Here is a 121,896-nt window from a genome sequence, read left to right on the forward strand (position 1 = left end):
TGTGTGTGTGTACTTGTTATAAATATTTTTAGTTTGATGCTTAATTAATTAAAGTTTATATACATCATTATAACAAACAAGTTTAACCTCTAATAAAGTTATTTATAGACAGTCATTAAATTATGATAAAATTCATAATTACAATTAGTATATTTATTATATTTGAATAGAGGAATATAAGATCCATTAAAAGTTCTGAGAAAAATAATATAGAGGAGGTTGCCTAAGTTAAACATAAACCACACCGCAAGAGAAGAATCATAAAGATGACAAAATAGTTAACTATACTAACTCTATCGCAGGGTAACAGATGGTTTATAACTTCATATATAGTCACAGGCACGTAAACTTTTGTTTATCATTATCATGAGGCAGCTGAGGCTTCATATAGATGTTAAAAAAAAACGTCACGGTACTTACAGCCATACGAGGCATAAACCTGCCATAACAGCTCACATTCCGCCTGATTCTTGCTCGAAGTTTACGCTCCAATACCGGATCAAAACCATCATACAAGCGCCATTGCTCTTCAATCTCCTGCCTAGTACTAGTTATAACTATTTCAGAGGCATCAAGGGCTAACTCCTCTGCCTCAATCCTCCGCATGATTTTATATGTTGAATTAATCTCATCTCTTGATAATCGGCCTTGTCTGAGAAGCTGTTCCATTTTATCTCGACCGAGGGAATGGCCAGTAAAAAGCATGGGAACATTTAAAGCGCCAGATAGTAGAGCGGCAGAGTCACCTGCATCTGCATAGTGCCCATGGATGGCAACTGGCCAGACTGGATTACCACCTCCAATTTGTTCGCCAAGAACTCTAGACATCTGTAATATGTGGTTAAGCGCACCATCAACAAATTCATGCACATGGGGCCACAGAAGTTCTTTTGCAATGTATTTATCTTTTGGACCAAATGGAATTCGGACAATGTAAGCACCACTACTCTCTCCCATTTCGCCCATAAAATCTTCAGAGTCTCTCGGAGGAAGCATCTCTGTGGGTTCGGCATAACTATAATCTAAATCTGGTGATGATACTTGCCTAGTCAACAGATCGACCCGATAAACACCCGGCATTGAGCCTAAAGCTCTGGCAAGTTCAACAACATACTTAACCTAGGAGACGAGATACAGATCAGCCATTATCCTCCACAAGAATATAAATATAGTCAAATAAATATTTACTGATTCTCGTGTCTTAAAACTTGAATCATTGTAAATTATTGCTATGTATTCATCAATCTTTTAAGCTCTTGATACAAAAAATTACCTGTCCACCAGTATCAGAATCACGGCCAAGTTCCATATTTTCACCTCGTATTAGCCCGTGCAAGCTACAAAAATAGAATAAATTATTAGTTGGAGCGTAAAAGCGCATGTCAAGTACTATGTGGCGTTCAGGTTAGTATCCAAACTATATTAAATAATGGACATTTCACATTCTAAAAATGATATTCGACGGGCAAAAAATATACAGAACACTGGGAGTACCACCGTTATTTGTACTGCTGGTAACTGATGGATACGGCTTATATTTTATTAGTTTGAGGAATAGAAAAACCTCTTAGTCTTAGTAGTACGTCAAAAAGTTCACCCTGTACCTTATTAACACGATGTACATCTTCTTCCCTCTTTGCTGATTAGCAAATGCTTCCATTGTATCAACAGAACTGATTCTAGGCAATCGACCTCTATTGCTCTCACCATGTGCAGAAATATCACCCACGGCATCACCTTTCTCCCCTTCTGACAAGTCTTCAGACATATCAGCAACTGCTTCTCTGCGACCTTTTTCACGTTCCATATGACGTTTAGAAAGCCTCTGAGCTTCCTTCTCCTCAAGCTACACATAAACAAAGCTAAATTATTGATTAATTTAAACTTCCAGAACGTGGTTGCTAATTAGAAACAAATCAGCAAGTACTAATAAAAAACAGATATACAAGGACGAATGACATATTTAATAGGTCAAATCTTTTTCCATTAGCACCACAATTAGTGTATTGCACTTTTTGGTATTTATAATCATCAAAACGCAAAACACATAAAAGTACAACCACAACCAGTTATTAAACATCAAACGTAAACTTCTGACATTGAATCACGATACACAGCCACCGTATATTATTGCGCGCTAAAATAATTGGACTCATTGTTTATTTTTCAGTCAATGTTCAATCTAAATGCAGATAGGTAAACAAAAAGCGGACATGTTTAAGCAGAATTACCAAACCACTTCATCTAATTCAGTATCAACTTGTTATATATTTATTTGTCTATAAACCGTAATCTACAGTAAGGAAACATAGTTGTGAGCCTTGTGACTGTAAAATTTACAATATCAGGGTAATCAGCCATAAAACCCCGACATGTATAATAATAATTACAGCAACAGTACTGTTTCATATATAGATATAGGAAAATCACGAAAAATCACCAATCTCTTCTGGCGAGCCAAATTCCAAATCCTCCAGCACATATTTTCCAATCTAGTGTTCCTCTCCTGAGGACTCCTTGTTGCTTGTGCCTATACATCAACACAGATATTCATCACCAATTCCAATAATCTAACATCCCTAATAAACTGTCTCAAAACCATGTATATTAATCTGTAGAGGATGGAAATATACTGTTAAGACGATTAAAAATAATTTATCAAAATTCTTATGTACACTTCTTCCTTAAATGAAAACCGATAAAACCGCCGATTTGATATATTACTATCCGAATACAAATCAGCACTTAAATCACAAAAATAACTAGTGATTTACATCCAATTCATCAGTTCTCGTTTTAAGTTTGATAGGGGAGAGGGAGAGGGAGAGGGAGAGAGGGAGAGAGAGGGGGAGAGAGAGAGAGAGAGAGAGAGTACACGAATCCAGGAGCGATGAAGATCAGTTTCATCAAAACCAATGACATTATCAACGAAGTAACGAGTAGGACTAAACCTTCCTCTCTCCCTCAACAACAGAGATGATTTCGCATCCTCCAATCCTGGTCCTGAATCTAATATCGCTTCCAAGTAACTGTTTATCCAATCATTTCCCGCCATCTCCACCACCACCACCGACGACGACAATAACTGATTATATTATATATCTGTATCTATCGAGAGAGAAAGAGAGAGTGTGTGTGTGTTGTCTGGAGAGATGATTGTGGAGAGAACACTGCGCACCAGAAAATTTAGGGGAGCAAATAATAAGCGAGAGAGAGAGAGAGTGCAGCACAGATATAGGACTATTTTTTCTTTGATATTAATTTTAAAATTAATTTTTCTTTTGCTGCTTGCATTATAGAGGCAGTAATATTTGGTTATTTATTTATTACATATTACATATAATCATATAATTTTGCTGAATTTTCGAATAGTGAAAATGTGTGGTGGGCGATTTTCTTAGAGACTCCACGCGCCCAACAGTTTTGTTGGTTCGCACTCTCTCTTTAACGGCAATACGTGTCCTCTGACGAGATGATACGCCACTTTTAGGTGAATTGAAAAGGAGGACGAAAATTTCTCTAAAGCTGCGAGTGGGGATCAACACCACATGATTTAAGGTTTTTTATTTTATTTTCAAAGGCACTATGTAAGCTGTGATGATTAATACAGTGAAAGAATATAAGAGAGATTATTCGGGAATTATGCCACTATGTCTATTTCACAGGATTGCCCCTGTTGAGGTTTTCTGGGTGAGGTCAGAACGGTCAAATCACCATGTACTTCCCAGGTCCCTTAATAAAAGCAGGGTTTGTCATGTGTGTGCCATCAGCACTAAATTTTATATGTTTGAAAAATTTTGATTGGTATGTTTTTTGCATTTGCAGGGGTCCATCATTATTAAGATACAAAAGCCAATCAAAATCTTTTAAACTTATAAAATTCCGTGTTTAGCATGTGCACATGGGCACACACTATAAGAACCGATAAAAGTATGATGATTTTTCACATGTAATTTGAGACGTAAAACAAATGTTTCTCTATATATTATTTTCTCAAAACCGTTCTTTCTGAATAAAAGTTTAACATTTATATTTTTTTCAGAAAAAAAAAATTTGAAAATTAATACGTAGAGGTATACTTTTTTTACACCTCAAATAACGTGTAAAAAGTCAAAGCGACTCTTATGATGGGATAGAGGGAATATTCTTTTTGGTACTAAAAGATACTCCCTCCGTCCCTCCCATTTCTTATCAAATGGGTTGAGCACGGAGGTTAAGAAATATGTATAAAGTAGTGGAAAAGAGAAAGAAAAGTGGGTAAAGTGGTGGGACCTATTGATTTTTAATGTATAAAAAGAAGGTAGTGGAGTAAAAGTAGTGTGAAAAGGAAAAAAAAAGTGGAGAAGTGGTGGGACCCATTAACTATTTTGGGTAAGTTTTGAAATGTAAAAAATTGGATGGGACGCCCCAAAAAGGAAAGTGCAAAGAAATAGGAGGGACGGAGAGAGTAATTAAGATTTACAACAGAGAAAAAGCTTTTTAGATTTTGACATTATAATACTCGGTGAATTTCTCATCTTTTTACAATTTTTACATTGCTCGAATCGCATTTTAAGACACATATTGACTACAATTTCATGACTTATTTTAAATTTTTTATAAATTTAAATATTAAACTTTTGTTTAGATAATAAATTTCTTAAAATTGCTTTATTATATTATATTTTATGAAAATATTAAGATGCGCGTGGAGCTCCATCCCCCAATATAAATGACTGAGAGGGGGAAGGGAATAACATTTTCAATTACATGTAGCTAAGAAATTGTTTGATATAATAACTATTTATTCCATGAATAATCTGTAAGATACTGTATATAAGATCTTAATAGTCGATTTTGTTGAGCACAACACGTTTTAAATCTATAAATTCTAAACGATCATCAACTAATGAAATTCAATGACTATGTAATTGAAAATAATGGCATGACGGAAGAATTTGTCTTTTATTTTTCTTTCATATTTCTATTTTAGTAAGAATTGTTTTCCTATCAATTATCATTTCATATCAGGTGAATCATAAAAGTTAACGAAATAATTAACGAGATGCTTGTATCATAAGACTAGAATGAATGAATGATGTTAGTGATAACAGAAACAAAATCTATATACGACGGGCGTTAGAGCAAGTCCAACAGTGTCCTAGTTGGAGCTCTAAATATAATATAAAAATTATGTCCTAGTAATTTAGGACATATTCTACTAACTTCAACTCCAACAATGTGCCTTATTTTCACTATATGTCTAATATTTTATTATTAAAAGTTAACTTTCATCATTAAAACATAATATAAAATAGAGAGAGAAAGAGAGTGTTGGTAAGAATTTATTATAAAATATGGGATAGGGCAAGGAGAGAGCGCCTCAAAAATAGGGCTTGAATGAGTTGTCCTAGTGATATAAGGCATCATTATGACATTGTTGGATCAAGTTTTTCCATCAAATGCCCTATATTATGATTTAGGACACTAAATAGGGCAGCTGTTGAACTTGCTCTTAAGTCATCACTGACCTTAACCTGAAAGATATGTGTTTGTGTAGTAAGTCAGGAACCGGATTAAAATCAGAAATAAACCAAAAACTAATTTAAAATTAGAAGTTAGTTTGATTTACTTTTTTCAGTGACTAAGTGGGTGTTTGGCCCCCTTTTTAAGTTGGACTTCTCGACTTATAAGTTAGAAGCACTTATTTCGTACCGTTTGTGTAAGAAGTCAAGAAGCACTTAAAAAAAGTTAGGAATGCTAGCTTTTGTTTCAGGGCTTCTACTTATTTGCCAAACACTTTAATCACTTATAAGTCTTATCTTGCTTCTAACTTCTACTCCACTTATTTATTTTAAGCAATAAGCACTTATTTTAAGCTCACCCAAACGGCCCCTAAATCTTTTTGAACTTTTTTTGAAAAAAATACTTCTAAATCATAAATTACTCATAAATCATTTTTATTTTTATTATTATATTTTTAATAACTAATAAGTCATTAATAAGCCTGTTATAGAATAGAAAACAAAGGGGGTGAGCGATTCGTGCTTTGGACTGGTCTCGATGCGAGATGCCTACGTATCTTCTGTGTGAAGAAGAATCAAGTCCAAAACGTAGTTCTAGTTATGAGGGGTAGAGCCCTTTATATAGGCGCTTCGAAGTCAGAAGTGGGACGGAAGTATGATTCCGTGTATCAGACTTCTTATCGAAGTATGCCTCGAGGCAAGAGATAAGATAGAGCTCCTATCCTTCCGTTGCTGATATTCAATCGAACTCCGGGATGTTTATCTGTTAGAATCAGATGCATTATAGAACTTGTACTCGTAACTGGACCTACAAGTGGGCCTCTATTAATTTAAAAGCATCCGGCCTTGTTTAACTGGGCTTCAGTATTCTCGGGCTTTTAATATCCAATGATAATTAAATATTATTTCTGACCCATATCATTTGCCCCCCAACTTTCGATAAGTTTTGTAGAAACTTTTCAAAAGTTGCTGAGTCCTTATCGGCTTTCTGAGCTCCTGATTCATATATCATGCGAGAAAGCTAACTTCTGCAAATTCCCATTGTCCAAGATCTGAAGTTCCGTAAATAGCGCAAGGATCTCACCGATCTTGAAATGATTCGAGAGATGACTTGAATTGACTGTAGAGTAAAGATAGCTCTGTTTCGTATCCTTCGGGATCGTACTTCATTTTCGATTGGAATACCGGAAGACACGAGTCTCTCTTTTGACCTTCTGAGTCGTTTCCATGATACTACGAGTCATAAGTATTTTTCAAAGTTACGTTTGTAATGGTACTTTCGAGTACTTGCGTATTTTTCCAGGGCTAAATTTAATTGAAATTTTTAGGATTAAATTTCAATCTTTAAAGAATTTTTAAAATAATTTTTGAGAAATAAATCTCAACTTTTTTCCATTTTCCAGATTTTTGGATTTTCCGGAATCTAATTAAAGAATTAAATAATTCTTTAATTGATCAAACCAGCTGTGAACCAGATATGTCTCCTGGGCGTGCCTTGCCACGCCAAGGAGACATGTTTATCACCACGCCTAGGAGACATGTCTCCTGGGCGTGGTTGCAGTAAGCCATCCAAGGCTGAAGAGTGAGATGCTTCCTTGGCGTGCCTAGGCACGCCAAGAAGGCATATTATCTGCCACGCCAAGGGGACATGTCTCCTAGGCGTGGATAAGATAGGCCTGCCACGGCTGACATGTATGATGCTTCCTTGGCGTGCCTAGCCACGCCAAGGAGGCATGTTATATACCACGCCTAGGAGATGTGTCTCCTGGGCGTGTGTGGTCGGTGCCCGTCTTGGTTCTTCAAGTTGATGCTCTCTTGGCGTGCGTGAGCACGCCAAGAAGACATGTTTACTCAGAGTGTCTCCTGGGCGTGGTTGGTCAAGGCCTTTCATGGCTGACCGAGGTGATGCTTCCTGGGCGTGCTTTGGTACGCCAAGGAGACGTATTTGCTAGACAACCAGGGGACCTGTCTCCTGGGCGTGTGTTAGCCTAGCCTATCACAGGTTGAAGAGGTGTTGTTCCGTGGGCGTGCTTTGCAGCGCCTAGGAAGTATAGTTTTCATACGCGCCAAGAATACTTAGTCACTTTATGACCTTAGTGAAATTATCATTTATTATTATTATTATTATTTTTTTTTTAAATAAACGATGTTTTTGCTCAACAAGTGAATGTGCCCTAGGCGTTGCATGCCCCGCCTAGGAGACAGGGTAGGTGCCAAGCCTACATACTTGGGAGGTCTGTCGCGTTATAGGCTGTGGGCCTTAGTCTATAAACTTGTCAGGCCTATATTGTGTATTATTCCTTTATTTTTGGTGGTCATCTCCCAGAATTCTCGAGATCCTTCTGGAATAGGTTCGAATTATTCAAAATCATGGGCTTCCCGCCTGTGATATAGGTTCGTGACCGGCCCAAAGCCCATGTTACCGGTTGTAACCTGTTTATTTTAGGGTTTACCGGCAAGTGAACGGGTTGAGAGTTTCCTATATAATGAGTGACTTGAGATTTCATTTCTCACTTCACACAACAGCTTCCAAATTTTAAGAGCCACAAAACCTCTCTAAACACTCTCAAAACCCTCTAGTTTTTCGGCGAATATTTAGGCGTATCTCCGGCAATCTTCAAGCCTTTTCCAGATTCCGGCCGACATTCAAGGCATTCTCCAGTTTTCCGGGCGATCTTCAAAGATTTCCCAGGTTCCGGTTAATCTTTATCTCCTCTTCATCAGTTTCTGGGTTTCATACCTTCATCCGAAGAAGATCCATGGCTGACTCTGCATCATCACAGCAATCCCAGCAATCTCAGATCTCTCAGCCTCCAGCCACTAATGCTCGTGTTCGAGGTAAAAAATCACTCGTCCATGCTAGTGTTGTTTCATTACGCGATTTACTTAGCGAGTTTGGTCAAGCTTTTCCCAACCTTCATCATCTTGAAGCATATAATCATCCATCCAATTATAAACAAAAGGACGTAGATATCATGGCTAAGTTGTTCGGAATAGAGCATCCGTATAGGGCCGTGGCTCCAGGCCCAAATGATAGGGCTTGCTACCCTAGGCCTGGGGCCATTAGGGTTTATAAAGAAACGTTTTATGCGGGCTTTAGGCTTCCCCCTCCCATGTTTGTTTATAGGTTGTTGGCCGAAGCCCGGGTGTGTCCAACCCAACTCCAGCCCAATGGCTGGAGGTTTATCTACTGCTTTTTAGTTCAGTGTAAAAAACATAACTTGGAGCCCAGTGTGGCCGTCTTTAGATATCTGTTTAAGTTTGTGAACGCCCCAAACGATGAGGGCTGGGTCAAGATCCAGTACAGGACTAAGGGCCGTAGTATTTTTATATCGGACTCGGCCCCTGACTCTTTCCCTCGTTGGAAGGGTCAATGGTTTTACTTATATATGGAGGGGGCCGATTGGGCCGATTATTTTTATTCTCACTTTAGCCGGGCCGAGGATGGGGCCATGAGGTCCCTTAAACTAGGGGTCGAAGAAAGAGCAGCTATAAAGATTTTGACCGAGGATTGCCTCCATCACACCTCACTGCTTATTTCTGAGGCCTCACTCCAAAGTCACGGGCTTAGTGACTTGGGCCCTGAGGGTAAGCCCACCTTGATTTTTAATTTTGACTCGTCCTTTCATGTATTTGGCGAAAACTTACGTCATTTTTCTTACTTGACTTGCAGCCCAAGCCGCTCTTGGAAGCATTTTCAAGAAGCGGGAAACCGCTGCCTCCAAAACTGTGGCGGCTGAAGTGCCTCGCGAAAAGAGGGCGCGCAAGGAGGGGAAATCCCCTGTCATCGAGAAGGTTCCAACCTTCCTTACTCCACGGGCCGTGCCCGTCGAGGAGGACCCAAGTCCATATGTTGTGGAGTGGGGACTTCTCAAAAAGGATACTGTGGTTGGAGATTCCCGGGCGGCTGCTGAATGGTCCCGGAATGTGATCACACCCCGGGATCGAGCCCATGTGGTGGAGTCGAGCGAGGACCTCCAGATTGAGCTTTTGGGGGCCCAAGCCGTGGCAACGGTAAGCCCATTTTACGTATTACATTATTTTCAAGTCTTTTCCTTACTTAGACAAATTTTCTAACTGCAAAATTTTTTGTAGGTCAACACCTACCTCCAGGCTGCGGTTCACAACCTGAAGGCGGTTAGGGCCGAGAAATCGATCGCGGAACGTGACCGCGACCGTTACTTCGAAGCCTCAACCGCCAACTTCGAGCAGTTTCGGAGGGTAGAGGCCGAGTTAGTGGCCGAACAGGAGAAGGTCCGCACCTTGGAGGCGGAATTGGCGCGAGTCCGCAGAGAGGCGGTGGAGGACTTTAAAAAGTCCAAGGAATTTGAAGACATCCTGGCGGAGGACTTTAACTCATCCTTTCCCGAGACTTTCAAGTCCTGTTGGGAAAGGATCATAGACGAGCTCGGCTCCCAAATTGAGGGAGTCACCTTGGAACGTTTCCCCGTCCCGAAGCTTCCCGGGGAGGAGACCCCTTCCCCGATGGCGGTCGAGGATCTCGGGGATTCGCACCCTGTGGACTCCCAAACTTTGGAGATTCCCACCGAGACTCTTATGATCCAAGACTCCAACTTGGATGAGATGGATCTCGGGAAGGGTGGGGAAGCCCAAGATGAAGCCCGGGACGAGGCCCAGGAGAAGGAGGCCCGGGAACCCGAAGTCCAGGAGACTGAGCAGGCCCAGGAAGATATTTTTGATGATGGGCTTCCCTAGGCTAGGTTTCCCTATTCGGCCCTGCGTGGCTTATCTTTGTAATTAATTATTCGAATGTGTATACCCTTCGGGGTTTAACTTATTTATTTATTTATTTAAGTTGCTCTTGTTTCGTATTTTGCAATTTGTGCCTTTAACATTCCTTACTTAGAATATTTTAGGCCAACTTTTATAAGATTTGCTAGTTCAAACCTCGAAATAGTCCACTTGGGATTTTAACTTACATGAATCTAAGTAGTTCATACTTAGAATTTCAAAACTCCAAATTGTCTTAAGATGACCCTTCAGGGTTATTCGACTTTTGATCGTCATATTTTAACTTGGGATTTACCTAGAGCCTTTTCTTTGCCCTGAGTTTTTCATGCTCAGGATGTTGTATAAATTAATCGAAGACATTTGGCAGAATCAAGGCTAAGAATCCTCAGGACTTTATTATTATAGTAAAAGAAATAACTATCTCTGGAAATCAACTACATGGCAGTGGTCAACATGACCTTATTTTTATGATAACTACTAACTTCTGTTATCACAGAGTAGACATTTAAATATAATATATCTTTAAGTTGGTCGCATGCCAACTTCTAGGGACTTCAACTCCTTCCAGGGTTTGAAGTTTGTATGAGCCATGGCCTGTGACAGTCTTAACTTGGTAGGGGCCTTCCCAATTTGGAGCCATCTTGCCTTTGGGACCTACCCCTGAAGCCTCAATTTTTCTAAGTACCAGATCTCCTTCCCTGAAATATCGTTCCTTAACCCGTAGGTTATAGTAATAGGAAGCTCGTTTCTGGTTTTCCACAATCTTAGCATGAGCTTCGTCACGAATCTCATCAATCATGTCAAGTGCGAGTCTCATACCTTCTTCATTGGCTTCTGGCTCATACTGCTGGACCCTGGAGGATGTATGAGTGATTTCAAGTGGCACTACTGCCTCGGCTCCATAAGCCAGCTGAAAGGGGGTTGCCCCAGTTGAAACCTTGCAAGTGGTTCGATACGCCCATAGTATAGGAAGTATGTCATCGGCCCATGATCCCTGGGCTTTCTCAACTCTTTTCTTCAGTCCATCAAGGATTATTCTATTGGCAACCTCAGCTTGTCCATTAGCTTGAGGATGGGCAACTGAAGTGAAGCGTAACTCAATCGAGTAATCCTCGCAATATCCTCTAAACTCAGCATTATTGAACTGAGTCCCATTGTCTGTTACCATGACTCGAGGTATTCCGTACCTGCAGATAATGTTCTCCCACACGAATTGAGCAACTTGCTTGGTGGTTATCTTGGCCAACGGCTTGGCTTCAATCCACTTGGTGAAATAATCAATCGCAACCAATAGAAACTTTCTCTGCGCACTAGCAAGTGGAAACGGTCCAAGAATATCCATCCCCCACATTGCAAAGGGGATAGGAGTATTGATAGACGTCAGCATCTCAGGGGGCTGTCGTACAACAGGTGCAAACCTTTGACAACGATCACACCTTTTCACATAGTCTTGAGCGTGCTTTAGCATATCTGGCCAATAGAATCCAAGGCGAGTTACCTTATGAGCTAATGCTCTTCCACCGAGGTGTTGGCCACATACCCCTTCATGAACTTCTCTAAGGGCTTCTCGAGCCTCATCCGGCCTCAAACATCTCAAATAAGGGATCACAAACGATTTTCTATATAAGACCCCCTCAATGAGTACATACTTAAGGGCCCTTACCTGTATCTTTCGTGCTTCATCAGCATTAGGCGGCAGATGACCGCTTTGTAAATACAACTTAATCTCGTCCATCCAAGTGGCCCCTGTGTCAATGGGGGCAATTAACTTTGCTTCGATACTAGGGGTTCTTAAAACCTGATAGTAAACGCTTCCTGAGCATACCTCATCATCGGAGGATGCAAATTGCGATAAGGCATCAGCCTTGGTGTTCTCCTCCCTTGGCACATACTCTACCAAGCATTCTTCGAATAGTGCCATCTGGGTCTTTACAATCCTTAGATATTTTAGCATAGTTTCCTCACGGGCTTCAAACTCACCATTCACTTGGAAGACTACAAGCTTTGAGTCACCACAGACTTTCAAATTCTTTACCCTCAGGGTTCTGGCTAGGCCAAGTCCAGCTATCAATGCTTCATACTCTGCTTCATTATTGGTGGTTGGAAAGTCTAGCTTAATAGCATATTCCACAGTAAAGCCATCAGGGCTTTGGAGCACAAGTCCAGCACCACTACCTTTTGTTTTTGAAGCCCCGTCAAAAAATAGTAGCCAATATTCTTTAGGTTTTTCTTCCTTAGAAGGTTCTTCTACCTTGTCTCCTTGCCCCCCGACTTCCTGGTTGCTAATGGTGCATTCAACTAGGAAGTCAGCTAAGGCCTGAGCTTTAATCGCCGTTCGAGGTTTGTATCGAATATCAAATTCTCCAAGCTCAATGGCCCACTTGATCAATCTTCCACTAGCCTTAGGGCTATGAATAACATTCCGGAGAGGTTGGTCTGTCAGGACTTCTATCTTATGAGACTGAAAGTAAGGTCTCAACTTCCTCGAGGCCGTAATCATGGCCAAAGCAAACTTTTCGATCACTGAGTAATTGAGCTCCGCTCCATGCAGAACCTTGCTCACATAATATACTGGTTTCTGGACTTTGGATTCCTCCCGAACCAGGACAGCACTTAGCGCTTGTTCCGAGACAGCTAAGTATACATACAGGGTTTCGCCTTCTACGGGTTTTGATAAGAGAGGTGGCTCTGCCATATATTTCTTTAGATGTTCGAAGGCCACTTGGCTCTCATCCGTCCATTCAAAGTTCTTAACCTTCTTTAATGCTTTGAAGAAAGGCAAGCATTTGTCTCCTGACTTGGATACAAACCTTCCCAAAGCTGCAATTCTTCCTGTCAGTTTCTGAACATCCCTTACACTTTTTGGGGGTTCCATATCTAGGATGGCTTTTATCTTGTCGGGGTTGGCCTCAATACCACGCTTTGAGACCATTAAACCCAGGAACTTCCCAGAACCGACCCCAAAGGCACACTTAGCTGGGTTTAACATCATCTTATGTGTCCTCAGGACTTCAAAGGCCTCTCTAAGGTGTTCGAGGTGATCCGCTTTGTTCAAGCTTTTCACCAACATATCGTCTACGTATACCTCCATAGTCTTTCCAATCAGATGTTTAAACATCTTGTTTGCAAGTGTTAGGTCCAATCAGACGTAGAAGGGGGGGGTTGAATACGTCGTACCAATTTCTTCGATTTAATTTAATTGCGGATAATCTTGTTTCAGTCCATGTTAAATCAATCGTAAATAAATAACTCCAGCAAGTCGGGGAATATTCTTTGTATTAGAAATAATCCTCGGGTGCTACAAATTCCAACACAAGTGTCGGCTGCAGAGACTACAAACACTCTATTACAAACTCTCGATAAATACGATCTTCTAATTTAACTCTCGAGAATGTGTATAGTGTGTGCACTTACAAAGTGTGTAGTTATTTTCAAATGAAAACACTAAGCTCTATTTATAGGCTTTCCAACAACTAACCATGGTTAACGAGTTCGTCCTGGACGACTTGAGTTCGTCCTGGACGGATTCGATTTCTGAAAATAAATCTAACTCCATTGGGGAATCAAAGTTGCGCCTGTGGAGTGTATAAGTCAAACTTGGCGCCATCAGTGGTCAAAGTTTGCGCCTATAGAAGGTAACACTGTGTACTGCCTTAGACAAAATACAGAACTTGCGCTAGTGATATGTTGGAGTCGCAACCTTTGACTTGGTCAAAGGTTGCGCTCCAAGATGTGTTTGTACTGACTCCACTGAAGCACTTAGACAGAAAAACCAAAGTTGCGCCTTGGAACAAGCTTTGGGGTCGCAACCTTTGACTTGGTCAAAGGTTGCGCTCCACCAGTGGTAACATAAGCATAGACTTAGATTTCTACTTAGAGAAATCTTCGAGTCATTCCATTTTGCACAAATTAAATATATACATATATATATAATTAATTGTGTTAAATTAATTACTTGAATTATTTAAATCCAAATAATTCACAATTAATACATATATATATATATATATATCTAATTAAAAAGTTCCTTTGGCAATAAATCCTGGAGCAGCTCGATTGACTTGATCAATTAATTCGTTGATCGAATCCACTGAATACTTTCGTACGTCCTGACGTCCTGTGCACTGGTCTGGTTCACGAACGACTCGAACTGAAATGATTCTTTGAATCCTTTGCTTGATAACATACTTGATCAGTCATTCCGGGTTAGATGTTGCTTCGATAAATTTGATTATAAATAATCAAATTAAATATACTGGAATCTTCTGGTCTTTGATACTTGATCTTCAGGCAATCTTAATAGCAGAAAATGATTTGAACTTTATTCTTCACTGAGGCTTGAACATGTTAATGAACTTCTTTCAGTGGACGGATGCTCGTCTCAGATATCTTGATTGTTTTTGTCTGTTCGTATCGAATCTCCAACCTGTAGATTCCTGTATAATACTTACGTATTGTTTCCTGTCTTTTGTTGTGTTGAGTTATCGTAATTACAGTTACGTTACATTATGCTTTACAATCTCCCCCTATTTGATTGTTAGAGTTCGACAAGCAAATCCTTTAAGAGGATAACTCAACTGACACAATGAAAAAGCATACTAATTTAAACAGGAAATAATACTAAGTACAGTCTGGATTATATTTTACATTTTCCAGAATTCAAAAGTAAACACAAGCAGCCATTGTTCCTCTAGCCTGAACTAATCTTTCCTTGGTTTCTTGGCTCTTGCATTAATCAGCTTCTGCTCAGCTTTCCTCTTTGCAGCTTCCTCTACTCTCTTCTGAGTAAGCTTGTTTTCAATCTCTTCAATCCTAGCAGTGATGGTACTCAGTGCCACTTGCTCCAGTGTATTCTCAGGTGGAGGTTGCTCTAGATTTTTCTTCATCTTCTCTAAAGTCTGCAGGTGAACCATCTTCTTCAACTTCTTAAAAGTGACATTCATCTCCATTCCTTCAATTTTCATAATGATCCTTGATGGATGAGCACGAACTCTAGAAGTGTTGTGGACAGTCTCTACAGCTTTTCTTATCTCCAGAAGATCAACCAAATCTTTGAGCACACTCTTGTCTTCTTTTACCACTGACCACTTAACAGCTGCAACTGCACGAGTGATTCTTTTGGAATTGAGTTTTCCAATCTCTGTGAGTGGTATAGCAGTAACTTCAGAGTCTTTCTTCTTCTTGAATAGTACAGATGTAGGATTGTAAGTAACAACAGGTGCATTTGGATTTTCAGGAATTTCAGGGTTGAGTGGAGGTAGTGGATATGGTGGTTGACGATTGATGGTTGATAAGTCTAAGTCTCTCAGAGCAGCAAAGTTCAGACGATAGGCATATAGCAGTTCAGCAGTTAGTCTTCCCTTGCTAGTCCTTGAGCACTTCTCCCTGACTTGAGCTTCCAGATATTTCAGTATACGAGGATTGTATGTTGATAATGCTTCATCAGTGAGTCCAATACTCTGAATCATACCATCCTTGAAATACTTGATAACTGAAGGCTTGTCATGAATTTCAACTCCAATATCAGATATCCAACCTTCCACCATATCTCTGAATATTTCATTATGCTTTCTGCCGGTTGAGATGATCTTGTTTCTTACCACAAACAGCTCAGTTAAAGAGAGATCTCTGAGAAACTGACTTGACACATGCTTGAGTCCATGGCCTTCTCTTTGTAGCTCAAATGATATGTTAACCATCCATCCTCTTCTGGGAAGAACAGCAACAGACACAGTAGAAATGATATCATTCAACACCTCGTGATAATCATGTAAATCTTTGTAGTTGTTCCTGAAGGAGTCAAAGATATCTTTTACTTCGTCATCATCATTATCTTGAGTGACCTCTGGAAAGTCAAACACAGATCTAGCAGCATCCCATTCAGCTCCATCTTTATGTAAGTTGGCAAGTCTCCTTTCCCTTCGAATCCGTCTTTGGTTTTCTAACTTCTCCCTTGCTCTCCTTTGCTCAGCATAATCCCTAGCAACATCAGCAATGTCTTGTGGATTTGCAATTTCAAACTCTTCAGCAGGAAAGATGTCATTGTGATATGCAAGTTCATCAGCAAAGACTTCAGCATCTGGGATTTCTCCTTCTTCAAGATCTTCATTCTCAGCACCAACCATCCTAATCACCCTGTCATCAACAAACTCAGGGATGTATTCATCATGACTGTAACTGAATTGATGTTTAAGAGCAGAATCAATCAGTTCTTCAGACACCCCTGTGATTACCCTTTTCCCTTTTGCTTTTTCTGCTGCTCTCTCCCCCTCAGTTGAGTAATCCTCTCTGGAAGTTTGAGATGCCAGCAATTTAGCTTCAAGTGCAGCCAACCTTTGTTCCATAGTAGACTTAATCTCCACCAACTCCTCCCGTAGAACAAGATTTTCAGCTTCAAGATGTTGAACTTTGAATTTCAGAGCTTCAAATTCTGTCACAGATACAGTTGGAAGTGGTGTAGGTTGGGCAGTTGGGTTCTCACTAGTGCGTTCTGTAGGTGTTTCTCTCGTTTCACTCAAAGCTAGAGCACTCAGTGGGTCAGAGGGTTTCTGTATATCAAGTTCTGTTGGTGTTTCCCTCTCACTCAAAGACATTCCAGCATCCTTAGATGTACCTGCAGAAGAAATCTTCTTAGCCTCTTCTAGAGAGGTCACAGAAGGTGCAATGAAGGTTCGTGAGCCTTCGTCCTCAGTTTCCTCGTCAGATGAATCTGAGTCATAAGAAACAAGTTGCCAACTACTCGAAGGTAGTGAGTCCTTAGTTGGATCCTGAGTTGGAATCTCAGGGTGGGTAGACACAGGGCTCGAAGGATTTGATCCTTGAATTGGCGAAGCACCCTGGTTTCCCACAACTGCCTTTGACGGCGAATGACTTTGTGACAAGTCCTCAGTAACTGGCACACGTCCTGATATGAAGGGCTCAGAAACAGATTGCCGTTCACCTTCGAGAGGTGAAGAGTCCTTTGAAGGATCTGGGAATGTTCCTCCCAGGGGGGTAGACAAGGATGTAGAAAGTGGCATTTCATCCAAGTTTCCCCCAGAAGCCTGTGAAGGCACTTGACCCTGAACAGGATCAGAAACAACAGTGTCTATCCCTGACATGGACGACAAAGTGTTCGCAACCGTCAATTCTTCAACTGTGTGTGCAACCTCACTGTGCATTGGAATAGTATGTGGCTGAGGTGGTGAAGAAATAGACATATCTGCAGTTGTCTCAGGTTCTATTCTCCTTTCCTGACTAGGAGACAGAGCTGCAGTTTCAGAAACAGACTCCTTGTGTGGTGCACTTAAGGCACTTTCTCCCTCTCTCTCAGAAATAAGACTTGGTTGGCTGAGGGGTAGAGTAGTTTCTGCTTCAATTGGTTGTGAAGTGGTGCCTTGGTTATGAACTTTGGGGATTTCAAATTCATTGGCACTTGTGAGAGGTGGTGAAAGCTGATTGGAATCCAAAAGATTCTGAACCCAATCAGGTGCATCAAAGGACAAGTTGTCAGAGTCAGAAGGAATACCTGACTGTAGCAGTGGATTGTAAGTGTTAGAGAAAAGTTCATCAACATCCACCATTACATCAGCTGCATTGGTTTGAATAGGAGTATTCACTTCATCTTCAGAATCAGTGGAGTTGTCTTGCAGTGAATCCTCTCCTTCAGATTGATCATTGTCATCTGAGGATGTCTGTGCATCTTCCACTATCACCTCTTCTATTTGAGAAGTTTGAGTCTCAGGGATATCAGCTTGATGAGATGACTCAGTGACTTCTTCAGCTTGTGTTTCAGGGGCCTCCTCTTCCTGAACCACAGGATCAGCAACATTTTGAATGTGTGGTGGAGGCAAGTTCTGGTTGTTTAAGAAATCTTGCATTGCCTCCGGAAGAACCACATCCTCATTGTTAGTGTAGTTCTGGTGACTCTCCAGCATAGATATCACCCTTGTGGTCATGAAGGAGCATATGACATTGTCTATATTTGGATAGACAGCTCTCTCAGCAGGAGTCAGCATTTGATTCAGAACAATCTGAAAGAACCGAGGATAGAGAAGTACATTCCTGTTCTTTCTTAGAGAATCCTGAAAAGCTCCCATGATTAAGTGTCCCAGATTTATCCTTGTGTTCTGTGCTATTGCAATTCCTATTTCCTGGTTGAAGATAGTAATTCCATGGAATCCTCCAGTCTTTGGTGCAAATACATGAGAAATGGAATTAAAGAAGAAATTCCATTCTCTGGGTAAATGCTTGACGTACATCTTTCCTGGAAGATCACCATTCTCCCTCTGGCAGTGAATAGCAAAGAAAAAGTTTGTTCTTTCAGCCCTATCTGGAACAGCTTCAAAGTCCTCTGTTGGAAGTTGCAGAGCAGTGTTCAGGGTATTTTCAGTAATTGATAGTGTTCGTCCCTGAATTTGACAAGTAATACCAAGTACCTGTCCTGCATTCACAACAGAAATAGAAGACAAGAAATCTCGTAGAAGAGATTTGTTAAGATATACTGACTCTGTCATAGCAAATCTAGCAAATGAATATTCTGACATATATCTAATCCAACGTCGATAATTTGCTTGCGTAATTAAATTATTATTCTCAACAATTGTGAAATTTGTTTTCGGAATCTCAAAATTTGCAGCCATTTTTAATTTAGAATTAAAAATGATTATAAATTTCGTTTCACGAATAAACACGAACAAATATTCACTTAATGTCACGAAAATAATTAATTAATAACGCTCCGAAAAACCCTAATTCCAAGAATTTCAGATTTTGATGAAATTAAAGTATGTTATACTCCTTGATATTCTAAGAATAATGGTATCGGTTTCGTAAATTATCGATGCCAAAAATCACGTAGAAATCTGTCCTAGAATGTCAAAAGTTTCAAGAAACCCTTGTAGAAAAACATCAATGGATCGTTATAAAACTGGTATGGGTAGAAAGCTTTCGTCTCAGGGGTTCTAAAACTGGTCTCAGATTATAAAATGGACAAGTTTTGATTGTGTTTTGGTTCGAACAAAGAAGACGAGTCCGTTGGTTTTTGAAAGTGGCAGTGGAGAGTTCCTCGTCTGTGTGTGTATAGTCGTGTGTATAGTGTTGATGAAGAGTGGAAACACGCCAAGTGCAGCATATATATGGACACTGTATACTGAGGCGCAAGTTGGTTAAAGACCAACTTGCCCTCCATTGTATACCCAAGACAGAGGAGAAAGCGCCACTTCTGAAAAGACAATCCTGCCCTCCATAGTAAACACTGTGGAGGCGCAAGTTTGTTTTGACAGGAGATAATTCTAAGTTACACACAGCTGTAAAAGAGAAACACGAGCCGTGGCGCAACCTTTGACTGAAGAAAAGTCAAACGTTGCGCTGGGCGTGTACATAGTGTGACTTTACTACTTAGAAAACTAAGTCGAAAAACCAGTGTATGTATATCAACAGGGGCGCAACATTTGACTGAAGTCAAATGTTGCGCTTAGTTGTTACTTTACAGTGACTGTATAGTACTTAGAAATATTTGGGAATTATCAATTTGGTCGAACATATTTTGATTAAATCCAAAATACTCCAACGAATTGATATCACAATTAAATTAAATAAGTTTTAACTAAATTAAAAATTTAGTCAACAAAATTTAATAAATTGTGCTGCATTTATTTTAATTACGATTTAATTAATGGAAAACTTAAAATTATTTGAATTGCTTCAAATCCATTAATCAAATATAATTAAAATATGAATTAAATAAATACTAATATTCATTAATTGAATATAAGCACTTAAATAATTCAAGAAAATTAATTCTAAACATCTACCACTTAGCAATTAATCACACAATCACATAAAGTCATGTAAATCATATAAATCATGGCAAATAATTAAAACTAATTATCAGAGAAATATGTAAAGTACTGGATGCACTTTGTAAATTCACAAGTCCTGAAAATATGTACATTTTAAAACTTGTGAACTTACGAACAAATTGTAGTTATTTCTTGTCTAATTAATTAGACATATTTAACATCCCAAGTTCACCAACCAGTCTAGAGAAAGTGGATTCGTCTAGTGGTTTAGTGAAGATGTCTGCAATTTGTTGATCAGTAGGTACGAAGTGTAACTCTACTGTTCCATTCATGACATGCTCGTGAAGGAAATGATACCTGATATCAATATGCTTTGTCCGGGAGTGTTGAACAGGATTGTTGGCAATGGCAATGGCACTCGTGTTATCACACAGAATCGGAATTTTATTCAACATGAGTCCATAATCTTGTAGTTGATTCCTCATCCACAAGATTTGAGCACAGCAACTTCCAGCAGCTATGTATTCAGCTTCCGCTGTAGACGTAGACACGGAGTGTTGCTTCTTGCTATACCATGACACCAACCTTCGTCCAAGAAACTGACAGCTTCCTGAAGTACTTTTCCTATCAATCTTACATCCTGCAAAGTCAGAATCTGTATAGCCAACTAGATTAAAACCTGTATCTTTAGGGTACCAAATCCCTAGATTGGGGGTTCCCTTAAGATACCTAAAAATACGCTTAACAGCTATAAGATGTGACTCTTTAGGATCAGCCTGGAATCTAGCACATAAACAAGTTGCGAACATGATATCTGGTCTACTAGCAGTTAAGTATAAGAGAGAGCCAATCATACCTCGATACTTCATGATGTCAACTGACTTACCAGATTTGTCCTGATCAAGTTTGACAGCAGTTGGCATAGGGGTTTTGGCAGGAGATGCTTCTTCCATTCCATATTTCTTTAGAAGATCCTTGATGTATTTAGATTGGCAGATAAAAATACCGTCAGGCTTCTGAATGACTTGAAGTCCTAGGAAGAAGGACAATTCTCCCATCATGCTCATCTCATACTTGCTCTGCATTAACTTAGCAAATCTTTCGCACAAAAGATCATTAGTAGAACCAAATATAATGTCATCGACATATACTTGTACAAGAATTATATCATCCTTATGCTTTTTATGGAAAAGAGTTTTATCGATGATACCTCTGGTGAAACCATTTTCAAGTAAGAACTTGGAAAGAGTGTCATACCAGGTTCGAGGGGCTTGCTTCAGGCCATAGAGTGCTTTGAAGAGAAAGTATACGAAGTCTTCAAATTCTTTGTCTTCAAACCCAGGGGGTTGTTCAACATAGACTTCCTCTTCCAGATCACCATTCAGGAATGCACTTTTCACATCCATCTGATATACTTTGAAGTTGGAGTGTGCAGCAAATGCTAAGAACATCCTGATAGCTTCAAGCCTAGCAACTGGAGCATAGGTTTCATCATAATCAATTCCTTCTTCTTGTGAATAACCCTTTGCAACCAGTCTTGCCTTATTCCTCGTAACAATACCATCTTCATCCAGTTTGTTTCTAAAAACCCATCTAGTGCCAACTATAGATTTTCCTTTAGGTCTTGGCACCAGCTTCCAAACTTTCTGCCTTTCGAATTGATTGAGTTCTTCCTGCATTGCAGATACCCAATCTGGATCACTTAGAGCCTCTTCAACTTTCTTTGGTTCTGTCTAAGACAAGAATCCAGCAAAGTTGCATTCATTCTGAGTTGCTCTTCTAGTCTGCACTCCTGTGTCTGGATCACCAATGATCTGTTCAACAGGATGGTCTCTACTCCATACCCTTTGTCTTGGCAGATTCAATCTTGATGATTCACCAAAATCATAGTTGTGTTGAGTGTGATGACTAGTGGATCCACTTTGACTTACTCCCCCTGAGCTGATGTAGATTCTATTTGTTGATCCTCCACTTTGACCACTGTGATCATGATGATCATTTGTATTGTTGCCAATACTTCCTCCAGATGGTTCAGGATCAGCATTTCCTTCATTTGTATTAGGTTCCCTTATATCAGCTTCAGGTTGATCTTCTCCTAAATAAATGTCTTCTAAATTCTCAAACTCCAGAGAATCAGATTCATTTTCTTTTTGGAGACTTGGGAGTTTGGTATCATCAAATCTTACATTGATGCTTTCAATCAGTTTGTCGTCATTGATCAGATAAACCCTGTAGGCCTTAGACTCCAAAGAATAACCCAGAAATATGCCTTCTTCAGCTTTGGCATCAAACTTTCCCAAATGCTCTTCTTTTAACACAAAGCATTTTGCACCAAACACATGAAAGTAACTCAGTGATGGTTTTCTGTTGGCCATTACTTCATAAGGAGTCTTATCCAAATCTTTGTTAATCAGGGTACGATTTTGAGTGTAGCAAGCAGTGCTTACAGCTTCAGCCCAGAAATAGATTGGAAGTCTTGATTGACTAATCATAGTCCTTGCTGCTTCAATCAAGGTTCTGTTCTTCCTTTCTACGACACCATTTTGTTGTGGAGTCCTTGGAGCTGAATACTGACGAGAGATGCCCTTATCAGTACAGAAGTCATTAAGAACAGCATTACGAAATTCTGTTCCATTATCTGATCTGATTGCCCTTACTGGCAGATCTGCTTCCTTTTCAATCTTCTTGATATGATCAATGATGACGAGTGCTGCTTCATCCTTTGAATGTAAGAATAATACCCATGTGTATTTTGAGTAGTCATCGACGATCACAAGAGCATATCTTTTTCTTGATATAGAAGGAATGTTGACTGGTCCAAACAGATCCATATGAATCAGTTGAAGGGGTGAACCAATGTCAGTCATGCCTTTGCTCCTGTGTGATGCTTTCTTTGACTTCCCTTTTTCACATGCATCACAGAGTCCTTCTTGACAGAATTCTTTCTGTGGCAATCCTCTCACAAGTTCTCTTTTGACTAAAGAGTTCATAGTCTTAAAGTTCAAATGTGAGAGCTTCCGATGCCATAACCAACTATCATCAGCAGAGGCCTTGGTGTAGAAACACTTGACCTCCCCCTTACTTGCTGAGTCTATGTCGGCTATAAACAAACTTGATTTTCTTACACCACGAAGTGTAAGATCCTTGTTCTTCCGGTTCTGGATTAAGCAAACTTCCTTCTGAAAGATTACGTCGTATCCTTTGTCACAGAACTGACTGATACTCAGTAAATTGTGCTTGAGTCCTTCCACCAGAGAGATGTCTTCAATTATGACATTTCCAACTTTCAGCTTACCATATCCCGTTGTAAAACCTTTGCTGTCATCTCCAAAGATTACAATTGGGCCGGTTCTCATCACCACATCTGTGAGCAGGGACTTTTCTCCAGTCATGTGTCTTGAACAACCACTATCAAGAACCCACACAACTTTTCTCTTCTTTCCTGTGCCCTGCATTCACAAATGGATTAAACTTTCTTTGGTACCCAGACATTCTTGGGTCCAGGTGATTTAGTAGAAACAGGATTATCAACAGAAACTGATTTAACATGTGCTTGTTCAGGGGTGACTGGACTCTTCTCCTTTTTAGTCTTAGCAGAAGTGCTTTTAGACTTGGAGTTGGGAGTTTCCTTCTTCTTAGAAGGACTAGCAGTCTTTGCCACAGGGACAACAGAAGGTGCAGGCATATTCATATTCATGGTAGATGGTGCAGAAAAAGATGCATTTAACATGGTAAAACATGCAGACATCATATTCATAGCACAGAGCATGCAACCTACTTTACCACATGGCAAATGAACAGCATTCATGTTAACAGTATTAGGCATGCTAGAAACAGAATTATCTACTTTAATCACTTTACATGCATGAGTAAGATGATTAGTAGAATTGCAATTATTACACACCTTTCTAGCATTAGAATTCCTAGAATTGGAGTTCTTAGGATCTAACTTGCCATTCCTGTTGTTCTTCTTTTTGTTGGAACTAGTACTTCCTAATCCAGTTTTATCTGAGTCATCTCTGACTTGGGAATTAGAAGGTACATCTTGTGATTCCTGTTTTACTTGAGGCTTAACAACTTCCTCATTTTTCAACTCTTCCTTGATGACAAGGTCTTCTTCTATCAGAGGTTCTGTTTGTGCCATTCTAAAGATAGGGGTCTTGGTGTTCTTTAGAATTTTAGGTATATTTGTTCCTTCAGGAGCATTCTCAGTTCCTGCTGAAACAAATATGCCTTCATTCTCTTTTCTCTTCTTTCTTTTGGCTCTTTCCAAAGAACTATAGTCAAGGCCAATAGCAACCTTCTTATCAACCCTTTGACTATCCAAGATCTCTTTCTGTAGAAAGGCAGAATTCTGATAGGCCCTAAGCTTAGTTTCTAGGTCAGCAATCTGAAACCTAAGGGACTCCTCAATTTCTGCACTACACTTCTCCTTATTCTCTAGATATTCAATTCTATCTTTAAGGTTAGTGTTTATGAGTTTCTCTAAAGCTAATTCATCTACTCTTTCTTCAAGTTTAGCTATCTTTAGAGAAAGACTACTGTTATCTGATTCTGAAGCTAATAAACTAGTGTGCAAGTTATACATCTCTTGACCTAGTTCATTTATAGTCTTTTTATAATCAGCAGTAGTCATGTCATCAACAGAAATTTCAGGAGATACCTGAGATGGAGATTCCTCGACAGTGTCAGCCATTAATGCAAAAGCATAATTGCTCTGGACAGGTTCATCATCAGAATCTGTGTCATCCCAGCTTTTTCCCTCAGCAATGTAAGCCCTTCCTTTGTGCTTGGCCACCATTGCTTCCAACTTAGCTTTTAGCTTCTTATTCTCTTTCTTCAGATCCTCATAAGAATTCTTCTTATCATATGAGTTGCTTCTGACAGGAGCTGCTTTGGGTTTCCTGCACTCTGTAGCAAAGTGCCCTAAGTCATTGCAGTTGTAGCATCTGACCTTGCTCTTGTCATACATGTTTGGTTTGAAACTGCCAGTACTCTTTGACCCTGAGCCTGAGTATCCTCCTTTACCCTGAAACTTGTTCCCTGAAGCTTTCTTGTACCGGGGGTTCTTTCTGAACTTGATATGCTTAAACCTTGCAGCCATATAAGCCATTGACTTATCTTCCAGCTGCTCCAGCTCTTCTTGAGTGTAGAACTCATCCTCCGGTTCTTCAGAAACTTCATCAACTTCAGCTTCTACAATCTCAGTAATGGTAGAAGGATAGTCAGCTTTGATGGATGAACAATCACTCTGAGCAACAGTGTGATCATTGATACCATATTCAACTAATTGTTGATAACCAAAGTATGGTTGATCAGCAATCAGTGCAGTGGTCTTCTGTAAGGCCATACTCTTGGATTCTGTTGATCCACCACCATATATAATCTTTCTCTGTTCAAGTTCCATCTCAAACGTCTTCAGTTTTCCAAACAGCTTTTCCAAAGTCATAGTCCTGAAGTCGCTTCTTTCCCGGATGGTCTCTGTCTTTACAACTAGATGGGGTGGCATCACAAATGAGAACTTTCTGTTTATCTCTTTCTGTGGATAAGTCTTTCCATGCAGGGTGAGTTCATTCAACAACAACATGAATCTCTCATAGATTTGAGAAATGTTCTCTCCAGGTATTGCCTGAAATGCTTCATATCTGGCAATTAGCATATCGTATCTGTTTTCCCTGACTTCTTCAGATCCCTCCATCAATGCCTCAATAGTGTCCCACATCTGCTTTGAAGTTTTCAGACTTAGTATCAGATGTGTCATTGTCTTGGTCATTGATTCAACAATTATGAGTTGCAGATTATGATCCTGTGCAACATATTCCTTATCAGTGTCAGTGTATTCACTTTTCTCTTTGGGAACAGACTTCTGTGGAATACGAACACCATTTTCAACAGATTCAGGAATAATCTTCATAGGCACAAATGGACCATTTTCCAGAATCCCAATGAACATGGGATTAGCAACTCTGATGTACAGCAACATCTTCATCTTCCAGTTGTTGTAGTCATCCTTGTCAAATGGAGGTACTTTGATTCCTAACTTGTGTGTCGACATTGTTATCAGATAAAATTACGATTGTACGGACAGCTAGCTTTTCAGATTGGTTACGGATCTCAGATCTGTATATCGATCAGCCAAGCTCTGATACCAATTGTTAGGTCCAATCAGACGTAGAAGGGGGGGGTTGAATACGTCGTACCAATTTCTTCGATTTAATTTAATTGCGGATAATCTTGTTTCAGTCCATGTTAAATCAATCGTAAATAAATAACTCCAGCAAGTCGGGGAATATTCTTTGTATTAGAAATAATCCTCGGGTGCTACAAATTCCAACACAAGTGTCGGCTGCAGAGACTACAAACACTCTATTACAAACTCTCGATAAATACGATCTTCTAATTTAACTCTCGAGAATGTGTATAGTGTGTGCACTTACAAAGTGTGTAGTTATTTTCAAATGAAAACACTAAGCTCTATTTATAGGCTTTCCAACAACTAACCATGGTTAACGAGTTCGTCCTGGACGACTTGAGTTCGTCCTGGACGGATTCGATTTCTGAAAATAAATCTAACTCCATTGGGGAATCAAAGTTGCGCCTGTGGAGTGTATAAGTCAAACTTGGCGCCATCAGTGGTCAAAGTTTGCGCCTATAGAAGGTAACACTGTGTACTGCCTTAGACAAAATACAGAACTTGCGCTAGTGATATGTTGGAGTCGCAACCTTTGACTTGGTCAAAGGTTGCGCTCCAAGATGTGTTTGTACTGACTCCACTGAAGCACTTAGACAGAAAAACCAAAGTTGCGCCTTGGAACAAGCTTTGGGGTCGCAACCTTTGACTTGGTCAAAGGTTGCGCTCCACCAGTGGTAACATAAGCATAGACTTAGATTTCTACTTAGAGAAATCTTCGAGTCATTCCATTTTGCACAAATTAAATATATACATATATATATAATTAATTGTGTTAAATTAATTACTTGAATTATTTAAATCCAAATAATTCACAATTAATACATATATATATATATATCTAATTAAAAAGTTCCTTTGGCAATAAATCCTGGAGCAGCTCGATTGACTTGATCAATTAATTCGTTGATCGAATCCACTGAATACTTTCGTACGTCCTGACGTCCTGTGCACTGGTCTGGTTCACGAACGACTCGAACTGAAATGATTCTTTGAATCCTTTGCTTGATAACATACTTGATCAGTCATTCCGGGTTAGATGTTGCTTCGATAAATTTGATTATAAATAATCAAATTAAATATACTGGAATCTTCTGGTCTTTGATACTTGATCTTCAGGCAATCTTAATAGCAGAAAATGATTTGAACTTTATTCTTCACTGAGGCTTGAACATGTTAATGAACTTCTTTCAGTGGACGGATGCTCGTCTCAGATATCTTGATTGTTTTTGTCTGTTCGTATCGAATCTCCAACCTGTAGATTCCTGTATAATACTTACGTATTGTTTCCTGTCTTTTGTTGTGTTGAGTTATCGTAATTACAGTTACGTTACATTATGCTTTACAGCAAGGCGTTGATACGTTGCTCCTGCATTCTTAAGTCCAAAAGCCATAACCAAATAACAAAATACACCAAAGTCAGTGATAAACGATACCTTGGGTACATCGTCCTTGTCCATCCGGATCTGATTATATCCGCTAAAGCCATTCATGAAGCTCAACATCTCATGGCCAGCGGTGGCATCTATTAACGTGTCTATCCTTGGAAGAGGGAAGCAATCCTTAGGACAAACATCATTCAGATCAGTGAAGTCTACACACATCCTCCACTTTCCATTGGCCTTCTTGACCATAACCGGGTTAGCTAGCCATTCTGGAAATTGTATTTCTTCGATAAAACCTGCTTCCAGCAACTTATCGACCTCCTGTTTAATGGCTTCTTGCCTTTCAGGGGCGAAGTTCCTTTTCTTCTGTTTGATAGGTTTCCTCACGGGGTTTACATTCAACTTATGTGTTATGAACGAGGGGTCGATACCTGGCATATCAGCCGCTGTCCAAGCGAAAACATCACGGTTGTTCCTCAAGAACCTCACAAACTCTTGTTTCAAATCTTCCTGGAGTAATGCTCCAACATAAGTGACCTTTTCAGGTTCTTCTGTATACAATTGGATTGGAACCAAATCTTCGGCAGGCTTGCCTCTCCTTTCCTCTTCTTCTCGGACATCAAGGTCCTCTATAGGTAATACTTGCCCCCCGGCTCCTCCAGATCTTAATGCCCCGATATAACAGCTTCGGGCCATTTTCTGATCTCCTAATTCTTCCCCAATTCCGTTCCTAGTCGGGAATTTGATCTTCATGTGGTAAGTAGATGGGATTGCTTTAAAAGCATGTATTCCAGTCCTCCCAAGGATGGCATTATAGGTTGATGAGGCTTTAACGACCAAGAAATTTACCATGCACGTGGCTTGTCTAGGTTCGGTACCCATAGTTACCGGAAGTTGGATCATGCCTTCAATTTTGGTTTCCACATTGTTGAAGCCATATATAGGCATGTCTGAGGGTGTTAACTGAGTATCAGAATACCCCATCTTTTCATAAGCATCATAGAACAAGATATCTACCGAGGCTCCATTATCAACAAGCACTCTCTTTACGGACGAGTTTCCAATCACTGGGGTAATTACTAAAGGGTCATCATGAGGAAATTTCACCTTTTCAAGGTCGATATTGTCGAATGCTAGAGCATAATCTATTTTTGCCCGCTTCGGAGGTTCTCCAACTATATTCATCACTTCCCTCGCATAAGCCTTTCTTGAATTGCTTGAAGTGCCTGCAGCCGTAGGTCCTCCGGAGATTATATTAATAACAGGCCCTCGAGGCTGAGTTCTTTTGTCATCATTGTCTCTTCCACGATTATCACCGTCTCGATGATTCTTGTCTCCATCCTTGGTAAATTTGGATAATTTGCCTCTTCGGATCAAGAACTCAATCTCATCCTTCAACTGCCGGCAATCATCGGTCTTATGTCCTGTGTCTTTGTGGAATCGACAATATAAATCCTTGTTACGTTTCTTCGGATCGGTCCTTATAGGCTTCGGCCATCTAACACTTTCGTCCTTCTCAATTTCCAACAGGATTTGACTCCTCGGAGCGTTAAGCCTGGCATACTCTGTAAACCTCGGCCCCATCTTCTTTTTAGCAGGCGATTTTTCCTCATCGTCCTTCCGGGAGTACTTATTCTCAGCATTATACTCCGTGTCATTCCCACGTTTCTTGAAGTTGGTGTTCGGTCCCTGATTGTTCTGGGATTTTCTCAAACTTTCCTCCGCCTTTATATACTTTCCGGCTCTCTCTTGTAGATCGTTCATATTGTCCGGAGCCCTCTTGGCTAGAGATCGGCGAAAATTTTCATCAGTGGTGCCTTGTTGGAGTGCAATCATGGCTACCTTCTGATCTAGATCTGGGACCTTCAAGGCTTCTTTGGTAAAACGATTCATATACTCTCGGAGCGATTCGTTCTTACCTTGATGCAAATTCATTAGAGAGGCAGAGCTCTTAGCATGTGTTTTGCTTCCAACAAATTGTCCTATGAAAGCCCTGCTCAAGTCGGTGAAACAAGAGATAGAATTGGGGGGTAGGCGACTATACCAGTGTTGAGCCATCCCACTCAAGGTTTGAGGAAAAGCGCGGCACTTGATTGCTTCGGTGACGGGTTGGAGTAAAAGAGCGTTCATGAAGGTCCGAACATGATTAGCGGGATCACCCGTGCCATCGTAAGCTTTAATGGTTGGGAGCTTGAATTTTCGGGAAATCCTTGCACCCATGATTTCTTGCGTAAATGGGGGTACCGGGTTATCAGGATCGCCTGCTGGTAGCAAGTGAATTTGATTCATCACGGTTTGTCGAGGGTTTTCATCCCTAGATTCTGGGGGTTGCATCCTTGCCTGGTCTCTTTTTAACCGTGTGATTTCCTCTTCATGGGCCCGGATCCTTTCCTCATAAGTTATTGGCCCCCGGGGCTCATTAGTTTCTTGCCTATGGCGGCGTCGACGATGTCGATCAGCATCTCTCCTCCTTCGAGGGGGTGTATCATGCTCCTGCTCCGATTCGGAAGAGTCGTAGTCAGTGACATGCACATAGTCATCTCTTGTGCCTCCACGGGTGGTTGTAGTGACCGTTGAGTAATGTGTGCCGGTGTCGGTGACGGTTGCAATTACTCGAGTCAGAGGGGGCAGCGAGCCAAAAGTCAGGGGAGTGGTAGTTTGAGCAATGGTCGTACCTAGCGGGAGGGAGGTAGTTACAGGGGTTGATTCAGTCGAGACCCCGGTGGTGGTTCGACTGCGTGGAACATGGATTTCAGAACGTGGTCCGGTTGGGTTCGTCATGGTTGTTGTTGTCTTCCCACAGACGGCGCCAAATGTTATAGAATAGAAAACAAAGGGGGTGAGCGATTCGTGCTTTGGACTGGTCTCGATGCGAGATGCCTACGTATCTTCTGTGTGAAGAAGAATCAAGTCCAAAACGTAGTTCTAGTTATGAGGGGTAGAGCCCTTTATATAGGCGCTTCGAAGTCAGAAGTGGGACGGAAGTATGATTCCGTGTATCAGACTTCTTATCGAAGTATGCCTCGAGGCAAGAGATAAGATAGAGCTCCTATCCTTCCGTTGCTGATATTCAATCGAACTCCGGGATGTTTATCTGTTAGAATCAGATGCATTATAGAACTTGTACTCGTAACTGGACCTACAAGTGGGCCTCTATTAATTTAAAAGCATCCGGCCTTGTTTAACTGGGCTTCAGTATTCTCGGGCTTTTAATATCCAATGATAATTAAATATTATTTCTGACCCATATCAAAGCCAAATTTATCCGAACAAACATTTTAAACTCTCAGCTTAGAATCATGTTAAGTCATAAGCCATAAACTTAGCCAAATGGGCTCTATGTTTGACTGAGGTTTTGAGTAAATTTCAATAGTTTGGCTACATTTTACACCGATTTGCAATATTGTGGCTGAATTTTAAATTTCGCAAAAATGTGGCCGGAGTTCAACTCCGTCTTCTAAAACTTTGGCTCCCGTTAAGTCTGTTAGTTTGTTGCCGTTAAATCACTTAACAATAATAATTGAGGGGGGTAGATACGTAATTCACTCTATTTTACTCAACTCTTGTGGTGTTAAATCCCTAATTACTAAATCCCAGATCGTTTGTTGCTGCACATCTGCACTTAATTTGGGTTTGCAATGGATTGGTATATAAGCTAACGATAATTAGGGTTTATAACTGCGGAGAGATGAATGACAGGGGGTCTAAATCGGAGGTAAAAAAAACTTGATTTTGATGATTAATTTTAGTCTCGTTGCTTGTATGATTGTGTGTGTATGCGTTTGTTTTGAACGCTGGTGATGGTGTGAGGACGGAGTATGGTCGGTGATGAAGGATCAGAGGGATGGTGACGGTGGTTGGGGTTCCGCGACGGCGGCTATACTTTCTCGAGGGTGGTTTCAGGCGGCTGTTACTGAGGAGAGTGTGTAGAAGGGGTGATTACGGGATTGAACAGGAAGAGGTGCGGGATTAAGGAAGAGGGGCAGGACATGGGTTACGTCAGTGGAGAAAAGAAAGTGAGAGTCTGGGTGGGGGAGCCGTGAGGGATGGGCGCTGTTGTTTGAGAGAGAAGGTAATACAGGGGATATACAGAAATCCAGAAATGCCCTTTACTCCGTTAGATCCGTTAGGATGGATTTAACGGGAGCCAAAGTTTTGAAAGACGGAGACGAACTCCAGCCACATTTCTGCAAAATTTAAAATTCAGCCACAATATCGCAAATCGGTGTAAAATGTAGCCACACCCTTGAAATTTACTCTAAGGTTTTTAAACACTGAAATAGCTGAGTAAAAAAAAATCATTCTCTCTTTGTCAATCAATTTTCGATTTTATGAACTAAAACTCTTTTCCAGAGCGTTTGAAGCCAACGCAAGAAATGGACTGATTTCCGATTAATTAGGAAACTATGATTCTGAATTTATTATTTGTTTCAATTTTAAACTTATCAAAATATTTAATTATTTTTAGCATGTATACTCTAAATATGCATATGTCGGAATTTAACCTAAAATGAGACAAAGATGACATGTGCATACTTCTTACCAGTGTTATAAAAAGCGCATTAAGCGGCCGATTAAGCGGCCGCCTAAGCGGAATCGGCCCTAAAGCGCTTTGATTTTGTACTAAGCGGGAGATTAAGCGTTTTTGAAAATTAAGCGGAAATTAAGCGGATTAAGCGGTCGTTAAGCGGATTAAGCGGTAATTAAGCGGTCAAAATGATGTTGACTTGCTAATTTTTTTTAAAAATTTAATTTTCAAATATTAATTTTTTAATAATATAACTATAATTATATTATAAATTAAAAAAATATATTTTATCAAATATATTAAAAATGCATATTCTTAACACAACATAATATTATTTTTAAATATATTAATATTATAACTAAATATTAAATTAATCCGCTTATTGACCCGCTTAAAATTCCGCTTAAGCGTCCGCTTTACCGCTTAAGCGCTAGAAGGTCCTCCTACCGCTTAGAACCGATTTGTGTTTTTCACAACACTGCTTCTTACTTATAACTGTATAATTACTTTTATTGTTATATTATGTCACTTTCAATTTTCAGTTGTATTTATATAACACATTATAAATTAATATATTAATTTAAAAATATTTGTGAATATATATATAAATGAAATTAATATTTAAATCTAAGAATAATATATTAAATTTTGATTACTCATAAAAAAATTATTATAAAATTAGCTACACAATAAATTTACCGAAACAAGTATCTCTTCTCCGAAGTAATTAAAATAAAATTTCATGTGGCCCATAAAATGGAGTTCTCCTTCTCCACACTTCTGCACTTTTTAGAATATTAATCATAAAAGTCATACCAGGTGCACCAGATGATTAACTTGTGAGTTCGCATCACAAGGCATTAGTATTCGATACAGGACACATGTAGTGTTCTAGAGAGGCCTCTTGGTTCTTTTACATATTTAAATCAGGTGTCAATTATTCTGCATAGTTTTTGTCAATTTTGATTTAAATATTCTAAGTTTAGCTGGTGTTGTCGGTTTCAACTCAAGTCCAATCGAACTTCGGTATATGTCTTGTGAAAATAAGTAAATTGCCGTTTATTATATGAAAATTGAAAGTAGTATGTTCAGGTTCCACGTACCCACCTTTTCTATTGTAGTTTATGAGTATCTTAATTCTGACCCGCCTTTAATAATACATCTTCCTAAGAGAACGGGACAAAAACATCCACCAAAATACATGTTACAATCAAGGACATCCGAGGAATGCGACTTGTTTTTCATAAATACAATAGACCTTGTACTTGCCTAATCATCCAGGAAAAATATATATGTGTACGTAAATGCGGTATTATGGATATCAAAATAATTTCTAAAAAATATAAAATATTCTAATTAGTGAAATTAATATGTATATATTAAGATTTATCATATTTTTTAGAGAATAATTAATAAAAACTCAATATTTGCTGGAAAAAAAATTGAGACTTCAAACATTTCTCTGTGTGTGTGTATTCTTTTAGAATGCACTTGCTATAATGGTTTAAATTTGGAACTAGGGCTGAAGGGCATTTTTACACAAATCTGGAATAGAAACAACCCTTTGCCCTTGCATTTAGGATAAGCCTAGTGAATTTAGGAACACATATAATATACACATGTAGTGGTCCATGCATCATGCATATATGCATCAGAGATCTGTTAATTACCTTAAGATCCCTCTCTTGTAAATTTTTAAATCTCAAGTCTCGATTTGATAGCCTTACCCTTATGTGTTATCTTCTTCAGAATTATACATGGTTTGGTGAATGTGAAGCCTGTAGCAGAATCTGATCCTCCTTCACAGAACAGAGAGAAGCAGAGTCCTCTTCTGTGAGAGAATATATTACTTTTGTTTGTGCTACTTTTTCTAGATTCATCCTAGATTAAATTTTTGGCCGGAGCAGTTTGCCTTTGTTATTTTAGAAAAAAGACTTATTATCATAAATTAGAAGTAAGAAGTTATTACTAGTGGAAGGAGCAATTTTACTCTATTATCATTTTGGATGATAATTCATTGAAGTGTGTAGATTATATTTTTATGACGTAATATTTTAAAAATTAATACGAATTTGTGAAAAATTGTTAAAAGTTTCAATGTATTATCCCATTTAGAAGTCATAATAAGTGTGAGCATCTCTAATAATGTTGGTTGGTTGACTAAAAGAGATATATAAATTATTGATTATGTAAAACTTGCTCAGCTGGTTATTGTAATAAGATCATTAATTTTAGTTTAAATATCGGTTTATAACTCGTACAATGTACGAGTCCTTTTAATCATTTTATAATTTTTTGTTTTTGATATATTTAATATGATGAAAAAAATGTATTAATTATATATTAAATAATTAATTAAAAATATAAAATAACATTTTTGTTATTCTTGTATTGTACTAAACTCTTGTCTGGTCATTTAGTCGAATCTTATTTTTTATCTTTGACATAATGCTTGTTTAGTAGTGTTGTTATATTATTCACGACATCGTTTATTATGGTAAATTTTGTATTGATCATCTTAAGTATCTTTCACATATTTTCATGAAATATCTTTGACATATTCAAGATCTTGCCCAATTTTATGTTTGGCAAATATTGGTGTTGTAAAAGTATCTCCAACCATTGAAAGCCCTTGGCTAAAAGGTGAGTTGGCATACTTAAAATAAAAAAATTTAGCCAACAGTTCGAAAACACAACTCCAACCATGCTCAGCTGTTGTCTATAAATTTAGCCAACCTCTTATGGATGACTAAATTTGTCGAACCTCTACAGGTCTGTAAGAAATCTGTAGGAAGTTTGCACATCATTTATTACCATATTGAACTGATATATTCTATTTTAACAATCTAAAATATTAATAACATATCATTTTTAAATTACAGCCAACCAATATAGTCAATACCATTGAAGTAAAATGTCTTACAGGTCAGTAAATCAATATACTTATATAAAGGAGAAGCGAGGGGCGTGTAAGTGGCGCCTCCCACATCGCTCCGTTTTATTTTTCTAATTTTTTAGAATTTTTAGATGAAAAATATTAAAAATTAGAACTACTTTTTTTAGTTTCAGGTATATTAGAAACAAGTTACAGAATCTGATTTTATTTCAAATTATTTATGGAATATAGTAACTTGAAATTTTAATCTGATTATATTTCAAATTATTTAATTATGGGAAAGACAAATTATTTATGGAATATAGCAACTTGAAAGTTTTAATCTGATTTTGTTTCAGATTATTTAATTATGGGAAATAGTAGCACACAAGTTTCTCTGCACCTATAAATACCCCTATAAATCGTAGAGTTTTGGATCATCTAAACACAACCTCCTCTCTCTCAATACCACAACCCTACCTCTCTATGGTGATAGTTATCTTGCTCGATTTCTAACTCGGAGGTGCCGTTCTTCTGCAACGATAAGTGAAGGCTGTTTATACAGTATTAAAAAAATAAAGGTTGTTGCAAGCAAAGGTAGTTATAGACCGCTATATTGAAATCGACAAATCTAAACACGGGAAAAGAATATAGTCTTGACATGATATTGATGGTTGATATCAATAAATTAACTATTATTGATGTATGTTTGTTGGTTGTTCTTTTATAATATTTGTTTTGTTCATCAGACATGTTTGTTATTGTTAATTTTTATATGATTTACTTTGTATACATGAGAAAATTATTCATGCATTATCGGTTTGCTCCGTTCAAGCAACTTTTAAGTAATGGTTGTTTATAAGATATTAAAAAAATAAAGGTTGTTACAAGCAATGGTAGTTATAGACCGTTGCCGCACAGATTTAAGTTAGATGTTTTTGTGCACAATCAATCCAAAAAAATTGGAGGAAGGTGACAATGTAAGAATATGATTACTTTAAAAAAACAAATAAAATTAAGATTCGTCATGCTTTGAATTATTAATTACGTGTATAAATTTATTTTCATTTTTTCACCATGAATTGTATTCCAATTTTGCAATTTTATATATTAATATTGGTATTACATCAAGACTTTTATAATGTAATTTTTTTTATCTTACAAATACTAATTTTAATCATTGATATAATTTTTATAGGCCGCCGCAACGCGCGGCTTCTCAACTAGTTTTACATAATGTCTTACAAGTCTCATTTAGCCAATAATTATAACCAACGCTGTTGGAGATATTCTAACTCATATTAATTTATATTTATATTTTGGGGTTAATATATAATATTCATTCGTATTTCGGTATTTTCATATCTTTTGGTTAATATTCTTTGTTGATACCATTCGTATGACATGATTCTATATATATGACACCAACTTTTATAATATTATATCTATAAATATTATTTATAATAATATAAAAACTCTATTCTCTCTTTTCTCTCTATTCTTGAAGTAGCCGTCTCTATAATCCGAGGGGCTTCCATCGGTTTTTACCGGTGGAAAGCCCCAATCTTTTCTTCTTTTTAACAGTCTTTGTTCATCTTTTGCTGTTGTTCAATAAGTTCCCAATTTATTTGGGTTTTGTTTGGTCTCTCCTTGTGTGAGAGTTTGATTTTGATTTTATTTACTGTTCGTCATGTCCGGGTATCCAGATCTGCAGGATTTTGATGGTGTTGATTTTCATGGTGTTGATTCGGTGATGAAGGTTATTATGGTGATACATCTGTGGTCGATTGCTCAAAACAACAGTTGGAGGATTACAATATGTATATATCTCTTCAAAAAATCGTTTGGTTGTCTATCCAAGATGGAAGGATTCAACAACGATATTATTATGCGTTTGTTCAATTTCGATCATGTATGTAGATGCCGTATGGCTTTTTAGTTTTTATTATTGAATTATCTTTCCTTGTTCAAAAAAAAATAATATAAAATAATAATCATATCTTATTACCTAATATAACGAGTCTCATACAAGTTGGCCACTTTTCGGATTCATCAAATTTTGCATGACCTAATTTTTATATCTTTTTAATCAACAATGTAGATGTTTCTGTCCGGAAATTTGCCACGTACCGTTGAAGGATAGAAGGAAAGGAAAAACTTAATAAATTACCGTTGGGGTGCAAAATCAGATATCTAACAATAATTGATTCGCAGTTAGGTACAAATAATTTTGTGTGATAATAAACTTTCTAATAAAGAAAAGAAATGATCAATTATATACGAAACTAATGACTTAAGAAGAGGAGAGAGAATAAAAATAATTCACCTAATAATTTTGTAGTTGGCTAAAGTGTTGATCGAATATAATAGTTTCTTATTTGTCGCTTTTCCTTTTCCTATTTTCGGTGCTCGGACAAACAGCCGCAAAATTCACTGCCGTTGGCATATTTTCAAATTTCTCGTCCATTCAAATCTCTGCACAGTTAATCCTGTTTAACTTTACAGAGAGAGGATTTATTAATTTACTAAATTCATTCGTATTTGTGATGAAATATATATAATATCCTTGTTAAATTAAGATGAAAAAATGATCTATATAATGAGATTTTTTATATGTCAAATATATTTCTGTCTACATTTTAATACAGCTAAGAGCACGGATAAATGTGAATTTTATTTTGAAGATACTGCTCTGTTTTATACTACATTTCCTGTGTGTTGTATTTCTCGACATAGCTAGAAATTAGCAATCGAATTTAGTTGATGCAAAATGTAATGAATATAAAACTCGTAACTACTGACTTTTTTGCATGGGCTTGGCAATAACTGTTGTTACAGTCTTACAGACGTTTGTGGTCCGTTACTTGGGCTAGCTGCTTCGCACGAATTTGCCATCACGCAAGTGATGAGATGATAAGCCTCAGTGTGCATTGGGCTGCCGGCTGCTCATGTAATGAAGTTGAAATATATTAAAAAGATTATAATTTATCTCAGTAATCAGCATCTCCAACCACGGAGACCTCCTAGCTAAAAGGTGAATAATCATGCCAAAAATAAAAAAATTAGCCAACCACTTTAAAATTTCACACTCCAACCATAGTGACCTGTTGTCTATAAATTTAGCCAACCTCTTATGGATGGCTAAATTTGTTGAACCTCTACAGACCTGTAAGAAATCTGTAGGATGATTACGCATCATTTATTACCATATTAAACTGATATATTCTATTTATAACAACTAAAATATTAATAACATACTCTTTTTAAATTATAACCAACCAATATAGCCAATACCATTGAAGCAAAATGTCTTACAGGTTCAGCAAATTTTACATAATGTCTTACAGATCCCATTTAGCCAACGATTATAGCCAATGCCGTTGGAGATGCTCTTATGTTGGGATACGGGAACGCGGCTCCGATAAAGTATAATTTTTTATTTTATTTTTTTAATTTTTTTATGTATAAAAATTTGTTAAAATTTGATTAACCACTTAGGCACTCTACATTGGAAATCCTTTACCGGAAGATTTTTCCTTCCTTATGTAAGTGTATTTGACCAACCCTACTTTAGGGAAAAAGAGAAGGCTGCAAAGGGAACCCGAACTTGCCCAAATCAATCAAATACTGGTCACGAATAAAAGCTTCTCCCTCTACTCCCGCTGTATTTTATTGACATTTGACAAAGATAAACAATTAAGCGTAAATTTCTGGATGAGTGATATGAGTCACTCTTCAAAGAAACATGAAAGTCGAAAGTTTCTTTTAGAACCTAAAAAGCTACCGCAAGGGCTGCAATCTGTGCATGCCTATTGTTTTCTATGTAATTATATTAGGGAATTTTAAGTAATCATATATTTTTAACTCATAAAATATATCCGTCTATTGAAATCTGGACTCGATTCATCAAGAAATTTTAGTATTTTAATTTCGCAACAATTATTTATTTTGGAAAAATTCATTTTAAAGTCACCATTTATTTATAATTCACTCTCTGTCCCTTTTATCTTTTTACATTTTTTTCCCAACTGTTTGACATACATTTTAAAATACATATAAAATATAGCTTCAACTTGTATTTACAAAATTAAGTTTACATTTTAGTACTTAATTTTCTAATTTTATATACTGGATTTCTTGTCAGGTCTGTTTCAGTTTGAATATCAGGGGTTGTATTTGATTAAGATTTAATGGATTGTTTTTTATTTATGAATTTTAATAGATTGTATGTGATTTTGATTTTATGGGGACTTTTTAAAAATGTTGTAGAATTGATATAAACTCCTTGAAATTTAAGCAATACTTCAAAATCTCATGAATTTTGGTGGGATCCCAAAAATCTTAAAATATATTGAGAAATTCCACAAAATCGATCAACAATTTGGATTATTTGCTATTAATGGATTTGAAACGATCTCTATTCAATATTATCGGATTTTTAAGTATAATTTAAAATTCTGATTAAATACCACTAGTTATAGCATAATTTAAAATCTCAATCGAGCACCCCAATATTTTAATTGATTTTAAACCATTCTTTAAAGGCCCAGTACACCCTTAGATATACTAGCTTATAGCCCGTGCAAGGCACGAGAACTTTTTAATTATCTATAAGCTTTTTAATTATATTATAAATGGTGTGAAAGAATTTAATTTATAAATAATAAATTAAAATTTCCAATTAAATAAAATTTGAAATTATGATTTGTTTGTAAGCCAGAACTATTGTAAAAATATATAGGTTCTACTTTTCAGACTTGTTTCTGTAAAAAAAAAACTGGTCACACATGTTGGATCATCCGACAGTGGTTGGCGATGCAGTATAAAATACACCGTCACAGCCATTAATGGCTTCAAATAAACTATTGTAATCAACCCATTGCTTTTCTCTTATGTATCATGCCAAATATTAAATTTTTTCTATCAAATTTTAATATATATTGAGTAGAATATGTGACGTCAACCTCCATTAGATTATATTTATAAATGTGTTTTATATTAGAATTATTATAGTACGATTTAAATTTGGCTTACTAATCTTAAAATATATTAGATAAAAATAATTTTGTGATGGTGCGATTTATATGATTCTACAATTAAAACTGGTAGGAAATATTTATTTTGGATTAAAAAAATCATAAACATGTGAAAGACAGAATTTGTTTTGGATTCAGAAAAAGAATTATAAACATACAAGTAGATATCAGTTGCCTTATAGAATTAGAAGTTAATTTTGTTATAATCTAACGGTGCTTATTTGTTCAATATACGATCCAACGGATGATAAGCTTTTGGACCATGTGACCATGCGACCAAATTATCTCCCTTACGCTTATTATATATAAGTAGATAATAGAGTAATCAACAAGAGAATTTAAATATGGTTTAATACACCATAAGAAATACACCAAAGTATACACCGTATCGACCATGAATTGTACTCCTGCAATAAATGTCTACTCATATTTCGTTTTACTTTATACGTGTAGACAACTAGACACTACACCTAGTTGTCTGATCTCAATCATCGTCCATCTCTATCTCTTTCCCTCGCCCTGAAGTCAGCCGTCTTTACATGATTACGGTTCGTTTCTTCTACATACATTTATCTCCCCTGTAATATATGTTTTTTGTACTATAGATACATATACTTCAACTCAATCTTATGTATCCAAGATTTGCCCATGGAATGAACATGCTTTAATTTTTAGTTACTGAGTTCTGATTGTCTTTTCATCTGGGTTTGTAATATTTTTTAGGATTTGTGTTGTTGCAAGCAAGTATCTAAAGCCTAGTCAAAATTTGAGCATTGGTTAGTACTTGAAGAGAAGCCTGATTGGGGATCTCTTTTTACTCAATTGGGGTGTTGCAGTGCTGGATTTCTACTTAGTTTTTGTGTTGCCTTTGCTTTTATGTGAGAAGAGAAAGAATACCCCCTTATTGTTCTTTCGCAGACCCTTGTTTCGAGTAAGTAAAATCATCTATTTCCCTATTGAATTGAGTTGCATATATATTGTGACAGATGCTTGATTATGTTGGAAATTTTTAGGATATATCGTGCTTAAAAAATTAAAAATTACCTTGGTCTTACAGAACGATTTTGATCTTTGCTCTTTGTTTCACGAACCACGCCAAATCAGTCTCTCCACTTTAGTACATAGGTGTACGTGTGGTGAAAAATTCATGGTTTGGAAAAACTGTTCAGTAACTTATTGTTTAATATACGTCTTCTCGTTCATATGACGATGTATGTATGCAGTGTCTATTCTCATATAGTATATCAGTATATGTAAAGGTTGGAAGTTGTTGACTAAACAATATCGCCATTTTGAGTCGATGTTACTGAAAGAGTCATGAACCAGCTCAGACTAATATCAGGTTAAAAAATGGCTATAGGTGAATGAACGAAGCCTTTTTATGAGATTTGGGAGATGGAGGAAATTAATTGAAGTCAGTGAGAAGAGAGAGAAACACAGAAATTCATTATCCGGGACCTCCCCCCCCTCTCCCTCACTCGAAGGCTTGTATAGAGACTGAAGTTTGGATCCTTAGGAGCCTGTCTTTATGCAATATCACCTTAGTATACAAATTATATATTTAAGAATATTAGGGGTAGGAGGGTCTGAATGCAAGACTTTTCCTAACATGAGCTTTGATAAAAAGTCAAGTAAATAAATTTTAAGAGGGCGAATATGTTGGAGTCACCCGGATTTCTATTATATCTTAAACACTAAAGACACACTTTAAGGTAAGTATCTCAATTTTTATTGAATAATTCAAGCTCCTGTAATATCTTCTGCTTATATTTAATTTTTCACTGTGTGTCAGCATTTCATTGTCATGCATATTTAATTCATTTTGTAATTGCAGTGGATTCTTTTTCGGACCCAAATTCTGTTTCCGAAAGGATTCTTGCCAGTCCAGCGCGAGTGCCGCCAAGTCCTTCTAGATTCTCTATGTCTCCAAAGATAGACAGAATTGGATCAGTTCATCTCAATATGAATGATGCTGCTAGGGCTACACAAAATTTCTCACCATCGCAAAAATTAGGTGAAGGAGGATTTGGGACTGTCTACAAAGCTCGCTTACAAGATGGCCAGATAGTTGCAATTAAACTAGCAAAGAAGGTAAGTGAGGTTTGATTTCAGCTCACTTTTTTTGCTTCATCGGTACTCTTACTCGTCTCCCTTTTTCATTATGTGTGCGTGTGTTTTCAATGACTTTTTATGGCATTAGACTGCTTTATAATGTATATATCTGCAATGTGTACAATATGTCTGGTGCAACAGATCTTCCCAGTGTTACCCGAGAGAAGACCTGTCCAATACCCAAAAGTTTGAAAAAAGTATTGAATTTATTAATATAAATGTACAGAGTTGGCAATATTTGGTCATGAGAAGCACTTAATTTTGTGCCTTTTTGTTCCATTGCTTGATATTATCTACGAATCATAATGGTGCCATCATTTCTCCGTAAATATTTAATGTTTAGAATGACTAAGTAGATTTTGTAGCCTTGTAAATGACGTTCTTGTAGTCTAAATTATTTAATATTTTGGTCTCCAAAGCCTAAATTTCTGGTGAGCCTGAATACCTGATTATGGCGAAGTAAACGGCCAAAAATTATTCATTGAATTAGCTGAAAATAGAAAAGTAGAATTCATTGGTTACAAAGTGTATATATGAAAGAAGATCTTGCAATTACCTACTTACGAGTTACCTGTGCAACGTCTTTGTATCATATTAATCAACATGGAAGCTAAGGTTAAATGCAGTTTTTAAAACTTCTTATAAATTAAGTAGTTATGTCATTATATATCGTTGCTTAAAATTTATTTTGTGCAGGATGTTAGGTCTTCATTGTTAAATTTATGCAATATGATTTTTCTGAATTAGATTAATATTCTTTTCTTTAACAGCGGAACATAGAACTAGTTTCATAAAATAATGTTTAGACTTCTGTACGAAAACTCTCTTAGGATACTTTTATGACAATTTCAGCCTTTTTGTGCTTGACATGACAGAAGTTGATACTACTACAAGCGCGTTATAGTCGGCCAAGTTTCCTGCATCTTTTCTTTTGCTTGCTATTGCTAGTCTTGTGATGTTAACATATTTAAGAAAAAGTACACAGGCACACTATGAAGCCTTGCGATCTGAATTTGAGAGTGAAGTTGAACTTCTTGCGACGATTAATCACCGGAATCTAGTAAAATTGCTAGGATTCGTTGATAAAGGGGATGATTGTCTTATAATCACCGAGTACGTGGCAAATGGTACTCTACGAGAACATTTAGATGGTATGGTTGTAAACTCTATCAGTTTACTAGATATTCTAGTTCTGATATTAAATTCAGAACAGTGAAAATTAAATTTAAATATATATTAAGTAGCCACAGTTTTTGATTTCTGCTTATGCCAGGTAGACGAGGAGATCATCTGGATTTCAATCAGCGGCTAGAAGTCTCCATCGATGTTGCTCATGGCTTAACTTATCTCCATCTGTATGCAGGTGATAAGGACCTTCCTTCACTTCAGTTTGTCTAGTTATTACATAATAATGTGAAGTAAAGTAATTAGCCTGCACTCATCTCACTTCCTTATTTATTTTCTTGGGTGAGGGGAATTAGAAGTTTAATTGTTAATAAAATTGCATACTGCACTTCAATTCAATTGGAGTATCTTTGTATTTAAGTAACTAGTATTTTTTATATCCGAGAAGATAAAGTTAAAATATTTGTGTTATATGCAACTTCCTCTACCTGAATGTTGCTCAAGTGAAATAGACTTAAGTTTGAACCAATTATACGATATTAGACAGAACAATCTCGTATAAATGTATAATTAACTTTATGCAAGTACACAAATTGATTTATATCTACGAAAGAGTAAAGAATATGCATATATATATATATATATATATATATATATATAGGCAAGTGCTCAAATGAGAACCCCAACTAATGTGAGATATGAGACCTAATCTCAGTCCCACATTTTTATCACTAAATCAAATCACAACCACACATTTATATTTTAACATTTTCTTTTATCACACTCTCCCTCTTCCCTCCCACCCCTCACTGCCAACTATCGACTACCCACCTCCACCCTCTACTGCCATCCGCCACTGCCCATTGCTGCTGCGGCGACGCAACCACCAGATCTGCTATAACTTCGTCGTAGTCGAGGTGGCGACCTCGTCTCCATCCACACACACAAAAAACACAGATCTCCATCTCTCTCGCCAGAAACGCGATTGCTACCTCCCAATAAAAGCCATGTCCTTATTCTTCAATTTTCTTTCTTCTCTATTCATCGCCGATCCACATCACCTCCGATTTCGATACTCCGATCTGGAGATGGTATTGGTGGAGGTTCGGTGATTTTTGATTTTACGGTGGTGATTTCATTTTGTTGATGGTGTTTGTTTGTGGTGCTTCATAATTAATATAGTAATTTTTGTTATGGTCGGAGTTAATGATGGATATGGGGTAGAAATAGAGGTTGGATGTAGTGAATGGCAGAGAGCGTGTGGATGTAGGGAGAGAGAGACAATGAAGAAGCTGATGAATTGGAAATGATGATTTTCTGTTGTGTTTTTGATTTTTTTCCGATGGTGATTTTGTTTTGTATTTGGTGATTTTTCGGATTTGGGGGTGGCGGTGGTGGTTTGTAGTTGGTGGTGGTGTGGTGATTTTAATCTTCTCGCGTTGATTTTTGATTTTCTGGCGGTGATATCTTATTTTTTGGTGGTGATTTTATATTTTCCGGTGGTGATTTTATGTTTGCCGGCGGTGATTTTCTGGTGGTCGCCGGAGCTGGTGGTGGTGGTCAGCGGTGGTTGAAGTTGATGGGTAGTTGAATTAGGAGATGGTGAAATATTAAAATATTAAATGAATGGTGAGAGATGAATATAATGTATTTAAATGAGTGGCTGAGATTAGATCTCATATCTCACCAAAAGATTGGTTCTCACTGGAGCATGACTCTCTCTCTCTCTCTCTCTCTCTCTCTCTATATATATATATATATAATTGATACCCTTCTTATAGGACATCTTCATAGCCCATGTTGCTCACCCATCTCTATGTAGTCACATCTCCCTAATTGTCTTTTCTGAAAAATAGAAAGAACAAAAGAAGTTATGCTAGGATAATAGAGAGAACAGTAGATCTCTAGAGCATAGGATAAATTGGTCAGAATATATTATAATACATATTTGTTTTCTGTTCCTTGGTCCGTGCTGTGCTTATTTTTTTATCGATCTTCCAACAGAGAAGCAGATTATTCACCGAGATGTCAAGTCATCCAATATCCTTTTGACAGAGCGAATGAGAGCAAAACTTACTGATTTTGGATTTGCCAGGCTTGGCAATCTGAACTCAGATGATAAACATGCTTCAGCAAAAGTAAAAGGAACAATGGGTTACCTTGACCCTGAGTATATGAAGAACCATCATCTCACGCCCAAGGTTGATGTTTATTCATTTGGTGTTTTGCTATTAGAAATTCTGACAGGCCGTCGTCCTCTTGAGCCAAAGAGACCGGCTACTGAGATGGTGACAGTTAGATGGGTAAGTTTCTTTAAATGTCCTGCTTGCACTCTAGCATGTACTGTGTAGCAGATGTTTGTCGCACTTACATTGGGATTAACCCGCCAGTGAAGCTTGTAGAATCACAAAATGGATACGTACAAGTAGCAGAGATACCAGTTTGCTTATCCCAGACCGATCTGCTGCAAATATACTATAGCACCTATCACAATGACCTAATAAGTTTCCTTAACCTTGCTTGAGATTCTCTCTTCTGTACTCCAGGTCACAAGTCATTGCACACTCGTACTTATTTCCTCAAGAATAAGAAACTAAATTATCAGAATTCAACTGTCACTAAAGATACTTGCCTCTGACCAAACTGCGGAGCTTGTCTAGTTTTAAACTACCACAGCATCTGGTTCATTGTAATAACATGTACTTCCTCCGACTCAGTTTATAGTACTCAGTTGACTAAAGAAACCTTGCGTTGAGAACGAAAATATGGTTTATGGCCGTCAAGGGTACCAAATGTCTGAAGTTCAGACCAAATATCTCTTATATGCTTCCCTGAGTCCAATATTAGCATGTTTTACTACTACAAAGTACATTAAAAGTAAGGTTCTAATGTCGTTAGGTGGGCCTAGGTGGCTAAGGAACCTTCTAAGCATTAAACATATATAATTGATATTTATCATATATATCCCTACCAGCTTATATACGAAAAATGGCTCCAAATCTCCCATATTCTTGAAGTAATGCCCAAAATAACAGAGTTGGAAAAAATGGCCTCAAATACCAGTTAGAGACGCTGATAAACTAGCGTTTTCAATTTTAAGTTGAAAACGCTAGATCTTGTAGCGTTTTACTGTTTTAACCCCAGCAAAACGTTACACCGTGTAGCGTTCTAATTAGGGTTAACCTAATTAGACGCTACACGATGTAGCGTGATGTAGAACGCTACACGATATAACGTTACTAAATGGTATTTGGGAGCCATTTTTCTGGATACTGATATATAGGGCATTAATGATGAATATATGGGTAGTCAGGGTCAACATCCCTTATATACCATAATCCTACGTGATGCACGATTATATTTTAATATTTTTAATATTTCAGTTTTAGTAATATATTACAGATTTTAATATAAACTTTATATATATATATATATATTTATATTTTAGAAATGTGTTTGTATTAGAATACGACGTGTCTATTAAATAGAATTCAATTTTAAATAATTAGCCTCTTAAACTAAAAAAGCGCCGGATGATAGAGACCTAGAATGAGTGATTTTTCAGCTAGATGACATTTTAGTCCCATGCATAAGCATCAATAATATAGGGTTGAGCTATCCGACAGAAAAAACCCGCTAATAGCATGTTGTACATTTCGTATGTCACGGACCAAGACCCTTAACATTATAGTATTTTGTAGATATATTGAATAAAACAATTGTCTTTTAGTAAGTACACTATATTGATATACACACTTTTTTTGGATATTAATTTGATAGTCCACTCTTTTATAATATGAAGTGATTTTATTCATTATTTGAGGAAAGCAAGGAAGGTTACCTGAGATTTAGATATAATACTTGAACAATGAGTTTTATACAAATAGTTTGTTTCAACTTTTTATTTACTTATCAAGAATAGCTTATAACCCATGCGATGCACATTAACTTATGATATATGTTGTTTTAAGAATATGTGTGTTTTAGTTAAAATAGATTTTAATAATAATTAATAAACGTGTTTAGGCAAATATATGTTAACCAAATCTTATAAAACTTGTGATGTTTCAGCTTTAATAATAGGTGTAGTATAGATAAATTGTTTAATTTAAATATGCTATTAACTTCAACTGAACTTATATCACTTCATCTTTCATAATATAAATAGATTTTAGCATTTTTGAAATATTCGGTTGTAAGCGAGATTCAGACAAATCAGTAGAGTGCCTTTAATGGATTAATCGGACTACTTGAGGATTTCAAAATACATGCCAGAAATTTCTGATGATTCTTATGCTTGCATGATCAGATGTTGGCTAGTTTTGACTGCCACTTTGAAAAACAGAATGCAGAGTTTGGCTATATTTGGTTGCATTACTGTTATTATTTACTTGTGTCCGTTAAACTTAAATTTTATTGTTTTGAAAAATATTCATACTTAAGTTGTCTTGTGTAGGCTTTTACAAAGTACTCTGAAGGAAGCATTAAGGAGATGGTAGACCCTTTGATGAATGAGGTGGTAGATACGTCCGTCCTTGAAAAAATGTTTGATCTGGCCTTCCAATGTGTAGCGCCTACAGGAGCTGATCGTCCAGACATGAATTTAGTTGTAGAGCACCTGTGGGGGATAAGATCAGATTATATAAGGAGCCGGACAAAAGATTAATGGAAACAGTTTAAGAGTTGTTGTCTGTGGGCTTCTGTAAAAATATTCATGTAGTCCTTTTCATGTAGATATTCAAATCATTATAACCCTCCACGATGCTTTAGGGAAATTTGTTCAAAATTTCACCTTTTTTTGGTGAAGTTTGCAATTGCATGCCTGTACAATGGAATCAAAGTCTGTTTAGGTGGATGTACATTGTGAACAGAGATTGTCTGAATTGTATTAAATCCACATTGGAGCATTGTCTTTTGAATGAATTGGTTATAATTCCTGTTTAATGATTTCTGCTCTGGTACAATATCGTTTAATGATTAATCTCAGTCTTTATAAATACAAACTTACCACCTTCGTAGATATTGATTCCGTTCATGAACTTAAAATTTCTCTATTAAACTCTGATGTTGCATTTTCATACCTGTCGAATAAGGCATGAAGATGTAGACATGATTTGACTTCATAAATTTCATAAATAAGCCCATATATCAACTTATTAGAGCTTTTTATCATTTCAGATGTACTCCGCCCTTCCTCTTTACTCCTCTTTACTCTATTTAATTACTAATTTTTAAATGTAATTATAATTAGTATAATGATAAAAAAGCTCCACTTAATTAATATTTTTTTAAATATAATTATAATAAATATAATGATAAAAAGTACTTTGAGCTAATATCATCATGTCTTTTGAGAAGTGTTTGACTTCAATTTAGATGAATATACAAATAATATAATATACAAATATATGATTGAGATTTCAATAAACATTATAAATGTGCAGCCCAACAGCTTAAAATATCAGAAAATGAGAGCGACGGAAATTTGGATGTGAGCAAAAAAAACAGGGAGAAAAGAGACAAAGTTGGACTGATGGATAAAGCATACGGACATATCAAAGGTAATGTAAACGGACCGGGTCAATTCTCATTGTCGGCAAGAAAAGCCCGTGGCACCTATATACACGGGGTGGGTCCGTTTAAGCATTATAAAATACATTAAAATATTAAAATGCTGCTCCACACAATTAGCCGACCCCAGTAAAAGTTAAAAGTAAAAACAGTAATCTCACCTGACCTCCCTATCGGACAGTCAGCAACACAACACAATTATATTTCCTTCTTTTTTGCCTGTTATTTTTTACCGTTGCAGTGGTTATAGTAATCGTTTTCACCCACACAATAACAATCCCAAGTAAGGAATAGTTGTTTGTTGTTTACTAGATGCTTCCTCTTCTTCTAATAAGATCGTCAGATTAAGTAAAAAACAAACTGAGAAGAAGCAAGCAGAGCAGCTATGTCGTTTGTAGTAGGGCTTGTGATCGGCCTTGTTGTTGGCCTTGGATTGATTGTTGCTTTTGTGCGCTCTGAGAATGCTAGATCCAAATCTCGCTCACAACTTGTATCTCTCTCTCTCTCTCTCTCTCTCTCTCTCTCTCTCTCTCTCTCTCCCTCTCCCTCCCTCCCTCTCTGTCTCTCTCTCTCGTAATTCTCTATACTTGTGTTTATTATGTGTGTCTATGGTTTAGGCCGAGACTGTTGCGGCGTTTGCGAGAATGACAGTGGAAGATTCTAGAAAGTTACTTGCCCCTGAGTATTATCCCTCCTGGGTAGTCTTTTCTCAGCAACAAAAGTTTAGTACTCCTCTATCCCCCACTCTTTTACATATGTAATGTGTCTATGTTTTACGATTGCGATGCTCATTATGTTCTTTTGATACTACAGTTGACGTGGTTGAATGAACATCTTACCAAGATCTGGCCCTACGTTAATGAGGTTATTATCACATTTTGTAATTGGTTGTTCCGATTCCTCTATTTTATTTTTTTGATTTTGTGTGTTGAAATAATGAAATTTGCCCTGATTATGGTCAATGTGTAGGCGGCGTCGGAGCTGATTAAGACTAATGTAGAGCCTATTCTCGAACAATATAGGCCTATTATTTTGTCCTCTATGAAGTTCTCTAAGCTTACTCTAGGAACGGTTGCTCCTCAATTTACAGGTTAGTGGATTTACATTTGTGTTTTTAGATTAGGGTATTTGTTTTTATGAAGTGTGTTGCAAATAAAAATAAGAAATATGTGAAATTAGAAGATTTATTTCAGAATATAAAGTTAAAGCATAACATATATATTGGCATTAATTGTGTTCCACTTTTTACTTTAATGCATCACATATGAATAAAATTCTTTGAGAATTTAGAGGAAATTAAATAGCACATAAGGTCCCATCTCTTTGTATGTTGTTATATAACTAGACAAAGTCAATTACACAATGCAGTAGGTAATACTATAGTGCATTTCTGTTGTACAATTTACATGTCCGTGGTCATGGTGTTTTTCTTTTTTCTTATGATACGATATACAAATTGGAAGTTGCGACCTGAAACAGAAGCTAGTTTATTAATACATGTGGTCCCCTGCTGCCAAAATCATAAGCATAATGATATCTTCTCATCAGTATTGTTCTCTGAAAAAATGAACCTGTATAACAACTTCCAAAATCAATCGTAAATAACAAACCAGGAGTTCCAAAAGCACAACCACATTTTATTAGTTGTGAGAAACATCACGTGGGCAGTCATTTTACTTTGTACATCTCGATCGACTTCGTGCATCTTTGTGAATCTTAAGCATATTAGTCCCTGTTTCGTGCATTTAGAAAATTATTGACCTAACTAGTGGATCAGGGGATGATCCTTTTTCCTTCCCTTTCTATGTTCTGACCTACCAAAGTTATCTCTCAAAAAGTATGCAAGGATCTTCCTTTTTTTTTTTGGTTCTACCTGCACTTGAAAAGTGTGTGTGTGTGTGTGTGTGTGTGTGTGTTGCTAAAAGATCTCGAAGAGCGTTCTATGATGAACAATAATATTTCCTCGCCCATTATTATATTATAGGAATATCTATTATTGAAGATGGATGTAAGGATGGTATCACTATGGAGCTGGAAATGCAGTGGGATGGGAATCCAAGCATAATACTTGATATTAAGACTAGAGTTGGTGTAGGCTTACCTGTACAGGTGATGTAACATATTGATCTAGTTCTCACCCTTTGTTTGGCTAATGCTACTACATGTCACTTAATTCCTCAAAACAATTGCATGAATTGTAATAACAGGTAAAGAATATTGCATTCACTGGAGTTTTCAGGTTGATCTTCAAGCCACTAGTTGACGAATTGCCTTGCTTTGGGGCTGTATGTTTCTCATTGAGGCACAAGGTATATTGAATTATTGATTTTTAAGCATTTAAATAGAGATTGAGTTCTATTGGTAATCTGCTATTGTATAAGCTTGAAAAAAAAACTGAAGGTACATGCAATAATATTATACTAATTATACCTGGTGTGACTGCTTATTCATATACAGAGAAGTGGCTCCTTCTGCTGACCTGCAAAGTTGTTTTCGCTACAGGAAACACTGAATCATCTTTAGCTTTTAAGCATGTGTTCTTAAATGATTCTAAATCGATATTAGACATAAAATTGCAAGCGAACATCTGCTTATGTGATCTTGCATATAAAGGAGCACCGTAATGTATACATTGATTGTTGCTTTTGGTTAGATTTTCTAATTATGTTCACTTTTGAAAGGTTATTTATATAGTATATATACTATACTAATCTGTAAGTGTAATGATTTAGATCTTTTATTTGTCTGGTTAGTTTCAGCTTAGATGGACTATGTATCCATTTAGGATGGATCTGAAAGTGATCAATAGTTAAGCTAATCTAGTTTTACCCAGTCTTTCTAAAGTTACCTCACGATCACACATAAGGAAAGAACATATCATTACTCATAAGTCATATCTTTTCTTTTGACTTGTAGAAAAAGCTGGATTTGACGCTGAAAGTAGTTGGCGGTGACATCTCTGCTATACCTGGCATTTCTGATGCCATTGAGGTTGGCATGTGCTCTCATTTTTACTTAACTCTGTTTCACCTTTTTAGATTTTTTTCTTGGTTAAGATATGTAAAAGATCTCGTTCATGTGATACAGCACTTGGATCTCATATATTTTTGATTTGCCAAATCATAGATATACACGGATATTAGCAACGTATTATCTTTTATGTTTTTTAATTGGATATCTATCTTTTGGCATGCTGCAAGCTAGAGAGGGAGATTCTGGTTTATTGTGTAAATATTTTATTGTAGTATTATGAAGCACTGGAAGTGAATAGTTAACTGGTGGATGTTCTGAATATAGCTGCAATTGTTGGCTCCAAAAAACTATATAATTTTAGCTTTTATAATCAAAGATTTATAACTTGCTGAAGTATTGTGGAATTTTGTTCGTCTTAAAGTGATATACTCCAACTATAATGTTTTATATCTACTAGAACAAGTATCAAATACTGTGTATATGACTTGCTTATAGTATATATCTAAATTTTGTAAAATCATAAATACTAGTAAACTTATGTTTGATTAAGGTAAGAAACGTATAAAGATACTCAGAGAACTTTAAAATGGAAACTCGTTGAAGAAAATGTGTGTGACATCAAGAGCAACTTCAACTGAATATTAACCTTGTTAAGGACAAGGTTCTGATTTGGTAACAAAAACAAAAGAGTTATGTTAGTATAATTGAGTTTATTGCAAAACGCAACCCACTAAATTTCCGAAAAATCACTTTAGGCCTATACTTTATATAATTGCACTTTGCACCCTGTTGGTTCGTTTGGCGGGTCACTTTGCACCCTTTCCGTTAATTTTGATGTTAAAGTTAAAAGTCCCGGGGGTAGTTTGGGAAATTTTAAAAAAATTAAAATTTACAAGATCTCCAATTTTCGTAATTTATTAAACAATTACAAAAAATATTTCAATAATTTTGAAATTTATTGTTTTAAAAGGATCTTTTCGTTCTCTACAACTTTCGTCCTTTGAGATTTTTCAAAAAATATCGTTTAGAGGGTCAAAAAAATTAAATAAAATCTGGTTAAAATCTCATTTAATAATTTTTTTAAATTTCCCAAATTACCCCCGAGACTTTTAACCTTAACAGTCAAAATTAACGGAAGGGGTGCAAAGTGACGCGCCAAACGAACCAACAGGGTGCAAACTGCGATTATATAAAGTATAGGCCTAAAGTGATTTTTCGAAAATCCAATGGGTTGCGTTTTGCAATAAACTCTAGTATAATTTTAGTTTGACTATTTTTTCTTAAACTTATTTAGTTAGAAGCACTTTGTTTTGTGTTTGCACTTGTACATTAGTAGTGGAGTTATGTTTTGTTCATGGTATCATTAATAAGGTCATGTCAAAATTCATATACACAGACGACTATACGAGATGCTGTTGAGGATTCAATTACTTGGCCAGTTCGGATAGTGATTCCTATAATTCCTGGTGATTATAGGTAACCTTACCACCAGCTTTCTCTTTCTATTGTATGATTATTTAATTTGTATAATGGGAGTCAAGTCGACAGACTTCATTGACTTCTTACAACAGACAACAACTCACCGGTGCATGTAGATAAGTTTGCACCCCTAAATTAGCTAACAAGTTCTAGTAAATTTGTGAAGTAGTCGCTTCTAAAATGATAGCAAAATCATCACTAAATTGTACTATGATTTATATTTAATAATATTTGTCCCATTGAGTATACCAATAAACACCATCAAATTCAAAAGTTCTGCTTGGTTTGTTATTGAATTCGATCAGAGGTCATGTAATAAAAAATTAGGTAAATATGGTTTTGCATACGAATTACTCAAAAATATTTCAGAGTAGGAAACACAAGCAACTGTCATTCTGGAAGCAGATGGGCGGTCTCAAAGGTGCTGCATGGGCATCATTTAGCAATACTGAGACCTAGTTTATGTGAAGTACTATTTTATTTCTTTTAGAATTTTATTTTATTTCATTTTAATTATCGATCTAATTTTTTTTGTTCAGTGACCTCGAACTGAAGCCTGTTGGAAGATTGGAGGTCAAACTTGTGCAAGCAAAGGAGTTGACAAATAAAGATATCATAGGCAAATCTGATCCTTATGCTGTTCTTTATGTACGCCCGATACGCAGTAGAACAAAAACTAGCAAAACAATTGTAAGATCTTTTCCATCTATTAACTGATGCACATTGTGACATCTTTATGTTTGATCAATCTAAAGAATAAATCTTTCTTCTTCAGAGCAACCAATTGAACCCTGTTTGGAACGAACATTTCGAGTTCATTGTCGAAGATGCATCCACCCAACATTTAGTGGTAAAGATTTTTGATGATGAAGGGCTGCAGGCATCTGAACTTATTGGTTGTGCGCAAATACGGCTAAGTGAAATTGAACCTGGTAAAGTGAAGGATGTATGGCTGAAGTTGGTAAAAGACTTGGACCTCCAGAGAGACAACAAAAATAGGGGCCAGGTGAAAACTTCAATCACCCACTTGGTTTATCTAGTTATAGATCCTGAAGATGCCATCCGCGATTAACTAACTCCGTAACTTGACTTAACCATAGATTTACCTTATCATCTCAGTTTTTAAAAATGACCATTCATTCCACCATGATTGGAAGACAATTAAGTTTTCTCTTGATGTTTTCATTAGGATATTCAACACAAGGACACAAAAAAAAATAAAAAAATCTCACCGATTTGATGTCCCTGTCGCAGTTCCTTACTTTAAAAAGGTATATGGTAATTGTTTAACCTATGAGTCTTTAGCTTTATGAATAAAATCAAATAAAATCAAGTGCTCCAGAATTTATGTATTGTAGGAAATTATGAAGAGGTATCATGAGTCCTGTGAAAGCCTCTGTGTATTTGTGTATATATCATATAATCCCTTCTAGTCTTCTATCTCTTCAAGACTTCGCCGTTTTTTCTATCAATCTCTTTTCAGGTGCTTATTAGAAATAAAGTCCTTTAATTCATTGTAGCAAACTTATGGTTCCAAATTATCATACATTTTTTACTTCTATGCTGGATAACTTTGGATCTAGATGAGTACTGTATGTGCATTTAGGTGTAAAGATGTTGATGTGTTACTAATCCATTGCTTTAGGTGCACCTGGAACTCCTATATTGTCCTTTTGGCATGAAAAATGGGTTCGCCAATCCTTTTTCTCCCGAATTATCAATGACTTCCTTAGAGAAGGTTTTTAAAAGTGGTGAGGAAGATATGGACTATGCTGAAAATGGAGGTGAAGTCAAAAACAAAAGAAGAGAAGTAATTACAAGAGGAGTACTCGCTGTTACTGTGATATCTGCTGAAGACCTGGCACCAGCAGATGTAATGGGGAAGGCTGACCCTTATGTCGTGGTTTCTATGAAGAAAACGGCAGCAAAAAACAAGACCAGGGTACTTCTATGTTTCAACAAATAAAATTTGACCTTTACAGATTATGCAACATGTAGGAAGATTCTTAGGGAGCTGCAATCATTGTATCCATTACCTCTATACTTTTGATTTCTGATCTAAGAGTTTACTCCTTGTCTAATATCATATCCTCTGTTTTTAGGTTTCAAATGATAACTTGAATCCTGTTTGGAATCAAACTTTTGACTTCGTTGTTGAGGACGGACTGCATGATATGCTGATATTGGAAGTCTGGGACCACGACACATTTGGGAAGGTTGTTCACGTACTGCTTTTTTCAGTTCAGTCATATTTATCCATATTTGTAGCAACTTAAAGAGGTTGTGTTAATTACTTTATCCATAGTAACTAATTACCTATTAGCAAAATCCTCCTTATACACACAGGATCAAAACAAATGAATTGATTCATAAAAAAAACCACTTAGAATTATTGAATTATCTAGTTTAAAATTGTGTCAATATTAAGCTTAAAAAACATGAAATCAATTTAAGATGCAAATTACGTATATTCATTACGAAAATGAAAAAGAATCTTGAAATGTGCTGTACTCAATTATGGATGACATATGTCCCTAATTGTATAGGGATAAGACTAAAACCAAAAATATAAATAAACTAATATTAACATTTTTTTAAAAACACACTTACATTTTAAGAAAACCAACACCAAATATATGTTTTTTTTTGCAAAATCATATAATTAAGATAGTTATAGTATAGAAGATTAATATATATTTAAAATAAATACAAATAATTAAATAAGTTTGAATTAGTATGTAAAAGTATTGTGTGCACTTCATGGGCATATAGCTAGTTATAAATTTGATAGTTGAAGAGAGCTTTGATATATTATAAGCTCTTTCTGAGCTGGGTGACTTGTAAGATGACATTTGAAGATGTCCTGCCTTGATGAAGTTCTCTAACATTCTCGAGCTAGAGCTTTAGAATGCTAGGGCCAAAGTTAAGGCTATGTTTTCATGAGCATGAATTTTTTTGTTTTTTTTGCACTCTAATTTGCATATTATTACTGCAGGATTATATGGGAAGATGTATCTTGACACTCACAAGGGTGATATTGGAGGGGGAATACAAAGACAGCTTTCAGCTTGATGGGGCTAAATCTGGAAAATTGAACTTACATCTGAAGTGGATGCCCCAACCGATATACCGTGATTCCTAGTTGGCTTTTACTTTCTAGTTGTAAGTTTGGTTCACTACAGCACTGGCTCTGGCTCTGCAGAAGGCTTTGTTCAGATTATCTCTGACATCCAGCAATGAACAATTGAGCAATAAGTCCCATTAAGGCATTCGTGGTGTATATATCTGGTTCAGTTATGCAGAGAGGTCACTGTACAGTTGCAGCGAGTGCCTACATAGATTAAAGTAAAAAAAAATTTGTAGAATCGGGAAAAGCCAAGACTCCGTTTCTGAGTTGTGATCACATCTTGTCATCTTGATTCTTGAATATTATGTACGTCTGTTCAAAATTTAACTTTATATCCTCTAGTAAGAATATCCATAGTGATGCCAAACATGTTTGTTTTCAATGTTTTATCAAATCTACACATTGTAGCATGTATGTTATATTGTTATCAAAGCTGACATTCAAATTTGTTTTAGGTTGGATCAATAATATTTGTGGATGTCATTTGTGTTTGCAATACGAAAAAGGATGTTCCGCAAATTTCTGGGAAACCCACTCACTCTTGACCTTGGGTCTTGATAGGCGCATACCCCAGTTTAACTTAAAAATATACTTTATTACCCAAATAAAATGGATGAAACTGAAGAAAAAATTCAGCTCATCCTATTTTATCAACCAAAGTTTAGATAATTATATAGATGTAATACATTTCTCCGAAGAGTTTGAGACTGCTCCCCTCGTCTTCTAAGAACTTCTCAAAAGGTTCACTTTGCTGACTTGAAATCTCTTTGAGCAGTCCGTCAACCTATGTACTACTTATTGCTCAAGGGCTGGTCAAAATATTATCCTGAGGTCTTCAAAGTCTATTACAGTGCAATATTTTGAATACTTTTATTACTGAATGGGGAATTTGGTTATTCTAAAATACAAGAATAGGATGCTCAGTCTGCTTACTTTACACCACCGAAGTTTAAAATGGAGTCACCAACAGCAATGTCAATTGAGAGAATCCGAGACCTTAATTCACACTAGATTTAAAATGACATGACCATCACTAACACCATATCTCTCATTACTAGCCTGGTGAAGATGAATTGATTTATATGTAGTAACAATGGATTCTGCCCCACAAATCAAATGCTGCGATATTTGTCTATTTTCTCCAAGCCTTCATACTTCATATTCCATAATTGAGTTGTTTGCTCTTGGTGATTCTATAGAGATATTTCTTCTTTAGTTTTCTCCTTCGCCCATTACTTCCCCTGTGTTCAGGCAACAAGCAAATCAAAATGGACGAAATTTGATTTTAATGCACACTTAAACAATGGTTTTTATCAAGGAACACCCCACATCACTTCAAAATACATGTTGCAAATGAAGGTCAAGACATATGCAGTCAAGAAGGAGAAAATCTGATAAAGATCAAGAATGAAGACACCACAAACCACATGAAAATTCTCAAATAAGCAGCCACCAATATTAAAGATAATTGAAATCTGAATTAGACGACTAGATAAAGAAAATCAATACAATTTCTAACTCATAAGAAAGAATAAATAGTTGGGAAGATAGAACAATGATTCCATTTTTGGACTTCAAAAGAGCTGACAATATTATACTTTCAATTTGGCCCCTATGGGTTATGCTGCAGTCTGGTCACAAATAAAATGGTTGCTAAGGTTCACATGTCTGGAAATTTTGTAATCAAACAAAAGGATATATCTGATGGATCATTATAATGGATCATTATAATACTCATGTAAGAAGAAACTGAAAAGTGCGTCTACTTAATGTCTGGGGCTTGAATAAACATGCACCAAACCAACAATCTATTAATAAATTGCAGTGTCAAGTTTGTACTCACCAGTACTGATTATGTATCATGAATGCATCAGTTTCCACTTTCTTTCCTTCATCATTGCGATTCCAGTGGTAGAGTGCATGTGTCCTGTTCTTAATCTCTAGAGTAGAGTGTCCATAACTGGATTCGCGGAATGCTGAATAATCTGGTTGTGGTTCTCTAAACCTGAAGATCAAATTTCAATCCTTAATGCAAACCGAAACAATGATACTGAGATTCATAGCAGAAACATTTTACTTAAGGGTGCGAAGATAATATTATAGAGTTCAACATATAAGTGACTTGTTGAATTACCAGGTACTCACAACTACCTTTTGTCTTATGAATGAAGCTAAACTAACCTTGAAGCAAGACCTTCCTGATTACCCCCATCTCCAACAGTTATATAAACAGGGGCTGCTTTATCTGGTATGGGATAAGGGCTACCTTCTGATACATTGTAGAGTACATTCGAGATGCGATACTGAAAGTACGAGGAATATTCAAAGTGCATTACTAAGTTAGTTGAAAATATATAGATAATAATGGATTCAGCATCACAATGTAATTCAATACATTTTCCAATGACATGTACAGTTTAAGTAAGAAGCTCATATGGGAGCGGCTTGTTAGTTTGAAGGAAGGCTTTTTCAAGGGCACTGCAAAATCGGGTCAATTATCCGATAAATTAAAATCACACCAAAGCCTAAAACTAATCTTAATAGCCACTGGTGGAAGACCATATATAGAGTAACATGTAAATATTTCCAGAATTGCAAACTATCTCGCTTTAAAGAACTCAATTTTTTCTTTTTTCCATTGTATGTCCCTATTTATCGAGTATGATCAAATCCCTCGGCAAGTCCAGACATTGTATCCACCTATATCTTCCTAGGGTGAAGTTTATCAAAAACGCATAACAAGCTTTGATGTAGAAATGTGATAATGCAACAGCACATATGGATTAGTAGATAAACTGAAGAAAAGTAATTAGATTTTTTTTATTTTTTTTTCTGACATACCGATCTTTCATAGGCATGGACGTGGCCAGCAAAAACCATATCAACTTTGTATTTGATAAACCAACTTTCATAAACTGTTCGCATGCTTTCACCCTCCATAAAATGTGCTTCGTTGCTGTTGTAAATAGGAACATGCATAAGAACTATAAGCCAAGGTGTTTTATCCCTGTCCACTCTCTCAAATTCTTCAGCAAGCCACTTGTACTGAGGGGTATACTTTACTGCCAAAATATCAAGTACTAATGCTGTGAGATATAGCATAACAAATAAAATACAACAAAAACATGTAAACGATTTTGTCTAATTTTCTAGAGTGATTAGCTGCATGAATATTAATTGTCACAAAATGACGTGACCACAACCATTAAATATAACTACAATAATGTAAAAAAAAAAAATTAAGAATCAAATCTTAACAAAAGTATTAAAGATCACAAGTGAAGATTTTACCAAATGGAGAATAGCTGGAGAGGACAATTACATGGGCAGATGCACGTCTGATGGCATACCAAAGAGGACTAGTGCTCTTGGAGGCCAAATATGGTGTAGGATATCTATGCAAATACGATTTGAAAGGAGTGACTTCTCCCTAGAAAACCATTAAAAGAGCAAACGGGTAAGCATAAAGAAGAGGTCACTTTAATTTATACTTTACATATCTATTAGTTGCTGAGCAGTTCTTAATTCTGCATATACAGGAACAGTCCTCATGATCATAACTCATGGTCAATATCAGCTACATATAAAACCCCTAAAAATGGGCCATGGTCGAGTTTGGTGCTTATAGATCATAATTTAGATTACAGATAAATTCTTATTGAATACATTTTAATTGATGCCAAAATGTTAATGTAATTCAGCCTATTTATTCCTTTTGCCTTCTGATGTTCTCAAAGCATAGCAAATATTCACAGATGATTAGAATCTTAAATTGATGTACAGTTATATCCATTAGATTCCCCTCAAAAAAGGTTTTTCTCCATTCTAATGGGTGCATGGAGTCATGCATAGGGAACGGTAGCTAAATATGAAATTCAACTACTGTATAAAAATTAGACTTTTTGTATGACCAGTAACAATAATAAATTGGAAAAGAGACAAAATATGGACACGGAAAATTCAACCAAAACTGTCACATAACCTGCTTTCTTGGATTTATTTAAAGAGAGAATGAAACTGTGGGCAATCTGTGAAAGGAAATGTAAAAGTACAATTGTTGATTATTCTTGCACAATTAACAAGGCACAAGAGATAGTGGTTACTATTCCTCTATAGTTCCGAATTATGATTTTCATATTCTGATGGTCATGTTTATGCTAAGTAGGTGCTAGGTAAAAGGTTGTAGCAGGCAGATAGCACAAAAACTACATAATGTATCCTCTTCTTCAGCCGGATGTCTGGAATTACATCTGAGAAGATTAAGATAATGCAAGGGAGTAGAGTAACTACATTGACCCAATATAGCGTTCATACTGATTCTGCTGTTAGCCTGTTACTGGGTGTCTACCGTCTAGAAATTAATAGAAGTATCCTTCTTTTACTATTATTAGGTTTGCGGAGTACTTTATTAGGGAAAATATTAAGCTAATCCAAATATATAATGTATGCTATCTCTGTTTTCTTCAAATTACTGACAGATTTTGTCACCTTTGCATTATAGTACCATCTACTGCATGGTAACTAGGAAAACCTCTTTGTAGAAGCGACATCAGTGAGAACTGAACCTTCGCATATGCTCATAAAAAACCTAAAGGTATCTGGAGAATGATTACAGTATAGTACATATTGTCTACATGTTTCCTGCCAACATTTGGCATAAACACTTAAGATGATGACCATATGTTCTAGTATTATCGAGAACATCTGTTCTAGTATTATCAAGAACAGATGGTATATTATTAATTTATAATACATTAATAAAATTACTAAGAAAAATATCTCAGCAACTTTACCATATATGGCATGTACTCTATTTCATGGTTTCCCGCAGACCACATCCATGGCTGATAGGCTGCAATTCGTTCTACAAAACGTCCCCATGAGTCCCATCGTACACCAACGTCATGGTATTCATATCTATCAGCATATGAAAGATCTCCAACAAATAATATTGCTTGACCTCCACTTTGCATATAATGCTCAACAGTAGAAAGAGAATTATATGTTTGGCCTAGATCACCTGCAATACCAGCCAATATTTTTTTAAAAATTAGACAAGACCAGCATATGTATTTCAAAAGGTGCATAATGCAAGATCATCCTTATTTCCATATTTTAATAAAGCAACAAAACTGGCATGCAAATGAAATAATACTAGAAAATAACTTAATATGTTAATCAACCATTTCACACTATCAAAATATTTATTTGACTATGTAAGCTTCAGCTATATCAACTTGCATAAGCTGATCGTCTTCTGTACAATAGTAATTAGTAACTACCATTCTAATGTTTAACCTCAAAAAATACTCATGGTTGTAAAATTTCATCCTTTCTAATTTCGTGCTAAGTTTTGCTTTCATCAAGATTATCTTATCTTCATGTTATGGCTTAAGAGAAAAGTAGCAATATTAAAAAAAGCCTATAGCAAGTGGGAGAACCCGACAAATATAACACTCATATGCAAACCAGTGTATTTGTTCCCAAGAGCTGATGAACTTGCTTATTTATCAATGTGCACTTGGTGGAACTCAAATAATGTTTCACATCAAGTTACGCAATCTCACATTTAATACACTTGATTTCATGAAGGAAATAAAATGCAAGTCACTCACCAATTATTCCAAATTTGTAAGGAACATCTGGGCCAATCTTTGGAGGTGTTTGAAACCAAAACTGCCGCGCGGATTGACCGCTCACAATTTCATAATAGTACTTGGTGTCATACTAAGAAAAAAGAAAAGTGTTTTACCAACTAAACCAGCTTAATAAAACACAAGCACAAGAGTTTTTATTACTTCAAGAAAACCTAACAATTTATCACTTTAACATGATTCTTTTAGTTAATAAATACCTCAAGGTTATCGACAAGACACTGATGAATATATCCAGACGTGTAGTTGTAAAAGGTATATTTTTTAAATTTTCCTTCTGCAACAAGATCATAATTCTTCTCTGATGTGCCATATCTCACTTCACTGGTTCCTGGTTCATTGGGTGTCACCCATGAGATGATAACAGCTTTCCCATCGTAGTCACCTTGAGTGATGTGTACCTACAGAAGATATGTTTTTACTTTGCAACTACATACAAAATGAAATAGAAAATTGGGATATTTAGGGTAATTTGTATTTTATTGATATAGAAGTAAATCATGTTATATTTTTCTTCAGATAAACGATAACATATATATACATACATACACATATATATTATATTACTTATTTATTATATCAACATAAAATATAATTAGGAACATTTTCAAATTTCAAAAATGAAGTTTCACATTAGAAAACAGATTTATTGTATTTATTTTCAAATTAGAATTACCATATAGGCAAAAAAAATTAAATTAATGGAGCATCTTATATGGATGAAGTACTGAATGGAGACCTATATGTCTTGCATGTTCTGCATATAAGATATTACAAAATATCTGATATGGAGTACTAAGTACGAACTAAATACATATATGTCTTGCAACATGTTTTGCATATAAAATATTGAAAAACACAAGCAGAACATGTCAGCAAGGCCATATAGCTCTGAGACAAGAACCAAAATTCCGCCATAAGCTCTCTGTACTCAAGCATTTTAATAGGTTTATTCGCTTGCAAATACAAGAAAACCATAAGCAAATACATTCTTTGAGAATGCAGATAAGCAAAAACCCCGAAAGAGTATTTCAATTGACATGAAAATTGAACCCTAAATAACACTCAATTAAATCCCCCAATTAAAAAAAATCCCAAATTAACAATAAAAAATTAGGGTTTTAAAACCCCAAATTAACAAGATGAATTCAGATAAATACCTTTCGGGCACGAAAAAAAGCTACTTGAAAAGCTCAGAGACACGAACAAAAGCTCCAAGATGATCTCCTTGTACAAAGTCGTCGGACCCTTTCCCAACCATTTCTCAACTTCAAGCTTCGAGAGATGAAAGAGTGAGAGATGAGAGAATGAGATGAGAGAGATGAAAGAATGAGAGGAGAGATATGAGAGAATGAGGGAGATGGGAGAGATGCGGGAGAGATAGGGTGAGAAAGATGCAGGAGAGAGACAAAGTGTTTTGTTTTTAATTTGGGGTTTAATGTGTTTGAGATAGTGATGTTTTATTTGTTTTAATTCTGAGGGGGATTGTTGAATTTAATTTAAAAAATTTCAGTGTCACAAAGCGGGATTGTTTCCCTCCGATTTATATTTTTACTCTTTTATAAGGCAACATCGCATAACGTGTTGGCATTGAGGTTTTTTTCTAGTTATGGCAACATATTTCTTATCAATGGCAACACCTAAATATGATGTTGGTATACACCCACTTCAATCAAATTTTAAGCATCTATGGCAACATTTTTGGTGGCAACATCGTTCTGTAATGTTAGGATAGACCAAATATGGTGTAGTGTAGGTCTCCAATTAGTAGTCCATAGAATTCAATTCATGACTACACAAACCATTATCAATCCACTATAATCGTATTTGATGACTATCTTTTAAGTTTTTTCTTAGTGAACATTAATCTATTTTACAAGGTTCTTCCCGGAAGACTTCCAAATCCTTAACCCTGGACATTGTTTGATAATTTTACTTTTCATGACATCAAATACATAAATACTTGCCTGCTGTGGTGCATTATGACCCTTTGGGAGTGCAAAAACTTCATTGTCGAGAGGAATGTCAACAGATGGCCACTCTGAACGAACAAAACTACTAGTTAACCCAGCAGCTCTACATTCCACAAAGCTCAGGAAACCGCAAAATATAATCAAGACTTGGAGCAACGAGAATTCCATTTTCCTCTCATTCAGCATGATCATTGATCAATCAGCTAGATAAACCTAAAACCTTGCCTAGTCCCCTGGGCCTGCAGTGAGATACGGAAATGGCTCCAATAAATGAGAACAGGATAATAGATACCTCATTTTAATTTTATGGGTTATTTTCATTGGTATCCTCGTAGTATTGCCTTTTGCTACTCATGGCTTTGTATATATAACAACCTTCTGTTACTCAATGCTAGTGAAATATCATAATGTTACAAAAAGAGTAGTACCTATTGAGCCGCAAAATAAATTAGTTAGTGGCATTATGATTATTAATGTGATTTTTAGTCCATACTATGTGAAGACATACATTGTAGTAGAGGAAAAAAGTGTCACCCATTAGTCCAAAAGAAGTATAGAGTTCATTTTAGCTTATTATAATATTATAATAATTACTAAAGTTTGCATAAGGGAAGTTTGTTATATATACAAAACCACAAGTGCAAACTTTACTCAAAATAAAAAAAATAAGTACAAGGATACTGAGGGCAAAAAGCAAAAAAAAGGGAGCGGAACCACCGGCAGAAGTCAATAGTACGATGCTACTATTGAGAAGATCCCTTATTTTAGAATATTTATAATTATAATTTTCCTTGCACATCTACCGGAACAAGTAAATCAACAATTTGCATAGGTAGAAAAAATATTAAGATGGAGCACAGAGCAAAATGCCCACAGAATAACCTAAACCTCGGCTGACGAACATGTGAATCCTCAGAAATTAAAAGATCTCGACTCCGTCCAATAACTCGAAATCGCAACATATAGGAATGCATTTGTAGCTGTAATCAGACAGAAACATACAAGCATATGCTAAAAACATAGATATCGGCAAAGTACAACACAATCAGTGACCTCATCTCACATAAAATTAGTTGAGTATGGTTCTCTTATCACCGTTTGAATACATCACCACTCGGATCCAAATAAAAAATTTAGCTATACAAATCACGAGTTCACATTTAAGCTGATCTGTTGAAGCGAGACTATAAATAGATGGTAGAAGTAAATAATTTAATAGTTAGATGGATCAAGTCAAATTAGAGTGGACTAATGAAACTCTATCCGCAAGTCAATAATAGTGTATGATTATATAAACATGAACTTGCATTTGCATATGCATATATAAAGAGATAAAATGATTCAGAGAGAGAGACGGTCAAGTACCTCAATAATCTATGCATATAAAGAGATAAAATGATTCAGAGGGAGAGACGATCAAGTACCTCAATAATCTCGACGAGACAGAGAGAAAGAGAGAGAGATGTTGATCTCTACGGGCAGAAGTGAAGAGATGATAGGGTGAGCTTCAACAGCAAGACGACAAGAAGTGGGCAGATTGGATGCGTATGTGAGAAATTAATTGTTTTGCACTACTGTTAGTTGGATAATCAGCTGCTACACAGTATACTCTAGTAGTTGTATATACCAAGCACATGTGTAATCTGGTTGTGTGGCCAAGACAGATCCACTTCAATAGCATGCGACATTCTCGTGTATATACTGCTTTTTTATTTTAAAAAGTTATTTTCAGATAATATTCATGTGGTATTTATGGAATAATTCTTAAACTTATTATACCGATATCAAAAGAATATACTCTTTTTGTGTCGGAAAAGAATGTACTATTTAATCTCTCATCACTGGCTTTTTTGAGTTTTTTTTATAGCACAAGATCAGTATCGGCCCTATAAAATAATTTCGTTTTATAATACCTCATCTTTGTATGTCATCCGTAGCTAATTAGCTCAAGATTTATAATTTTTATGGTTTTCGTAGTATCTGAAATGAATAGAGAGCCAGAAAGAGAAATTAACATAAAGAATATTCACTATGATTTTTTCTCTTAACCTCTAAAACGTGCAAGAAAAAATAAATCAAAAACATTAATTTGAGATAAAATTTGTTGGCATGCTTGTTTTTAGGCTGGCATATAGAGATACGTCTGCTTTTGTTGTAGAAGTAGATCGGTATTTTTACGAATTTCCCAAATTAATTTTCCGCCAAAGTAAATTTAGAGTTAGTCCCTCCATCCTGTGGACTAACCATACTGGCCCTTCAAGATCCACCATTTAAACTCTGATCATTTGGCAGAGTAAAAGAAAAACTTACACTGAAGGTCAGGGCCGTCTGGGAGAATTTTGGGGCCCTGTGCTATAATATGAAGTAGGCCTCAAATAATAATAAAAAATATGTATATTATAAAAATAAATAAATAATAAAAATATTAATTTTTTATAAAATTAAAACATGTCACTTAAAATAAGATAAATAATGTTATTAAATAATAGTAATTTTAATATTTTAAACAAAATTAATATGAATTTATATGAGATATATCTATATGTCATTGAAAAGAATGAAATTTATAGTACATATGAAAAAATATCATATGTAAAAGACATTATGAAAACATTTAATAAAAGAGGAATTATTATATAAAAAGTAAAGATACAACATAAAAGATTTAAAATGCAAATAGACATAATAAACTAATCTATTAGATTATGTAATTATTTATCTATAAATAAACAGAATTAAAATAAATATATAATTTTTAATTTTCAATTTCATTTTTGAAATTTAATTTTATTAAATAAAACATTGATTTCTAAATTTTGAGGCCCCTATAGTTTTGGGGCCCTGTGCCGTCGCCCACCTTGCACGCCTCAAAAACCGGCCCTGCTGAAGGTATCTGGAGCTTGAAGTATTTAGGAAAGGAGTAGTATATATGTATATATATTTTCCCATGATATATATCAGCATATCACAATATGGGTGAAAATTAGACCACTTAAATAATTATAACATGATAGGTCAAGGCACCAAACAAGAGTATTGTATGTACTTTGTGTTTGCTGGTGAAACAACAAACTAATTTGTCATAAACATGACAGGGTAATGTATTTGTAACATTTAAAATCCTAGTATTATTACACTAAGTAATTCATTCCTTATATACTATAGGTTGTATTGCCTTACATCGGTAAACAAATTCATCATGCAATGCTCTCTTTTCAAATATATTGATGCTGTTTCACAGAGCGATTATGTTCATGAACTTTCTCTTGGCAAACGCTAACCACCACTTGTTTGGAGTCCCGTTGGATCTGTATGCAACACTTAACAGTCTCCCACTAGTTTCCTCCCTTATCTGCTTCAAATAGTTCCTGAATAGCTCTGGGTACACATCAGTGAAAATATTAAATATATATTGCAAATAGGGAACTTGAAGTAATTATAAAAACACGAGAACGCTTAAATTCAGCTAGCTTCGACTTTGATAATAGTAACTGAGATTAGGCTTGACAGGATTTATGCAAAATATCTGAAAATTTACCCTATTTTATGCTATATGTTTATGTCAAATTTGAATTCTATACCGGAACTCACAATTGCAATGATTTGATTAAATGATGCTGCTAAATGTCAAGAGAAGCTGCAGGATTGTTGCAAGAGTTTATGTTTTTCTGTTCTAGGGTATATATTACCAAATTTCCAATACAGTAACTTATTAAGTAGGGCCGTAGGAGACATGAGGGGTGAAGGAGTCCTTCGCTAGGCTATCATCGTATCCTCATTCCTCACAAGCATTTACTAATACCTACACTGCTGTCCACTAAGAAAAATCAGAAATCTTCACCTTTGTATTTGTCATAAGAAATAAAAAGCCGTTAGGTAAAAGATAAAGTACATACACTCTTACCTGCTTCTTCCTGACCCTTGGGTAGAACAAAGAGGCCTGGAAATGGAAAACCAGACTCACCGGGCACAGGAACCTCTTCAAGACCCAGGTTGATGATTGCCTTGGTTCCTTCTGCCAGAGTTCTACATCCTTCTAGTTTCTTTAAAGCCACGTTGATATAAAACGTCAGATAAATAAGGAGCTTATCAGCTGAGCTTTGGATATCGAAGTTTCTGAAGAAGACATTGGCACGAAAGAATGTGATGGCTTCATCTACAACATCAGTTCCATCTGCATATATGTACTATGTGCATTAATATCTAAAAGTAAAGTAATACGTCAGTACAATAACTGTAATAAAGTTATAAGTTCCACCATTGTCATAAACTGGTGCCGGTCCCTTTATGTGGCTTTTTAGAGGAAGCAGAGGGCATCCACAAGCTTTAGTAACCCCTTCCTCGTTGACAAAACTGGAATGGTAAACCTGCAATCACAAACTGCAGCATTCAGTGTATATTTTAGAAAAAATAAAAGTAATATGCTTTACCTAAGAGCCCTATATAAATGTAAAAAAGTAGTTTGGCCTGTGAGTCCTCCTTAACCACTAACAATAAATTTATTTAATGACAGGAAGAAAGTTAGAACATTAAGCTTAGTATCAAACAACAAAGTATATCTCATATTAAGCAATGGGGAAGGAATGCACTGGAAAAAGCGTTCAATCAGCCAGGAAGATGGAAACAATATAGCTTGAAAGAATCAATTCAATCCATCACACAAATGTCCGCGGATGGTAACAAAAGAGTATTGCTAACAAAAAAAAAAAAGAAGCCCAGGATTGGTAACAAAAGAGTATTGCTAACAAAAAAAAAGTCCAGGAACTAAAGAATATATAACCCTTTATGTACCAACTAATGCTACAGATACTGTTTACCTAGTAAACCAAAAGACATAGATATCTTTATAAGGCTGACCACCCTTCGCTTATTTGCAGTCCTTAATGTATCATTACTCTACTAGGCACTAGCGACACATAACTACACAATTGGTCCAATCTATACCTCCCTGTCATTGTAGTGATATTAGAATCATCAAGTGGTTGTCACGGGATATTTTTTTTGTTCTTTTCGCTGTTGGCCCTTTTGGCACTTCACATTTCAGTGGTCTATTTTACCTTATCAGTCACACTTTTTAAGAATGTGCATTCTCCTATGTTTTAAGTATACATTTTAAAATGTGCATACATTTACTTATACAGTATCACTTTATTTTGATGACAAGTATGTTTAAGAGTAGCTGATCTCGAATTGTGGTAGAAGAGTCGGGCAATATAGAGGCCTGACAACGGGAACACATAACGTGACCCTGCAGACTGTGTCAGCGTGAAGCTGCAATCCAGAAATCAGCTGCACATGGAGCAGGCTGTTGCGCATCACTATGCCTCCTGCAACATTCTGCTGGACAACAAGTCCTCTATCCACCGATCTACATACTTGATGAACTTAACTACTTATTCTTAATGTGCTTATTCCACACGGTAATAACAACCACCTCAATCAGTCATCATCCCAGGCCAATTTACTTAAAATGTAGGAAATCGTTCACTTCCCCCTTCTTCAACAACCTAATAATCGTTACGATATCATCGAGAAATGAACAAGCCCTTCCTATCATATTCATATATCCTCTACAACTAACTAATATCACCAGATCAGGAAATTGATAAAGACAGTAAAATGCACATACAATGAAATCGGAAAAAACTACAAGTAAAGGATCTTTACCATTATATTTTAACAGCTGGTAATTGTATATTTCAATCAGCGAAAAGGCAGGGGATCTAAAGAATTGAATAATTCAGTCCATTAATCCAGCAAGAGCATCTGCAAATTCACATTTTTAATGAAATTTCAAGAACATTAGTGCAGATTAAGTAAGAACAATATATATATATACACACACATAATCATATATGTGAATACGAATATGAAACCCACCTTCATCTCCACATTCCAAGCTGGGTTTGATTTTAAGAAAGTCCTGATTACCGAACTATCCTTCATAAAACAAACTTATAAAGCAGATCCAGTCGGGTCGGATGCGAATGCCAAATATATTTTTCCTTAATATCTTTTTATAAAAATACATGGGTACATGTAGGGTGAACATAAACCCGTTCAACCCGCTAACCCAACCCAAACCGACCCTTTTTTAGGCCGATTAACCCGACCGTTCAAAATCGAAAAATAAATGGGTTATTTTTAAAAAACCCGATTAAGTTGGGTTGGATCAGGATTTTACAGATTTTAACCCTGAACTAACCCAACCCAACCCGATTATATACATATATATAATATTTACATATCTATTTTATATTTTTTAGTTTATCTCAATCAATCTTTAACCTAAATTTGATTTATCTAGGGTGTGTTTATGCATTTACAACAGCAATATGAATAATAATTTTAAGTATCTCGATAACTATAAAATGTAAATGATGACTTTTGGAATTTGAACATGGTTAATAATTTGTTAATGAACTGATATACACCTTATAAATAAGAGTTCATAACTGAGTGTGTATACAACAATTTCCTATTATTTCACCATTGTTCAAATGTTTCACCAATGTAATAGGCTTCCCTCTTCGATTAAAAACTTACGCATCGACTAATATTGGTGAATGATTCATGGAAACTGAGTAACTATAAATATGTATGCCGACTGTTACTAGCTACCGGTGTGCGAGTGAGTATTTTTTTTCCTGTCGCGATGAATGACTAAATTTTTATTTATTATGATTTTCGCAAGTTTAACCCAAACCAATCCGACCCAACCCGAATTAATTGGGTTGGGTAGGGTTGAGTTAGATAAAAAAAATTCAGTTAACGGGTTAAGTTTTTATTAACCCAAACTAATTGGGTTGGGTCGTTTTTTTTCCAAAAACCCGCCCAACCCAACCTATGTTCACCCCTAGGTACATGGTCAAAAATATTTTTTGATCGGATATTTTATCTCGTATACTCATATTCTTCAAATGAATATAAATCATTTTAATTGTTTGGTTATATTTTTTTATAATTGGTTTTTATAATACATTTTTATATTATACATCATAGTATAAATTATAAATATAATTATCATGTATTCGTAAATATTTTTTATATATTAATATGTGTTAATATGTTTTGTTGATTAATTTTAATTTTTTTGTACCGTACATCATCAAATATTTTTAGTGTTTGAAAGATTTAAAATTAGGAGACCTCCACATTACGAGTTAGTTAATATTAATTTTTTTTTCTTTTTCTTTTTTAGTAAAAATAATCTAGAAATGATAAAAAAAAATATAATCAAAATATTGTATTACAAATTATACTTATGTTTACTTATCATAATATAGTACCGCACTTTATAAAAAAGAATTTAGAACATAACTTACATATTGTTGAAAATTTAAATATATTGTAAACAAAAAAATTGAAATTGAAATCATTTTATTAAATTTATAGAAATTTTGAATTATGTAAACTCCGGACTCCAATATAAAACAATTAACTTTTCTGTTGAACCTGTATATTTTATATTGAAATTTCATTATTGTTTTAGTTAAAAAGATTGTAATGAAATGATTAAAATTATTGGAGACGGAAAAAAAATATCTTACAAGTTTATTAGTCTGCTGTGCTGAACGAATTTCATATTCTTGATTTTTTTCCCGACCACAAGAGAACAAAGTATCATCAATCTAGTCATGTCGTAGAGTGTTGCTGCAACAAGATGCTGTGCAGTGTGCAATGTGCATCTAGTACATTATCTTTGTTTTCAGTAACTCATGTACACAATAATCATCACATTCGACACCACGGCGCACACAGATTACAAACTACTACTATTACATTGCAGATCAGATCTTTAGTTTTTTACGTCCTCAAATACAAGGCTTTGTAGCCAAAAGAATGATCAAATCTTCAATGTCAAGCCTACCTGTACATAGAATTTCTGCAAACACAAGCATAAATCCTGATAAATACTGAAGTCGGAATTTGCTTATATTAGGCCTGCAAATGAAGGAGGAGAAGACATGTATGGATCGTTGAAGACCGGTCTACGCTGGCGCACTAGGTCGTTGATATCTTTAACGATGTCAAACACAGCGTTAGGTTTTGCGAGTTTAAGTGCATTTTGTGACATTCTCTGCAGTTCATCTGTTTTGGTACTGAACCATTCTGCGACTATTCTCCCTGTTTCATTAGCATTTTGTGTGAAAACTCCAGCCCCGTTGTCAACTACGTAAGGAACATTCCCTTTTTCCTGTGTGTCAAAGGACATGATCGATAAGAAAAGACCTCTTTCAAAAGTATAAAAAACAATAAAAACTATCACTCAGTTAGGAACTGTTTATAGCTTTGTGGTCATTTTTTATTTTAAACATGTTCAGATAATGCATACTTATTCAGCCTTTAGCTTGATCGGGGAACCAGTTCTATACTTTAACCTGGTACCAGTCCTTGATTGGAGTTCTAGGTATTATCTTTTTTGGGGATCAGGCTGAATCATTCTCAGACATTAGATTTACAAGTTATTGTCTGCTTACTTGACCAGGAATGAAGTCGTTTAGAATAATTGGCAGTCCTCGAATCAGTGCCTCTGCAATTGTACCAGGTCCAGCCTAGAAACTCAAGAAATATAAGTTCAGTCTGCTTGATAAAGTAACTTGGTGGAGTCTTTGCAAAAAATATACATAAACCTACTTTTGTAATAATGCAGTCACAGGCATCCATCCATTTTTCCATCTCGTTTTCATATCCTCTAATCTATAATGAAGAACAAAACAGAAGTTGAAATACCAGTATGATTGCACTTGCATTCTAATTTTGAAGATCGTTTATGTGAGAGGAAAGTGTTACCTTAATCGGGATTTTCCATTCCAATGATTCTAGGGTAGAAGCTAAAGCCTCATTCCGACCACATATAACAATCAATTGTCCGATTGGTTTTCCAACTTCTTCGTCGAACAGAGTTTTTCCAAGAGCCTTCGCGGTTTCCTCTACAGGACCCATCCCTTCACCACCCCCCATCAGTAAAACTGCTGGCAACTCTGGATCCATTTGAAGTTCTACTCTTAAGTCAGGCTATATGATCGAAAAAGTGACAGTAAGAATGTAACCACATGCAATACTGATAACATTATATGAAACTCAAAAACTGAAAGGCACAATATGAAAATACTCGTGTTTAAAAAAAGTGTCAAGCACCTACTTTAGAGAAAACTGCTTGGCAAAACGACGGCCTCACTGGCAAGCCAAACACACGTGTCTTTGATTCCATTAGACCATCTAGCACAGCCCTCCTAGCAACCTCATTTGAGGGGCAATAACATCGATTGACCCTCGGATGAAACCTAGTACAGAATTGAATTCTGGTTAACACTTGCAAAAGGTTAGTGTCAATATTTAAGGAATTGAATGTAACAACTAACCAGGTGCGGTGGCATGTATTGAGGTCTGTAATGACTGTGACAAATATCACTTTCTCCTGTAGCCTCTGCCATTTAAGAACGATCAGCGGTATATGTTGCATAAGAGGATGAACACTGATGATGATGTCAGGCTTATACTCCATTAGCCCTGCCTCAACCTCCCTTTAATTGAACAACGAAAAAGGATTATCTAATCAATAAGCTGTTCTCAACGAAATTAGTATAGAGTCACAATGGGGAAACTTTAATAACTGTTTACAGCCAAACAGTAGTTCACAGAAACAAAAAGAAATTAAAAAATGATTTACTCAACCACTTGATCAGGTGATTAGTGGTTTCTGACCTTAGTAATCAGTAATTAGTGGTTGATGACAGTGACAACTGATTACTGGAAAAATAATCACCAAAGACAAACAGAAGCAAAAACTCCGTAATTGTTTGTCATTTAGTAAAAGCTCTCCTAAACTTTTAAAAATCAGCAAGCAACATAAATTATAGTTTATGCTTTAATTATTTAAGTAATCAAACTTATGCATCATGACAATTGAAAACAAAGCCATGTTATATACACCAAGTAAAAACCAATAATCAAATGGCTGGCATATGCTGAGCATAATTAACAAATAATTAGGTTAAGATACATGAAAGGGAGAATATACTTTGCATAATAGGCAGCAAGAGCAGCAAGGTAGAGACCATGAATCCATCGCGGAGAGGTGCCATGAAAAGCCACCTTCCAAAGCTGGACATGCTTCACCATGAATTTGTACTGCGATTCCATCTTGTTCAATGGCCAACCCGTATACTCCTTCCACACATCCTTCACAATTATCTGATAATAAACATTGAATTAACAGTGATTGTGTAGACCTTAAGATTTCAGATAGACTGGTTCTAAACATGATATCAGAGCTCAGGTTTGCTTACCAAAAAACACCACAAATTATAACTGAAATTGTCAGTTCTCCTAAAACCTTAACGTGACAAGTACCATGTCTTATGCCTATATGCTAATAATTTCTTTAAATGCACAATATTAATACTAAGCTAATAATGAAAGTAATATTGAGAAAGTACCCTGTACTGATCACCAAATTGTAGCTGAAAGGCGTCACGAATGGCCTCAGCCGAAGCTCGATGACCGCCGCCAGTATCGCTCATCAAAATCAGCACATTCTTGGTCCTTTCAGCTCCAATTTGCACCATTTCCATGCAACCATCTTCTTCATGAACTCCATACCTACTATTACTATACCTTCTCTGTTTTCTACCCCCAAAACCATGCACTCCAACTCTCTCGAGCACCGATTTTCTCGACGTTGCCACCGCCATAACTGAACATAAATGTTTGTATTTATGTAGAGAACTAGAGAAGTAACACTTGGCCTGGAGAGATGGTTTACCGATGGGAAATAAGATGGTGAAGATGTTTCAGTTTGAGTGTACGGAATGGATGAATTTTAAGGTTAAATAGTGAGAGTGTGGGGGCGTTGATGCTGTGGAATTATGCTGTAATGAACAGGCAAGAGTAGCCTTTGCGGAATGTTCCAAGCTCAAGATTCGGATCTTTCTATAATTCTATATACTCCACCTTCGCATGTGACGTCTAGTTCTGTTTTTTCATTTCTGTTGGAAGTTGAAACACGCAAATTTTATGTTTAGTTAAAAGTTTCTTTCCGGTGATATAGCAACAACCGGCTCCGTTTTCAAATATATTTGATTTTTTGATGCAGATTTTTCAGTGCATTAATCTTTATATTTAGAATTATTATTTTTCAAATATTTTATAAATTAAAATATAAGTTTAATTATTTTTAAAAAGACGGGTTTAAAATTAATTATTTTACATATGCAGTCAATACTCTTAGAACAACTCCAACCATCGAAAACCCTTAACTAAAATGTGAGTTGTCATATAAAAACAAAAAATATTGATAATTTGTGAAAATATCACACTCCAACCTTATATTCCATTATTTATAATTATAAACAAGCTCCTATGATGAATTATATTTATGGAACCTCTAAGGTTTATAAGAAATTTGTGGTAAGAATGTAAATTATTTTGTTATCATATTGAAGTGATATAGTATTATATTTATAACATTATAAAATATTAATAACATATTATATTTAAATTATAGTAATGAATATAGTCAATATCACAATGTTTCACGGCTCAGCAAATTTTAATCGATTAGATTTTATAAATCATCATGGGAGATCCGTCACCAGACTAAAATAAGTGATTGTTACCCATTACAGAAGATTATCGCTAGAAAAATGACCAGATGGTGTCACTTTTTTTGAGCAACAGAGAAGCCCACAGGCCGAGAAGAACTAGGATAACATACATGAGGGCCTAGCCCAACATTAACAGCCTAGACCGGAAGAAGCCGAGCAGGGTACTATACTACTATGTTGGGCCGATCTGATTTGAAATCTGTTTAAAAGATTTAATTCATTTCTTTAGGCTTGAGCATGCAGCATTCAAGAGGAAAGGATACAGTACATGGCCAATAACATTAGGCTTAATTTCCTTTCTTTGCACAGCTCTGTTCCATGCATCTATCGGCCCATCACATGAAGGCCCATTAGAAGTATTTGAGGAGATATCCACTTTAAACTTAGGGCCGTTTGGTTCGCTTCGGGGAAACGGAATGGAATCTAGAAAGGCAAACGCTGAGAAAGGAAAGGAATGATGCTGAATTGTTTTACCTGTTTGGTTTTGTTGCAGAAACGGAATGTAAATTTGTGTGATTAATTTTATATTCGATTTTTTTAATATTATATAATTTCAAAAGAGTTAAATGTATTCATATCTATAACAAGATAATTTATTTACATTCTAATAAATTAATACAATTTATTTAGTCATACTATTAATTTTTTAAAATAAATTAACATGTGAATTATGTCACAATTATATTTAATTTAAAAAACTAAATTAAAATTATTTTTAATTCTTAAAAATACTTTATATGATAATCTTGTATTTTCATTGTTTAAAATATGAATTATAACTCAAAATAGAAAAAAGGTGAGGAAATGGAATCCAAATACCTATTTGGGGGTGGGGAATGAGCTAGGAGCATTATTGGGTAAACCCATTACTAAAAAAAGGGAAGGGAATGTTGATTTTTACAAACAAACACGTATAAAGGGAATCAATCAGGTTGATTACCTTTCCATTTCCTGAGTACTGTACACCTAAAATGTCTTTTTTGATCATACGTGACTAATATTTAATATTTTTTGATCATACGTGACTAATATTTAATATTTTACACATACAAGATACAAAATCGTCTCTAAATTTAAAATAGATATTTTGTTGATAGGTATATTGTGTAATCTGTATACGAGGTCGATGATCTTTTATAATTTGTATATGTATTAAAACTTGACCGTCTTTTTAAAAAAAACACTAAAATATATATATGATTGGTCAATCTATTGATCATTTTTTTTAAAAAAAAGAACAACGTAAATAAAGTTATTTAGCAAGAAAAAACAGAAGTACGGTCATTCTGTGAATCTGTTCCTTAATTCATGCCCAGCTAATTTTACATTTTCTACAACAATTATTCAAATTTCTGAAGAACCTCAGCATCGAGCATACGGCTAAATACATGTCTGACGTAGCTTCAATGTGCTAGGAGAAAAGGTGATGGGTCAATCTAATTGGACTTTATCTCCAAAAAGCAACAACAATTCCCCGAGTCATAAAGATGACAAGAAAATAAAAAACCATAAAGTATCAATTCCAAATTTCAGAATCATCTATCGGTTTGATGAAAAGAATTCGAATAGAAGAAATAGTAATATAAACTAAAAATTCCCTGCCAAATCATCTCTTCCACCTTCTAGATAAATAATAATTTCCATCTTGCACCTGTCAAACGGCAAATAACAAGAATAAAGAGTTATTCAACTAAAAGGAAAATTCTCGAATAAATAATTTTCGACAAGACAAGAAAGAATTCAAAGAAAGCATTGGTGTGATATGTTGTATGGGCTGCGTGTTACTTTCATATTAGTAGTTGCACTTGTTTCCGCTGCCTAATTATTTTTATGTCAGTATCATCAAATGTGTTTCTCATGCTTTTTGACCCTTTGTTGTTGCGTGAAGAGCATAGTATATATTTCTTCAATTATTTGAATTCAATGTGACAATAATTAAAAATTCATCATTAATATACACTACGTGCAAATATGTTATTGTGTCAAGGCCACAACCGTCAGTGGACCGGTTTGATTCATATCAACTTCTCATCAGTGATTTAAGAAACAGTACTTCCTCCGTCCCAAATTACACGTGTTTTTTGAAAAAATTACGCATATTAAAAAAACATTAATTAGATGATATTTTCTCGCTTGCATTAATAAAGACTTTTATCAACTCTATCAATTGTTAAAAAGGATAATTTTGGAATATTGACAATATTTTTGCATCGAAAACTAAAAATAAACTTGTAATATGGGGAAAAAAAAATTCCAAAAAAAACATGTAGTGTGGGACGAAAGTAGTATTCTGTTTACTACTTGATAAGGGACCTCCTAAACAGCGGGTAATCAACACTGAAGACTTGACTTCCCCGTTGACACCTTTACCTGGAATGTTATCGTTAGCCTCAGGACGGGATCGATCATGTCATATAATCCACCCCGGAGACCAGATTAAACCCGTCAACTCTGTCACCCATCTGGCGACCCGCTGTCCGAGGTCTTGAAGCGGACATCGAGCCCGTCATCTCCTCCCAGCCGGGTGACACGACAAAGATCACGTGATGCCTTGCGGGAGCCGCGTTCATCCTTGCAGGTATAAATAGGGGAAGCAAGAGAGTGATCTGGTAAACCTAAATCTCTAGTCTAATTCTCTTCTCTTAGAAAACCAAGACTGATTGTCACGCCGAAGGCGCGAATCGGACAACACCACCGATCGAGCGTTGTTTTGCAGGAACACTACCCTAGCAGGTGCACCACACGACGAGAAGAAGAAGAACAGCAAAGAGACACCCAGGAGTTACAAAAATGGCCTTATCATTTGGCGCTCCAGGAAGGGGGTGGATTCGAGGAAGTTCCTCCCTTGACCTTTTCCCTGAGCTACAAAGCGTCTGAGAGGTTGAGATCTGTTCAAGGAGCACCAGCAAAAAGATGGATCCGTTCGAAAAAGAGGGCAAAACCACAAATTTTTTAGATCCGGTAAAAATCGAGTCAACTTGCAGCCACCTCAATCTACTGTCTAAATCAAAATAGCTGAGGGACAGAAGCACAGAGATTCAATTAGGGCTCCAACCCGGAAACTCGGTGTGACTCAGTGAGTGAACCCGGCTTGACAGTGAATTCAGCGAGCCACTCAACGGGTCAACTCAGTAGCTCAATCAGGAAGCCTCTCTCTCTCATTTATGTGTTTATGTAATCTTATGATTGTTATGCACATCTAATTTGACTTGCTCAGCTTGCTATTTAGCCCTTTAACAACATTTTCAAAAAATAGATTGTTTTATATGCTGTATAATTTTATTTTCATATGAAATTTGTGTCTGAAGTTGTTTTAGCTGCAAATTTCTATCTTTCTTCTGTCTGTCCATTGTCTAATTTGAATGTTTTAGTTTTAAAAAATTATGCTGCTATAATTGGTTCAGACTAGGAATTTTTCACAATTGTATTTATTTTATTTTATTTTATCTTTCTTAGTGCTCCACATCCGCCAACAATTATTACATATACAATAGTTTATTGTGTTCATTACATTTCATCGCACGATTGACACACTTATTCTAGCCTCCGAGGTGATTAATCACATTGTCTGCAGTGTTGATTTGAGATGGCATCACAATATTTTGAGTAATTGGGTCTGAATAATTGCCTAGCAACCCATATGACACTATGCTCATGCACTTAGTTGACAATTCTGATAAGTGCCTCCCCCGCTCTAAGCTAGTTATTCTTAAGAGTGCAACCCTGCTACTTAAGTTGTTGATTTGAAGATTCATTTGCGATATGATACTAAATTATATTCAGCCGTATCAGCTGCCACATTGTCATTTCTTAACACATGAAAACACTTTTCATTACTCGTTATAAAGAGTCATGATGCATTTTATGACTGTTTGATCATGGCTGCAACATTCTAAAATTTTGTCATTGGTCATTTTTATGCACATTCACTGTTCTTACGTATTCGAGCACCTTCAGCTGATTGGTTGATGTTAATATGGCATACTATAATTTTCTAACCAATGGGGACAGGTTTGTCATACCAGTTTGATGTCAAGTATCTGCAGACAAATGAGGGGACGTTGGCCTAGAATCTGCAGTTGTTTTGTGCCCCGTCCTGTATCCCGGATCTATCTTAAGTAGTCAGGCAACACATGTTAATTCCAGGGGCAACCTCATGATTATGAAAGTTGCAGAATTCGAGAGCTCAAAGAGTTTTGTTTCAAGGACACCAGGTCATCCGTTTCTCAGCAAATTAATTAGATTTTTGATCTTCTGAATATATTCTCTAGTATTTAAAATTACCCTTGCATGCTCTGCTGACTTGACGCAACACATAATTTTAAACAATTGCTGATTAAGAAAATTTTGGGAGCTTTTTAGCTAGTGTGGAACATTAGACCTCATTGCAATTGATGAATGTTTTTAATCTAAATAGAAATTAATGCTTATACAGAATTTAAGATACAACCAGCCAATTCATGTTGTGTTCTCATATCTGATAATTTGCTCACTTACCAAATACCAAAATCTGCACCTATTTTTCCTAACATCAGTTCTCTCTCTATTTTTGATGTACATACTTATTGCAACCAGCTATGCATATCTGTTTGTGTTAATACTTGGAGCAATTGACTCGTTAACTATCTTTGTTGCGTCATAAAGAAAATGATTGTCACAACTCACAACTACTTATTTGAGATGAATTTATTTTTTTACTTCCCTGAGCAGAAGGTGATATTTTATCATCCTGCGAATAACTTGCTGAATAATTTTATGCACACATTGGATAATCTTGGTAAGCCTGCTAATTTATTTTATCATAAATTTCACAAAGAAAAAGAGGGAGTACATGCCCAAGTACCTGTCCTGGTAGACCTTAATGTCTGCATTTTGCATTATAGCTCTAAAGTAGCATCACAATCTCTTGATTACTCGCTTGGCATCCCGATCATATTATGGTCCTGCATTTGCTCGCATAAGACTCATTTTAGTTAATGTCTCCCCGGTTTATTCAAATTTGAGTGTGTAGAAATAGAGAGCTATGATCTAAGCTCAACAACGGAGCTTCCTTTGGTTTACATCAGCTGTAGAGACATTTATATCTATGATAATTTTTATAATACTACAGGTATACAACTCAAGGTATATGCAGTATTTGTATAAAATTCTTGCTATACTGCAAGTATCATTCTGATGCATATCAATTGTCCCTAGCTATTCCTAGTATTTAAATTTACCTTTGCATGCTCTGTTGGCTTGAAGCAATCTCAAATGCTATACTTGCGATATAAATGTCCTGTTTATAGAATAAGTAGCACTAACTAAACAATATTCGTTCAATATCCTTGCCTTGGGATGATTAGAAACAACTCTATAATCCTATCATTACAACTTCAAGATGTATTTTAGTGCTGGAAACATTATTTACAAAAGCATGTTAATCTTTCTGACTTGCACTTTTATTAATCTGGCAACGATTATACAATTATATCTTTCCATTATCATGATATCTATTTCCTTTAACTAATTGCGCTTCTGCATTGGCTCCCGGCTACTGCTTTGTTGAGGGAGACACAAGACAAAAGCTAAAATTCACATCACCCATTCCTGGACATCAATCAAGAAGTCAGCCAGAGTTTTAATCAAAACGCAAGATGAATCAGAAAGGGCTCCATCCCTCTTCCAGAATCCATCAACAACAAACAATCGAGGGAGAGTTATATGACATAAACTATATACCTGCAGCCTCAAAGCCAGTTGATCACGGCATATAGCTCAGAGTTTCTTGATATGCACCTAAGATTATCCGAAACTCCAGCATCAAAAGCCCTGTTAGAGCACAATCTGAAGACGGTTTTGTGTAAGCCTGATGGCTCAAGTCTCGATAAAAAAGAAAAAATAATCACAGAATTTGTACCCGGGCGATCTCCCTCAAGCCCCCAAAAGCTCGAAAATGCTTCCTCAACTTGTCAAAACTCAGAAGGAACAGACTAATTCCAAGGTGGTGACTTAAGGTGGGTTGCTCATGAGACCTGTGGAGCCTCATATGTTCTCCAGCACACAAAGCAAAGAAGCCGGACCAGGGCTCTCATTTCCTGTCAGCAAGATGATTCTGGAAGGACTACATTCTTTTTCTCTAAATCCATCATGAGTAACCAGGCAACAATAAATAATCGATGGAGAACTATGTGCACCAGTCAGCCATTCAAGATCAAAAGACATGTTATAATTCTTTGTGAGGAGGACAACAAACCAATGAATCATGAACTCTGCAAAACTGAAATCAAAGATGCTGCAGAACTTTGAGATCCTCCAAAACTCGGAAAATGCCACAATTTTATTTATAAAAAAAAAAAGAAGGGGCTGACTACCCGCAGACAAAAAGTTGTATTCTATCACACAATGGGCTGACTACCCGCAGACAAAAAGTTGTATTTTATCACAAAACGGGCTGACTACCCGCAGACAAAAGTTGTATTTTATCACACAATGGGCTGACTACCCGCAGACAAAAAGTTGAATTCTATCACAACAATGGGCCGACTACCCGCAGACAAAAAGTTGCATTCTATCACAAAACGGGCCGACCACCCGCAGACAAAAAGTTGTATTTTATCACACAATGGGCTAACTACCCGCAGACAAAAAGTTGAATTCTATCACAACAATGGGCCGACTACCCGCAGACAAAAAGTTGCATTCTATCACAAAACGGGCCGACCACCCGCAGACAAAAAGTTGTATTCTATCACAAAATGGGCTGACTACCGGTAGACAAAAAGTTGAATTATATCACAAAAATGGGCTCATCACCGTAGACAACAAATTATTATTTTATCTCAAAACAAGCTGGCGCAAACAACAATTCGCAACTTTATTAGAAAACGGGATCGCATCCGTCACCATTCACTGGGGGACACCAAATTAAAAAAAAAAAAAATTCACATGATTTAAGTAATTGTTGGCGGATCTCAACCCGTCAACAATGACTGGGGGCAAAGGTATAACACAGACAAATAATTCCTATTAAATACACGTAATTGCAAAAAATTACACGAGTGGAAGACAAATACAATCTAGGGTATGGAAAGTGATGACAACAAACAAAAACATTTATGCAAATGAGACAAAATCTATTCTTCTAAAGACACAACACAACATAATACATGATGGAATACATCTTGTTGCATCTGATAACGGGGAACTTCAATCCCAGCACAACACACAACGAAATACACCTCGCTACTATTAGATAGTATGGGATCCTCAACCCCCATACACAAACATGTCATATAACTGAATACACCCCGTTACCCGGACCCAACACTCACCAAAGTCTAGACATGAATAGAAGGCAAGTACATCAAAACATTCCATCAGTATATTATACTCCTCCAACTTACTGAAGTAAGTTAAAGGAGTGGGGGGCAATTATAGTACCCGCCTTCTCCACATCACAATATACTCTTTATATACATGGTATATCATTTACTTTTACATTATGTACATTTCACAATATGTACTATATAAGAAAGGAGACAGGAGAAAGAACGCAATCCATAAGTTGTAGTACCCCGCCTCCACCAGTTTAAATTGTTTATGGATCTTGTACTCAAAATTCAGATCCAAGGCACCAATATTCAAACATGACTAGATGATAAAAACGTCCAAGCACTCCCTCAGAATCTTATACTCATCCAACTCACTAAAGTAATTCAAAGAAGCAGGGGGGGCAATGATAGTACCCGTTATCACAGACATCTGCTAATAGCCATCTAAACAATGGATCACAGGAACCATGCCCATCATAACGTGTGAGTGCACGTGCCTGCCAACAAGGAAGGGCATGTTATAACAAGTATCAGTATCTAATTTAAACAAACGTGAGTCACTAAACATCAACATACACACCAGTCTGACCAGTCTGGATAAACATAATATTTGTGCTTCACTATTGTAAGAATTACACAGAATAAAGATGGCATCGCATTCGTCGAAAGAGTGACTCATGTTATTGATCACAAGGCAAGCGTAGAGGCTATAAAGATGAAGTAGTGTAAGAAGTGAAGAGCGAGACCCCCACTTAAATAGGCCGGTGAAGAGTTGGTCACAATAAAAAAAGAAAAATATGTAATGAAGTTCAACAGAAAAACTCGGAACTAGTCCACCCCTCACATATATACTTCCCCGCGTTAACCAGAAGGCCAACACGAAGAAGCAGGGGGGCAATGATAAGGAACCTCCTAAACAGCGGGTAATCAACACTGAAGACTTGACTTCCCCGTTGACACCTTTACCCGGAATGTTATCGTTAGCCTCAGGACGGGATCGATCATGTCATATAATCCACCCCGGAGACCAGATTAAACCCGTCAACTCTGTCACCCATCTGGCGACCCGCTGTCCGAGGCCTTGAAGCGGACATCGAGCCCGTCATCTCCTCCCAGCCGGGTGACACGACAAAGATCACGTGATGCCTTGCGGGAGCCGCGTTCATCCTTGCAGGTATAAATAGGGGAAGCAAGAGAGTGATCTGGTAAGCCTAAATTTCTAGTCTAATTCTCTTCTCTTAGAAAACCAAGACTGATTGTCACGCCGGAGGCGCGAATCGGACAACGGCGCGAATAGGACAACACCACCGATCGAGCGTTGTTTTGCAGGAACACTACCCTAGCAGGTGCACCACACGACGAGAAGAAGAAGAACAGCAAAGAGACACCCGGGAGTTACAAAAATGGCCTTATCACTACTGCTCATACAAGGTCATAACAGTTCAAAATAAACCACCGACGTTCTCAACAAGTTAAGATCAAATGTTTCGCCTCTCGTAAGGGAGAGGTGAGGCAAAATATGGGACCAATGTTTTTAATAAATGCGTTCTAAATTAGTTGTTATATTAACTTTTATATGATTTTAATTTGTGAGAGATATATCATTATTATTTATTTTAATCTTTTTATAAAATTAAATCGAGAATAAATTTAACAAAATTAGAATATATAAAATTATTACAAAATTAGAAAATATTTTATGATATAGATTTAGATGGTGATGCAATTAATTAGTATATATAAATTTATTTCAGATAATCGTGCAGTCGTTTTAATATTATCTTTTTGAAATTCTCATGTGTTTTATTTCAATTTTAATTTTCATCATATTAATAATTCAAAAATATGCTAGATATTTCAAAAATTATACCAAATTTTATGTGCATATTCTGTCTGTATCACTTTCACTAATAATGAAAATTTATGTATACGCCGAAATCAATCTAATATATTAAATAGAATACTTTTGAGAATCATGTTAGGTTACATAGTATTGTTCTGAGACGTGATTATTCAACTATTTTTTTCTCAAGTAATGATTATTCAACTATTTAAAATAAAAAGAGGTAAATTGTGTCATATTCATAAACATAATCAAATTTATGTTTATCTTAAATTGTTACTAATATTCAATGTGCTTCAAAAATAATCATTTTGAGGGTAATAAATTTCGAATTTATTTCAGTATATTGCATTACAAACCCGTCTGATTAGAGGCGGTGGATTAAACATGTAGTAGCTGCTAATTACAGGTACGAAAATAATAAGTAGCCTGTCACTTGGTAATTTTGCACAATTGTACTCCGAAACATTGTTTTGATGCATTCAGAAGAGACATAATTTGCCTTTTCTAACCACCGCGATTCCACAAGGTATGTCGCTGGTCTCTCACCACCGACAGTTTGAAGGGTCATGCTACTTAGCTGCTGCTTCTTCGTTTTCATCTTTCTGTTTTAAAATCCGGTAACAAGTATTTTCATTAAATTAATCGAGGGAACTCAGACCGACAAATATATTTAGATCGGAAGTCCAGGTTGTGAGATATTTTTTTTTTTTTTTGAAAATGAGAATGAATCTCAACAATATGAAACAGCAGTTCACCGTGATAATTCTTTCATTCAAGAAAGCTTATTATCTAACCGTCGGACATGCAAGATGACCGGGGAAATTTAGACAATAAAACTTTAATGTCCGAAAAGAAAAACCCGTCTTCTTCCAAGAATCCTGAGAATAGAAGAAAGAAAACAAGAATAATATAAGTCGACATATATAACACATTATATATATTATAAAAATAAAAGATAATATATCCAATAATTAATTAATATTAAAATCACGTGTATATTGCATGAGATGATCAAAAATTCCCACAATTATGATAACTCATAATTGAGACAATTAAGCTCTTAATTAAAGTACAATTAATAAAATATTAACGCCCTTAATTAAGACACAATTAACGTCCTCAATTAAGGCCAATTAACACCTCAAATAAGGCACATTTAACTCCATCAATTATGGAGCACAAATTACACCCTCAATAAAGAGGCACAATTAACGCCTTCATTAAGGCACAGTGAAGCGCCTTCCTTTTTGAAACCGGATCGCATGCTGATCCCGGAACTACCGTCGCCGTCGTCACCCTCGGCCACCAAAATGGTATATATATTTAAATGCATTCATTTACAAGATTCAAAATTCAAATAACCCATAAATAGTACAAATATATTTAAATGCATTCATTTATAAGATTCAAAATTTGAATCTTTTAATTAATCTTCTAATTACTACATAAAAGTTCAAATTAAAGTATGAAGAGAAAATTCAAATTTTAAAACCAAATAAATTAAAATAGTCAACTTGCCATTCACAAAAACTAAAATTAAGACCTACATTTACTACTATTAAAATCAAATAAATTCCAAGTTTTCAAATCTAAACTAAAATCATGCAACAAAATAAGTCAATCAGAATAATCTAATATCAAAACACGCGCTAATTAAGCACCGTTACACCACCTCCACCGTCACCGTGCAAGAACCGGAAAAACACAAACATTCATCATGGACACTAGCGAAAACTAAAAATCGAAAATGCGAATCCAAAACTCAAAAATGTAACTAATCATATGATATAAAAATGATTACAAATACCCAATCTCCTCCGAATCAGGCAAAATAGATCAAGAAATGACAAAATATGATACAAAACAACACATACACTAATAGATTCAAGCACACCACACCATTATACTTAATCATGAAAATTATGAACCACACCATAATAATATATACTATGAATCCATAAATAATCACATAACCATAATCATGAAGTATAATGTATTGGAAAGATCGCACCTCGTCGAAAAGACTAAAAGCTTTCTGAAACTCGACAATCTTAACCCGGGTCCTTACTTGATTTGCCGAATTCAGCTATGACCAGCGGCTTCTTCAGAATGGTCTTGGCGTCCGTATGATGGCTTCGCATCCATCTCCCCATGAAGGCCATTTGCGCAGCTTCATTTTGGTTGGCCAGCCATATATCAGGGTAGGCGTGTATGGTGGCGAAGTCGATTTCTTTGATCAGATGGTTGCTGATGTAATCAGTCCCAACTTGATAGCCCGGATTGAATTGTTTCTTCTCAGGCATCGTGTCCCCGTAGAAGCCTTCCATGCCGATCGTCAACAGGTGCTTCTTGTCGATCGATTTCACGAGACTTGCCATTTCTTGAACCCATCCATTTACGGTTCTGCCAGAGTAATCCACATCGCAACGGGGTTCGTTCATGAGCTCCCACGCCATGATTGTAGAATCATCCTTGTTGCTTTCTGTGCTTTTGTCTTTATGTTCACCGATGAGTATATTATTTGATATCACATCATCTCATCTCTTTGTTAGAACATACACCTCTATTCTGGAGATTGATTACCTCTGATGAATGATCCAATCCGAGATTTGAATCATACAATCCGATAATTATTAAAATGTGTGGTAATTTTAATGTTCATATTAGTGATTGTTGCTAGTCGTCGGGTGTGGTAAACTTCGTAAATAAGTGATCATCCGATCTAAGTAGGTATGTCGAAGTTTTACAGGTTGTGAGATATTTAAGATATCTTAAGAACGTTTAGTATTCGATTAATTACAACAACCTTTTTTTTTTTTGCCCACGCTTATAGCAATCTATTTAACAGGATCATGAATCTCGTTTACCAAATATAATCAATATAAAATAATTGACTATAATTTTTCTAAAAGAATGAGCAAATTTCAAATGTTAAAAAAAAAATAAAGTAAATCACCCCCACGAAAGCCGAATCATCATATAGGGTCGCTCTCAAGAGAAAACCAGTCTTTAGAATAGAACCATAGAACCACTAAGGTTCTGCTGCAGAACCCTAAATTTTAAATAGATTTTTAAGATCTAAATTTAAATACATGTTTTTTTTCATGTATTTATCGTTGTGTGTTCAAAAATAATTTTAAATACATTTTTTTTGCATGTGAAGTTCTGTTGCAGAACTCTAACTAATACTTAAGTTCTGTTGCAGAACCCTACCTAATTTTAGAAATAAAGTAATGGTTGTATGATTCTCTATCAAATGGTTCACTCTTGATCATGAGACTCGTCATATGGTTATCCGTTTGTTAGCCATATATTTGCATCCGTGTGTTTATGATTATGCTAACAATCCGCAGGAATATGCCCTTTTAAGATCATAGTAACACGAATAAAAATATTAGAAAAAAGGGTTAGATCTGAAAGTTGGGTATGGAGTGAGATATTAGAATGTTGGGTGGGGTTGGCCTAAGCTCAAGAACATGGGGGTCGAGGTCCCATCTATGACCAGTGGCCAGCTACTGAAAGCAGTGTTTTAACAAAAACTCATGTATTGAATTATTAACAGTCTGTTTTCTTTTGTCCCTTTCCTCTCCAAATCTAGATTAAGACAACGAAACTCACTCTCATCATTCATACTACCATAAATTCATTATCGAACAAAAAGCACATGATGATAACTAAATTACAAACGTTGGGGAATTGACTCAAAAACTACCAGGAGCCTCTCAACCGTTTTAATTTTACAATATCCGTTTCGTGCAGATATTATGTTCAATATGTAATTACCATAACCACACAAATATATACTAGTATTATGTACTTTATCAGAAATTTTTGATCTCTTAAACACCGTCGAGAATTGGAGTAACATATTATTTTCTAAGACTGAACTAAGTATGTATCTGTGCAAGTGTTTGATGGTGATGAGTTGGTGTCTTGGTGTGGTGAGGAAAGAAGATTCCACTTATCGGCGAACCTTGAGGATTACTTGATTCCATCTATCCATGCTCTTCAATTGAGCGTGACAAGTTGGATACTCATGCGTTATGTTTGTTTTGCAATTTGCATGGTTAGTTATCACTTATCAGCCGTAACCAAAAGTAGCCTCTTCCTTCAATCCGCTACATTTCTCCAGCCTAAACATCAGTTGTTGAAAATTTTGTCAAACTTCGATATCAGATAAAACTAATTGCTGATAATTAACTTGTTAATTATCCCGTGTCGTGTATTTCTGCTGTAATTGCACGATAAACACAAATTAGCACTTTTCTATATTATTTCCGCGTACGTAATTTATCGATCGAGAGTTTGTTCACAGCTGCAGGGTTCCATATGATTAATGATGGGCTATATGTACGTACTATGCTGAGTATGCTCGACCAAATATTAAAACGCCATGAATAGAATATAAAGATCTACAGCTAAGCTACGTGCACGAAATCTGATGTATTATTTCCTACTCCCTCCGTCCCACAATACATGTCTCTTTTGAAAAAATTACGCATATTAAGAAAGCATTGATTAGATAAAATTTTCTCACCTCTACCCCTAATAAATGCATGAATGTAGACTCTTATTCAACCTCCATTAATTGTTATACAACTTTCAAGAAGGGTAATTTTGAAATATTTGCAATATATTTGCATTGGAAACTAAAAGTAGACATGTATTGTGGGACAAAAAATTTTTCCAAAAGAGACATGTATTGTGGGACGGAGGGAGTATATCGGTTTGTCTAGTGTGTGCCCATGGGCATATGCTAAGCGCGGAAATTTTTGTATTTGGGAGATTTTGATTGGTGTGGTTGGTGTATTTGCAGGGGGTCCACCATTATCAAGAGAGAGAAGCCAATCAAAATCTTTCAAACACAAAATTTTCCGTGCTTAGCATGTGCCCATGGGCACACCATAGAAAAACCGTTCCTATATTTAAGAATCTTATCTCGTTCCACAAGCAGAAACATGTCACGCATCTAAGACATTTTGGAATAAAAACACCACATTGTAAAAGAAAATGATAAAAGAACATATTCCTGAAGAAAACTAGTTGCATTAGGTAAATGCTTTATTAAAGGTTGAATCTTTGGTTCTTTTGTTTTTTTTTTCCTTTTCTTGGGAGAACCTTTCATGTATCTCGCTGCATATATATTTTGCAGTTTTACTCAAAAATAAAACGGACTCTAGACTCTGAAGATCTAAAAAAAAATGATCGAGCAAAGATTAAGGGAGTGTTTGGCTCACAAAATTAAATACTTTTTTTTATCATAAGTTTGTTATCTGCTTGGGTGCAGAAGTCCACGTGACTTTTTTAACGATTTAAATTAAGAATCCAGGTTAAGAAGTGTGGTTCTCCGTCAACTTATTTTTTTTTAAGTCTCCACTACCTTGTCAATAAACTAGCATTTGATGTATTAAATTTATATATTTAAATAAATTAATGTGAGTTAAATTTCATATATTAAATTTATACTTATATAAATTAATTTTTATTGAAGAATATTAACTTACAATATAAATTATTAAACATCCTACTAACTTATAAGTCAAATTATCCAAACACTTATAATATTTTTACCACTTATCACTTATAATTCACTTATTAACCTTAACCTACAAGTAATTTTTTTTTTTTAAATTTGGCCAAACATTCTCTAAGTTAAGAGTGTTTGGGCTCAAAATCCGGAAAATTGTGCTTTTGCCTAATAAAAAATGTTATTGTTGAGAAGAGATAGGTTGAAATGCCTTTCACTATTTATATGATTATTTGTATCTGTTTTTGAAAGAAATATTGAAAAGATGATTTAGAAATTATAAAAATATGTGAATAGGTTTTCGTACTCCAAATTATCCATATAATCGCTTGTTATAATATAGTATAAATTTTGGAGGAAGACCTATTATGAATTTGGGGTAAGTCCATAACCGCGAATGACATGGAATATATTTATGTTTTTGTATAGATAATTCTCCAAAATTATACTATCCCATCACACTCATTTTATTATAGTCATTTTGTTTAAAATTACAAATATTCCTTTATTTTTTTTAATTACGAATACAGGACAAACTTATAAATATATGACATTTCAATATTATATCCTCGGATATTGCACGCACTTTTTTCCGCGATGTGAGTACTCATGGATTATTTCTAATGGCATGGAGAAATTCAATTGAATAATTAAATAAAAATAGTAAGAATATTATATTTCTTAAGAGTTAAATAAAAATGCACTTCATCTATTAACAAGTTCAAATTCGACTTCCGGGAGTGAGTTCATACCGATTATATGTCAAAAAAATAATTCTTTGGACATATAATTAATTAAAGCCTATGAAATGTCTACAATGTGCTTTATTCTTTTTATATATAACTAGTGAATAAAGCCGCGTTTCGCGGCGGCGTTATGAATTTATTATAAATTTAGATAAAAAAATTGTTATACCTATTTTCTTGTCAAACATAATACTAACAGAAAATTTATTATTATTTTGATAAAAAATAATTTGGGCCGCCCTCCCCTCAAACACAATACTAATAAAGGATCTTTTTTATAAATTTTGATACGAAATAATATTATAATTGCATAAAAATTATTTTGAATCGTGTTTCCGTTAAACATATCATTAATAAAAAAATATTATAATTAATATAAAAATTTGTTTAAGTGTCCCTTTTGTCGAACACAATACTAATAAAAAAATTGTTTGACCCGCCCTCCTATCAAGGACAATATTAATCAATAATTATTATAATTATGATAAAATTAAATATATTTATATAGATAAAAATTAGTTTGAGCCGCTCACTTGTCGAACACAATGCTAATAACAAAACATTATAATATAGATATTAGTTGGTGTCGCCCTACCGTCAAACACAATACTAATAAAAATTATGATAAAGTTAAAGATTATAATTGGATAAAAATTATTTTAAGTTGTGGTCTGTTTGAATAAAAAAGATATTATAACTTAGATAAAAAAATTATTTTAGCTGTTTTCCCGTCAAACATAATATTAATTGGAAATTTATTATTATTTAGATAAAAATTAATTTGGGCCATAAAAATTATTTTAAGTTGTGGTATGTTTGAATAAAAAAGATATTATAACTTAGATAAAAAAATTATTTTAGCTGTTTTCCCGTCAAACATAATACTAATTGGAAATTTATTATTATTTAGATTAAAATTAATTTGGGCCGCCCTCCCCTGAAATACAATACTAATTAAGAATCATTTACATTATGACAAAATTATAATTACAATTGGATAGATATATCCAATTTCATAGATTTTAGCTATTATATTTTTCTTTAAGATTTTTATTTCTTAATTATTTAGAATTATCTTTTTTTTTTTAAGATTCCTATTTCTTCACTGCTTAGAATTTCATAGATTTTAGCTATTATATTTTTTTTTAAGATTCTTATTTCTTAACTGTTTAGAATTATATCTCTTTTCTTTTAAGATTCCTATACCAGTTAGAAGTCTTTTAATAGATTCTAGAGTATTACCTTTAGAATTCGATAAGAAAAGAATTTTATTATTTTTAGAATTCTTGAACATGATTTTTTGAATTATAACTATAATTTTTCTCCGAAATTTAAGAAAAATCAGAAGACTGAATCGAGGAATTCTAGAGGCGCCTAGATTCTAGAGTATTACCTTTAGAATCCGATAAGAAAAGAATTGTATTATCTTTAGAATTCTTGAACATGATTTTTTGAATTATAACTATATTTTCTCTCCAAAATTTAAGAAAAATCAGAAGACTGAATCGAGGAATTTTAGAAGCGCCCGCATCCTCTTTTATATATATATCAACTAGTGAAAAAAGCCGCGCTTCGCGGCGGCGGCGTCATGATTTTTTTTTAAAAATTCTGATATGAACTAATATTATAATAGCATAAAAATTCTTTTGAATCATATTCCCGTTAAACATATGACTAATAAAAAAATATTATAATTAGTATAAAAATTTGCTTATGTGGCCCTCATTTAATGTTCTATCAAACTATCAAGAATCTTTGGATGTATGATATATTAAGGTGTATTATTGTAAAAATTTGTTTGCTTTATAAAAGCCGTTTGATATAAGGTGTGATTACTTCGCGGCGGCGTGTAATATCTATTTATAACTTATGATATAGAATAATATATGAAACTTGTAATATTAAAGATTATAATTTGATAAAAATTATTTTGAACCGTGCTCCTGTTTTAACAAAAAAGATATATTATAACATAGATAAAAAAATTATTTTAGCCACTTTCCCGTCAAACAAAATACTAATAGAAAAATTATTATTATCTGGATAAAAAATAGATTGGGCCGCCTCCCGTTCCCGTCAAACACAATACTAATAGAAAAATTATTATTATTTAGATAAAAATTAGTTTGGGCCGCCTCCCGTGCCCGTCAAACACAATACTAATCAAGAATCATTTTGATTATCATAAAATCAATATATGATTAGGTTAAAATTTTATTTTCAATTTGAAATTTAATTAAAAAAATTATAAGACTAAATTCAATAATTCTAGACACGCCGAGTTAATAAATTTTATGATTCGAACTACTATTTAGACTCTTAAACACAGTTTTGATTACGGACCTAGTATTAAATTATTCTTCAATATATATTATCGAAAATAAAATTTTATAATATAAAATTCAACTACATCTTCTATGTATCTTATCGAAAATAAGAATTGTGCATATTATGTTACAAATCTTAAATATAAATTGTATTTTATTTATTATTGTTAGTTTGAATAAATATAATCTTATTTCTTTTAGGATTACTAAATAAGAAAAGAATTGTATCATCTTTAGAATTCAATAAGAAATACTAAAAAAAATTAAAATTGTATCATCTTTAGAATTCAATAAGAAAAGAATTGTATTATTTATAGAATTGTTGAACCTGATTTTTTGAATTGTAGTTATATTTTTTATCCGAAATTTAAGAAAAATCAGATAACTGAATCGAACAATTTTAGAGACGAACTGCCAAGCGCGCAAGGGGCAAACTCGGACCTTGTGTTGGATGTTGGATGCAATGCGAAGTGGCTGCTGCTAGTGTTTTGGTTTTTGCTTTTTCCACAAACCACAGGGTTTAAGAGTGTTATTAGTAGACCACAGATGGAATGCAACGACATCGTGTTCTCAGTTAAGGCTCGGCTTTTTGTTACTCAAAATATGAGTAGCTTAATCAAAAACAATGATAAATAAATATGAGCAGATTCAATAACTATTAACTATTTTGTGTTTAAATAGTGTTATTGAAGATGGAAATCAAATAAGAAAAGAATTGTATCACTTTTAGAATTCAACAATGGAAAAAGAATTGTGTTATCTTTAGAATTCTTGAACTTGATTTTTTGAATTATAACTATATTTTCTCTCCGAAATTTAAGAAAAATCAGATGACTGAATCGGACGATTCTAGAGGCGCCCGCATCCTCCTTTATATATATATATTGATTTTAGAATTCTTGAACATGATTTTTTGAATTATAACTATATTTTCTCTCCAAAATTTAAGAAAAATCAGAAGACTGAATCGAGGAATTTTAGAAGCGCCCGCATCTTCTTTTATATATATATATTGATGATTGATTGATTGATGATTGATATTGGATAAGCATACCAAATATGGCACACGTTGGCCTATATGCTTATGCTTCATTTTATTTAAACTTGCCCGCCATATCCTCAAATTTAATTATTCCAGGTTCATTCGAGATACAGCGAAAGAGTGTGACGACAAACAACATATATAAATTAGATTAGTTTAACGGGGCTAATATCCCGTTTTATCTTATTCTCAAAAAATTGCTTATTTTTATAAAAGGTCATTTACGCTTATCTTTGAAAAATAAGTACTTAGTTGTATTAAAATAGAAATATTAGGTAAATATATTGTTTTTATCAAAATAAACTTTCATTATGCAATAATCCCTCCTTTTTGGGAAAAAAATTTGTCCAGTATACTTGTCCCTCTCTTCTTTCAATACAACTTTATCTCTATATTAATTATAATTTTTTTGAAACTAAACATTATTCTCATTTCTGTATACACTAAATCATTATATTTATTGTAATTTTTTTGAAACTCAACATTATTCTCATTTCTCTATACACTAAATCATTATATTTATTGTAATTTTTTTGAAACTCAACTCTATTCTCCCTTATCAATATACCAATTAATGATACATGACATAAAATTAAATCTAACTAGTCAATTTTTTAATATGCGTGTTTATTCCAAAATGAACTTATAAATTGAGACGGAAGGAATAAGTATTTATTCTGAGAACATAGTAATTAGTAAAAGACGAATACACCCGTTATAAATATATATAAATATATCAGAATCTTCAATTCCGCTAATATTTAAATGATAATAATACTTAAAAGACGGCAAAACACCTAACAAATGTAGGTCATGTTTAGCGGGGTTCAAAAATCCGACTTTTGAATTAAAAGTTCAAAAATTATTTATAAGAAGTTAAAAATATAAAATTTTATTTTATAACTTATGTTTTTTTCCCAAACACTTTAATCATGATTTATTTTCAATTACCACTTCACTTCTTTATTTAAATAAGAAATTTTTATTTTAAATCCACTCTAACGGCCCGTAACTCGGGTCATTCTTTGTTTTGTCTGCTGGTAACGGTTAGTTTGATTGATAGGCTGACTTGGTGCCTTTTTGTTTGGAGATGCTGATAAGCTTCATTTGTGAGAATTTCCGAGATTTCATATATCATCGTTATCAAGAAAAGAAAAAACACCTGACAAATAAAAGAAAATGTCAAAAACAAAGCTAGGGCAATACTTCTATTTTGCTGGCGGTAATGCCGGTATATCAAAGAGGTGTAGTAGTAACAAGAATTTTGCAATCTTTATTATGGTTGGTTACTATCCTTCAACTTATCCGCATCACAACACGTCATATGAGTTTATCTCTTTGATGACTCGGATATTATTCCAGATAAATCAGATAACTAGAAAAGTTATAGAGTACATCCAGTGTCTCATATTTTTTCTTTTATAAATAAACATATTCCATCCACCTACGTCGCGAACGTAGAATACCTATCTCTATCCTATCAACAAAAATTAATATCAATTCGGCCAAGGTTTAAACTATTTTTAGGGGTTCTCTAATTTAATAATATGTGTCATATAAATTCTGTGATATTGTTGATCAAGTTTTAATTTGTTTATGCCAATAAAAAGGTATTTATCAAATTATTAAAATAACGAGTAATAATTAGTGATTTTTCTAAAGAAAAAACATATATGTGATACGTATGTTTAGGAATTATTTTGTTCTAACTATATCATATTTAAATATTTAAATTTAAACATATCTTTTTTGGACCTACTAGCTTTTATCATGTATTTTTACGGGATTAAAAGAAATTTTTTTAAAATTTTAATAGATTAGCATATATTAGATTATTAAAGAAAAAAAATATTGTATACGATTTTAAGTATTAAGTCGACAATTCTATCTTTTTTTACTTTGTCCTAATTTTGTTAATCTACAACGAGAAAGGTTGATAGCTCTAATATGATAAGTTTGTGGTTTAGTTTATTTATTAAATAATGTATGAGTTATTAAAATATAATAATTTTTTATGATAAAGTATTTACTTGAGTGATGATATTAATGTTTATTAAAAAAATTATTAGAATAATATAGATTATTCAAAAAATCTCCCTACTTTAAATATTTATTTTTAATTTTAAATCATACAAATAAATATTAATTATATTTAAAAGTGAAAATAAATTCTAACAACGAAGCATCGTCTGAGTAGATCCTCTGCATGCAACAACGCAAGTTGAGTAAAAATGGTTACAGAACAGAGAGAGATAAAGAGCATGGCACACAGGCCAATACACATATTATATATATTCCAAGAATATTCCTCAAATATTGAAATTTTGTTGCCAGCTAGTGACTAGTGTTCGTCTCATCATCAACGGCAGAACTTATTTCGCGTTTAAGGTTGTGAAAAAATTGGGTCGGATCCGTGCTACATAATACAAATTTATAAAAATATTAATTCAAAAAGAATATCGAAGGGACTGTGCAGATGGGCCTGGTGTGATTTATTAAAGTTTCAATTATTTATAAATTTTCAATTATTTATAAATTTTGAACTGGGTTACCCCTTACTATTTGTCATGTAATTATACAAAAGTACTCTTCTTTTGTACTTTAAAGTATACCATAATCATTCATACTATATTAACTCCTAGTACTTTACCTAAATACTCCTTCCGTCCCACCCAATTGTTTACATTGGGTTTGGGCACGGAGGTTAAGAAATATGTATAAAGTAATAAAAAAGAGGAAGAAAAGTGGGTGAAGTGGTGGGACCCATCGATTTTTAATATATAAAAGAGAGATAGTGGAGTAAAAGTAGTGTGAAAAGGAAGGAAAAGTGATAAAGTGGTGGGATCCATTAACTATTTTGGGAAAGTTTTGTAATGTAAAGAAATGGATGGGACGTCCAAAAGAGGTAACTGTAAAGAACCTGGTGGGACGGAGGGAGTATCACTATAGGTTAATTTATTATTTTAACATCCTTATCATGTTTATTTGAAGATGAGATGAACATTAAATTTACAGTTAAAAAAATTAGTAACCAATATAAATATAATATATATTTAAATAAATCCCATTAGTTAAATGATATTAGTCATCTAAGATTCTAAATGTCTAAATTTCTATGTTTAAAATATTTATATTATTCGTGCATTCAAGTCAGTATGTTGTTTTTTTACCGCTCATCTGCTCGCAAGTCACACACCCACACGTGTGTAAGATAAGGCTGTTGTGTTCCTCGTTTTTTTATTTCCCCTCCCCCTTTCAAATTACCTTCCTAACTTTCGAAAAGTAATAAAAAGTTTTACACAAAAACAAAACTAAGAATAATAAAAAAATTGTTGTTAACCTATCGAAAGTTTTATATAATTTGCGTATAAGTCAACTAGTCCCAATGTAACATAAAATAATATTCAAAAAAAGAAACTGTGAATTACTCAAAATTAATTTCAATATTTTACCAATTTTTTACTAACGGGGTGTATTCGATTGGGATTTTAATGGATTGTTTTTAGTTTATGGATTTTAATGAATTGTGTGTGATTTTGATTTTGTGCGGATTCTTAATAAAATGTCGCAGAGTTTATAGGATTTAAGCACAATGCTTCAAATCTCATTGATTTTGGTGGGATTTCAGAAAACTTAAAATACACTGAAGAATGCCACAAAATCCATCATTTTATGAAATGCAAAAAAATCCATCAACATTTGAATACCATCAGATTTTAATGGATTTCAAACAATCCTAATTGAATACCATAGGATTTTAAAACATAATTTAAAATCTCAATTGAATACCACCGGATTTTGCAGCATAATTTAAAATTCCAATTGAATACCTCAAGATTTTAATGGATTTCAAACAATCTCAATCGAATACCCTCGGATTTCATGAATGCAAAAAAATCTTTAAAATCCTAATCCAATACATCCCTTTAAAAATTGCACATAGATAATCTAATTAAAATCAATTATAATCTAAAAATACAATAATTTTGGGAGAATTGAAAGGATTTGATTGGTGTGGTTGTTGTAATTGCAGGGGGTCCACCATTATTGAAAAGAGCTATTAACCAAAAAACCCAATCAATTTGTCATTTTTTTGCCAAAAAACCTTTAAACTTCTGTTTTCATTAACAACCCCAATAAACTTTATTAAAATATATAAAAAAATACAAAATAAACCATGATTAAATCTGCCGATGTGACTTGTCAAATATCTTTCCCAGATTTATATCTTTTTATACATGTGTGTGCCATGTTGTGCCTATTCATTAATAATAATAATTTATCCTTTAATATTTTATAATATTCTAATTTCATAAACCCATTGAATATTTGAGAGTTTCATCATCTTTATCAAAATTACGCTTATACAAACCAATTTGATTTTATATAATTGCTAAATCCCGGAAATGATTAGAACTTCTCGGTGACTTTGATGTTCAAGATTATAGTCACGAGCAATCTGCAAGGCATGCATGTGATTTTGAAAGAGTTATGCACGCGTACTGGAGATAGTATTCACAGAGAATCAGAGTAGACCTTTGTATTTAATTATGTCTTTTAGTGAGAACGTTCTGAAATTAGATTTTAAAGATTGAAAATCAATAGATATAAAAATTTGACATGTTGAACTTACAACGCAAGCCAAGCCAGTAATATCATAATTTTTTTTGAACTTTGTTATTGTTGAATTCATTTATCCAGTCAAATTTTAAGCGTTAACTATAGTAGTGCATAACAGTGAAGTTACTGTGTGTATTAAGGAACTGCATCAAGATTTAGTAAAGTTTATTGAGGTTATTAGTGGAAAAAAGGTTTAAAGGTTTTTTGGCAAAAAAATGATAAGTTAGTTGGGTTTTTTGGTTAATAGCTCTATTGAAAAAGATAGGCCAATGGAAACCATCCAAACTCATAAATTTTGATGCTTAGTGTGTGCCTAGAAGCTAGAGGCACAACATAGAAAAACCGATTTTGAAATAGCTGGTATTTAGGGATAAGAAGATAGGAACATTGACCGCAGTAAATCCCTATCTTTACTGGTTGGTGTGTTGTCTGTGACTACTCATTCTCTCCCCTACGTATCTTAAGACACACACACAAACAATAACACATACTAGTGTATATATAAGCACATCCATACGTTACCCAAACCAAATCACATTCACAGTGAGTTTCACCCCCCTATATTCTCTCCCCTCTCTCTATCACACACTTATTTTCCGGCGAGTTGTCGCAGCCATGGCGGGAGAATTACTCTCAGATCTCGGCACCGAGATCATCATTCCGATATGCGCTATTATCGGAATAGCGTTCTCGCTTGTCCAGTGGGTCCTCGTCTCCAAAATCAAGGTCACGCCGGAAAAGTCTCCGGCCGACAACAAAAACGGCTTCACCGAGTCCTTGATTGAGGAGGAGGAAGGGATTAATGACCATAACGTCGTCGAGAAATGCGCCGAGATACAGAACGCTATTTCGGAAGGTCTCGTTCTTTCTCTTCTCGCCTCAGATCTTGTTAATATTGTGTTTAATTTGTATTTTTTGTGTAAGTATGTGTTTAAGTATGTGATTAAGTGGCTCTATGCTTCGATTTCGATATGTTCGGTGCAACTCTGTATATGATGTCCAGTCGCAGAACCAGGATTTAAAATTATTAAAATCGTTTAGTAAAATTTATAAAACTTGTGCCACATATAATTAATTTTTATGTGTATAAATCCTTGTATGTCTATTTGGTTTTACTATTATGTGTCTTGCTATATCAAGATTTATGAAGCTTGAATTTTGATGCTTGAATTATCTTAATATGAATGAATCTTTTCGTATGAATTTTATGGTTGTTTGTACTTTCTTTTCTTATTCAAGATGTTTGATATTCAGATCTCTGAAATCGATTAATTATTGTTACTGGAAATTTAAGCACTCTTTCTGCATCTACTTGAACCTGATTATGGGGTCTTATTTGTACACGTCAACTTGACTTGTATATATTAATTAAGACTAAGCGATTTATTGAGATCTAGTGTTAAATTTGGGTTAGGTGGTGGTTGTTGGCAAATATATTTTTTGATATTATATTGTAGAAACATCTATGACCAGGAGAAAGATTTGGGTTTAGTGTTTCAAACTTTTCTTTGATATAAACTATTTTATGCTAAATGTGAATTTGATTAAAGTGTTGTTTAACACATATGCTATTGGACTTGTTCGAAATTGTTGTGCATAAGAATTTGGATTCTCACACCCCTTTGTTAAGAGGAGATTATATCCACTTGGCTGTAGGGCGTAAGCTGAGTGATATATTTAAAAATATATACTGATATATGGGATTTTTCTAAACACAGCCTGACCCAATATTTTTTGAGTTTTGACTAAGTTATATGAATCTAGTATGTTAATTTGTGTTAAGTGGTTGGTGGAAAATATATTTTATAATAGATTATTCTGAACACATCTATGTACTACAATGAGGTGTGAGATTGGGCTGGAGTCTTCCAATTTCACTTAAAATAATGTGTTGTACATACAATTGGATTTTGCTAAGTGTGTAGCTTCACCTAACTTTTGAAATGGATACATGACCTGATCAGCTAATTACCCTTTGGGCTCATCTTTTTTATGCTTTTTTCTTTAAATATCTTATGGCAGTCAATATCATCCTTATCTCTGTTTCAGTTTTCTTTTAGTCATTCCATTCCTCTTTGCCTCTAGTAGTCTCTTAATAATTGTTGTTGGTGTATCAGTTTTTCTTTACTTCCATAAATGTGTCTGTATTCTTATTTAGTTGACATTTGTTGCTTGTTTTGCCTTTCTTGTGCAATGGTCTTATTTTTGTCAACATCAGGCAAATGTTTGTGAAGTGGATAAAGATTACAATTGTACAAATTAAATAAAAAGAAAAGGAGAAAGAAGTTACACTGACAGAGAGGTTCTAGCATTTTACATTAGTGGAAGCTCCCTCTCGGTAACAAGAGGTTGAGGGTTCTAGTATCATTCTTGACAAATGTGTGCTTGAGTAATTCTAACTTTTGTAGTTGATGATACCAAAAGGCAACAATTTTTTTCCTTTATTTTTTTTTCATCTTTGTGTTACCTTGAAGTTCAATTGTGAAAGTTAAAGCTTTTTGAAGGACAAAAATGTATTTGCACTTATAGTTTTTGCACTTGTACCTGAAAGAGTGAAAGTACTCATGTAATGCACTAACTGGCTTTAAAGTGGAGGGACAAATAAATAATAATATTAGTTTGTAAGTAACTTCTTCATTAATAGGTGTTCTTCTGATGTGGATAAAATACTGTTTACACATGTCTAATTTTCTGAAATTAATCTTCTCAGCATTAATGTATTCAGACAGTAATATGTGCATGGGAGTTTTTTTTAATGGTTTCTATGAGCACAGGAACACCAAATAGTTTTCATTAGTATGTAGTACTTGTTATCCTACCTGCAATTTGTAATTATTTTGACACAGTAGCTATAAAATGCATGACACTGATAGTTTTGTAATTCATGTTGCAGGAGCAACTTCCTTTCTTTTTACAATGTACCAGTATGTTGGTGTTTTCATGGTTGCCTTTGCAATTTTAATCTTTCTTTTTCTCGGATCTGTGGAGGGATTCAGCACAAAGAGTCAGACTTGTACATATGATACCACCAAAACCTGCAAACCTGCTCTTGCAACTGCTGTATTCAGCACTATATCTTTCTTGCTCGGCGCTGTCACCTCTGTAGTTTCTGGCTTTCTTGGAATGAAAATTGCCACATACGCAAATGCCAGAACAACTTTGGAGGCACGAAAGGGTGTAGGAAAGGCATTTATTGTTGCTTTTAGGTCCGGTGCGGTAATGGGATTTCTCCTTGCTGCAAATGGTCTTCTAGTTCTGTACATTACTATCCTCCTATTCAAGTTATACTATGGCGATGACTGGGAAGGTCTTTTTGAGGCAATAACTGGTTATGGACTTGGAGGGTCTTCCATGGCGCTTTTCGGAAGAGTTGGTGGAGGCATCTATACCAAAGCTGCCGATGTCGGTGCTGATCTTGTGGGTAAAGTGGAGAGAAACATCCCGGAAGATGACCCCAGAAATCCAGCGGTAGGATAGAATTTGTTGTTGATAGCTTTAGTGTCTTGAAACTCTTTACTTTGTGTATTTTAACCATTGTTTGTTCCAGGTGATTGCTGATAATGTTGGTGACAATGTTGGAGATATTGCTGGTATGGGATCCGACCTCTTCGGTTCTTATGCTGAGTCATCTTGTGCTGCCCTTGTTGTCGCTTCAATCTCTTCATTTGGCATCACTCATGATCTCACTGCAATGTGTTATCCTCTGCTTGTCAGTTCTGTGGGAATTATTGTTTGCTTGATCACCACACTATTTGCAACTGATTTCTTTGAAGTTAAGACTGTAAAAGAGATAGAGCCAGCATTGAAGAATCAACTCATTATCTCCACTGTGCTAATGACTATTGGTGTAGGAATAGTTAGCTGGATTGCTCTTCCTTCATCATTCACCATCTTCAATTTTGGTGCTCAAAAAGAGGTTAAGAACTGGTAAGTTCTGCAACACATCTTATATTCGAAAACATAACTCTGATACATTGTTTATCATATTAAGATGAGTATTAACATGTATTTGTCGTTGTGAGGCTTACGATTTGTCTGATTATAGTTGCAAGTAATTAGGTATTGACTTAAATACTTTGACTTTGCAGGCAACTTTTCCTATGTGTCTGTGTTGGTCTGTGGGCTGGGCTTATTATTGGGTTCGTCACTGAGTATTACACAAGCAATGCTTACAGGTACTGTTTGCGGTGCTTACTTCCCCTAATGAGTTCCTTGTTATTAATACACGACTCTTACTCAATGTTTTTTACAGTCCTGTTCAAGATGTTGCTGATTCCTGCCGAACTGGAGCTGCCACTAATGTTATTTTTGGTCTTGCTTTGGGATATAAGTCTGTTATCATTCCTATCTTTGCCATTGCAATTGGCATTTTTGTCAGTTTTAGTTTTGCCGCTATGTATGGTATAGCAGTAGCTGCACTTGGAATGCTCAGCACTATTGCTACAGGGTTAGCCATCGATGCATATGGTCCCATCAGTGACAATGCTGGAGGCATTGCAGAAATGGCTGGAATGAGCCACAGGATTCGTGAGAGAACTGATGCTCTTGATGCTGCAGGGAACACCACTGCAGCTATCGGAAAGGTGTTCTTTTTTTCTTTTTATTGTCAAGTACTTTGTAGTTTTTATCAAAAATTGGTGGGGACATTCACATCATATTTAGGCTATTGATTTTCTTGGGAAATTTTATGGTAATGGCCTTCGTAAGCTATCCATTGATTTCATCTAGCCTTTTTTACCGCTTTAGTTTGTAAACAAAAAAGACCCCTAACTTGGTTCACACCTTCTTTGTAGGGTTTCGCCATTGGTTCTGCAGCTCTTGTGTCCCTTGCGCTCTTTGGCGCATTTGTGAGCAGAGCAGGAATATCGGTGGTAGATGTCCTGACACCCAAAGTTTTTATTGGTCTGCTGGTAGGTGCTATGCTCCCGTACTGGTTCTCAGCAATGACAATGAAGAGTGTTGGCAAGGCAGCTCTTAAGATGGTTGAAGAGGTGCGCAGGCAATTCAACACGATCCCTGGTCTCATGGAAGGAACTGCCAAGCCCGACTATGCAACCTGTGTCAAGATCTCCACAGATGCTTCCATCAAAGAAATGATCCCTCCTGGTGCTCTTGTAATGCTTACTCCCTTAATTGTGGGGATATTCTTTGGCGTGGAGACACTTTCAGGTGTCCTCGCAGGAGCACTTGTGTCTGGTGTACAGGTAATGCCATTAGATGATCCTTATATTCCTTTTGTCAGTTCCAGCCGTAAAAATTCCTAAGCTGATTGCGACTAGCTTCTACCATTAGGCATGTTATGAACCTTTTAGGAACATATAGGCACAGTCATGGAGAAAATGTAGTATACTTCTAATATCTCTCCTCGGTATCTTCTGCAGATTGCAATTTCTGCCTCCAACACTGGTGGTGCATGGGATAATGCCAAGAAATATATTGAGGTAATACATCAACCTAAGTTTATCATCATTCCAATCATTCCACAAATAATAACACTTGCCTAGTTGCAACATATGAAGGCTGATACTCTTTTATCTGAATTTAGGCTGGAGTTTCCGACCATGCAAAAAGCCTAGGCCCCAAAGGATCTGATCCACACAAGGCTGCTGTGATTGGTGACACTATCGGGGATCCTTTGAAGGACACATCTGGACCATCACTAAATATCCTCATCAAGCTAATGGCAGTCGAATCACTTGTGTTTGCTCCATTTTTTGCGACTCATGGGGGCTTGCTCTTTAAGCTATTCTAGAAGAATAAAGATACCGCGTGTCAACCCCAATGTGGTTCTCGATCCCAACTTCCTAATTCCCTTTTGTCTATTTCTTGTCGCATGTTTTAACTTTCTTTCAGGTGTATGTAGTTTATGGAAGTTGTTATATTTCGGAGTCGTTAATTGGTGAAGCTTAGTTTGTTAAGAGAAATTTTCCCTCTTGGGGTTGATTATGAATTATGATAATGATGATATGAGAACTTGCTTTCGCTTCTTCAAGGTAGGCAATGACAATTTTTTCCTTCTCTTTTCCAGATTGTAGCCTGTAAGACACAAGTTTGGAGTAGATTCCAAATGAATATTTCGTGTTTATCTTCTTCAAAGTATTCTTGTCCCACCAAAAGATGCATCCATTTGAAATGACGCATACAAATGAATGCGAAGTTTGTCAAATTGAGTTGATACATCTGGGTTGGGGCGGATTCCCCATTTTCCCCACCCCATTTTTAACCCTAATCTGGGTGTTGCCTATTGGCACGGAGTATAAGATTGGGGAGGAAGATCAAACCAATACCATATACATCTTATCCGATCGAGTTCAACTATTGTGGTTATTGGTCAGTAAAGATCAAAAACAAGACCACAAATTAAGTAATAAGATTGCAACAGCTACTTCTCACTTGGCCTTTACTTTCGTGTCGCTGAAAAAAATGTTGCCTTAATTCTAGTTTTGGTTCTGTAAAAATAAAGTCTCAAGCTAAAGCAAAATAAATAAAAAGTTAAAACCCAAGCATTTAAAAGAAAAAAATACAGTTCCTGCTGCTTTTGTGATTAAAATTCAGATTTTCTAGTTTGAACGTACACACTAAAAACCACTTTTGTTGAGATGGTAGGTTTTTATTGACCAAAACCTCATTAATAATCATGGCCCCTCATATGCACAAAAATCATGACCAGTAAAAGTCTTCCATCTCAACAAAAGCGATTGTTAGTGTGTGCCCATAGGCACACAAGAAAGACCCTTATAAATTTAGTTAAAATGAAATCTTTAATGAAACTTGACTTGGATGAAATGGGGGCCTGTGCAACATTGAATTTTATGCATTCCAAATTTCCAATGCCGTTGTAAAAGGAAAGTGTTGTGAATACTGAATGGTATCGACGTGTCAACATCTTTCAAATTTTAATTTCATATCATCCAAGTTAGGTGAGCACGAGGATTTTTTTTAATATAAATGCATGGAGTATTTTTATAATCGGATTTTCTGTGATATGCTGATGGACAAATGCTAAGCATCAAATTTCATATATTTAACTCATTTTGATTAGCTACTATTTTTTAATAATAATGGTGAAACCCTGCATATACAAAATCTCCACCGATCAAAACAACTAGATACATCAAATTTAGCGCTTAGCATGTGCCCACTAGCCAAATCCTTTTATAATTTAGAAGTAGATCAAACAATTACAAAATTAATTATCATTGATTTGTATTGCGTACCTAGCTAAGTTACCTAAATACGTGTTTACTGTTTAGGAGCATCTTTCTGATTTTTTAATATAAGCAATATGTAGCTTTCAAGTGGATAATGGATAAACAGGCAACCTGTGGCAAACCTGCAATCCAACTAACTCAAAGAGGAGTTGATTCAGAAGGAACACACTTAAAACCCGAAAAGAACAGGGAAAACTTTAAGTTTGGTCAGGTCATCAAAGGGAATTATCCCAAAGAGCCTATAATGGGCAACAAGTTTGGTCCTCAGGCTCCACTGAAACTGAACTAAACTAAACAAGACTCATGGTGGTCATACTCAACTTGTTCCAGAGAGCCTTAAAATTGCGAGCAAGTCCCAAAATAATGGGGGCCTCGATTTTGCAATCCAATTAACCAAGAACATCCAGGGACAAGCACCCTTGGATGGATGCCAAGGGACTTTCAAGTGTGCAGAAGCCATTGAGCCAGTTTTAGAAGCCTTCGCGCAATTATCTATATAATTGGAAGTAACATTCAGGTCATTATAAATTTTACCATACTTGCTTGTAGAAAAACTAGGTGGCTTGTAGATACAATGTACAGTACATGTATTATATCCAAGACCTCAGATGGAGAAGATACAATGAGAATGCCTAAGCTAATAAAGTTCGTGTTTGGCATTTCTTTCCTAGCTTATCTGCCTAAAAGCAGTAGAACAAGATTTTTTTTCACAAGACCAACAAGGCTGCCTGGACAAAGATAGTCGTAGCTTAATCCTTTTCAGTCCTGGGATGAGCCAGGTTTACTTCCAATCCCATATAAATTTAAATTTCCAAGACCGATTCCAAAGAGGTATCCAGACATTAAACCACTTAACTTATGCAATTACTTGACCTTTACCCTACTTAATCAGAGATTACTACACTCATTTCTCTTTCAGCCATCTAATATTCTTTTCTACAATCTAGCACTATTTGTATTTGCATCTAAACGTATACCCGACCAGCATAATACTGAGTCCGACAAGGCCAAATTGAACGCTTAAAGGATCAGGACCACTGTTTATAATTCTACCTTTACCCTACTGGAAGGATTAACTTCATCTAGTCATTAGGTTCTATCTTATTTTTAGCTATGAAGATTAACAGGAGAGCATGGAACCTGAACCATGGGAACAAAGCTATAATAGCTATAGTTTCATTAGTCTCTTATATGATGGAAGGTTTAACAATACACCTGTTTTCCTATTATTGTGCACTTTCTGCCTTCTGCAAATAGGTAGGATGAACAGAGAGGCAAGTAGATCACTAATATTGATCATAAATAGTATTATCTATAACATATATCAATTCAGCAAAATGGACAGAATCACAGTTCCAATAAATACTACATTTTTACTTTTATTTGGATCAAAAATTACATGAATATTTTCTTCCCGAGTAGACACAATGACAAATAAGCAGATTTCTGGAAGTAACAATCACTTTGGAGACAAACCTTGCTACTGCATCTACTCAGCAGAAAAGCCCTGTACTCTTTCGTTCCCATCAGTTATCGTCTCAATATACCTAACAGGCACAAGGTTTCATTTATATGAGTGAGAGGATCTCATAAGCCATATAGATTCAGGGGATGTTTCATATTTACTTGAAGGACTAAAAGAATGCTCGGCACGAGAAAGAATCCACTTGTATATATCATGAGTGAACAAAAAGAATTGGGTATGGGAACCAATTTTAGTTCCATGAGTTCACTTACCTACATGCAGGGAGAACAACTGGCAGATGAACAAATACAATAGAATAGGGAGCTACAGTTATGGGCTCTGATGAATTTATATTTATAGGTATCAACGAAGGTATTTTTCCGGATGGATCTAGAGTCAGTGGGTTCCCATTTAGCAGCATAGTTCTACTGTGTAAATTTCCATCTTGTGCTGTCAAATGGTATTCCTCTCTCGTTGCTATCTTTTTTAAATGAACTTTAGGAGGCAATCTTATGGTCTTTGTTCTATGCTGGTGACTATGATGATGATGGTGATGAGAGTGGTGCACATCTTGTTGCCATGAGCTGTTGTTGAAGGTGGGGTGTACTTTAACTGTTGTACTATTGTCGAGATTGATCAAAAGTAGGGTGACACCATTCTGCAAGTAAAAGTTTTAGTGATCAGTAGATTGAAAATATTTAGCTCTTTTCTTAGTTGGATATCTGTTCAATTACCGAATCTTTTGCACAATGAGTGTAAGCACGAATTTTTCTTGTTCCAGAGAAGCTCGTGGACAGTACTCTTCTTCCCATCAGTCTGTGCCATAAAAGAGCACTGCAAGAAGAAAAGCATATTAACCACAGCCTCAAACTGAAGCAGTCTTGATCCTAGGGATAGATATTCTTAATTACCTATAATAATCTGGATTTGGTACAAATGTAGTGGTGTTGAGCAAACCGTAGTTTCCACCTATCAGTGTTTGTCTGCAGTATGTCTTTGTATCATAGGTTGCAGACATGCCAAGCTGATCTAAGTACCTACAGATTAATTTGGTAATTTGTAAATAAGCAATCAAGCAAAGAATCACAAAACTAATTTTAACGGCACAGATCATACCAGAAACTGTACACAAATGAATTGGACACAAGATTGTGGCCGCTATTATATGCCCCACCAGCCTCCCCAACCCATGCACCCGCTGATGTCCCAGAAGTCTTGATGATATTCTGGAGTTTGCTAAACGTATCAGCCTCACCATCAAGATAAGAAGGATCAAGTATCTTTTCCACAAGGTGCTCATCAACTCCTGCAGAAAGCAACTAATTATTCTTTTTAAATGAGTTCGGATTTTTCAGACAGCTAGACATCTTGTTCTGCAATTTAATATTTCCTTACAACATTTGTAGGAGGAAAGAATATGTTTTCTTAGGTTGCCGAAAGGAGCATGTGATCAATTGTTTTTTGTATGTCTGTCATAATTTTAATTTACCTGCACCAAGATTATAGATATGATGTGTGACAGCATCTATCTTGGGTGTTTTGTCAAGAAATTGCTTGAACCAATCTTCATCAAAAAATCCTCCTGGCGATATTATTTTTGGATTTTCCCCCTTGTAAATTTGTTGCACTATATTTCGTAGAGCAGTTGTATCATTCGAGTATTGGTCTGCTACAACTCTTGTACCCACCCCACTACCACACAGTTCATTTCCTGAGAAATAGTATGCATATACTTTTAGGTTCATACTCTTATTATAGCACCACACAAAAAGCAAAACAAGATTGCGCTTACCAAGCTCCCAGCCATAAATTTTGTAGTTCTTTTGTACTGTGTACTCAATAAAAGATTTCGCATTGGTAGTATCCCAAGCTCCGACTCTAGAGCCGTCAGGCATTACAGTTCTTCCATTCAGAGCGTTCAATCCGAATATAACGAAAGCCCTGAATTCCAAATCATTATACAATTCATTATTCCTCACATTGTAAATAAATATGAGGTGACCGGATAGATCAATAATCAAGAACTTAGGATAAGTAACTAACCCAGATTTGTTAAAGAAATTGTTTAATGCATCCCATCTTTTTAATGGTAGGCAGCCTTGGGAGAAATCAAACAGCTCTGAGGTGTTTTTAACAAATGAAGTGCAGGGTTGTTTGTTATCTTCTGTATCATAAATGACTTTATCTTGCAAAGTACCGCCTAGTCTAATCTTCAATGGTGAAAAGGCTGCGTAGCGTTATTTAAATTAGTTAATGTAGGAACTGATTGTAAGTCACTGTAACATTCAAAATGTAGTCAATACTTGAATGTTTCATAGAGTTAAAAGAACTATACCTTTGACTGCATTTAAGAAAATCTCATTGTTTAGATCCTGGAGAAAGAAAGTAAAGCCATTAGATTAGACATAAATTTCAACCAATTCGTGCTGGTAAAAAAAGTCCCTTAATTCAACATTTATTGGAAAAGGAAGAACTGCAGAGTACAGTGTGGTTCTTGAAAAATTTAAATTCTTGCCCATAAAACAGAAAAAAAACATAATCTCTAAACGAATCTTTATGTAGAAATTAATCACATATTTGTTGCGTTCGAATTCAGAAATTAGGTTCTGTTTAGCTAGACCATTAAAAGAATGAAAGTTGAATGTAATCTGCATCAGTTGAAGGTACCATAATGTTATCCGTCTACGAATTGGTTAGTAGTTTTTTGTTGCAAACCGAAGTCCAAAATTCACACCTCTTCCATTTTTTCACTCTTCCCACCTACATAATTCCTACACCTTATACATAATGTGTTACTTTATCCCTTTTTGTTCCATTCTTTACAACCAGGGCTAACAGAGCGCAATTGGATAGTCCCAGATGCAAGAGTTTAACCTTTAATTTCCCAGAGAATTAACAGCTAGTCAGTTACTAATAGGAAGCTTATAGTAAGACTTATCAGCCTATTTGTTCAAAAGGAAAACACAGGGCTAACATATGAGTTAAGAAATTCATATCAGAGCCCATTTGGATAAATTTTACTCTTTCTATCCTATAATAAATAGTATTTTTAAAATTTCGAATTTTCTATGATGTGCTCATGGGCACACAATAGTCACTAACTTTCATGAAAATACTACTCCTGATTGGTAGATAGGTAATAAATGTTTGTGCCCCCTGCATTCACACCAATTCCACCAATCAAAATAGCTCATTTTCATAAAAGTTTGTGATTATTATGTGCCCTTGGGCACACATTTCCTGTAGTACTTTGTCCATATCTACTTCCAATATTTACGAAGTCAAAAGTGCCACGTTTTTCTGTGTTCTTGAAAAAGTAAAACGAATAATTAAAACATCAAATCCTCACTACAAAATGATAGTAAATCTATAAGCATTCATGGAGGAGCAGATGCAGAATCCCTCGAGGGGCAAACAAGTAAATTTCACGTGGGCACTTCAATATTTTTAAAATTTTATAGTAGCTAGATATTCTTATAAATATTAGAGTAATTAACAAAAGGAATTGTCAATGTCCACCGTGCCTATTCCTAGATTCGTCTTAAAAGTTAAACCCGAATCCAAAAACATAGAAATAAGAAGAAGACAAACCAGGTTAAGGAGAGAAGCATGGTCCCAGCTACAAGTACCATAATCACATTTCTCAGGTGGCCACCAATCCAATGTAGCACATATGAAATCCCTGTCCGTCAGCCCAATCACACTCTTTCCATTTATATCCACTCTGCCTTCCACAACACTTTCATTCCCCTCTGCATATTGCAATGCAAGTACACTGTAACCAAGCACATAAATCCACAAACACACACTCATTTTGAAACCCATCTTCAAGTATCAAGAACAGGATTCGTGTTGATCTATATATATGAAAAGTGTGTGTAGGGAAGGTGAAGGCTACAGCTAGACAAGTGAGGTGCAGGTGAATAAGGAAGGTGGAGGAGTTGAGCGGTCCATTGGACTTTGAAAACTACCAGCCCTTTTTATAATGAATTTGATTTGTGCTGAATGAGGCAACTCATTAATGCTCATTCTTGATTTCTTAACAGAATAATGGAGTGTGTGAATATAACAGCATGTAAAATGATGAGATAAATAAGATGATTCTATTTTGTTTTTTAAGCAAAAATAAAATGATTCTTGATGCCAAAACATTCGTTATTACTCCCTCCCGTTCTTAAATAATAGTCGCTTTGATTTTTTGCACGTATTTTGAGGTGCAATAAAAACGTATTTCTACACGTTATTTTTTAAATTTTCTTTTTTTAATAAAAATACAGATGTCAAATTTTTATTCAGAAAAAAAAATTGAAAAATAATACGTAAAAGTATATTTTTTATACACATTAAATTACGTGCACAAAATCAAAATGACTATTATTTAGGAACGGAGGGAGTAATAATCTAAACTCGACATGATACGAGAACTAAGTTTCTACGATTGATTTTTAAGAAAATTCTGAAATATTTTTATTTAATAATTAGATTTTAAATAGGGTCTTTTTTCATTACTTTTTCGACATGACATTTTATCACAATTTTTTGACTGATTTTAATTGAGTATTTATGTGCATATAAAAGTTTATTATTATTATTATGATTGAAACTAATAAAAAATTATAGTAACTTAAAATCTGAAAACAGTTTCGAGGTAACTAATATTTCCGTTATAATAAAATCTTACAGATTAAATTATTTGATTTTGAACAGCAATTTTGGGGATTTTATCGCGAGAAATATGGGTTTGGGACGAGGACAAGGAAGTGATTTATTAAAGGTAGTTGGAAGTGGGGTCAGTAGAGTATGCTTTTCTTGGGGGAATGAGATTGGAAAAGAGTATGAAACTTGGCCTGGTCCATGGGGAAAAAGATAACTGCTTTCGAGGGTTTCCAGTGTGGGTCCTCCATCTATGCCTTCTCCTTCTTCTCCCGTTTTTTTATCTTCTTTCGGCTCCGGTTTCCCATTTTTGGGTTCTAACTCTATATGAATATTCTAAAAATATTTAAGTTTCAAATATTAAATATTATCGATTGTATTTTAAAATTTTCAGATTTATTAAAAATCTTGATTAAAAGTATTTTATTAATTTATTGATTATATTTTGATTGGATTAAAATCCATACTTATTGATTCAAGTAATTTGATATTTTTTCGCTCAAACAAAGAGTAAAAAGTCAAACAACACTTGTATGTTCATACTCTCTCGGTCCCAAAATACATGTCACTTTGACTTTTTTCACGTAATTTGAGATGCAAAAATAATATGTAGAAGTATACTCCCTCCATCCCAAATTAGATGAGCTCGTTGACTTTTGGCACACAATTTAAAATGCATTGACCGCATAGCTACATTACTCATTTTATGAAATTTTAGTTTACAAAAGAAAAAATAAAAAAAATAAATTTCGGAACTAGTCAAGGCTTAAATTACGTGTCCAAAATCAACTAACTCATCTAATTTGTAATGGAGAGAGTATTATTTTTGCATCTCAAATTACGTGAAAAAAGTCAAGATGACATGTATTTTGAGACGGAAAGAGTATATTTTAATTTTTGCCTTAGTGAATTGATCGTCAGTTTAAGATTAATCAATATACTTATATAAAGGAGAAGCGAGGGGCGTGTAGGTGGCGCCTCTCAAATCGCTCCGTTCTATTTTTCTAATTTTCTGAATTTTTTGGATGAAAAATATCAAAAATTAGAATTACCTTTTTTAGTTTCGGGTATATTAGAAGCAAATTTCAGAATCTGATTTTGTTTCCAGATTATTTATGGAATATAGTCGTTTAAAAGTTTTAATCTGATTTTGTTTCAAATTATTTAATTATGGGAAAGAGTAGCACGCAAGTCTCTCTGCAGCAGCTATAAATACCCCTATAGATTGTAGGATTTTGGATAATCTAAACACAACCTATTCTCTCTCAATACCACAACTCTAGCTCTCTCTGGTGATAGTTCTCTTGCTTGATTTCTAACTCAGTGATGCCGTTTTTCTGCAACGACAAGTGAAGGCAGTTTATATAGTTTTAAAAAAAATAAAGGTTGTTGCAAGCAAAAGTATCGCTATGTGGGAGTCGACAAATTGAAACAGGGGAAAAAAATATAGTCTTGACATGATATTGATGGATGATATCAATAAATTAACTAATAGTGATGTATGTTTGTTGGTTATTCTTTTATAATATTTGTTTTGTTCATCGGACATGTTTGTTGTTTTTAATTTTTATATGATTTACTTTGTATATAGGACAATATGGTGAAGTGAGGGGCGTGTAGGTGGCGCCTCTCACATCACTCCGTTCTATTTTTCTAATTTTCTGGAATTTTTGGATGAAAACTATCAAAAATTAAAACTACCTTTTGTAGTTTCGGGTATATTAGAAGTAAGTTTCAGAATCTGATTTTGTTTCAAATTATTTATGGAATATAGTAGCTTGAAAGTTTTAATCTGATTTTGTTTCAGATTATTTAATTATGAAAAAGAGTAGCACACAAGTCTCTATAGATAGTAAGGTTTTGGATCATCTAAACACAAGCTCCTCTCTCTCAATACTACAACCTCACGGATTTAAGTTAGATGTTTTTGTGCACAATCAATCCAAAAAAATTGACGGAAGGTGACAATGTAAGAACGTGATTACCTTAAAAAAAACACAAATAAAATTAAGATTCGTCGTACTTTAAATTGTTAATTACATGTATAATTTTATTTTATTTTTTTTCACCATGAATTATAGTCTAAATTTGCAATTGTTAGGTCCAATCAGACGTAGAAGGGGGGGGGGGGTTGAATACGTCGTACCAATTTCTTCGATTTAATTTAATTGCGGATAATCTTTGTTTCAGTCCATGTTAAATCAATCGTAAATAAATAACTCCAGCAAGTCGGGGAATATTCTTGTATTAGAAATAAACCTCGGGTGCTACAAATTCCAACACAAGTGTCGGCTGCAGAGACTACAATCACTCTATTACAAACTCTCGATAAATACGATCTTCTAATTTAACTCTCGAGAACGTGTATAGTGTGTGCACTTACAAAGTGTGTAGTTGTTTTCAAATGAAAACACAAAGCTCTATTTATAGGCTTTACAAAATCTAACCATGGTTAACGAGTTCGTCCTGGACGGATTCGTTTTATAAAAATAAAACTATCTCCAAGGAACAGTTGAAGTGGCGCCAATTACATATATATATATACACATATATATATCACAAACTTGCGCTTGAATATGTGTACATATATAAAAGGTCAAAGGGTGCGCTTCCAGGTGGTCAAATGTGGCGCCTCATCAGTGCTACACTGTAGTGGTACTTAGACAATTGTAGAGAAACTTGCGCTTTGCCCTGAGGCGCAAACTTTGACTTAAAGTCAAAGGTTGCGCTCTCACAGACCACCATAGTGTCACAGAGAATGTGACTTAGTGTTTTTTGTGCTAAATACTCAAGTGAAGAGAGTAGAGTCGCAACCTTTGACTTAGTCAAAGGTTGCGCTCATTACAGTGAAGATATCCACTGTAGAGCACTTAGCCAAAAACTTCAACACACATATACACTGGATATTGTAAGCGCAGGTTTTGACTAAATGGTCAAACCTTGCGCCATACATTGAGTGTGTATACTGTTTGTGACTTAGACAGAATTCACAAGCCTCCTTATTTTGCATAATGATTAAATATACATATATATATAATTAATTGTGGTGAATTAATTATTTGAATAAAATACATTCAAATAATTCACAATTAATATATATATATATATATATATATATATATATCTAATCAAATTTCTTTGGCAATATATTCTGGAGTAGCTCGATTGACTTGATCAATTGATTCGTTGATCGAATCCACTAAATACTTTCGTACGTCCTGACGTCCTGTGCACTGGTCTGGTTCACGAACGACTCGAACTGAAATGATTCTTTGAATCCTTTGCTTGATAAAATACTTGATCAGTCATTCCGGGTTAGATATTGCTTCGATACATTTGATTATAAATAATCAAATTAAATATACTGGAATCTTCTGGTCTTTGATACTTGATCTTCAGGCAATCTTGATAGCAGAAACATATTGAACTTTATTCTTCACTGAGGCTTGAACATGTTAATGAACTTCTTCCAGTGGATGGATGCTCGTCTCAGATACCTTGATTGTCTTTGTCTGTTCGTATCGAATCTCCAACCTGTAGATTCCTGTATTATACTTACGTATTGTTTCCTGTCTTTTGTTGTGTTGAGTTATCGTACTTACATTTACGTTACATTATGCTTTACAATCTCCCCCTATTTGATTGTTAGAGTTCGACAAACAAATCCTTTAAGAGGATAACTCAACTGACACAATGAAAAAGCATACTAATTTAAACAGGAAATAATACTAAGTACAGTCTGGATTATATTTTACATTTTCCAGAATTCAAAAGTAAATACAAGCAGCCACTTGTTCCTCTAGTCTGAACTAATCTGTCCTTGGTTTCTTGGCTCTTGCATTCAGCAGCTTCTGCTCAGCTTTCCTTTTTGCAGCTTCCTCTATTTTCTTCTGAGTAAGCTTGTTCTCAATTTCTTCAATCCTAGCAGTGATGGTACTCAGTGCCACTTGCTCCAGTGTATTCTCAGGTGGAGGTTGCTCTAGATTTTTCTTCATCTTCTCTAAAGTTTGCAGGTGAACCATCTTCTTCAACTTCTTAAAAGTGACATTCATCTCCATTCCTTCAATTTTCATAATGATCCTTGATGGATGAGCACGAACTCTAGAAGTGTTGTGGACAGTTTCTACAGCTTTTCTTATCTCCAGAAGATCAATCAAATCTTTGAGCACACTCTTGTCTTCTTTTACCACTGACCACTTAACAGCTGCAACTGCACGAGTGATTCTTTTGGAATTGAGTTTTCCAATCTCTGTGAGTGGTATAGCAGTGACTTGAGAGTCTTTCTTCTTCTTGAATATTACAGATGTAGGATTGTAAGTAACAACAGGTGCATTTGGATTTTCAGGAATTTCAGGGTTGAGTGGAGGCAGTGGATATGGTGGTTGACGATTGATGGCTGATAAGTCTAAGTCTCTCAGAGCAGCAAAGTTCAGACGATAAGCATATAACAATTCAGCAGTTAGTCTTCCCTTGCTAGTCCTTGAGCACTTCTCCCTGACTTGAGCTTCCAGATATTTCAGTATACGAGGATTGTATGTTGATAATGCTTCATCAGTGAGTCCAATACTCTGAATCATACCATCCTTGAAATACTTGATAACTGAAGGCTTGTCATGAATTTCAACTCCAATATCAGATATCCAACCTTCCACCATATCTCTGAATATTTTATTATGCTTTCTGCCGGTTGAGATGATCTTGTTTCTTACCACAAACAGCTCAGTTAAAGAAAGATCTCTGAGAAACTGACTTGACACATGCTTGAGTCCATGGCCTTCTCTCTGTAGTTCAAATGATATGTTCACCATCCATCCTCTCCTGGGAAGAACAGCAACAGACACAGTAGAAATGATATCATTTAACACCTCGTGATAATCATGTAAATCCTTGTAGTTGTTCCTGAAGGAGTCAAAGATATCTTTTACTTCGTCATCATCATTGTCTTGAGTGACCTCTGGAAAATCAAACACAGATCTAGCAGCATCCCATTCAGCTCCATCTTTATGTAAGTTGGCAAGTCTCCTTTCCCTTCGAATCCGTCTTTGGTTTTCTAACTTCTCCCTTGCTCTCTTTTGCTCAGCATAATCCCTAGCAACATTAGCAATGTCTTGTGGATTTGCAATTTCAAACTCTTCAGCAGGAAAGATGTCATTGTGATATGCAAGTTCATCAGCAAAGACTTCAGCGTCTGGGATTTCTCCTTCTTCAAGATCTTCATTCTCAGCACCAACCATCCTAATCACCCTGTCATCCACAAACTCAGGGATGTATTCATCATGACTGTAACTGAATTGATGCCTAAGAGCAGAATCAATCAGTTCTTCAGACACCCCTGTTATCACCCTCTTTCCTTTTGCTTTTTCTGCTGCTCTCTCCCCCTCAGTTGAGTAATCCTCTCTGGAAGGTTGAGATGCCAGCAACTTAGCCTCCAGGGCAGCCAACCTTTGTTCCATTGTTGATTTGATCTCTACCAACTCCTCCCGTAGAACAAGATTCTCAGCTTCTAAATGTTGAACTTTGAATTTCAGAGCTTCAAATTCTGTCACAGATACAGTTGGAAGTGGTGTAGGTTGGGCTGATGGGTTCTCACTTGTGCGTTCTGTAGGTGTTTCTCTCATTTCACTCAAAGCCAGAACACTCAGTGGGTCAGAGGGTTTCTGTATAACGGGTTCTGTAAGTGTTTCCCTCTCACTCAAAGAAGTTCCAGCATCTGTTGATGTACCTGCAAGTGAAATCTTCTTAGCCTCTTCTAGAGAGGTCACAGAAGGTGCAATGAAGGTTCGTGAGCCTTCGTCCTCAGTTTCCTCGTCAGATGAATCTGAGTCATAAGAAACAAGTTGCCGACTACTCGAAAGTAGTGAGTCCTTAGTTGGATCCTGAGTTGGAATCTCAGGGTGGGTAGACACAGGGCTCGAAGGATGTGATCCTTGAACAGGCGAAGCACCCTGGTGTCCCACAACTGCCTTTGACGGCGAAAGACTTTGTGACAAGTCCTCTGTAACTGGCACACTTCCTGATACGAAGGGCTCAGAAACAGATTGCCGTTCACCTTCGAGAGGTGAAGAGTCCTTTGAAGGATCTGGGAATGTTCCTCCCAGGGGGGTAGACAAGGATGTAGAAAGTGGCATTTCATCCAAGTTTCCCCCAGAAGCCTGTGAAGGCACTTGACCCTGAAAAGGATCAGAAACAACAGTGTCTATCCCTGACATGGACGACAAAGTGTTCGCAACCGTCAATTCTTCAACTGTGTGTGCAACCTCACTGTGCATTGGAATAGTATTTGGCTGAGGTGGTGAAGAGATAGACATATCTGCAGTTGTCTCAGGTTCTATTCTCCTTTCTTGACTAGGAGACAGAGCTGCAGTTTCAGAAACAATCTCCTTATGTGGTGCACTCAAGGCACTTTCTCCCTCGCTCTCAATTATTTGAAGTGGTTGGCTGAGGGGTTGAGATGTTTCTGCTTCAGGTGTTTGGGAAGTGGTGCCTTGGTTATGAATTTGGGGGATTTCAAATTCACTGGCACGTGGAGGAAGTGGAGTGAGTGGATTAAGATCCAGTAAATTCTGGACCCAATCATCAGGTGCACTAAATGACAAATTGTCAGAGTCAGAAGGTATACCTGATGGATGCAGGGGATTGTATGTGTTGGTGAAGAGTTCATCAATGTCCACCATCACATCATCAGTTGGTGCAGCTACAGTGGATTGTACAGGACTATTTGCTTCATCCTCAGAATCAGTAGAGTTGTCCTGTAGTGAATCTTCTCCATCAGATTGATCATTAGTTTCAGAGGAGACATCTGCAGCATCTTCCACAATCACTTCTTCCTCTACAGGAATATTTTGAGCCTCAGGATCATTTTCTTGGATGAGTGGCTCAGGAATTGGTTCATCATGTTCTTCAGGGACTTCTTCAGCAACAACAGGGGCAGCAACAGGTTGAATTGGTGGTGGAGGCACATTTTGATTCAGAAAAGCTTGCATGGCCTCAGTGAGCACCACTGGTTCATTGTTGGTGTATCCTTGATGATTCTCCAGCATTGATATCACCCTTGTAGTCATGAAGGAACAGATGACATGCATTGTCTATATTTGGATAGACAGCACGTTCAGCAGGTGTCAACATTTGATTCAGCACAATCTGGAAGAAACGAGGATATAGAAGTACATGTCTGTTCTTCCTCAGAGAGTCCTGAAAAGCTCCCATAATCAGATGTCCCAGATTGATTCTTGAGTTTTGAGCAATGGCAATCCCAATTTCCTGATTGAAGTTGGTAATCCCATGGAATCCTCCAGTTTTAGGGGCAAACACATGGGAGATGGAATTAAAGAAGAAATTCCATTCCCTAGGCAGGTGCTTGACATACATCTTCGCTGGAAGATCACCATTTGGCTCCCTCTGACAGTGGATAGCATAGAAAAAATTAACTCGTTCAGCTCTGTCAGGAACAGCTTCAAAATTTTCTGTAGGTAGCTGGAGTGCAGTGTTCAGGGTATTCTCAGTGATAGAAAGTGTACGTCCCTGAATTGTGCAAGTAAGTCCAAGTACTTGTCCTGCATTTACAACAGAAAGAGAAGACAAAAACTCTCGTAGAAGAGATTTGTTAAGATTAACTGATTCTGTCATTGCAAATCTAGCAAAAGAAAATTCTGACATATATCGAACCCAGCGTCGATAATTCGCTTGCGTAATTAAATTATTATTCTCAACAATTGTGAAATTTGTTTTCGGAATCTCAAAATTTGCAGCCATTTTTAATTAAAATTAAAAATGATTATAAATTTCGTTTCACGAATAAACACGAACAGATATTCACTCTATGTTACGAGAATAATTAATTAATAACGCTCCGTAAAACCCTAAATTCAAGAATTTCAGATTTCGATGAAATTAAAGTATGATGTTCTACTCGAAATTCTAAGAATTATGGTTACGGTTATGCAAATTATGGACACCTAAAACTAGTTCAAATCAGTCCAAGAAGCTTAAAGGTTTCGAAAAACCCTTTCGAGAAAAGTCGATGGATCGTGATAAATCTGGTATGAAGTTAAAGCTCTTGACTCAGGGATTCTAAAACTGGTCTCGAAATCTAAAATGGGCAAAGATTTGATGGTGTTTTGTTGATTCAAAAACCTCGAGTTCGAGAATTTGAAAAATGGCAGCAGAGGTTTGTGAATGTGTATATCCGTGTGTATGTATCAGTGAAGAGAAATTGTCTAAGTGGTGAACATATATACTCACAGATATAACTCGAGGCGCAAGTTGGTTAAAGACCAACTTGCCCTCCAATGTATGCACAGACGGAAAACAAAGGCGCAACAAATGATATTACCATAATGCCCTCTATACATAACAGTATAGAGGCGCGAACTCGTGACTTAGACAAAAACTAAGTCGAGAAGTTGAGTATACAGTATATCAGGGGCGCAACATTTGACTTTAGTCAAATGTTGCGCTCAGTTGCAACAAGTCTCTCGTGTACTTAGAAAATAATCCAAGTGGCAACAGCTAAGACCTATAACTGACCCTGGGCGCAAGTTTTGACTTAGTCAAACCTTGCGCTTGGGATCAGTACATACCCACAATTCAAATTTGTTTACTGAATTATTTTGTTCAAAACAAAATAATTTAATAAATAACTTGAATTAAATCACAATTAAACTAAATAAAGTTGAACTAAATTAAAATTAGTCAACCACTATTTAGTTAATTATGCTGCAAGTATTTTAATTACAATTCAATTAATGGTCAACTTAAAATAATTTGAATTGCTCCAAATCCATTAATCAAATATAATTAAAATATGAATTAAATGAACACTAATATTCATTAATTGAATATAAGCACTTAAATAATTCAAGAAAATTAATTCTAAATATCTACCACTTAGCAATTAATCACATAATCACATAAAATCATGCAAATCATATAAATCATGGCAAATAATTAAAACTAATTATCAGATAATTATGTAAAATACTGGATGCACTTTGTAAATTCACAAGTCCTGAAAATATGTACATTTTAAAACTTGTGAACTTACGAACAAATTGCAGTTATTTCTTGTCTAATTAATTAGACATATTTAACATCCCAAGTTCACCAACCAGTCTAGAGAAAGTGGATTCGTCTAGTGGTTTAGTGAAGATGTCTGCAATTTGTTGATCAGTAGGTACGAAGTGTAACTCTACTGTTCCATTCATGACATGCTCGCGAAGGAAATGATACCTGATATCAATATGCTTTGTCCTGGAGTGTTGAACAGGATTGTTGGCAATGGCAATGGCACTCGTGTTATCACACAGAATCGGAATTTTATCCAACATGAGTCCATAATCTTGTAGTTGGTTTCTCATCCACAAGATTTGAGCACAGCAACTTCCAGCAGCTATGTATTCAGCTTCCGCTGTAGACGTAGACACGGAGTGTTGCTTCTTGCTATACCATGACACCAACCTTCGTCCAAGAAAC

At 35.5% G+C, this 121,896-nt stretch overlaps 9 protein-coding genes across 11 annotated transcripts in view; 3 read left to right on the plus strand and 6 right to left on the minus strand.

Annotated features, from left to right (window-relative positions):
• Positions 1 to 3,271, minus strand: part of LOC108214238 (probable sucrose-phosphate synthase 1) — a 7,279-nt gene extending 4,008 nt beyond the window's left edge. The window contains exons 1-5 of the mRNA XM_017386117.2: positions 2,876 to 3,271; positions 2,441 to 2,530; positions 1,605 to 1,846; positions 1,274 to 1,337; positions 421 to 1,119 (exon numbers count right to left, since the gene is read on the minus strand). Coding sequence (XP_017241606.1) covers positions 421 to 1,119; positions 1,274 to 1,337; positions 1,605 to 1,846; positions 2,441 to 2,530; positions 2,876 to 3,055 — 1,275 coding nt within the window. The 5' untranslated portion in view covers positions 3,056 to 3,271. The remainder of the gene's footprint in view (positions 1 to 420; positions 1,120 to 1,273; positions 1,338 to 1,604; positions 1,847 to 2,440; positions 2,531 to 2,875) is intronic.
• A 37,184-nt stretch (positions 3,272 to 40,455) lies between these two features.
• LOC108215086 (calmodulin-binding receptor-like cytoplasmic kinase 3) lies at positions 40,456 to 48,233 on the plus strand. Its single transcript, XM_017387426.2, has 7 exons — positions 40,456 to 40,600; positions 40,776 to 40,983; positions 41,887 to 42,143; positions 43,150 to 43,315; positions 43,438 to 43,527; positions 45,294 to 45,592; positions 47,746 to 48,233. Coding segments are annotated over exons 2-7 (1,023 nt in total). The 5' UTR covers positions 40,456 to 40,600; positions 40,776 to 40,982; the 3' UTR covers positions 47,956 to 48,233.
• Positions 48,234 to 49,085: 852 nt separating this feature from the next.
• Positions 49,086 to 56,893, plus strand: LOC108214979 (synaptotagmin-5). Its single transcript, XM_064088754.1, has 13 exons — positions 49,086 to 49,350; positions 49,478 to 49,580; positions 49,672 to 49,724; positions 49,830 to 49,950; positions 50,845 to 50,969; positions 51,068 to 51,169; positions 51,777 to 51,851; positions 53,230 to 53,309; positions 53,852 to 54,002; positions 54,088 to 54,318; positions 54,958 to 55,254; positions 55,415 to 55,528; positions 56,308 to 56,893. The coding sequence occupies exons 1-13, from the start codon at positions 49,246 to 49,248 to the stop codon at positions 56,452 to 56,454; spliced, it is 1,704 nt and encodes a 567-aa protein (XP_063944824.1). The 5' UTR covers positions 49,086 to 49,245; the 3' UTR covers positions 56,455 to 56,893.
• Positions 56,894 to 57,284: 391 nt separating this feature from the next.
• On the minus strand, positions 57,285 to 65,729 carry LOC108214201 (bifunctional purple acid phosphatase 26). 2 transcript variants are annotated; one of them, XM_017386048.2, is made up of 10 exons: positions 65,491 to 65,729; positions 64,061 to 64,305; positions 62,294 to 62,494; positions 62,055 to 62,166; positions 61,233 to 61,459; positions 59,731 to 59,869; positions 59,281 to 59,501; positions 58,621 to 58,742; positions 58,283 to 58,444; positions 57,285 to 57,680 (listed from the first exon to the last, which is right to left on the minus strand). In XM_017386048.2, exons 2-10 carry the CDS (start codon positions 64,256 to 64,258, stop codon positions 57,596 to 57,598), a joined length of 1,467 nt encoding a protein of 488 aa, XP_017241537.1. In that variant the 5' UTR covers positions 64,259 to 64,305; positions 65,491 to 65,729; the 3' UTR covers positions 57,285 to 57,595. The 2 variants fall into 2 exon arrangements, with proteins under 2 accessions (XP_017241537.1, XP_017241538.1); XM_017386049.2 differs by having other exon boundaries at positions 65,432 to 65,681.
• Positions 65,730 to 67,039: 1,310 nt separating this feature from the next.
• On the minus strand, positions 67,040 to 70,071 carry LOC108214202 (actin-related protein 2/3 complex subunit 3). Of its 2 annotated transcripts, none has more exons than XM_017386050.2 (5): positions 69,947 to 70,071; positions 69,734 to 69,832; positions 68,325 to 68,433; positions 67,971 to 68,240; positions 67,040 to 67,444 (listed from the first exon to the last, which is right to left on the minus strand). In XM_017386050.2, the coding sequence occupies exons 2-5, from the start codon at positions 69,734 to 69,736 to the stop codon at positions 67,302 to 67,304; spliced, it is 525 nt and encodes a 174-aa protein (XP_017241539.1). In that variant the 5' UTR covers positions 69,737 to 69,832; positions 69,947 to 70,071; the 3' UTR covers positions 67,040 to 67,301. The 2 variants fall into 2 exon arrangements, with proteins under 2 accessions (XP_017241539.1, XP_063944825.1); XM_064088755.1 differs by having other exon boundaries at positions 67,963 to 68,240.
• Positions 70,072 to 71,762: 1,691 nt separating this feature from the next.
• Positions 71,763 to 74,900, minus strand: LOC108211851 (monogalactosyldiacylglycerol synthase 2, chloroplastic). The gene is made up of 8 exons (XM_017383560.2): positions 74,509 to 74,900; positions 74,091 to 74,263; positions 73,432 to 73,593; positions 73,212 to 73,353; positions 72,860 to 73,084; positions 72,704 to 72,766; positions 72,547 to 72,621; positions 71,763 to 72,263 (listed from the first exon to the last, which is right to left on the minus strand). The coding sequence occupies exons 1-8, from the start codon at positions 74,761 to 74,763 to the stop codon at positions 72,000 to 72,002; spliced, it is 1,359 nt and encodes a 452-aa protein (XP_017239049.1). The 5' UTR covers positions 74,764 to 74,900; the 3' UTR covers positions 71,763 to 71,999.
• An 11,985-nt stretch (positions 74,901 to 86,885) lies between these two features.
• LOC108212136 (mannan endo-1,4-beta-mannosidase 5-like) lies at positions 86,886 to 87,290 on the minus strand. The gene has a single exon (XM_064089762.1). It carries the CDS (start codon positions 87,288 to 87,290, stop codon positions 86,886 to 86,888), a length of 405 nt encoding a protein of 134 aa, XP_063945832.1.
• A 12,253-nt stretch (positions 87,291 to 99,543) lies between these two features.
• On the plus strand, positions 99,544 to 105,088 carry LOC108214208 (pyrophosphate-energized vacuolar membrane proton pump). Its single transcript, XM_017386069.2, has 8 exons — positions 99,544 to 99,952; positions 101,990 to 102,564; positions 102,644 to 103,023; positions 103,185 to 103,271; positions 103,349 to 103,679; positions 103,890 to 104,300; positions 104,478 to 104,537; positions 104,642 to 105,088. Exons 1-8 carry the CDS (start codon positions 99,712 to 99,714, stop codon positions 104,846 to 104,848), a joined length of 2,292 nt encoding a protein of 763 aa, XP_017241558.1. The 5' UTR covers positions 99,544 to 99,711; the 3' UTR covers positions 104,849 to 105,088.
• Positions 105,089 to 107,590: 2,502 nt separating this feature from the next.
• Positions 107,591 to 111,753, minus strand: LOC108211803 (heparanase-like protein 3). The gene is made up of 10 exons (XM_017383497.2): positions 111,364 to 111,753; positions 110,108 to 110,144; positions 109,816 to 109,999; positions 109,565 to 109,713; positions 109,262 to 109,483; positions 108,889 to 109,078; positions 108,684 to 108,809; positions 108,507 to 108,606; positions 108,045 to 108,430; positions 107,591 to 107,854 (listed from the first exon to the last, which is right to left on the minus strand). The coding sequence occupies exons 1-10, from the start codon at positions 111,595 to 111,597 to the stop codon at positions 107,797 to 107,799; spliced, it is 1,686 nt and encodes a 561-aa protein (XP_017238986.1). The 5' UTR covers positions 111,598 to 111,753; the 3' UTR covers positions 107,591 to 107,796.
• Between the last annotated feature and the right edge of the window lie 10,143 nt (positions 111,754 to 121,896).

This window comes from Daucus carota, chromosome 3 (genome assembly GCF_001625215.2).
Source record: "Daucus carota subsp. sativus chromosome 3, DH1 v3.0, whole genome shotgun sequence".
Taxonomy (NCBI): domain Eukaryota; kingdom Viridiplantae; phylum Streptophyta; class Magnoliopsida; order Apiales; family Apiaceae; genus Daucus; species Daucus carota.

Excerpts from the sequence above, each read along its gene's own strand:
- LOC108214201 (XM_017386048.2), bottom strand. The coding sequence starts at position 64,258 with ATGATCATGCTGAATGAGAGGAAAATGGAATTCTCGTTGCTCCAAGTC. Across the intron at positions 62,495-64,060 it reads GTCATAATGCACCACAGCAG|GTACACATCACTCAAGGTGA; the intron begins GCAAGTATTTAT and ends TATCTTCTGTAG. Across the intron at positions 57,681-58,282 it reads ATGATACATAATCAGTACTG|GGGAAGTAATGGGCGAAGGA; the intron begins GTGAGTACAAAC and ends GCCTGAACACAG.
- LOC108212136 (XM_064089762.1), bottom strand. The coding sequence starts at position 87,290 with ATGGCGTGGGAGCTCATGAACGAACCCCGTTGCGATGTGGATTACTCT.
- LOC108214208 (XM_017386069.2), top strand. The coding sequence starts at position 99,712 with ATGGCGGGAGAATTACTCTCAGATCTCGGCACCGAGATCATCATTCCG. Across the intron at positions 104,301-104,477 it reads CACTTGTGTCTGGTGTACAG|ATTGCAATTTCTGCCTCCAA; the intron begins GTAATGCCATTA and ends TATCTTCTGCAG. Across the intron at positions 104,538-104,641 it reads ATGCCAAGAAATATATTGAG|GCTGGAGTTTCCGACCATGC; the intron begins GTAATACATCAA and ends ATCTGAATTTAG.
- LOC108211803 (XM_017383497.2), bottom strand. The coding sequence starts at position 111,597 with ATGGGTTTCAAAATGAGTGTGTGTTTGTGGATTTATGTGCTTGGTTAC. Across the intron at positions 109,714-109,815 it reads AATTTCTTTAACAAATCTGG|GGCTTTCGTTATATTCGGAT; the intron begins GTTAGTTACTTA and ends TTTGGAATTCAG. Across the intron at positions 107,855-108,044 it reads GTTGTTCTCCCTGCATGTAG|GTATATTGAGACGATAACTG; the intron begins GTAAGTGAACTC and ends TGTGCCTGTTAG.
- LOC108214202 (XM_017386050.2), bottom strand. Across the intron at positions 68,241-68,324 it reads GGCACCAGTTTATGACAATG|ATGGAACTGATGTTGTAGAT; the intron begins GTGGAACTTATA and ends ACATATATGCAG. Across the intron at positions 67,445-67,970 it reads CAAGGGTCAGGAAGAAGCAG|AGCTATTCAGGAACTATTTG; the intron begins GTAAGAGTGTAT and ends ATGTGTACCCAG.
- LOC108211851 (XM_017383560.2), bottom strand. The coding sequence starts at position 74,763 with ATGGCGGTGGCAACGTCGAGAAAATCGGTGCTCGAGAGAGTTGGAGTG. Across the intron at positions 74,264-74,508 it reads AATTTGGTGATCAGTACAGG|ATAATTGTGAAGGATGTGTG; the intron begins GTACTTTCTCAA and ends GTTTATTATCAG. Across the intron at positions 72,767-72,859 it reads AATGGAAAATCCCGATTAAG|ATTAGAGGATATGAAAACGA; the intron begins GTAACACTTTCC and ends TCTTCATTATAG.
- LOC108215086 (XM_017387426.2), top strand. Across the intron at positions 42,144-43,149 it reads CAATTAAACTAGCAAAGAAG|GCACACTATGAAGCCTTGCG; the intron begins GTAAGTGAGGTT and ends AAAAGTACACAG. Across the intron at positions 45,593-47,745 it reads AGATGGTGACAGTTAGATGG|GCTTTTACAAAGTACTCTGA; the intron begins GTAAGTTTCTTT and ends TGTCTTGTGTAG.
- LOC108214979 (XM_064088754.1), top strand. The coding sequence starts at position 49,246 with ATGTCGTTTGTAGTAGGGCTTGTGATCGGCCTTGTTGTTGGCCTTGGA. Across the intron at positions 53,310-53,851 it reads ATAATTCCTGGTGATTATAG|TGACCTCGAACTGAAGCCTG; the intron begins GTAACCTTACCA and ends TTTTTTGTTCAG. Across the intron at positions 55,529-56,307 it reads ACCACGACACATTTGGGAAG|GATTATATGGGAAGATGTAT; the intron begins GTTGTTCACGTA and ends TTATTACTGCAG.